General features: G+C 26.4%; 8 protein-coding genes across 19 annotated transcripts in view; 5 read left to right on the top strand and 3 right to left on the bottom strand.

Moving 5' to 3' along the window:
• Window positions 1-2,877: 2,877 nt before the first annotated feature.
• On the bottom strand, window positions 2,878-6,428 carry LOC126893636 (acidic leucine-rich nuclear phosphoprotein 32-related protein-like). The gene is made up of 5 exons (XM_050664023.1): window positions 6,261-6,428; window positions 3,855-4,003; window positions 3,617-3,796; window positions 3,211-3,374; window positions 2,878-3,151 (listed from the first exon to the last, which is right to left on the bottom strand). The coding sequence occupies exons 1-5, from the start codon at window positions 6,318-6,320 to the stop codon at window positions 3,048-3,050; spliced, it is 657 nt and encodes a 218-aa protein (XP_050519980.1). The 5' UTR covers window positions 6,321-6,428; the 3' UTR covers window positions 2,878-3,047.
• A 4,106-nt stretch (window positions 6,429-10,534) lies between these two features.
• On the bottom strand, window positions 10,535-16,356 carry LOC126894148 (carotenoid isomerooxygenase). Of its 2 annotated transcripts, none has more exons than XM_050664929.1 (11): window positions 16,046-16,210; window positions 15,752-15,887; window positions 15,231-15,342; window positions 15,009-15,155; window positions 13,638-13,782; window positions 13,240-13,384; window positions 12,945-13,177; window positions 12,636-12,812; window positions 12,260-12,496; window positions 11,008-11,106; window positions 10,535-10,913 (listed from the first exon to the last, which is right to left on the bottom strand). In XM_050664929.1, the coding sequence occupies exons 2-11, from the start codon at window positions 15,858-15,860 to the stop codon at window positions 10,737-10,739; spliced, it is 1,581 nt and encodes a 526-aa protein (XP_050520886.1). In that variant the 5' UTR covers window positions 15,861-15,887; window positions 16,046-16,210; the 3' UTR covers window positions 10,535-10,736. The 2 variants fall into 2 exon arrangements, with proteins under 2 accessions (XP_050520886.1, XP_050520885.1); XM_050664928.1 differs by lacking the exon at window positions 16,046-16,210 and adding an exon at window positions 16,222-16,356 and having other exon boundaries at window positions 10,536-10,913.
• A 6,989-nt stretch (window positions 16,357-23,345) lies between these two features.
• On the top strand, window positions 23,346-52,099 carry LOC126910345 (G1/S-specific cyclin-D2-like). Its single transcript, XM_050692838.1, has 4 exons — window positions 23,346-24,188; window positions 26,358-26,573; window positions 33,515-33,674; window positions 50,055-52,099. Exons 1-4 carry the CDS (start codon window positions 23,985-23,987, stop codon window positions 50,351-50,353), a joined length of 879 nt encoding a protein of 292 aa, XP_050548795.1. The 5' UTR covers window positions 23,346-23,984; the 3' UTR covers window positions 50,354-52,099.
• A 2,334-nt stretch (window positions 52,100-54,433) lies between these two features.
• Window positions 54,434-57,518, bottom strand: LOC126900910 (tetratricopeptide repeat protein 5-like). The gene is made up of 10 exons (XM_050676946.1): window positions 57,264-57,518; window positions 56,949-57,124; window positions 56,756-56,879; window positions 56,440-56,657; window positions 56,137-56,376; window positions 55,617-55,670; window positions 55,359-55,544; window positions 55,114-55,283; window positions 54,737-54,881; window positions 54,434-54,630 (listed from the first exon to the last, which is right to left on the bottom strand). The coding sequence occupies exons 2-10, from the start codon at window positions 57,093-57,095 to the stop codon at window positions 54,517-54,519; spliced, it is 1,398 nt and encodes a 465-aa protein (XP_050532903.1). The 5' UTR covers window positions 57,096-57,124; window positions 57,264-57,518; the 3' UTR covers window positions 54,434-54,516.
• A 265-nt stretch (window positions 57,519-57,783) lies between these two features.
• Window positions 57,784-73,600, top strand: LOC126900893 (phosphatidylinositol 4-phosphate 3-kinase C2 domain-containing subunit beta). Of its 4 annotated transcripts, none has more exons than XM_050676927.1 (31): window positions 57,784-57,887; window positions 58,097-58,130; window positions 58,452-58,658; window positions 58,721-58,783; window positions 58,883-59,045; window positions 59,522-60,018; window positions 60,080-60,249; window positions 60,330-60,435; window positions 60,497-60,643; window positions 61,073-61,302; window positions 61,358-61,457; window positions 61,530-61,735; window positions 61,803-62,013; window positions 63,173-63,374; window positions 63,448-63,609; window positions 63,672-63,787; window positions 63,847-64,000; window positions 64,073-64,261; window positions 65,743-65,968; window positions 66,258-66,404; window positions 66,525-66,773; window positions 68,198-68,327; window positions 68,397-68,552; window positions 68,658-68,808; window positions 69,253-69,409; window positions 69,478-69,713; window positions 69,973-70,173; window positions 70,629-70,828; window positions 71,106-71,191; window positions 71,263-71,418; window positions 71,610-73,600. In XM_050676927.1, the coding sequence occupies exons 3-31, from the start codon at window positions 58,475-58,477 to the stop codon at window positions 71,784-71,786; spliced, it is 5,172 nt and encodes a 1,723-aa protein (XP_050532884.1). In that variant the 5' UTR covers window positions 57,784-57,887; window positions 58,097-58,130; window positions 58,452-58,474; the 3' UTR covers window positions 71,787-73,600. The 4 variants fall into 4 exon arrangements, with proteins under 4 accessions (XP_050532884.1, XP_050532892.1, XP_050532896.1 ...); XM_050676935.1 differs by lacking the exon at window positions 57,784-57,887 and adding an exon at window positions 57,935-57,953; XM_050676939.1 differs by lacking the exon at window positions 57,784-57,887 and having other exon boundaries at window positions 57,975-58,130; window positions 60,083-60,249.
• A 2,139-nt stretch (window positions 73,601-75,739) lies between these two features.
• On the top strand, window positions 75,740-100,994 carry LOC126910342 (uncharacterized). 4 transcript variants are annotated; one of them, XM_050692834.1, is made up of 7 exons: window positions 75,740-75,950; window positions 84,951-85,126; window positions 85,214-85,453; window positions 93,640-93,790; window positions 94,604-94,743; window positions 97,569-97,712; window positions 100,017-100,994. In XM_050692834.1, the coding sequence occupies exons 2-7, from the start codon at window positions 85,025-85,027 to the stop codon at window positions 100,497-100,499; spliced, it is 1,260 nt and encodes a 419-aa protein (XP_050548791.1). In that variant the 5' UTR covers window positions 75,740-75,950; window positions 84,951-85,024; the 3' UTR covers window positions 100,500-100,994. The 4 variants fall into 4 exon arrangements, with proteins under 4 accessions (XP_050548791.1, XP_050548789.1, XP_050548790.1 ...); XM_050692832.1 differs by adding an exon at window positions 78,001-78,068 and having other exon boundaries at window positions 84,951-85,453; XM_050692833.1 differs by having other exon boundaries at window positions 75,740-75,937; window positions 84,951-85,453.
• A 3,944-nt stretch (window positions 100,995-104,938) lies between these two features.
• LOC126910291 (phosphatidylinositol transfer protein alpha isoform) lies at window positions 104,939-115,818 on the top strand. 5 transcript variants are annotated; one of them, XM_050692727.1, is made up of 11 exons: window positions 104,939-105,218; window positions 105,296-105,360; window positions 107,192-107,222; window positions 107,408-107,571; window positions 109,107-109,206; window positions 109,898-109,975; window positions 110,600-110,677; window positions 112,242-112,406; window positions 113,381-113,502; window positions 113,579-113,669; window positions 113,732-115,818. In XM_050692727.1, the coding sequence occupies exons 2-11, from the start codon at window positions 105,344-105,346 to the stop codon at window positions 113,777-113,779; spliced, it is 894 nt and encodes a 297-aa protein (XP_050548684.1). In that variant the 5' UTR covers window positions 104,939-105,218; window positions 105,296-105,343; the 3' UTR covers window positions 113,780-115,818. The 5 variants fall into 5 exon arrangements, with proteins under 5 accessions (XP_050548684.1, XP_050548683.1, XP_050548687.1 ...); XM_050692726.1 differs by having other exon boundaries at window positions 104,939-105,360; XM_050692730.1 differs by lacking the exon at window positions 109,898-109,975 and having other exon boundaries at window positions 104,940-105,360.
• Window positions 115,819-118,226: 2,408 nt separating this feature from the next.
• LOC126900427 (14-3-3 protein epsilon) overlaps window positions 118,227-121,346 on the top strand; it is a 10,622-nt gene continuing 7,502 nt past the window's right edge. Inside the window, exon 1 of the mRNA XM_050676138.1 lies at window positions 118,227-118,635. Within this exon, the coding sequence (XP_050532095.1) occupies window positions 118,572-118,635 (64 nt within the window). The 5' untranslated portion in view covers window positions 118,227-118,571. The remainder of the gene's footprint in view (window positions 118,636-121,346) is intronic.

Below are 121,346 nucleotides of genomic sequence, written 5' to 3'. Positions count from 1 at the left end.
AAAAATTTGTCAAAAAATCTTTGGGCTGAAGCGGTAAATACAGCTGTATATGTATTGAATCGTACGTTAAATTCAGGTAACAAAGAAAAAACGCCCTATGAATTATGGTATAATAAAAGTCCCAATATAAGCAATTTTAAAGTATTTGGTAGTGAAGTTTATGTTCATATACCAAAAGAAAAACGTAGAAAATGGGATCAAAAAGGGAGAAAAGGAATATTTGTTGGGTATTCAGAAGAAACTAAAGGATACCGTATATGCTTTGATGGAAAAGAAGTTTCATTAAGCAGAGATGTTATATTCAAAGAATCTATGGAAATAGAAATCAAAATTAGAAAAGAAGATGAAGAAATAAATTCAGAAATGGTGGATGAAAGTGAAGAAAATAACATTAATGATGAGAATAATGTTGAAAGAAAACAAAATATGGATGAACTTGATCAATCAGCAGATCAGACTCATGAGCAATTAAAAATGAGACTTAGAGATAGACAAAATATAGAAAAACCAGTAAGGTATAGAACAGAAACATTTTATTCAATGTGTGATAATCCAGTTACATATGAAGAAGCTATGACACAAGAAAATTCAGAAGATTGGAAAGAAGCAATGGATGAAGAAATGTTGTCATTAAAAAAGAATGAAACCTGGAAATTAGTAAATATACCAACAAATAAAAAAGTACTTAACAATGGCTGGGTATATCGAACCAAACTCAAGAAAAATGGAGAAGTTGATAGATTTAAAGCCAGACTAGTTATAAAAGGCTATGCACAAGTGCATGGAATTGATTTTCAAGAAACTTTTAGTCCAGTTGTAAAGTATGACTCTATACGAGTACTGCTAGCAATAGCAGCAGCCAGAAAATTAAAACTCAGACAATTTGATATTAAAACAGCCTTTTTATATGGTGATCTTGAAGAAGAGATTTACATGAACCAGCCAAAAGGTTATGAAGATGGAACTAAACAAGTTTGCAAACTTCAACGAAGCTTGTATGGATTAAAACAAGCACCCAGGTGCTGGAATACAAAATTTAAAAATTTGTTGTTAAAATTTGATCTAAAAGAAACAAAGGCAGATCCCTGTGTATTTGTAAGTAATAAAAATGAACAATTAATGATTGTAGCTATTTTTGTAGATGATGGGATTATAGCAGCAACAAATGATGAGCAGGTGGACATGATGGTGAAGTACCTGATGAGCAACTTTGAGACAAAATCAGGTGAACTTAATCATTTTCTGGGTATTGAAATTGATCAGAGATCAGATGGGTCAATATTTATACATCAGTCATTATACTGTCAACGCGTTTTGGAGAGATTCAATATGGCTGAATCCAACGCCCTATGCATTCCTGCAGATCCACAACACTCATTAGATGCAAATTTATCTGAATCATTACAAGCAGGGGAAGTTCCATACAGAGAAGCAGTAGGAAGTTTGTTATATCTAAGTCAGATCACAAGGCCTGATATAACATTTGCTGTAAATCTTGTCAGTCGCTATTTAGAAAAGCCTCTTATAATACATTGGAATGCGGTGAAACGTATTTTAAAATATTTAAAAGGAACCTATAACTATGGTTTATTTTTTCATTCTAGGGTGAAACTTAAGTTACATGGTTATAGTGATGCAGACTATGCTGGTGATACAACAACAAGGCGATCAACATCAGGATACATTTTCATGATGACTAATGGAATATTAGCATGGTGTTCACAAAGGCAAAAATCAGTAGCACTCTCAACTACTGAGGCTGAATACATGGCACTGAGTCAAGCAGTCCAGGAATTAACTTGGTTGACGCTACTAACAAGTGATCTTCTAGAAACACAGGGAGAGACACCTATTTTGTACGCGGATAATCAAAGTGCCATAAAATTGGTGAAGAATCCAGAATTCCATAAACAAACTAAACATATAGATGTTCGTTTACATTATATTCGTGAGAAGTTCAATGAAGGGATGTTTTCACTGGAGTATGTGACCAGCTAAGAGCAGTTAGCTGACATCTTGACCAAGCCAACACCACGAACAAGATTTCAAGAACTCAGAGAAATGTTAGGAATTAGATATATAGATTTATAATTTTTTAATTAACTATGTACGGGTGTATTGTTTAAGGGAAGTGTTGATATTAAACAACACACTGGGTACAGTAATATTATTTAAGATAACAGTTTAATGTATTTTTACTTATGTTAGTATAGTACAAGGTCAAAGGGACACATTCCTTTTACGATTATGTTGTTTTACTCAATGCAGCCTATTGTATACATGTTTACAGTTTAGTCGTAGTTTCACCGTCTATCGAGTAAAGTGACCCGTTGCCGTTGTACATCTCTTATATTATATGTTTTGACATTTTATATTAAATACTATTATATTACGAATAATTTCTAAATCTTTTAATTACATAACCTATTCCATTCAACAAAACTAATATTTTCTGACTAATAGTAACAAGAATGAACTATCATAACAACCAAATTCTATGAGTGAATGTGTACAAATGGCCATTCTTTAATTTATCAAGTGGCGTCCAAATAGTAATTGACAGATTACGAATAGTGCATATGCATCTTGCACCCGAGTTTCTGATAAATAAAAATAAACATACAGTCACATTTGATGCATGTGGAGGAGCAATATCAATTTAACATGTTCTAATAGCATGTAGGAAATATAACCGTAAAAATTGAACACCAATTTCAAACAAACTTATAATTGTTTATACCAGAACCTCTGTTGTTATTGTAAACTATTAAATTCATTAATGGCTAATATTAACAACTTTATTAAAAAAAAAAAAAATGTAAATATATATGTTAAATTACAATATTGTATATATTTTCTATATGTAACCAATGGCCGTGTTGTCAACACTTTATTTGCAAATAGTAACTAATAATAAAAATAAACTTAGTGCTTCTACTATAATTATTGCTTTTAGTAAATATTAAATGAATTACACAAATTAGATTTTGAATATTAATTAAAAATTATATGGAAAATATTAAATTGTTTTAATGCATGAACAGCATTTATGAAAAATTATTCTTTTTTTTACTTCTTAATGCAGCTGTAATGTTTCCACAAACAACCATATCAATTGTAGCTGATGTATGATCTTCAATTTTTAACGGTTCTATCAAAAATTTTCACTGTACAAATATAAATAGTGTATACAAAAATGTAGTATATTACCTGTTAATTGATTTCCATTGAGCTCTTTAATGTGTGGTAATATTTCAAATACTCTTTTTTCAAAATTTTCGATTTTTGTAACTGGACATCCTGTCAATGTCAAGGTGTGTAATTCTTTGCAAAAGTTCAAAAAGTGTAATTTCAACAAATTGATGATCTTGTTTCTAAAAATCACATTTAATACAAAATGCACATATAAAAAATAAATTATTTCTAAATTTTGTTGTTTATAGGTGTTACCAATGGCTTCTTTTTCAAAATAATCAAGCTGTGTAGTATAATATAGAAAAGAACTTTTTGTAAATATTATAATTGTATAGATTGTATTTGTGAGAAAAAGTTTTGTTGTATGATATATTGTATAAGTTTTCAAAATCATTAACTTAACAAAATAATTTAAATATACCGTGTGAGATCAAGTACAACAAGTTTTGATAAAGCAGAGCAAAGCAATATGTCACTTAAATCATTGTCTGGAGCATATAGTTCTTCAATATTTGGTACGTTCCAAATTCCATCCAATGATTTGAGATTACAGGAGGCCACCCTTAATATTTTTAAATTGTTCAATTTAAATGCAAAATCTCTGTAAAAAGAGTTATGATTTATAAGTATTTATTTGTGTTATCTACAATACGTATTACCTGAATGATGATAAATAACTATCAGTTAAATCGAGTTCTATTAAGTTAGGAACATAAGTACTTAACATACACAAACGGTTCACTGTCATAGGAACTTGTAATTTTAATGATGTTATCTGTTCAAGTTTTTTCTGTCTTACGGTGTCTTCCTATAAATATAATGCTCGTGTGAAAGTTTTAATATTTATCAGTATAATAAATTATAAATTTATAAATAAATTATATACAGAGTGTTCAGTAAGTTAGGAAACAGTTAAATTGTTACAAACAATGAGTACAATAGAAATTCGTTTCCTTATTTACTGAACACCCTGTATACAAAATGTCCCATCATGTTCTGACATCCTTATTAACTTTTGATCCAACGAATATTTTATGCTACTTTAATTTAAACAATTTTTACAGCTTTGGATTACGTTAAAAGCTTATATTTTTATTATTTGGACTCTAATCAAAAAAATAACTTTTTTTAATTTATATTAGGCTATTTTCACTTGATTATTATGATTAAGTAAATCATTACTTAATCTGTGATCTCAACCAATCCTAAAAGGGAGCCTTTAAAGACAGTAACTATTTTAGATAAAGGGCAAAATGTATACTATAGATCCTCCTGTAATTTACAAATTTGATTTGTATATTTAAGATCGTAATTGTAATTTTAAATTAGTTTTCAAATTGAAACTTTTTTATGTTACATCTAATCCCCAATAATTAGTGAAGGTTAATTACGGGGTCACAAGCACGATCCCTAATAAAATCTATGAGTTGCCAAAGAATATTTTTATAACCCCTAAGAATAAACAATGACTCGAATTATTTTATGTGATCAACAGTAAATTTTTTTATTTTAAGTGGAATGTGAGATAATGCATTAAAATGATGTCCACATATTTATATTACAATGTATAATTTTTTATAATAATAATTATGGTAATCAATATATATTGCTTACATTTAATATATATATATTATAAAATGGATGTAATATACATTTTTAAAATGAACTATACAGAGTGATTTTTTTATTATACCCACTCAATTACTTACATAATGAATATAATTTAAACATTTTTTTTTATTATTATCTTTCTTTACACATTATTCTTGAATTATCAACTATGTAATACTTTTTAAGTTCATCCTTTATACCTGGTAAGGATGTCAACTTTGTTTTGTTAAAATGTTAGAGTGTTTAAATTAATAGTAAATGACATTTGAATTTTTAGTATAACATTATTTGTTTATTAGATATGAACATTTGAAGTTTCAAATTTTTGAGTTAATATACATTTATAATACACGAGTGATTAGAAATACAGGTAGCTAATAGGTTTTTTTAACCCTTACCAGGTATAAAGGGCGAACTTAAAAAGTATTACATAGTTAATAATTCAAAAATAATGTGTAACTAAAGATAATCAAAAAAAAAAAAATGTTTAAATTATATTTATTATGTAAGTAATTGAGTGGGTTATGATAAAAAAATCACTCTGTATAGTTCATTCTTCATAGCTATTAACAAATCTTTATGCATTATTAAAAGTCAAAATTGTATACTTAACTCAAAAAAGTGAGCAAATTTTTTCAAGAACTTTTTATATTTTACTCCATGACATTGTAATATATAAAGCTATTATTGATCATAGGGGTACAATCAGAATTTTTGCTTGGAGGTGGGCTATGAATTATTTTTTGGGTATTTATGATTTCATTAACGCCAAAGTCTTATATTATTAATTATAATAACTGATATATAGGGAGGTTATAGCCTTATTAATCTTCCTTTGGCTACGCCATTGAAGGGGTTTTAAAATCGCTGTTCGTTTCCCAAATATATTTAACAACCCCTAAAATTTTGCACAAATTACGCCACTGCCATTAATAGATTAATTTTTAAAAGTAATGTTAGTTGTAAAAATATATATATATATATATAGGCATTAGTATTTCCAATAACATTCATCGTGAGATTTTTCCAAGTAAGTAAAGAGTACTTATATGACTAAAAATTTCTCTTTTACAACCTTAAATAATATGGAAATCGTTTTTAGTTTGTAAAAATAAAATTATTTCTTCAAATAATGTATCGACAAGATAAAATTCAAGACGCATCGAAGATAATATTTTTTAAAATATTGGCAATTCTGAGTATTGTGATAATTTGCTATTAATTAATATAATATAATATTAACGTAAACTTCTTCGTCTATTTTTAAGTATCTTTTAATAATTGATTTCTTTCAACGATAACTTGAAGTTTGTTCTATAAAGAATAATAAATAGAATAAAGAAGATTGTAAAAATTGTTTGAGGACCTTACAATGTTTTATTCTTTGTTTTAAATAAAAATGTTTATATTTCTCTCCTAATTTATAATTGATTATTATGTAAAGAAGTACTTACTAAAAGTGCAGTTATTCCAATGTTATTATTATTATTAATCTCATCTAAATCATAATCCATTTTTATTTGATATTCTTGTTTTTCAGAATATAAATTATTGTTTAACTCTTAGGCTGATACAATTGCAATATATTATTGTTTTAAAAATAGTTTGTATCTATTACTATGTGAAAGTTCACTCTTTAACAGTTGCATTATATTATTTTTGTTCCTATAGAAACTATTATTTTGTTTAATCAATTTCAAAATTCAATTTTCATGATTCTAAATTTATGATATTAAGAGATAAAAAAAGGAGAAAAAAATGAATATATTACCATAACTTTTAGCTCAACTTTCAATTTTGAAATTGACATCATTTTCTTAAAATTAGTAAGGATGATAGAGCTTCGCCTTGTGGGCATCCCTGCTTATTAGCTTAAAATCGGAAGTGAATTACTTAGGTATTATTTGGCTTAAAATTTAAATTGTAAAAAATTATTACTTCAATGCTTTCAATAAACAAAATTTTATTTATGATTTTAGCTTCAATACGAAGCTGAGAAGGTATTGGTTTTACTATGATTTTTTTTTTTGTGCCTGTTACCACTTTTTTCAGCTCTCACTGGACCGATTTCTCTCAACGATACGTCAAAAGATCACTAATCGTATTTAGTCGAAGACATTACCCTCAAAATTTGAAAAAATTCTCTTGTTCCCCGTAAACGGGGGAAATCCCCCAAAAAATTACAAATTTAAAAATCGCTAATTTTCGACATTTTTTCAATTTTTTTTACTTAAAATTGCCATAACTTTTTTAAAAATGACCAAATCAATATTCCTTTTGTAAAATATTTTAAAATAAAATAATATATAAAACCCAGAATTTTAACACAAAAATAGCATATTTTTGAATACGGTAGTCATTTTCACCAAGAAGAAAATGTATCACAAAAGATCACAAGTCGTATCTACTTAAAGACATTACCCTCAAAATTGGGAAATTCCCCAAAAAATTACAAATTTAAAAATCGCTAATTTTCGACATTTTTTCAATTTTTTTTACTTAAAATTGCCATAACTTTTTTAAAAATGACCAAATCAATATTCCTTTTGTAAGATATTTTAAAATAAAATAATATATAAAACCCAGAATTTTAACACAAAAATAGCATATTTTTGAATACGGTAGTCATTTTCACCAAGAAGAAAATGTATCACAAAAGATCACAAGTCGTATCTACTTAAAGACATTACCCTCAAAATTGGGAAATTCCCCAAAAAATTACAAATTTAAAAATCGCTAATTTTCGACATTTTTTCAATTTTTTTACTTAAAATTGCCATAACTTTTTTAAAAATGACCAAATCAATATAATTTTTTTTTTTTTTATATAGATACCTTAGGTATTTACCTATCATTTTATTTATTTTTGTGAACATTTGACCCTTTACAAGCCCACAGGAAGGGTTTCAAAATGGTAATGTTTTTACATAAAATTAACTTTTGAAAATGTTCCGGAAAGACTGACACTTTTATATATACCTTAAATTAAAGCTAAATTTGATCTCTGGACTTGTCTTCGTGGTGAAAACGGACATCAAAGTTAAAGAAAAACGTACGATTTCCGTGAAAAAATTCTTGATTTTATATTTTATATTATTTAATTTATATTTTATATAACTTTTGGAAAAATGTATGGATCANTATTAAATTTATATTGCTATAACTTTTGGAAAAATGTATGGATCAATATTATTATTTTTTTATAATAAATATTTATATACCCCTTTCATCTGGCACGCTTTTTTTGTAAATCGGATCATACCCCTTTAACAAGGGGGGTCAAAACTTTAAACNTTTTTATACGAGGGGGTCACAACTTTAAACATGCGTATTGAAACTAGGACATTTTCAATTTAATTTTTGAAAGTATTCCAAAAATACTGACACTTTTATATACATCTTAAATTAAAGCTTATGTAATATACTTTAATTTGAAAAAAAAATTTGACCTCTGGATTTGTCGTCATGGTAAAAATGACTACCGTATTCAAAAATATGCTATTTTTGTATTAATATTCTGGGTTTTGTATTTTATTTTATTTTAAAATACCTGANGGGTTTTGTATTTTATTTTAAAATACCTGACAAGGGGAGTAAAGATTTTATAAATATTTTATAAATATTATATAAATAAAAAATTGATATAGCATAGAAAGTTAAACTTATTTAATTTTTTTTGCTTTTTGAAGTCGAGAAAAATAATTTTGAAATTTGAACAAGCTTAAATAGCCAATTTTTTCAGTCAATGGTAGCGACGTACGGTTGCTGAGTCGGTAAAGCTTGTGTTTTACTAGCATGAGTTACAAGGTTTCCAACCAGCGTAAGGCAATGAATTTTTTTCATTTTTTCTTAATTATTTTTAAGTTAGAATAAATTTTCAACTGCTTTGATTTTTATATCATTAAGATTTAATAACTTCAATTAAGATCAAGGATCCCATCACTGTAGTCGCCACTCGCGAGAAGAAATTTTTTATTCATATTAAAATTATTTTACTATATTTTAAGTTTTAGCTTCGATGCAAAGCTGAGAAGATATTTTTTTGTGACTATCATTTATTCTCTCTGCTCTAACTTGACCTACTTTTTTCAATGATACGTCAAATGACTACAATTCGTATCTAGTAGAAGATATTACCCTCAAAAATTGAAAAAAATTCTAATTTATCAATGAAACAGTTACTTATCCCATGTTCTCCATACAGACAATTAAAATCATTCATTTCTATTGTTTACAAAATATTTATTGACGAATCAATTTTGATATGATAATTTGAAATTATAGGTTTCAAATACAAAATTAAATCATTTTACTTTGTAATTTAATCATTTTTTTACTCTATTTGTGTGTGCTACTACTAGACTATAATATTCCAAATTTGTTGATAACATGTTGCTATATAAATCATTTCTAAAAAAAAATGATTGTTAGTTTCTCCTGAATTAACAATTGATTTTTACAATTATAATCAAATTTTATAATACGCTCAATTTAGTAAATCTTTTTAACAACTTTGTTTTGATTGGTTCATTTAGTTAAAGTAAATCATTAATATTAATTAAGTTCTGAATATTTCAATTGCAGAATCTTTTTAAATACCTTTTAAGGTTTTCTATTACGATAAAAATGCAAAAAAGTATTGAGCTATTCTGATAAATTTACTATAAATAGTATTTATAAAACTTTCTAACTGCATACTAATCCTAACGATACAATTTTTTTAATTCTCATAAAATTTAATCTATTTAATGATGTCAATTTCAAACTTGCCAATTGAGCTAAAAGTTATGTTAAAATAAATAAATTTTTTTTTATTATAAACATTCACAAATATCAACTTTAAACGATTAAAATAATAGATTAAATATGTCATTTTCCTTATTTTTAACATATTAAAATCAGTATTAATTTAAACAATTTTTTTTGTTATTTTAAACATATATCCTTGCATTCCATATATTCTTGCATTCAATAAACAATACTTAAAACATCAAAGTAATGTAAAATAAAAAATTTGTATTTTTTTTATTATTTTCAATTCTAAATTATAAAATATGAAGGAGAAAATCTTATACAGTATAAAATATTAGCATAAATGAGTTGGCATGATTAAAAAGAAACACAAATGTTCATTCATATGTTAACTATAATTTTAATAATTATAAATATTTATGTTAAAGATAACAACTAGCGATATATTGTCAAAAAAAGTAGGTAGGCTATTAATTATATAAGCCATCAAATCAATTAATTAATTTTATGATATAATTAATGGTTATTAAAAACAAAAAAATCAAGGGACATCAAATGACTTTGATGTTAAATATCATTATTACAGTTATATGATATAACTGACCTCCCTGAAACTTTCCAAGTATCCCAGTGACTAAATCATCGCTAACAATAAATTTTATTCAATCCCCTATATTATTAAATATAGGGGATTTATATACATAAATTATAAATATATTTCAAATCAAAACTTATTTTTATTTTTCTATATTTATACAAATACCAAAAAATATCTATTTAATAAAAATGTATGTTTTTTAATGATACAGTTTGGTATCTACTTCAAGAGTATTTTAACCAAAAATAAAAAGTTTATTTAGTTAAAAATAATATCTTTTAAATTTTTATTTTTTTCATTTTAGGAGAGTACTTAAAAACTTTTTTGATTTCGTCATCCATTAAAAATTTAAATGATAAAATAATTATAGTTTTTAGGTAAAATATTTTAACATTTTCTGTATTTTTCTATATTATTTATATTATAATAATATTTTTATTTAATAAATTTAATTAAAAAACCTTACAATTTTCTTTATAATTCTGAATATTTAACTATTGTGAAATATATACAATATAAAAAATAATTAATACCTCATGACAATTTAATATGCATTATGACAAGTTTATCAAGTTATATTTTATGGGAAATTAGCGTACCACCCGTGTAAGCACTTCGGTACAGGTGATTCAGTGTCAAATATAACTCTGCCCAACTCTTTAAATGTTTTAGCATTCAATACAACAACTCCCGTTCGATGCTCTTGCTCTGAACCTCCCCACAATATTGACGATAATATTACACCATCATCTTCTTCCTGTACATTATAATAATATATATGTTTTTACTTTTTTAATTTAAAATTTATGAAGTCCGTTAATTCCACAAGGAAAAATAAACAAAATTCTTACCTGAGCATTTGGTGTAGGCACAAAAATTGGTTCACTAGGGTAAACATTGTCCTCACACCATGTGACGCATGTTTTACTACTTATGTCTACTTTAATTAACTGTAAAAAAATTAAAGATATACTACGTAATGATTTCCAAGTATCATATTTATTTACATAAAATATATATACACAAATTGTACTTTGATTTTTTGTTTCTAGCTTTTTAAGGGCATTAAGGGCTATCGCGGCCTTTTTCAAAGAGTAAGTTTTTTATATCTGGAAAACTCTAGGACGAATAGTTGCGGTAGTTGAGGCTACTCAAATTACTAAACTGATCTCTCAGCAAATGGAGAAGCCCTTGACAAGTGGCGCAACTACTGAGGATGCTGCAGCACCCCAAGGCTTTAATATCTAACTGAATTTTTATACATATAATTTCAACTAAGTATTTTTATTTTTTTTAATTTATTATCAGTTTTTTCTATTTGAGGCGTGTTAGGGCCAGGTATCTAATTACCGAAAATTAAAAAACAATTGTTATTGCATCAAATTATTCTATATATTCACGCTCAAAATGTGAAAAAATTAAACTTCATACTATTTATACATTTAAAAAACGAGTACCTAATGATAGAGCTGTCAATAGCACTTTATAAGAATATAAAATGGTCTTATTTATTTTTCGAAAAAAAAATGTTGTTTCTTATATTACTTAGCCCAGTTACGCCTTATGTCAATTTTTATTTCTTATCTAGAATTTAGAGATAGTAATTGGGCGGGGTCACCCCTACCAAAAAAATTTACTACAATCCCTAAAATTAAAAAACAATTAATTGTATTTTTATCCAAAAAAATTTAAAGTAATGAAAAAATCTATTTAGTGCTTGTTTTACGTTAACATTAAATTACTAATATAGCAAATAAAATTGTTATTTTAAATATACTGGGAAATTTTAATATTAAGCTACCAATCAATTCTATATTAGTTTGCTCAGTTATATAGTTATGAATAAATCGCTTTCATTAACATTATACATTATCCAGACATATATATTAATGGGAGGAATTTGGTGGATATGAGGTTTAGAGCCCCCCCACATCTTTATGAGCCTTATACAATTTTAGCATCCCTAGATTTCTGCTTTATTTGCGCCACTGACCGTAATCAATTCTCAAACCTATGACAAGTACGCGTCAAATACTATCGTTTTACCAACTTGTCCACATTGTACCTGTCATACTTAAATTTTGCTCTTTAAAAATGTATTACCGTTCCTGGATTTTGAGCATCTACATCCGAAGATATCGCATAAAAATATCTGTACTTTCTCCCCATATTTTTGTCATTAATTCTAGGCGTTTCACAGCCAAAATTACATAAAATTTCAGGACTTATGATCAAACGTTGCTCTAACTGTGAATTATCAGATGATTTTTTCAAAGGAAGTATAAATCTTAACGGTCGACTCCGAAACATAGCAGCATAGTTAGGATTTTTATTCAGATTCTAATAAAAAATAATACATATTTGTAACATGGTAAACTTTGAATAGAAAAAATAAAAAAAATTGTATATTTAATAATGATTTAGGGTTTTTCATAAAAATTGTCATTTTAATTGTAATGTGAAATAAAATTTAATTTACTTTTAAAGCTTCAATGTACATGCAATTTATCATATTTGGATCCCGATAACAACATATGTCTATCACTACATTGTTGTTTTCTTCATATTGGTTAATAATATGTAAATAAAAAAAAACATCCGTTTCGTATGTAAAAATTGTACTTCCATCTGTTCTCGATACTAAATGAATTAAAGTCTAAAAATTATTGGAGAAATTAATTTGGTTTGATAAAACTATTATCAGTTTAATGGAGAAATTTAAAAACTTTTATAAAAAAAATAAATCATTATAATATAATTAATTTGTTAATATACGCATTAGCTTAACTGGGTAATCTGGGAACCATTTTAGAGCTGAAGAGAGTGGTTCTCCTTTAAATTTTTTTACAAGAGCTGTTAGTACAGATACGCTCAACGGTTGTTCTACTACAATAAAATAGTGTTCTGTCATTCCAAAAGTATGCATGTAACTTGGATGTAAGAACCAACGACTTCTAATTGAAGCAACCACGTGCAATTGATCAAACATCTGATTTAATTTTGAATAACGGATCCCTGATTCTATAAGTTTAATTATAATTTTTGTAATATTAAAATGAAAATTAACAATTTATTTTTAATACTTGGATCTCGTCCAGGAAATCGCACCACGCAGTAATAAATTCCATCACATTTAGGTATAGTTGCTAAATTGTAAACATCTCCATTAATATCTAAAATTGGATGTGCAGAATGATGTACTATTCCAGTTTTGCTAGAAATTTCGACCTATGACATGTATAGTATTTTATTAATATCTAATGAATAATAAAAATTTTAACTATTTTATGTATAAATAAATTATTTGTAAAAATAAAATAATATATATAATAATAAACATTTCTAATAATGACTGGAGTAGAGGTAAAATTACTTCATAGCTATAGTATAATTTCGGTTTAAAGACATCTAAACATTTTTTATTTTTTAGGTTATGGGGTAACTTAATTGGTACTTAATTAATTTAAAACATAATATTTACAATGTTTAATGTTTCAAGCGTTTTAGGATCTATCCTGATCATTACAGGATATTCAGTTAAAGAATAATATTCATCACCAAATGGATAGATTGATATCATTGCATTATCAGTTTGTTCCATTTCCCATTTAAAAATGTTAGCAAACCTAAACAACAAACCATCACAAATTCATTTTATTTAATATATATACATATAAATTTTAATTAAATTAAAAGAAACTATAATTTTTGACTGATAAAGATTTTTTTTTAAATTAACTCTTAAAATAAATCACAAACATAGTATTTGTGATAAAAGTTAATTGTTATAAGTTTTTAATTTCTGTACATTTCTTATCAACAGAATCCTCATTGTGATAGTTTTTCAATCTATAATTTTATAGTCAAATGAGTTGTTATAACGTTTATAGTCACTTTTTTAGCTTCGATGCGAAGCTGAGAAGATATTGGTTTTACTATGATGTGTTTTTTTTTTTTTGTGTATTTGTTACCACTTTTTCTCAGCTCTCACCGAACCTTTTCTTTCAATGATACGTCAAAATATCACAAATCGTATCTAGTCGAAGGCATTACCCTCAAAAATTGAAAAAAATCCCTCGTTCTCCGTAAATGGGGGAAACCTTCAAAAAAATTACAAATTTAAAAAACGCTAATTTTCTAAATTTTTTCAATTTTTTTTACTTAAAATTGCCATAACTTTTTTAAAAATAACCAAATCAATATAATTATTTTTTTTATAGATGTATGATGTTTTTACCTATCATTTCGTATATTTTTTTTATAAATCTGACTTTTTACATGCCCAAAGGGTGGATTTAAAATGACAACTTTTTTACAAAAAATTAACTTTTTCAACTTAACTTTTGAAAGTGTTCCGGAAAGTCTGGCACTTTTAAATAAATCTTAAATTAAAGCAAATGTAATATACTTTATCATGGAAAAAAAATTTCAGACTTTATTTTGTCTTCATAGTGAAAATGGCTACCGAGTGCTATTATTGTGTGAAAATTCTCGATTTTATTTTTTACATTTTTAACTTTATAATGCTATGACATATTGAAAAGTGTATGGATCAACATTATTTTTTTATGAGAAATAATATTTTTTAATAATCCCTTTTTCATTCTACATACTTTATCTTAATTAGGATATTAATAATGAACTAGCAGATCATGTAGCTTTTGGAATAGTCCACCAATTTTTTTAAAATAAAACAGTATCTAAAGATTTGCATGGAAGCGTTTTTTTCTGATAGTGATTTTAATCACTGTGAGATATCATTATACTTGACCCAACTATGCCACGTCACCACTGTGCCGCGACCCCCCTATGCTGGGTTTTTTATTTTAAATTTAACTTATGTTATAACTACCTATTAAAAATTGTTTTACACGGATCAGGGCATGCTTTGGTTCCAAATTCTGTCACAACAATTCTTTGGGCTGCATGATTCTTTTTGTAAGTATTTGATTCCAAAAATTTACACTGGTAAGTTACATTTCCTTCTTTAAATTCAAATCTATACAAAACACGTAGATTGATTAATCGATTATATACATTAAATCGATTTATTTAGATGTGATTACTGAATAACCTATGTAATAGAGCAGAACAATCAAATAAATGTTTGAACTCTGTTTCCCCTATTTTTGTACATCCGGGACCATTTCTCAATAGTGAACCAGATAGCCATTTTGGTATTAAGCCTGTAGTAATTTGTTGAATAAATTTTATATAAATAGTATTTACAAAATATTTATTTATCTTTATTAGTTATTAAATGGTGAAAAATATTTATTTAATTATAGCCGGAAAATTTTGTATCCTATTATTATTTACTTGATGTTATGCTTAAATAATTAAGGGAGTTATTATTTGAAAAAAAATCAAATGCTTAATCAGTTTAGTAGTTAGTAATTATTTAGTAGTTATCAATAACTTATTATAATTTGTAAATATTTATTTAGGTTTGCTCTATGAAAGATATGACTTATTACGTAATCAAAACATTTAATTAATTAATTTTTTTTTATTTTAAACATTTTAAATATGACACTTAAAAGTGATAATAAGTATATATAGCAATTTATGAATTATATTATATATAATACGTACCTTTAGATTTGCCATGGATAGGGTGTAAGGTTTCTTTGATACAACTTCGAAGCCAAATAGAATTATCACAGTTTGAGTATAAATCCTCATAATTATTTAATTTTTCCATTAAGAATTGTTTATCTTCATCCAATACCTTAAATAATTCTTTGATTTTTAAACGATTAAAAGAATGTCGTGATGAAGCTAATGATCGTTGTAAACTAAATGAAAAATGAATTGGGCGTCCTCTACAACGTCTTACAAAACTTTTTATTTTTTTAATTTAATTTTTTTTAATTTTGGCTACATTACCCATGTTTTATATTCTTTGGAGGTATTGTTTATTTCAAACGTTATATTCTCGTTGACTTAAATATGGCGATTTATAAGCGTGTATTGAAATAAGAGTAACAATTGGATTAATACGATTACAAGCCATCTACGGCTTCAAGATAAGTCTAAGATTTATCTTAATAAACTTAACATACCTTAGCGTTAACACAAATACTAAGATCCACGTGAGCACCACAAAATAGAATTTAAATGTTAGTATTCTTTTTATTGACGTTCATTAGGTACTTGAACATACTCATAACTAAATCTTGATTTTGAATACGCAAATTTGATAGTTGTGCAAGTCTACGAAGGTTAATCGATTTTTTTTCTGATGTTACGTAATTTTAGAAACGTAACATATTGTGATAACGATTTTATAACACAACAAAATATAAATATTTTGATACTATAATTATTATTAATCGTAATATTATTTTATTTTGATTAAATAAATTATAAAATTCTCTTATTTAACTTTTAATTTTTATATTCATAAAGTGTTTATATTACACTAAAAACATCATTCTTTTTCATAGTTTATAATAATTAACATATATGTGTAGTGTTTCAAACTACTATGTTTATATACATGTTTATATTTTATACTCATAATTAAGGTATAGTTTAAATTTAATTAAAAAGTGGTAAATTTTAGTGATGATGTGATTTTATTATATAAAATGTTGATGTTGATATAAGTGTATTAAATGTAATATCTACTCATTTTTTTTTTTGTTAATAACTCAAAATTTATTGTGTAAGAAAATTACTCAAAAAAAACCCAGCACAGGGGGGTCACGGCACAGGGGGGTAGCGGCACAGTGGTGACGTGGTATTGTTGGATCAAGTATAATGATATCTGACAGTGATTAAAATCACTATCAGAAAAAAACGCTTCCATGCAAATCTTTAGATACTGTTTTATTTTAAAAAAATTGGTGGACTATTCCAAAAGCTACATGATCTGCTATTTCTTTATTTATATCCTGATTAAGATAAAGTATATCGAATGAAAAAGGGATATAAATATTATTTCTCATGAAAAAATTGTATTGATCCATACACTTTTCAATAAGTTATAGTATTATAAAGTTAAAAATGTAAAAAATAAAATCAAGAATTTTCACACAAAAATGGCATTTGGTAGCCATTTTCACTATGAAGACAAAATAAAGTCTGAAATTTTTTTTCCATGATAAAGTATATTACAATTGCTTTAATTTAAGATTTATTTAAAAGTGCCAGACTTTCCGGAACACTTTCAAAAGTTAAGTTGAAAAAGTTAATTTTTCGTGAAAAAGTTGTCATTTTAAATCCCCCCCTGTAGACAAATAAAGGGTCAGATTTATAAAAAAAAATATACCAAATGATAGGTAAAAACATCATGCATCTATAAAAAAAATAATTATATTGATTTGGTTATTTTTAAAAAGTTATGGCAATTTTAAGTAAAAAAAAATTGAAAAAATTTCGAAATTTAGCGATTTTTAAATTTGTAATTTTTTTGGAGGTTTCCCCCATTTACTGGGAACGAGGGAAATTTTTTCAATTTTTGAGGGTAATGTCTTCGACTAGATACGATTTGTGATCTTTTGACGTATTNGGAAATTTTTTCAATTTTTGAGGGTAATGTCTTCGGCTAGATACAATTTTTGATCTTTTGACGTATTTTTGAAAGATATCCGTTCTGTGAGAGCTGAGAAAAAGTGGTAACATACACACAAAAAAAAAACACATAGTAAAACCAATACCTTCTCTGCTTTACATCAAAGCTAAAATATATCTTAAAAATATTTAATATATTGTTGTGAATTATAAATTTTAAATTATGAATGGGAGTTAAACAGAGCTTAAAGTAGAGGGAGACGCAAGGTTACTTAGTTCCTCTACCTCTAAAAGTACTTAAAATGCTCCTCCTTTAAAAAATTACGCTGTAATGCTTAATTTTTGGTCAAATTATCCATAAGTTGTAATCAAATGAAGAAAATAATAATTAATTAAATATTAGCTTTGTGTAGTAGTATGAACAATTTTGAAACATGCATTAATCATATATCATTAACATAAACACATAATTAGTTGACATTTATTATATCTGGTAACAATTTGTAACAACCTATTGATTGATAAAGTATAATCAAAATCCTTAAATCTATTTTTATGAAAATAGATATATATTTCAGCTGACAAAATTTAAGAATTAAAACATAATTTTAAAATGATTATAAAACCTTTTTTTATTTCATGCTTAATATACTATAGGCCACATCTCAATGTTTACTGCAATATTGCGTGAGTTATAGCTTTGGATTCACTCAGTTGATATCGATAAAAAAATAAATAATCCTTTAAGAGGTGCAAATTTTTTTTTGCTTTTGCTTATCATTTTTTTTTAATGTGTAACTTAATTGTGAAATAATGATTAAAAATTTAATTAATAGGAACAATCTCTTCATTATTTCTCTTCAAATTTTCACCTTTAAGGGGGTGTTCACTTATCTTACAGATCTGTGCTTCCCTTTTATAAGACCGCCTGTAGACATCTGAAACGCTCAAAATGATAGAGTCTCATTAAGTTTTGTTTCCACTTTAAGTCCTGGAATTTACTTCTTAATATTTACATATAATATCTTAAGATTATAAAAATACTTAATACGGAGGGTGTTAAAAAATGGTGAAATTAAATCAATATTTTTTATTATTAGATCCTCAATTTATTTATGAAAAAGATGTGTACCCATGTTAAATCCAGGATCAATCATATTTTCGAACAACAAATACATCAATCATTCTTAATAAATTAATATGTTTTTCTAGTTAAAAGATCATATTAAGAATTATTAATCTTTAGGAATTACTTGGCTTAAAATTTAAATTTTAAAAAATTATTACTTCAATGCTTTCAATAAACAAAGTTTTATTTATGATTTTGGCTTCGAAGTTAATTTCGAAGCTAAGAAGGTAAATAAGCTAAGCTTACTATGATGTGTTTTTTTTTTTGTGTATGGTAACATACACAAATTTTTTTCAATTTTTTTTTACTTAAAATTGCCATAACTTTTTAAAAATAACCAAATCAATATAATTATTTTTTTTATAGATGCATGATGTTTTTACCTATCATTTGGTATATTTTTTTTTATAAATCTGACCCTTTATTTGTCTACAGGGGGGGATTTAAAATGACAACTTTTTCACAAAAAATTAACTTTTGAAAGTGTTCCGGAAAGTCTGACACTTTTAAATAAATCTTAAATTAAAGCAAATGTAATATACTTTATCATGGAAAAAAAAATTTTCAGACTTTATTTTGTCTTCACGATGAAAATGGCTACCAAATGCTATTTTTGTGTGAAAATTCTTGATTTTATTTTTTACATTTTTAACTTTATAATACTATAACTTATTGAAAAGTGAATGGGTCAATACAATTTTTTCATGAGAAATAATATTTATATCCCTTTTTCATTCGATATACTTTATCTTAATCAGGATATAAATAAAGAAATAGCAGATCATGTAGCTTTTGGAATAATCCACCAATTTTTTAAAATTAAATACTATCTAAAGATTTGTATCGAAGCGTTTTTTATGATAGTGATTTTAATCACTGTCAGATATCATTATACTTAATCGAACTATGCCACGTCGCCACTGTGCTGCGACTCCCTTGTGCTGGGTATTTTAAATATAAAAACATTTGGAACACATACTAGAGAGTTGGGAATATATAAACTTTTAACTTTTTAGTTACAATACATCATAATAAATAATCTATTAAAAGAGGAAATAAGAACATCTGCTTTTGTGAAAAATTATATACAGAAAATCATCTAATAAGCGTGTTCTTAACTGATGAAATGTTATGTATGTGTGTAGGAGAATGGTTATATTATATTATAAAGACAGGTGGGTATTTGTCGAGGGTTGGTCGAGCTGCATACATATCATAAAACTGTATACAAAAGGTGAATGTACCGTAGCTGTTGTCGCCATTTTAAAGGTGATAGAAAGAAGGGGAGTTTTAAAATACATTGACATGATAAATACGAATTAAAAAAGGAAAAAAAATCAAAAAAGAAAAGTGTAGATTTTTATATGTAAAATGAACACTATTCATTTTTTTCTTTATTGGTATATGCGTAAATATAAAATTTTAAAAGTATTATTTTAGTTTATTTTCTCTACTTTTAATTATATTTTTACAATAATAAACATAAATTTTCTATACTTTTAGAAATAAAATATAAGTTTCAAATTCACGTTGAAGTATTGAGTGAATTTATTAATCAAAAACTAAATATGCTAACGTTTTTATGCCTACCTAAAAAATAACATTTTTGTGTATAATAATTTTTATTTTTATATTATAAATATTATTATGTTGGATGTTTGCTCAAAGAATTTATTTATTGCATCGTATAGTTTTATTTTTTGATGTCATTTGTTTTTATCAATCATAGACGAAAACAAACTATTCGCTATAAAAATTTATAGTTTCAATTTTCAGAAATTTTTTATAAATATCACGTGATATTTCTTCGGTTAATAAATTTTGTATCTTCGTTTTATTTATATTTCATTTTGAAAAAAATCATATTAACATTTTCACATTAAATTAAGATACACACAAATACTATCGTTGTAATAAATATTTACACTATTTTAGTGCAAATTTGTATTAGATTAAAATAGATTTGATTCCCAATCAAATTTAAAGATATATTTTTACATCATGTTGAATAGAAAAAGGAAAATTTCTTATTAGATAATTTCATATTAGTAAATGTAATAGAACTTTCTTAATCATTAAAAAAATCCATCAAGTGTCAAATAATTTCAATACATTTGAAATAAATCAAAATTAGTAACATCTGTAAATAGTAATTTATAAATGTAGCATGTTTGTTTTTTAAATTTTGTATTACGATTTGTATACACTAATCTATTTTTAATAAATTAATGACATAAGCTCAAACACAAAATTGTACAAAGGCGCCTAAAAAGTACAACTAATAAAATATTTGCATCGATAAAAAATGTTTAACAAAACGTATCAAAATTTCTATTAAAAATATGATCGTTATCATTTATAGTATAATACTTTAATAGTAGTTGATGTAAAGGGTACTAACATAACACCATATTAAGGTATCAAGTCATAGCATTTGTGTCATTAAAAACCCATTCACAAATTTTATGATCGAAAAATATATTATAAAATATAAGACTAAAAATATTAACTTTTACTAGGTGTATTTTTATTTAATGTATAATTAAAGTATTAAATATTGATATTGTTGAAACTATGAAGACATAATTAGAATAAGTTTTTAAAATATTTTTAAATTTAAGCAAGGTATGAAAACGTTATGAATAAAGTTATAGTTATAACAAACATTTTTGTTAAAACGTAATTAAAAAACAAAAATATGTTATATAATATCAATAAACGTAAAATATCGTTAAACATAATACAACTTACAATATAAGATAATTCTAATATGGAAAAAATAAATTATTTTAAAACGTTATATTTAAAAAATTCAATTTAAAAGAAATAGTATTTTGCTCTCTTTAAAAACTGCTTGTGTCAGTGAATTATGTTCGAACATTTTTAACAGTAAAAGAAAAAATTAATAACACTTAAAAATTATATAGTATTGAAATGACTAGTAACGTTAAACTGAATTAAAAGATAACATAATAATATATTTAAACATTAAAAAAAAATTTTTTAGTCTGAACCCTGAATTTAGAAACGTACACTGAAAATGTATTAGAGGGTTTGATAACTTTTTTGAACAGAGAGTAACTTTTTAATGAAAACAGTTTTCATATAAGTTTTCAAAATACTCTTTATTTCAAACGCAGGTTAAAATTCATACTAGAGATCTTATAACTGTTAATTCATGTTAAAAAAACAAACTAAAAATAAAAAATTGGTAGCACAGTGGAGCGTGGCATAGTTGGGAAAAGTATAGATGATACCTGACAGCGATTAAAATCATTATCATAAAAAACGCTTCGATGCAAATCTGTAGATAGTGTTTAATTTTAAGAAATTGGTGGATTATTTCAAAATCTACATGATCTGCTATTTCTTGCAAAATCAACTCATATTTTTTGTTCTACTTCGACTGCCATTTGCACATAGAAAATAGGTCGTCAGTACAAATTTTTTTTTTGAACATCTAGTACATAAAATAAGCTTTATTTTAATATATATTTAAAAGACGCAGTATTCGTGGAACGTTTTCAAAAGTTAAGTTGAAAAAGTTCTATTTTTTATACAAATTTTTAAGTTTTCAAAAAGTCAAAAAATTTTGAAGAGGCAAAATAATCAAAATAAATATAAATTTATATTTAATGTAAATATACTACGGCAGCCGTTTGCACGTAAAATTAAAGACGTCGGGGCAATTTTTTTTTTAAATTTATAGTACGTAACATAATCTTTAATTTGACATATGATTAAAGGACGCATAATTTCTATAATATAATAAAAATTAATCACTTGTGGCTAATTAATTAAGTAAAATTAAAACTATATTAAAAATATAATTAATTTAAAAAACTAAAAAATATTAAACTCAAAGCCACAAAAAATTAATGAAAAGTCGCGGATACGCATAATTTCTGGAACATTTTCAAAAGTTAAGTTGAGTTTTGTAAAAAAATTACAATTTTGAATTCTCTCTTGTGGGCAAATAAAAGGTTTAAGTTATATAGTAATAAAAATCAATATTTTAACAGTGATTCGCTCTGATAAACTCAAAATACTACATTCTCATAAACATTTAGACAATTTTTTTTAGTAATATATTAGGAACTTATTTTAAGAAAATATTCTTCGGATACAAATAACATATACAGCTGATGATAACTGTTTTGTGTATAACTGTTTATATTTCATATTATTTTCGTGTATATTAATTTGCAATGCAAAGTTACTCAATATTGTAAAATATAACGTAACATGGAGTATATTACTATATGTGTCTTTAAATACTAAATATGTGGACAGTGCTATTTAAGTTATAATTTTTTAAGTAAAATATAGATTATAAGGTTTACGTTTTAGTTGTACACAATTAAGTTCTATTAAAAATAATGCCGTTGATTAATTTTGTTGTCTATCCAGACATTTGTTATTTTAGTTTGAGTCCTTAAAATTGTCTATTGGAAAAATGTGTCTACTTGAATTAATTCTTATTTTGAAATTGAATAGAGCAAAAGAATCATTGACAATACATTTTTTACTTGGTTTGTATTTACTCGTGGCTTCTTGATCTTCCTTTCCCCGTCTTTATAGTATCGCATTTGTGAAACTATTGCTGTGATTTAATATTTATAGTGCACGTGTATGAACTGATAGAATCAACAATGTCCGTCCAGGTGGACGAGTAGGCACGTGCAAAATATATTATAGTGTATATTATAACTCGAGGTAAAGAATGGATAAAAAGATACCTTTGTGCGTGAATTTGGCCGCAGGAGTTGCCCAAGACACGCGCCTGTAGGAAGAATAAGAATAAGAAACCTTATGGTTTTTTGTTAAAATATATGACAAGTAGTGTGCGCCCGGCGTAACGAAGACTGGCAACAACCAGTACCGGAGGTGCGCGTGCTATCAGCTGTCTAACCGGCCGGCATAACAGTCAGCACAATATCAGTCGCCGGTTCTCGCGTTCAGTAGTCTCTTCGCCGTTCGCTCGTACGCACTTGCCGTGTTCACCAAATGAGTTCAATTTTACGTATAACATTTATTATTACGTCGTACCAACGGTGGTGACGAGAGGCGTTTAAAATAAACTTTGTGAATGTTCACAGCTGAGGTTCTGTTCGAAGTGTTTTATAGATTGTAAATTAAAATATTTGGTAGGTAAGTATCAGTTCCTCGGTTAGTGTCGAAATGAATCTTATGTGCACTGAGTCGCGAGCCGGATCGGAAGACAAGTGTTTTGCCCAAGACAGGACTATATTTCGAGATGAACGGGCCATCAAAAAGCTTTTGGAGACTGAAACGCAATACGTGCCAGGATGCGATTACATGTCACGGTCTCGATCAAACCTACAACCATTTATGAGAAGAGTCGTAGCCACGTGGATGCTCGACGTAAGTTCAAATATTTTTAGATTTATTTATTCAAATAGATTTATAAGATTTCTATATGTATTTTATACGTAGAGCATACAATACTGACGTGAAATCACATAGATGAACAGTTAATTAAGTTTTTTTTTTATTACTCACTATTCACAAGTCAACATTTTTGTTAATTCTATATAAATCATAAACGTTTGTAATTACCTTTGTATTCATTCGCGAAAAATGTCATTAGTAGTAGTTATTACAAAATTAAAACTAAAATAATTATAGAATTGTTCCTCTTTAATTATGAAGTATTGCATACCATTAAAAAATTGTCGGTCATTACTTGACTTGTGAGCTATAAAACTGCTGATTACAACGTCACCAGCTGAGCGAAACAATTTTTTTGGCTTACACAAGATAACAAGTCTGATAATAAATTCCATTAAAATGTATTTAATATTTACATAACTTAAATGTATTTAATTTTTTTGCTTTCAAAGTTACAATAAATTTTGGACATTTTCCAACAATTTCAATATACCAACAAATTTGTAATTCATAGTATGCATGATAATGAATTATCAAAAAATACAATCTAATTATTTTTAGCAAGGTTATTGAACTGATATTTGCATTCAAGACTTTCAAGCATTTTTTAGATGCTTTCAATTGTTGGGTTATAAGTTCTAGATAAAATTTCCTAGATTATATTTTAAATGTTTTTGAAAAATTGATTCAGGGAAATTTTCAAAAGGGTCACGTTTGATGTTTTGAAATTCAATGTTATATTATTGATGTCGATAAAAAAATAAATAAAAACATTGTATAGTTCTTGAAATTCTGTCTACATTCTGATTATGTTAAAAATTGTGTTCACTATACATGTCTATTTCGACTAAACGTTAATAAACAAAAAGATCCTGAAATAAAGAAATGGCTCTTAATGAACAATATAATTCTAAGTACTTTTACTTTAGATAAACATCATTCTATTGCATCTTACAAATGAAATTTTTTTTTAATTTTATGTACATTTCTTATAGAATCTAAAAATATGAATTCATGAACTCATTTTAACAGCTCATTTTCACGCGTTCTTTTTTAAAAGGTCTTTGAAAAGTCTGAAGACCTTCTGCGCTAACTCTCATATAAACATAAAATATAAAATTGATTTTATTAGAATAAATGTTTGATATTTAAACTCTACACATTTTTTTCTTGATATGACGCGAGTCGTGACAAAATAGAAAGGGCCTTCGTAATAACTACGTAGAATCTATGATTGTATTTACACGTGGACTGTGTAATTTGAATATTGTCACATAAAACTGATGCATTATTTATATGCCACACATAATAACAACAATAATAAATTGGCTTGAGGTATACATGTATGTACATTTTCAATAATGTCTACACTATGTTGCATTTATTACAATTATTATTAATGTATATATCCCTATTCGAATAAAGGTAAGTGTTTCTTTGAATACATATCTGCTTCATTTGACCGTGAATAATAACAATATATATCGTATACCTCTTCACCTTTTGAGCTTTAAGACACATCTCGTACGTAACCCAACCAAAACCAGCCTATGCACTAATTAACGTTCCAACATGACATTGCATATTGGAAAACATTTTTACCAAGCTAATTATGTAGGACGTAAACAATCGAATTTCTGATTGTTGTTTACAAAAAAAGTCTCATATGACTAGTATAACTGCATAAAATTCAATATTAAAAAATGTATATTCACACGTTTACCATGATTTTTCAACCCTGCCGCTCTACTCTAAAAGAACCGGTATCGGATTTGTACGCGCTTTAAATAAATAAGTAATTAGGTTTTTATTCAGCCAACGATCTACGTGTTTAAAACCACGCTGTACTATTATTGTATAGCTTCATCACGTTGAAGGCAGATTAAATTAGTTCAATGACACTTGGTAGTCGTGTATTAGCTCACGGAGCATTCCATACTCTATAGTAGGTAATTTACTGCATTTACAATTACTGCGTTGCTTCCATCAATGTGATAGGGACTTCTCAAAACATCTTATCGTGGTTTTTCCTTAAGTTGAATGACACTATATATATTATTCAATAATTTTACATGAGAGCCACGTAAAAAATAATTCTTCACGTATGAATGCCAAGTTTTAATTCAACTGTTTTCAATTTAGGTATGTGAAGAGCAGAACTGCGAAGATCAAGTTTTCCCGCTCTCGGTGAATTTCCTGGATAGGTTTTTATGTGCTTGTGATATATCCAAAACACATCTACAACTTACAGGAGCCGTGTGTTTGCTGTTGGCGTCTAAAGTCCGTCAGTGTACAGCTCTCTCCATCGATCTACTTTGCTATTACACTGAAAATAGTGTCACCGCAGAAGAAATGAGGGTAAGTTGTAAGGCGATATGTTATCGCTTATATTTTTTTAGTAAAAAAACGAATAAGTATTTAAAAATTTAAAGTCTGTTTCTGGTTCACTACGCGTTTGCTTTAATTATTACTGAACGGTACTTTACTAAGAAAATCGTCTCGGTCAACTGTTTCTTTTTCCGTCAACTGTGCCGCCACAATATCCGGTGATCATTATCTACGTAGACAAGACGAAAATTAATTGCAGCGACTAGTCATAATATTATTATCAAATGACAAAAGGAAACCACATCAATTACTGGAGTAATACACAGTTACTTCCTACAGTCTTTTACAGGAATCATTTGGATTGTTTTGTTATCTCGGTACTAGTGTACTTTTGTGTCTTGGACTCTTTACGCCGTCTTCCGGTTAAGTCGTCCGGCTACTTACAATAAAATCAGTCACGGAACTCGTTACGGCCTATGAGTAACAGGATTGTTAAAGTATAAGTTTTATACATGACAGCTCTAATAAAATAATAATTATTAATTATGTCCGTTGAGGATACCTTTATTTGTATACATATGCAACTATAAATATTACTGTGTTGTTAAAACCGATGTTGTAGTTTTAAGTCTTCTTTTTCATTACTCTCGAGTTCCAGTTTTTTTATTCAAAAATAATAAAATAAATGACGTTTTATGACAACCGTGTGCAAATTAACTGTATGAAAATTATATTTTTCACAGTGAATATTGACGCAATTAATTATTATATGGACTATTTATGGAAAAAAAACGTATCGGATTGTCATAGGCACACATTTAAGGGTGACTAATTTATATAATTTATTAGGTATCGGAATTGAGTTTTTGTTTGGATTTTTGAATATATTGTGTATCCAGTAGTGTATATTTAGAGGTGTCCCTTTTCTTGCAATGGTATCGTGAGAACAAGTCGCGTATCGGAAACACGTTTCGCTACAATAATGTTATGGGACGACGACAACAGGCGTGTCAAATAGTATTTTTTGATATTATTACTTCATAGTGTACGTCCCACAATGGAAACGCACCCCGAGACACGTTTGAAATGTTGCCATGTCCGGTTTTAGGGATTTACAAATGGCCCAAAGAATTTCTAATTCTTTTTTTTTTTATTCAAACGGCCGGTCAAATGTCCCGCACGCGGTTCTCTGCACGCTTAGATAAACATAAGTACAGAGCACTTCCTAGTGTGTGAACTGGAGTGAAAGAACACTTGTTTGTACGGAGACCGGTCATCGGCGGTGGATTAATAAAAAACATATTTGCCGACCTTCTTGTTTCGCAATGTGTTATTGTGCGTGATAAAGAAGAAGAACTTGTAAATCGTGTTTAAAAGCCTAAGTACAATGTATCGGAGTAGTGATATAATTCGGCGATATTTTCCCAGCATTTGAGCTTTAATTACGTGCGTAGAAGATTATCATATCGGTTGGGCTATGAAAAGTAGATAAAGAACTCGCTATTGAATAAAATAATGTTTTTTTTTCGGATGAATAATGATAAGAACAATTGTTGAAGGTTTTGTAAACGAGTTTAAAATAACTACCGAGAGTTTTAATCGTGTTCATTAATACTATTCACATGGATCAGATTACTCGAATGCATTAGAAATATCTTCCAATACTCAATTAGTTATTTTATCTAACCGTTTATGGATAATTAAATACCGGTTGGATACTTTTTATTCGTTTACCGTTTTTGACCTTTTCTCGGGGTGCCCTTGATTTAGTATCTTTTCAAAACTCGGTATATATCATTCTTATATTATACGTTATTTATTCTTTAATACGTAATAACTCGTCGGTTGTTTTGACGTGAAGAATAAGACATGCTGCCGGAGATAAGTAACGGCCATGATGTATTGATGAGGTCAAAAAGCGCCGAACCGATCACCAGTAAAGTCCCATGAAGTTTATTTCTAAATATTATCCCTTCTTTAGAATTCATTGGGAGAAATAGAAAATTATGGCCCTCGTCTAATGAGATTTAAATGTACATAATAATAATAATAATAATATATAAAGCAAGTAGTAATAACACACGAACATCGAACGTCTCACAGTGACAACCGGTAACGATTCGTTCCGTGTCAACGAATACCCTTTACGAAAGGATTGCTCACATTGATTTTACTGTCTTGTTAGGGAATCGATAAATCACAACCGCGAACCCCATTTTACGCATTTTTTATTCGACTGGTTTCTACGATGTGACATTATGTGCACGTTGTGTACAAACTTAAAAAATAATATTTTTTTAATGTGTTTTAATGCTTTAAAATGTCATTGAAAATTAATGCTATTCATCGATTTCTTGAAAATATTCTATTGTGAAATACATTTTAATAATAATTCAAAATTTTAGTTTTGAGAACTGCTTACTGTCAAAATTATTAACGGAAGTCTTGAGTTTCCCTGACAGTATTTGAAAATGAACGTATAGTTTCCTTTCAGAAACTGATTAGCCGTCAGATTAAATCTGTAAAAATCAAGGTTTTCTGATTAAAGCGTTTTTTGACGCTTTATAATAATGTTTCTGTTTTGACGGCGTTTTTGCCAATCGAACGAAAATTGAATCGGTAAAAAACTGACGGCGTGCGACACAAGGTCAGGCATCCCCTTTATCTTGTCATTTTATCCCAGAAAACAAACTATATGTGTATTTAGGTAACACGTTTAAACATACAACTATAAGTCACTTGTAAATTACATGAAAGTATTTAAACAACATATTTGAACCATTTATCATTATAATATTATAGCCCAGTGGTTTGGTATAATTAATTATTTTAAGAGTTGAATAACCTAGATTCGACCGTTATTCTTTAGCGCAAACAAAAAATCGGGTTTGTTCAGTTGAACGTCAATAACGATTATGTCGATAACTATTGTGATGTTACTTTAAACGAATATACTCTATGTAAATGATATAAGTAATATTTATTGTGGTCGAGTGCCTTACAATTGTTTTAGTGTATCTAAAATAAGTAATTTTCTTCTATCATCTCATATGAAAACTTATTTTTCACGATAATGATTTTAATTTATAGTAAATAATTTGTCATATATTATTATTGTTTAATGTACATTAATATTTAACCATTTCTTTAAATCTAACAAAAAAAATCTATTTTTATGTCATCATAAAATCTCGAGTTATTCTGTTAAAATATAAAAAACGTTTTCAAGTATCGAGTACGTCTAAACGAATTATCATATGATTGATTTTTTTTTCTATCGATAATAATAAATATAGGTCATCGATAATCTATTAGAGCCATGAAGCTTCCTGTACAACAACCAAAACTCGAGCAATAGGAAATGGAAATCTTCTTTCATTCTTGTAAGTATTATAACAGCATTGTGCGTACAACCCTTTTTCTTCCTTTCCCACATACGCCACACTAGATACCACTTTGAGAAATACTCAATCGATTCTATGCCTAATTACAATATCCTGTCTCACCTGGCAGATTCCTTCCGAGTTGTTCATCAACATATATGTAAATGCTTGTCGTATCGATTTCACCAAAAGCCCTTTTGTGTGTATTCCTACGACTACCATTCTTATATAGAATTTTCCACGTTTACACCAGTGGCAGTATTGGCCTACTGTTTGTAATATATATATACTGCGTTATTCGTCGGGGTCATGGTTTGCCAGACATGTGTTTAGGATCATCTTTTTTTTCATTTTTTGTAAGAAGGATGTGTTTTTATCCCTTGTCGTGGTCGTCGTTGAACAACTGTTCTTGCCTGATGCATTTCCTCTAGATAGTTTCTGTTTTGTCCTTCTGTAATAGACAATTAGTTCCACCGAAAGTATTATTTCTTTTTGCTCTTTTTGAAAATACATTGAATTAGACTACACCGTTTTAATTTCAAATATAATATAAAACAACAATGTCAAATTAAATATTAACAATTAATTATTTTAAACTGAATATGAGGTTTATATTTTTCCAATCATTTTATAATCGAAGGACAATTTGATCGGCACGCAGTATGATATTAAGTATTTAATCATAGACAAGAAAATCGTAAAACAGCAAAAATATACAACAAAAATGCAAAAAAACAAATGCACGTCTATTAATTAAGTCTATTCGACAGCTGTGAATAGTAATTCGAAAGGTCAACTGCATAAGAAATAGCGTTTTGTTTTTAATTACTCGCGAAATAATATTATCCTGTTCATTAAATAGGTCAATTAAATTTAAAAAACTTTGCCATATAAGTATGTGGAAAAAAGTTCATAAACTTTTCAATGGCCTGTCAAATTTCCACTGTATTTAAATGGGTTACATAAGTAATAACCGACTTTTAAGCCTTGTTCTTGTCCAGTAATAAAATGACAAATACACGGTTGCGACAGTTGAAAGCTTTGTACTTGGTTAATTAAAAAGGAAAAAAAACGTATAAGGGACAACGCTCACACGAATAGACATACAACAATGGGCAGGACGAACGACGATTTTCAGGGCGTACAAAAACAATGTGTACAATTTTTCACGGACCTGTGGCTTCGAAAGCGATAATTGTGTGGACTTTTCTGTATTTATTACTGGGGTTGGTCGAGCCTGTTGTTTTTTTACCCCAGTTATTCACGGTTATCAGTCACGCTGAAGACACGCATCGCCATCGTATCGTCTTCTTGTTGTAAACGAGCTTGTAATTTTACATATTTATTGTGTACACGTTGTAGTATCATTGTTAATTTTACATAATATAAAATTGTCATGAGAACGCAATTCTGAAATAATTTTATTTTTAAATAATTTAACGCGATTATGTATTCTTTTACGTTAGATTTATATTTAACGTCAGTATAATTAATATTACACTCATAATAAAACTAGCAGAGAGCACCAAACATATACATTTATTAAATTAAAAATTAAATATCGAATTTAACATTAAACTTGTGAAACTACACGAGCGTATGTGTGTTCAGCTATTTTAAAGTATTGGGAATAACTTGTATTTATATGCCATAATCGTAAACAGTTTATAACAATAAAATATATAGAACTAACTGTTTTGCGGTCAAAATATTTGTAGCGATACAATTTAGTAACATTTAATGAAATTATGTCCTCAATATTTGTGGTTTTGTATGATTATCTGTTCAGTCCAGTGATTTAATTATTACAATTTAGATAATACGCTAGGGTCGCCACAAATAGCATTATCAATTTTTTAAGTCATGTTTATGTAGTCGTATGTACACGTTTTGATAGTACTCCGTTACAAGTGTGACCTTAACATGTATAAATCGCCTACTTTCCGTTTAATATTCATTGGCGTCCACATCATTTTCTCGATTGAGGCATTAAAAAGGGATCAAAATGTATACGCTCATATCAAAAGGTCATAGTTTCAGTTTACACGATAGCTTGTTGAAAAGCATTTGAGTCGATAAATAATTTTTCAAATTCAGCCCGGAAAGATCGATCGATTGGAAAATCTGCTTAAAATTATTAGTCTTGTTGATGTTTGTTTTAACGTCTGCGGAATTTCGTATTGCCCGCGGTAATAGAAAGGTGTTAAGTGACATAATGGGAGATAATGAAAACAGAGTGTTTATAATATCTTAAAGGACTTATTGTTGGGCCTAATAATTGTTGTCATTTACTGACCCGCCGGAGTTGCTGTCGACACTAAGAACAGGTTTCTGCATCCGCTACTGCTACCGGAACCAGACGTGAGATGATTTCGTAACTACCACAACGTCGTGTGCTGCCTATACTATAGTAGTAGCGGCGTCAAAACAGCTATCCTCTTTCAAGCCGAACAATACTCCTGGGGTTCTTGTGTACAGTCTAATAAAGAATTTCGCAAAGGAATAAGCTATAAAAGTACTAAAAAAAGACCAACAGTCAGACGTTTTTTATTGACCTAACTTTATAAATAGAAAAAAAATAATATATAGGTATAATGTAATAGTTTATAACCTGATTGACGGCATTGGCCTCTCAAAGTGACGAAATACGATGGCTGCTATAAAATTTATGTAGTTAAATACACACATATGATGTGTTATTATGCGTGAATCCCATAAGGATTAAGAAAGAATGCCCTTCTCTCGGATCATCTACCATAATGTAATAGAGGGGCGGGTAATGCAGGTAAGTGTACGAGTCATTCAGCAATAACTCGAATTTTCTATTTGTTCCGAGTAAATCCCGAGAACTGACTAATGAAATTTCGTATGCGCTTAAATTTGAAACGAGGGACTGCACTCATACTACAAATTTCATAACAACCGCTGTCACTCTGTGTATATAATTTAATTCTTTATATAGCACAATACAATGGCAAAACGAGGGCTCAAAACTAAAATTGTGAGTTGCAACTCTCCTTTTATTAATTTTTTTGTACCGTATAAAACCGTTCTACGCAACCCACAAAGTTATACAGTAGTGCGGTCCGAGGAAAAACCTGGCGCGTCGGCACTATTCACTTTACTCGTTGAAAGGGCGTCTGAAATAAGAATAAAGAACTGTTTTAAAACAAACAAAATAAGTGCTACTCTTTTTGTCGATACAATGTTTTTATTTATAATTATTGTTTGTCGCTTTGTTTTAATCATCTTTTGTTATTTGGTTCGTTGCGATGGACACAATCGAGAGGAACCGATGAGATCGCTAAATATGGTCACAGGGCGACATACTCAAAATTTCACAATACTTACCCTCTTGTAAACTTCATATTGAAACTCGACGTCTAGACGTGTCTATTATGACTTGAGTGACTTATTGTTAATTGTTATATTTTACATTGATGACTTAATGCACACTTGTAATAAGTGCACAATATATAAGTATTATGAATGAATGCAAGTCAAAGCTTTTATACGAAGTTAAAAAAATTCCCATAATTTATTAATTCTTAATTCAACTTGTTAATAATATATGTCTTAATCTATTAGGAATGGGAGTTGTTGGTTATATCAAAGTTGGAATGGAAAATAGTGGCAGTCACCAGCTTCGACTATGTTGATCACATTATGGAACAAGTTAAATGGAAAAGGCGAAACGATTCCATGCTCAGGAGGCATATGCTGACATTGATTTCGTTTTGCTATATAGGTAAGCGTTTTTTTTAGAGAAATAAGAGCTTAAATAGCGTCGATAAATCATAATTTCTTTAACTTTAATTTTAAACATATAAATATTTATACACTTCGGTTGAAATAATACATTGTTAAGTATCGAGTTTATTCGTCATAGTCATATATTTAAGCTTGTTCCAATTATGATCGAAATTTACCATTAATTACTTAAGATAATTATTTTAAGAGAATCTATGTAAAACTGCAATTAGTAGTATGATATAAAATTTTAATAGTTTAGATCTACGTTTGCCTAGTTCAGGGACTCTTGATTTTTTCGTACGTTATTATTAGGAAATGCTGTTTAAAACTTAACAAAGTCTGTAAGTACAAACCTTTTCACGTGTTTTGGAAAGAAAAGTTTCGCTTTCCACGGTTGTTCACCTCATGAAGTAATTTCAACTACGCATATATGTGTAATTTACATGTTTTTAGGTTACAAAAAGCATATAGTATGCGTCAACTGTTATTCATATATTGTACAGTGTTTGTCGGCTGTCGTCTCTATAGTATATAATGGGCGTTTTAATGTGTCATTCTATACGCGTAGTTCAAGGCCTCGTATACAGGGAAGTTTGACGTTAAAAGTGTAAAGGTATATCACAAACAATTAAAACAATATTTATAGACTATCGTGGTACGCATATATTACCTGTAAATTGTAGGTACCCGTGTCTTGGTCGATATCAGTTCTTTGTTGATAAGTTTTTTATTGTTTTTAATATGAGCGATACAAAAGCGGGTTTAACAAACTTATATCCCAACCACAATTGTAATATGTATGTATATATGTGCACTTTTATTATCGCTGCACTTCTAACGCCTCAGCGTTCGTTCATTAACCTTCAACACGTCTCGCTGTATGAATCAAATTAAAATAATAATACTTAGGCATGATCATCATTAGATATTAACAGCATAATTCTATAATAATATCCAAAGTCGTAAACAGTCATCGAACCTCGGAGACTTAAACGGTGGTCGCCCAAGTTATACAAATTAAAAATTATTTAATTTTTTTCATAACTATAAATAATTTATAATGATTTATTACTAATCTCAAATAAGACATAAAAATAAAACTTTAATTTTTTTCTCTATTATTCCAATGAGTTGAGAACTTCTATTGGAATACGTCCAATTTTTACATAGTGACATTTAACATTAATTAATTTTAAATGTAAATTTTATCACATTTGGTCAACCGAGTTATTACAGAAGAACAGCTACTATATTAAATACATTGTTTTTTTTCTCAATCTATTAGCTATACAATGAACGGTAGGGAGAGTAGTGCCCGATGTTGTTTCGCAGCTGCTCAGCACATATTGCACGTATACATACACATATATATATATGTATATGACGAAGTCATTATATATATGCACATAGTGATACACTATATGTGTAGCGAGGGCATTTCGCCAGTCTATAAATACTACACAAGTCCGAACAATACCTATAACATGACACGTCAAGTAGACAGAGAACAACTACAAAAAAGAGAGGGAGATCTTTTTTCAAAGCAAATAGGTGCCTATGTGCACGGATTACCCCATACGTATTTAGCACGCGTCCCGCTTGCTAAACCCTCCCGGACCCTGCTTGTATTTTTTGGTATTTAAGCTTCTATCAATTGTCACAGACTTATTTTGATTTAAAAAATCTCCAAAGCTTATAGGTACAAAAAGTAATCCTTAGACGGTAGTGATTTGTGTGATAATATGAAACGTGTACGTTGTACATCTGCTAAATTTTCCATATTGACGTTTCAGCTTTTTTGCATTTTTTAAAACAGCAAATCATATTAAGAAATTTTTTCGAAGCATTTATTAAAATTTCAGCGGGGGAACTATAAAAAATCATTGAACCCTCTGTAAAAAAATCTACATTTGCAAATATCAATTGCCAACGAATCTTTTATGTTAATACGGGTGACCGCATAAGTCACCCATAAGATTGACATTTGCTTAATGCAACATTGTTCGAATTATTTGTTATCACAATTGAATATTGTTTTTATACTGGCAGTCACGTGACTTTTTTCAATTTATACTGTTTTCGAATGATAAATTGTATTATACGATGTGAATTGTGGCAAAACCGAGAGTTAGAGTAACTTTCGATACATTATTCTTTTTGACACTTGTTTTGACGAATCTATTAATTTTAATTTATTAAATTTTAAATATATTATTTTCACATTGTTATTTTTATACGTGTTCTTGTTATTCTCATTTCTATTGTAAAATCAATGTAAGTATGCATTAATATATAAAGAATTTATATTTAACGAGTTACAATCTTTAATAATTAAATCGACAAATGCGTTTGTTGTTTCTCATGTGTTGTACGTGTAAACCTATTAGAAAAACAAAAATTATTTTATAACTGAGCACTAATATTGTATTCAAATGTTTTTGTTTTTTGTTATATCTGGCAGTTCTTCGAGTTTTGACGAACAAGACCGACACATGCTATACGTTTATGTTAATTAAACGTCTTATGTGTTAAACTCCATGGTTTATTTACCATCTGCAAAACATTTACTTTCAGTTATCCACTAACTAAACTTTTAAAGCCTGTTTAAACTATAACATTATTTCTTTAATATTTTTTTTTGAAATCTCTACCGTTTTTAATACTTACTTATTGATTGGTTAAATACTTTCCATGCCTGGATATTGGTTCTGGATGTCTAAACGCATAACCCTTTAGTACAACCCCACCATGGTGGTTATTCGACTGCAAAACACAATTGCCATTGTCGGCTTTCTGAAATTGAATATTAATTGGAAAATCTAAAAAAATAGATGCATTTATCGGCTCATTTATTTTGCGGTAAATTAACTGAACGGTAACGACACGTGACTAGTTAGACATGATTATTCCTATAATAATAACAATAATAATTTAATACCATTGCACATTGCACTAGCATAAGCGTATGTATAACTTTGCATTGTATTGATAATAATCATCTGGTGTTAATTTTAAATTATGTCTGTATGTACGCTTCTATGCATATGCCATTGTTTTAAAAACGAGTAAGACACATTAAAAGGATATCCACCTGTAAGTGAGTAGTTGTGTTCGCCTTTATATTCAACATCGTGTTTGTCAACTTACCATTCGTTCAACTACGGTCAAAATCATTCACATTGCATACATGTAGTAACACATTGTCTTTGAGGATGGTAGCATTTAGAACCGGTGTTCTAGGGTAGTTTCCTTGACTTTGGAAGAACTCGTTGGTGATAAAGACACGTGTTACACGTTGGTTATTGAACCCTTAGGATAAATAGTCTTAGCCTTCGCTGTGTACACTGTTATGCACATTTATAAAATACATTGTAAGGATCTGAAATTAAGATCATGGTTTGTATTCATATTTATTATACACGGTGGTAGAAAAATAACAGTAGTGTTAAAAATACTACTACAATTACTACTACTACGATAAATGACGTATACATTGCCTAACGGTAACACCTGTCAAAGAAGAAGATGGCGATAGTAGTAGCCGCGTTATGTGATTCAACAATTAAATGCGGGATGTTTATAATGTCTTGTTCTTTTTTTTATTATTAAAAAGGAAATGCCTACAGGGAAAAAATAAAAAGACAAGGTGCATTTTGTCGCAATTGTGGTGGAAAGTTCTTATTGTCATGGTGGTGGTAATTAATTATAACTTTAAACTAAAAACTATGTTTGAATGTTGTAGTAGTATTCAACTCATACTACGTAGTTTTAAAGATCCTTTCGAAACTGAAACATATTTTTTGCCACGTATATGCATATTTCGCTCGATGTTTTTGCCCGAATAAATAAAAATACATTTATTCGCAACCTTATAGAAAAATTCTAGATCCGCCCTTTCTTGTTATTCATTTTAAAAGTAAAGATACTATATTTGGTTATAAATTTATCGGGGAAGAATTAATTTTTCATTAACAATTCATAACTAAAACTGGGGTGTAAAAGAAAAGTTAATATTTTGAAAAATGTCTTATAAACTTTCTGGTAAAATCTAAATAGAATCCATCCATATGTTGCTTTGAACAAACTTAAATAACCAATCGTTATTTGAAGTATAGTATTTTTATTTTCGGATCCTTTAATATTTTTATGAACGGGTAAATTATTATCATTTAGATTATGCCTTAATTTTAGGACAATTGGCCAGAGTTTTTTTTTATCATCTAGTCCAATCGACGATCTGTATCGAAGTCACCGCGTGTCTCCAGTACAGACCAGGTGTATGACGTATAGAGAAATTATAGCGCACTGTGCTACCTCCAATAGCTCTGCTGACGCTGCTGAGGGAACAAATCCAAACATTGCAGCTGCTCCTCCTCCAGGCAGCTGTAATAATGTCTGACTTTTTTTCTTTTTTTTTTTAATATTTCATTTATTTCGTATATATAAATAAACACGCCAGGTAAAAATATTCTACGCGTTTAATCACCTCGTTGGTACAAAATTATTATCACACATTCGATTTCATAAATTTTATATCGCAACTCAACTATGAAAGACACCAATAGCACTTCATTAAAATATTGTAATAATAACTGGTGATTCGCATCGATAGACAGGAAACATTCATATTAGAGGACAAATATATTGCAACATCTGTACAGTACCTTCATCAATTAACCAAGATGAGTTTTACAATTTAAAGTGAAACCTAATAATGAATAAATTAAAGGGTTTTTAAACCAATTGTTATGTTAATAATCATCGTTAACACTCATCTTTTTTAATTTTGAAAACTTAATACAAATAAATAATTTCACACAGTACAATTTAAATTATATATTAAATTATTTACACATCGAAACACGTTTTGTTTATAAACTAAAAATGATACCTGTAAAATTTATTATCCGTTTATTTGCGATAGTCAGTTTGGTTGTATCATTTGAATTTAAACTCGTGGTTGGGGATGAAGATCAGTAGTGGATGCACTTATAGAAACAAACAATAAGATTTTAAAAAGTGAGAAAAAAGCAAACGTCTTTGCTTAAATTTTACAATGGAGACTCGACAGCCGACATCTGCTGTATAGTACCGGGGAGGAGGAGGAAATCAGTGTCAAATACCACTGGTAGTGGCACGCGACCGTTGCCTTTTCGGACAATAATGAAAAAAATGTACCAGCATTTCTCTTCTATTGTACTATGCTCTAAAAATGCGCTTAACGACTTCGAGATACAATAGAAGAAGGGCGTTTGGATTATAAATAAAAACGTCATAAAAAGAACCACGTGTGACGCATGTAGAACATGAATCCGTTTGTCTAAGGGAAGCTTTTTAGCTGTTGGTGCTCAAACGACGTAAAAATTAGCCATATAATATAATTGTACCTACAATTTGTATTGCGTATCCTATGCAATAAAAAGACTTCGTATGATTCTATTTTTCATTGACTCTCCATTAGAACCGTGTAAGGGGTCCATTTGCATCATATTTTATGTTCAAAAAAAGATATAAAATGAAAATTTTACTCGAAAAGTGTTTTTTTTTTTTATCATAATTGACATGTATAAGTAGCAATTGGTTTTGACGTTTAACTAGAAATTTTTTTATGCATTAACTATTAATCTAACCATTCGTACTTTTTCGGTCATCCATGATAAATAACAGAAATGTGTCAAATGAAATGCTGTACACGAAGAATTAGTTTGTTGATGACTATTTTAAAGCTTACGGCTTATAAATTACAAAAAATATTAAGTTATTAATCAATTCTACAATTCAAAAACTTTGAGGAGGCAAGCAATCACGATGAGTTGTTGAATTTACAAGTCCTTTGTAGTACCTTTATAGGTATTTCTAAATATTTAAAAGATTTAGTTAATTTATGATAAGTTTGCTGTTAATTGTTAATATGCAGTCTATAAAAGTTCGACGATCAAATTTTTTTGGGCAGATTAAATTTAATTTCCCCCTCCAAATAAATTTTTATATAACATTATATATAATTTTGCTAAAATTTTTTTTTTTGCTATTAACTTTTATTTAATTGATCTTTACCTTTTTGTTATTATAATTGATGGTTGTTATCGTGGTGTGAATAACTTCAATAGTATTTTTGTCAATCAAAATACAAAGTACATATTTAGCTTCAAGAATAGATGAGGAGAAGTTGAATTTGAAAAAAAAATAATCACGACACAAAAAAAAAAACTTTTACGTATCTATCAAAATGAAGGATGTTGATAAGACAAAGTGATATTCGCATTGTTTTTTATGCAATAATATTTGTACTTGACCTTAGCTTTGTCACGATGATTGTATTAAGCTATTTACCATTATACGAAGCGATTAATGCATTGACTGCTGGACAAAAAACAAAACAATAATTTGAGAGAACATATTTTGCGCCTTTCTATGGGCCTCTCGGAGTCATCTTTAGTTACCTGTAAGATATGTTAATACACTCCGTCGTATTCGAACCAATGACAACATAGAATATTTTATTAAAATCGATTAGAGGCAACGACCTCATAACATTGCATACATGTAATTATAAGTATAAATAATTGCATATTATATTTGTAAAATACCCTGTAGAAAGTAATGTTCATTGGCGAGTCTCAAGTAATTTTGCACTCCACAATCAAGTTGCAGTCGCTTTTAGAAATCAAACAATAGCTGTTACTGTGTTTCTAATATCGTAGGCTGTACGTACATAATAAGTTTGTGATACCACCGATTATGTGGTTGAACGAGCAACTATTATTTCTAGCTCTATAGACTTGTTGTTATTCTTATATAAAGACATAATTTAATGTTTTTTTTTTTTTTTTTATGATCCATAAAACATTTATTTTATAAAATTAACGATTATCGGTGAAACTTTTCGGGGACACTCGAAGGGTGTTTAAAACCATAAAGTATTTAAACGATTGTGACCGTGTACCCTTTACCGTGTTACACTAAATTATAAGATTAGGGTTGAAACGAGGTAAAAAAGTTATTGCTCTCTTTATTTGATGCAGCAGAAAGGCGTGAAAATTATATCACATGAGCACACTATAATAATATCCTAGACATCTCATTTAACACATAAAGACATATGCTCTGTTCGTTATGTTTTCAGTAAAACGACATGCATTGTTTAACAAACGCAGTAATTGAACCGAATAACTCTATTGCTCAGAGTTATTATTGTTGTTACACTTTTGAATCACATAAAAATTTAATATGAGATTTTTTTTACTGACTGTTGAACTATACGTAGATCATCACCGTCATCGAAATACTTTTTCAAATCGTCCTATGTCAACGATTTTACACAATATATATTTTTTTATTTCTAGTAAACATTCATACATAAAAAAAAGGATTGATCTTCTTAGAAAATAACCGTCACTGCATATGTATAATTTTATAATTCGTCAAAACTTACTGGGAATCAGAATTTATACAATTTATTATTTGCTATCTATTCCATCAGCTATTGTTACTGTGTTGTTGAACTTAATTGTAAAGTGTGGCAATGGGAATCAATAGATTGATAACGTAGATATCCAATTATTTTTTGAACGATATGAGTTAATGGGATTTTTTAACGGTGTTTTAAGTGTTTTTATATAAACTTACGCTTGGATTACACGGATCCCCGAGTAATCGAAAAAAACTCATAGATAAGGATACTCTCAAATAATTTTCACTAGTTAAGTTTTTTATATCGGCCGATTTACAGCTGTCACACTTACACGCGGTCTATGAATACAATGTTGTTAACCCCGCTAACGTAAATATAACATGAGAGAGTGCCTATGTTAAGAAAAAAATTAATAGCAAAGAATAGTATATAATCGTTGGTGGTGGCGTAGGAATCCGGAAGGGGATGGTGGACGTTCAACAGTTTCTTTTTTTTTTTGCGGCTAAACAATGGGCTTATAAAATACCCCGACAGCATTATCATTTTCGACAACGAGCGGCGGCCACCGATGTCCTGCTGTTCTCAGGGCAAATAAACTTACGTGTGTGTGTGTGTATTATAATATCAAATAAAAGGCCGCGTAGCGTTTTTTAATTGTAACGAATGGCCAATAACGGTCTTGGGGTGTTGTCGTTCCCTGCACAATATGCGTGTAATTCGTCAACGTAACCGTGTACTCATGGATTTCTTTTATTTAAAGTTTTTTTATTGTACTCTATGCAATCCGCTAGATTAGCATATTCGTCCTTATTATTATGATTGCACCTGACCCCTCCCCGAGCGGCTGAGACGTTTCTGCGTACATTGTATACATGTCCTGCAACGAGAATATGCTCATTTTCTGTCTCCGTTAGTCTGCGTATTGCCAACGACAGCCCCTTCTACTATACATAAAAGCGCATGGTCGTCACCCTCGGCTGCAGGAAAATAAGTCCCGAAGAAGACACACAACAAAACTTCCTATACAAATACTACCCCGAATGCAAATTAAGTCCGTTAACCTCGACGCAGCCGCAGGAAAATCCGTTTAAAGGACGATAAAGAGGTTCTGACCTCTGCTGGGCTCAAAATCATTTGTCAAACCAATCTTGTCTTTTGACACGCACTGTTTATGTCCCAAATGTGACTCGAGTAAACGACGACGGAAACGAGTTAATCCGGTCCATTTGCGGGACGATGATGGTACACACAGATTAGGTCGCGTGTGATTGATTGTGATTGTTGTTAATTGTTTACAATCCGTTAGTCGGACTGACAGTGTGAGTTATCTTTCCCATGCGTAAAGGTCGAATATATTGATCTGTTAAAATTTAAAAAAAAAAAACGACGGTTGGAAACTTCCAAACGGTCAATCGCCTTTCAAGAGAACGGTTACGTCGACTTGTTCATCCGCCCCCGTTATGTTAATTGGTGGTTTTTCTCGAACTACCACAATAAAAGCGAGCCGGTACAGTCAAACAAACGGCATAACAAGACATGTCTGTTCGATTTAATCATTGTTCTCATCGTGGTAAAACATATCACGTATACATTTGTCGCGGGGGATGTTTTCGACGCTTATTAGTATGTACCCTGCAAAATGTTGTTTGGCAAGAAAGAATGTTGAAAAAGAAATCGTTAAAAAAATTCGCTTATGTATGTACATATGTACATTTGTATTTGATCAAAAAAAGGCGGTGCAAAGAAATCGGTAAAAAATAACCGTTGTAACAATAAAGTACACGAATAATTACCAACAAAATAAAAAAGAGGGTGTCTAGACGATAGTGGTAGCCACCGCTACTGTTGCGTGTTATGCAAAATTTCCACCCCCTCGGCGCGACGGCGGCGGCTGAGAAAAAAAATCTCAGACGACTCTACCCTTATTTGCGCGTATTGTTTGAGTGTTTATTACCATATTTATTGACCGTAGGTCAGCCGAAACGGCATCCGAAAGAAAATGCATCAGATTCAAACCGGTGTGTACCGGGTAGGGTGTTGCCGCGCGCGAAGAAAGTGTTTGTACACATTATTGTAGAGATTTGTTCTGCTCAAACCGGTCTCGCGCGAGTGCTCTCCTCCGGAATCTATTCAGCTTCTCGTTTTCCTCTCATTGTAGACCCTTATCCGTCTTTTCTTCTGTGCGTTTAGCGTGGTCGCCGAGGGGTTCATTCACCGCCGGGGTGGCTAGACGTCTGGGACGGTGGCAGAGATCATGACGGCACAGGATCCACGAGCAGCGGCAGCGCGACGACGAAGTGTCTGCCTCTATGTGACGGTTCCGCGGCAGCTGCAACTATAGGTAATGCATTTTACCTATTGTTGTTGACGAGTTTTGCGCACCCAAAGATCCCTTTTGCCGCATCACCTGGCCCGGTCCCAACCACTCGTTTCCTACGTGACTCTTATCGTAGACACAAGCAATTTCCGATAGCTTTTTTAAAAAACGATTCTCCATGTCCAATATTTTATTTTTAACTCTTTATAGTTGGTACAAAAATATATTTAACCGTAATTTAGTAACCCTTTTCCTCCATTGCAATCTTCATCAGTTTAAAAGCTATAAAATTTTATTATTTCTGGGTACCCGACAATCACAATAGAATTATAACTTCTTTTACGTACAATTTATTGCTACTTTCGTCGAGTTATATTTTATAGCGAGTAACTCAATTTACGTTTGGGGTCATTATACTAGTTAAGCATCGGCTTTTTTAAATTTGATTCAAAATCTATACACTCAAGTTGTTTGTTTGGAAACCAAATGTATACCTATTCGAACTTTTAACATTTAAAGAGATCAATTAAAAGATAAACCGAGTGGAACCTCTTACAAGAATAATTCTATCAGTCGTTAAGCCGAATGAGTTTTCTGAATAAGTCTCAGAAATGCGTTAAATTAAACGAATTTTTCTCGAATCGTTGACCTATTATACAATTTATTAAAAAAAATCTTCATTGCCTCGTACAAAAGTAATACTGGTTTCACAATTCGTTGTCGAGCACTTCAAATGAGAGCCCTGGCCTGAACCTCCCCGTTTCGACTTATTGGTTATTGGCACTCGAGACTAATGAACAGCCACCGCGGGACACTCCAATAACTTCCAACTGTGCGAACAAACGAATATAATAATGCAAATACAATTCTGGCCGTAATATAATGCGCGATATTAAACAACTTGCGGTTTGCATCGATAACCGAATTCCTTTACCGCAACGCAGTCTTTATCGCGAGTCTCATACAACTTCGATTCAATAGTCACCGGGTGTCCACGTGCATACAAATTTCAGTTACCGCACTATTGTGATTTCTTTAAACGAATCCGTTATTTTAATGTCTATGCGGTGCCCGGATGCTGTAGACATTTCATTTTACATTATGAATCATACAACTTTTAAGAATCTTTGCCTCGTTTGTAAACTTTTTATAATAATAATTTCATGTGGCAACGTTTTCTCGCGCATGAATGTATCATGAATTATCATTAATGTCGTTTGGTTTTGCATTTACCTTAAAACTTAATGAGCCGAATAGGTGATATTAGTAATACTTTGTTCAATTAACCCGCTTTCCTGTGCACGCTTTGGCTCAGCATAACATTTAATCGTTGTTGAGCAACTAAAAACCCATAAAAAACCAGTCAGCCCCTAACGAGGATTCCACATTTAAATATAATAGTAATTATACTCTGTCGTTTCCCTCGGCTTTCTTCGTGAAAAACTTAATCATTTATCCACACTGACAGGGGGTAGAAAGGTGTAGGTACCAATTTTTTTCGTACCCTTTTTTTCGATTTATCCCGAGGTACGTTTTTTCTTGTCCCCAATGGATTCTCGTGTAGAAAAAAAATACTAGTCAAACAATATCTGGTAATTTCACATTCGCATGGGGTCTCTTCTTTTGTTGGGGAAGAAAAAACAAAAATCTTAATTCTAATTAGAAAAAAAAACACGGCAGAGAAAAACCTTGAGCTGAATGGGCAACTATATTTTTTTCCCTTTTTTAAACGACTTTTATCCGCTCAAAGGATAATTGTCGATATCCGTTATTTCATTCTAGTAACGCCTCGTGTTTCTTTCTCTCGCAAACATAACTAGTTTTGACTTTATTGTGGCCAACGCCGCGCCATTGCAGTTAATTTTAGTCCTATTCAAAATAGGTATGTTCGTTATGGATTTTTTTTTAATGATTCTTTGGAAAAAAAAAACAAATAATACTGAATGGTTAAAAAAAGAAAACATGGCCAGTTTGTTCTTCGAGAAACTCAACGGACCTAATATTGAAAAAAAAGTGAATTAGTTATTTCACCAACTGTGAACGACATTTGGTGAATTCGTTATACTTTAAGACGTAAAAAGAGTACGTTGAATATCATTAAAAAACACTAGTACGCGTGTGCATATTTGATGTTGTCTTTACATTTACTGTCGTGTGTATGTGTTTGTAATGCCTATGAACCATGAAGACACACGCGCTTGCTCCTCCGAAGTAAACAATTAACGTATGGAAAGAGATAAAACCATCTGTTGGACAAAATGTAGTCCACCGTGAAACTTCACACTCTGTAGACCTATCGGTGGCGTGCCGCTTGTTTGTACACGTTTTAGTAGCTTTTTTGATGTTTTCCTAGACGCTGCGACTTCGCTGCAAGTATAAACAAACGCACAGTTTTACCCATTTACTGTAACTGTCAGGTACTAAAAAAATGTACATGTCATTCACACCATGACCCTCGTCGGACGTGCCGTTGTTTTTTAATCAGCTATTCTCGCGTATATTACTCTTTGTTTTACGATTGTGTGTTTTCAAAGTGTATTTTATTAATTGCTCCGGTACCAAAATAGCCTCCCCTCACTGCTGCCGGTCGTTACTATTAAAAACCCTCCTCGAGATAATAGTTCGACGACCGAGAACAGCAGTTGTGCCGTTTCTGTATTAGGCTCAACAAGTCCCTCTAGGTATAGAAATATAATAATAATAATGAATAAGACCGCGTTGTCTGGCGTCTGTGGTGGTGGTGTTCGTAGTAATAATTGTTACGGTCTCTCAGACGAAAGATAATAATAATAATAGTGATGTGCTCGGCGAAGAACAACGATGTCCGCCGGTAAAGTGTTGACGACGGGGTTAGCGTTCGCCGTTTACGGTGTGCAGCTGACGGTAATTTGCTGTACAACAGGTTGGCCGGCCGGTGCTTGCATTAGTCACGTTTGTATGCTAGGAATTGCCTCGTAAAATGATCACTATCGCCGTCGGTTACTGGCTTAGGGGGTGTACCACATTTCGGACGGCGTATACACGGCGTTAATTCAAATTTGCAGTGGCGTATTAATGGCGAAAAAATATATCTGGTGCTCGAGCTGTCCCAATAGTTTCATTAATGTCCGCGATCGCGATCGACTGCAACAATACGAGTGCTGTCGCATTGGCTCCTCGAACGTCCTGTCCAAAGCTGTAGTGCTCTCGGCCCCCCTAACGCGCGCACGAGGAGGTTAAGTAAGAACTGCCGTCTNGCTTAGGGGGTGTACCACATTTCGGACGGCGTATACACGGCGTTAATTCAAATTTGCAGTGGCGCATTAATGGCGAAAAAATATATCTGGCGCTCGAGCTGTCCCAATAGTTTCATTAATGTCCGCGATCGACTGCAACAATACGAGTGCTGTCGCATTGCCTCCTCGAACGTCCTGTCCAAAGCTGTAGTGCTCTCGGCCCCCCTAACGCGCGCACGAGGAGGTTAAGTAAGAACTGCCGTCTTACCCAACGCTGCATAGGATGACATCGCAATTTTTTCCTCCACGGCTATTACAATAATAATAATCGTAATGAAATCGAATCAGCTGTCCGGCCAATCGGAACTAAACGGTTTTTATTGCTCATCGACTCGCATTTTCCGTTTTATCGGCGGATCTTTACGATCGGATTTGCTCCTCCGGAATCACGACGCGCACAGTCGATAATACGACAAATGACGAATCGTTCGACGAAGAGAATAGAATTAATATTGATTCCGTTACAAGGGAACTTTGCAGATAACGTCGTAAAACCGTTTGCCTGTCCTGGCAATCGGAATTCCGTCGACGGTTTATGGATCGCTTTATTGTAGTTAACCCCGTTGTGTCAACAGTAAAATATAGCCGACAAACGACTAGAGAAGCGGTTCGATAAATTATATTGTTATAGACTTTTGTACGGCATAAACTGTGCAAAGGTTTTTCGTATCTAAACACATATCGATGCCGATCGAGCACCGCCGTCCGTTAATTTTTACGGTAATCACTACAATGTCGCTCTAGTTTTGGAGAGGATTTCAACCCTTTCCAAATGTTTGGGTCTGGTACTCGAATAGACCCTAAAACATTGTATAAGGTTTCGGTGAGATTAAAATCGGTTACCGTCGTTCTTTGACCCTGACGGTAAACGGTCGCCGCCCGACAGATTGGCTTCCACAGTAGACTCTAAGAAATCTCGTACGTTTCCCTGCCCTTGTCTCGCGAGGATATGGCTCGTGGCGTTACCCTTCGATTCTTACACCGCCATCGGACAACAATGGGCACATTATACGCCGCCACCGCGTTGGGAGGACTTGCGTTCTCAAATATATGTAATAAACATCTGCTTCTTAGGTTTTTTTGTCACCGTTTTCAAAAAAAAAAAAATCACAATTTTCATTATTTTTTCGGAGCCTTCGAAATCTCCCCCAAAAACGGTCTGCGCCTATTTGAATGCCAGGTGTTTAACCGAGTTTATAACAAATGTGCACACCTATACCGATACAATTATTATTACAATATTATTACGTTTATCGCGTTGCTACGGCATTTTCGCCGTTACAGCTCTAACTTCCTGGTTCCGGCCAAAAAAAATCGGGATAAGCATCTCGACCGTGTACGTGCCCCCTCGCACCAAAATCCGTTGGCGACTCATTTGTACAACTTTGCATCTGGCCGCTACGGGTGGCCAAACATGGCGATTATTTATCGGAGTTATTTTATGGCGATTTCGTTGTAAACAAATTTACATAAAATGGATTTTAATATTGTCGAAACGATGTTGCAAAATGATGTTTTTTTTTACGTGTCATCCACGAGCATAAAGGTTATCAAAAGGCGAGTGTGCCCGTGGGAAAATGTGAGGACATCTCAGTCATCATTGCACCGCAGTGTACGTAAAATACTCGAGGAAAGGGACGTGACAACGCACAAACCCTTCGGTGTGAAGTACAAAGGCATCTTCAACAGGTATACGCTCTAACCAAATTGGTTCGATTCACATGGTATTGCGTTCAAACCAGACGGGAAAATACATCTTAGTCATCGCGTGGGATGTTTTTGCGCAATTGTCGTCTGCCGTCGCAAAGCTGTCAAGTTCGTGTCAACAACTCAGTTTGGCAATAATATTGAATCTTTGCTCCTCTCCGTTGGCCTGCGCTAATTTAATTGTTTATTCGCTACGGTTTTTTTTTCATTTAGTACAATAAAATCTTTTCCGATCTGACCGGGATTTGGATTTTCGTGACAATAAAAAATGCACGTGGTCGCCATTGGACAATGAAAACGCAATTTGGACGCTTCGCGTCATTTGTGGCATTTTTTCACGTGAATAAGAAATGCACCTGATGTGTTCTGTACATTACTGTAAGCGTACACACATTCTGTCATTGTGTGCTTACGTTGTATTTCGCGTGCAAACCTCAGTGTTGCATTGAAAAAAAGGATGGGAACGTAAAGACTATTTACTACGCTGTACCTTTACGTTTGGTCGTAGTACGCGATAGTAGTGTAGTAGTGAGAAATGTATCCTTCACATGCAACCGCCCAACAGATACAACAGAGCCATGAACATTCCGTTGATCCGAATTGGGTTTTACACCTGCTCCGGTTAAAATACACCACCACATTGACCAATACGACTACCACGTGGGCCAATGACCACTTCTATCACTGGGAATATTACCATTCGACATTTTCGGGGGTCAAACACACTAATTAAGTAGAAAGTAATTAAAAAAAAATTAGCTGAACGTGAAAAAAACACTAAACTTAGGAAGTTAAAAAACTAGAATAACTTTTTATAACTACCACGTGACAATAAAATTATTCCATGTATAAGTAATTGGAATTACAAAGGAAGTGTATAAAATATCGTTTAAAAAACTACCACTTATCTTGCTTTAGAACTCGTTTTAAATGTATGTCCGACCCCTTTAATTATATGTAAAAAATAATACAAATAATTTATCACCGAGACATTTCCGAAAATTTTACAAACTTATATAATTGAATTGATGAATATAACATAATATTATAATAAAATTTCATCCGAACCAATCACTGTGTTGTCATCAGAATCCAAGACGTCTTGTAAAGCGTCGAGTTTCTGTTTCTATCTTTTTATATTTATATTGTATGCAAATAAAACAAACCCCTCGTATTATAGAAACAACCGCTTACTTTTATACGATGTAATTTGATTACATGTCTTTACTACCGATATAATAATAATTATTATTCTTAAGCACATTTAACCATGTAAAAGGTTCTTTTGAAACTGGACGCCTTTGAATGTACTAACATATAACTGATAGTATTTTTAACGACATCTCCGAATTCTGTCACATAAATCATATACGGAAACTATCGATACCATTTTTTAGTATTTCAAATGTTATAGAAGTCTTTGACCTGAAAAAAAAAAATGTTATTGGTTTACTTAGTGCACGACTACACCAGTACGAAAATATGCTCAATATTATGATTTATCGGTGTAGGGCTCCCGTATAAGATTAATTAGGTGTCTGACGTGTTTTTTTTTATTGTAAATGTGGTGTGTTCTGCTTCTCCACAGTAATATACAGAATTATTTTAACGTTATTCAATTGCAGTATGTCAGTGTTATAACAATTATTTTTTTGTCCACAGAACCCGAGTTCATAACGAAAAAGCCCTCGGTGATGGCGGCGTCGTGTATGCTATCGGCTATTCGCGGTATTGACCCGGTGACTGCAGCCGAAGTGGCCGCCGAACTGTGTGGCCTGTTGGAGTGTTCAACGACCGAGGTGGACGAACACGTGTCCCTGATCGACGCTCTCGTGGCCAGCACAACGGCCGCGGCCTTGACGCCAGAAAAATCTGAAAATAACAACCCGGCCATGGCAGCCGAACCACCTCTTAAAAAACCCTATCACAGTATGGACGATTGCTTGCACGGCGGTCTATGACCGTCTTCTGTCGACGTTTGAACAAAAATATAAATATTGTTTTTATTATTACTTTATATTGTATTAGCTTAACTCTTTTTGACGAAGAGACTTAATAAAGAAACGCACATACATAGAACAGTGTTAGAACTACATAATATGTATTATACGACAACTTTATGTAAAGAACTGATTTCACATAATGTTGTTACACTTTCGTAAAGCGTCTAACATAATTCTACCTCATAAGTATGTTTATTTTTCTTTTTTTATCCATTTACTTGTTTATTCTTTAATTTATTGTTTTTTAAGCGTTTTATTTTTTTGGTCTTGCTTTTTTATTTCGTGTATTCAAAATATTAATCATAGGTCTATTGCAAGATATAATATTATTTGTAAATCTCACCAGTTGTATTTAAATAATTAGTTTGATAGTGTAATTTAGGCGTATGTATTAATGATGTTATTATTATTATTACTGAACGAAATATGTGATAAATAATTTAAGACATTTTCTTAGAAATTAGAATATTAATAATTTTCTTTTGTTAATAGCGTTAAAAGTTTTTCGGCCTATCGTTCATTCCGTTTAACTATTATTATTTGAGTATGATCTCCTTTAAACTATTGATACGGAAAGCGTTAAAGTTTATTAAGGTACCCGTGTAAATATGTTAGCAAAAAAAATGAAAATTACTTTACATTATTGAATTACTTACAGGGGAGAACATAAATTCACCTTCTAAGTAACAAAATAAAAACATTTATATATATACATTATATAATTTAATTGTAATTCTTACATATTAATGTAGTAGAATTTTTAATAGATCTCTATAGAACGTGGGATTTTGATAAGATTAATTTTATTATAGATTTTATTTATCGAACTTTTGAGTAATTATCAAACAAAGTATAAATCAAATAGCAAATTTGTATGTGTAAAAAATGTTTTAATAAGTAATAAAGATCTCCAAAACGCGTAGGAAAAGTGTACAGGTAAAATTTGAATTTAAAACAAATTAGTGTTATTTATTTATGTTTAACTTTTTTTGTATTAATTAAATTTTACGGCAAACTTTGGAATCAACCAAAATCTTTCTTATAGTCGGTTTTTATATTAACGATTTTATTACCTTAAATAAATTTAATACAGCGGAACAAGTATGTTACCTTAATTTGTATGAGTTGTTTTGTTTTTCTCGTTGTAAAAAATTGTAAAGCAAATTTATCGACCCACGAACTGTACTCCTATAATATTATTTATTGAGTTTAAATGTTATCTTGGAATTGTTACTTTACGATTCATTATTAAGGTTTAATTATTATTATGTTTTAATTAAGGTGTACAAAATTCATTTTGCCAGTTAATTTCAAAAATCGTGTTATGTTAAAAATTCCGTTAAAAGACTTGTCTTTTGTATTTATTATTTTTAGTTTAATGTTATTTTTATTATTATATGTATTTGTCAATATTATTAGTTTATGGTAATTTTCACGGGCCTGCGCCAACATCAAAAGTGGTTTAAAGGTCCGGTACAGCTACAAACCAAATCATTTCGCCCCAAAATATATCATCTACATAACTGTTGTAATATTATATTTCTTCCCCTTTAGTCCTTTTTCTTTATAATTTGTACTTTATATTAAATATTGATGTTCATATCATTGTAATTATTATTTGCTATAGATATAGTAATTATATTTTTTCTTGTATATTATAAAAAAATATATAACAATAAAGATGCAAAAAGTAAAGTTCAGATACCATTAGATGTTTTTTTTTTATTAATTTTCTTTTTAAACTCTAAATCATTACTGCTGACTTCACTGGCTGATAAAAATCATTATGTTATAGTATTATTGGATTATCTATGACTACTTCTATCATCAACATAAATTAGTTATTTCTTATCACCTATCTCATAATGTGTGGAAGATATTTTATTCATACGTATTTTCTATGTTTACTGAGTATACATGTTATTTTAATTATTTTATTTCTTACTTGGCCATATGATCATAAAGCGTAGACGTATTTTTTTGATGTACTCATTTGTTCGCAATTTTTTAAAAAAAGTTGTGAAGAGCATAATAGAATGAATTAGTAAAGTCACAAAAATTAAATCTAATAGCAATTTTTCCACTAACTTTACAACTTCATTGATGCTTCGTAAATATTTAAAAAATTTGGTACGACTTAAGTAGGATACTTAAGTCGTACCAAATGTTCTCTGCAATTTTGGAGTTAACACAAAAATGCATTTCCAGAACTTTATAAACTCCAACTCAAATATTTAAGTATTCCTGCGAATTTTATTCCTTTAAAACGCGTATTCCCAAAAACTGGGCAGTTGACAATTGACTGCTAAACAACAAGGTTTCACCCTAATAGTTTAGATCATATAATTTTTTTATATAGTAATTCAATTTTAATGAACTAATTTAAGTCAATGCTAATAAAATTGCATTACCCAACCAAATGCATTTTAATGGTTGGGTAATAATTATAAAGAAATCGCTAGAAAAATAAATGTTGTTAATAAATGCTATTTTGTTTGAATAGAGATCTTAAAATCAAAACTTGTGTCAATAAAAACTAAATTGATATTATATAAGGTCATGACTTGTCGGATAGCACTATATGCAAGTGAAACTACAAAAACCAATGAACAAAAAATTTCAGTATTTGAAAGAAAAATATGATTGAAATTAGATTCTAAAAAAAATTTAAATACTGGAGAATTCAAGAATAAACTAATCAAGAAGTAAGAGAAATGTTCAGACAGGTTAATATAATTGCCGTAATAAAAAGTAAAAGATTAAGTTAGAGAGAACGTGGACAAATAATCAATGAGGTCACTCAATAAATACCCAAAATGAAAAAGACCACTAGGTCGACCAAAACGGAAAAGAGTAGATGAGCTCAAAAAGTTTTAGACTTATCAGAAATAAATAATGAAGAGGTGTTGGCTGCTAAAAGGGACAGGCGAAGAAATATGGTGGTTGCGACAAAGAGCCTAAATAGTCTATATTATGCCGAAAAAAATACTTTTTGAATGTAACGATGATATGAGTTAAACATAAAATTATTTTATAAAAATATTTTTATTTTTATTAAAATTTGATAACATAATAATTCATTACATAATTTTGTTGAATATTCCCATAATGAGTATAACAATCGGTTAGGGATCAAATTTGTATAAACCCTATAATTATGATCTGAAGGGTCGTCACAATAATGATCCGTCACACGAAAAGAACATTCGACCTAAAAGTATTTTCACATCAATACAATATTATACATTTCATTTTTGTAGTCGTTATTACACAGTAGGTTTTTTATCCAATAATCTATAAATAATTAGATACCTAATAGAAGTATTACAAAAAAAATTTGTCACAACCGAATTCCATTACAACCTGTTATTATTCATTGTAACTATCAAATTTACTAACACGTATTCACGATATACTACCAGCACACGAGTAGAAATATTAATTGTCTGTTCAGTAATTTTAACCCTAAAAAAGTTCGTCAATGTCCGGTTCTCAGGCAACCCCAATTATCCAATACGTTACTTTAATTCATTCATACTTTCCACGTGATTATTTTTAGTAGACTTCGTCAACTTTCTTTCTTTAATTAAATATTAATATTAATTTTCAAATAAAGTTAGAAAAATTTGTTTACAAATATTGCAAGAGAAGTTATTTGAAAATAAGAATATTATTACAAGTTAAATATTATTCATAATAAAAAATAAAATAAATTTTTAGTAAAAATTTATTTAATGGAAGAACTATAGCTATTTTAAAGATCATACAATTTGAAAACATCATATTTAAATTTTAACTATAAAGGTATAGATTATATAATAGTATTATTTTTTTTTACAGAATAATTATTACTGAAATGAAAGAACATCATTTTGTAATTTGGTATTTTTTTTTTTATTGTTAATATCAATATTTAACCTTTCTACTTATATAATTAGAAATAAAAAAATTTTAAGTTTACAACATTTAGTATGAATATACAACAGTATTATTAAATAACTTCAATTAAAATTAATAGGAAATGATAAATAACATGGGTTATTATAATAAATTGTAAAGTTTTGTTTGTATTAAATTGTTATTTACAACTTCATAAAATTTTAGTACATTAGAAACATATGTTAAAATTGTTTAGACAAAAATTGTGGTTGAGATACACATTCAGAGCTGATACACTTCTTGTTTACGACCATTGTCAAAGGCAAATTTACTCTAATGCTAGGATATGCATATGTCTAAAAAAAAATTTTTATTTATTTTTTTGAGTAAAATTGTATCATATTTATACAGAATATGTTTAAAAACTACCTTTAAGATAAAATATAAGAAAAAACATAGTACCTGGCCTTTAAATAATGCTTCAATTTGACACATAAATGGTTCTGGAATAGCCACAGAATCACCAATAATTGGACCTTTACCTTGAGCTAAATTATACACAGACACTACAATACATGAAAGATCTTTATCAACCAAACAAAATGTACTAAAAATGAATTTTCAAATATTTTAGTATACAATAACAATTAATTTTATTATTTTAAAGTAGCAAATCCAGTGGGAAGGTTCAAGATCCACGACTTCTTTGGGCTATCATTGTTTTTTTAAAAATAGTACTTTGAATGATAAAAAAAAAAAATTTTGACATCTTAAAACTTTTTACAGCCTAGTAAAAATTCTGGATCCACCCCTTTTTTTAAAAATGCTTTATTACTTACTAGGGTACAGGTTCTTGATTATACACAACACATACTACTCTCCCACAAACTACTTTATCTGTATTTAAACCTAATTCAAGTTGTAATATTGGGCAAAGTTTCAATACCACTTGTCCTTTTGTTGAATTTATTTTATCTTTGTATAAACCTAGACAATTCTCATCTAAAGACTAATATTATACAAAAAGTTATATTAATTTATGATAAAAAATATTATTTAATTTAATATAAATATATTTTAGTACATTAGTCATTTGTTGAAGTCTTTTATTTTTCATTTGACCTTTGCGTTGATACAATGTTTGAGTAGATTTTAAATATTTAATGAGATCTTCTAATGTGTCTTTAGCAGTTGTCCACATTGGATCTAACAGTGAGGCTTTTTCAAAACTAATTAATGCTTCTGTGTAAATTTCTGCATATTTTAAAGCCTAGATTAAATAATTATAAAATAAGTTCATAGAAAAAACAATACTATTAAAAGTGATATCGTGATAACTTACAACACCTCTATTAAAGTGGAGATCAGCATTTTGAGCTGCTGCAGGATCTTGAAGCTATAAAATATAGAATATATTCAATTAATACACCATAAAATGAGAATATAATCATATCAAATTTTTTTAAATCTATTTTATTAAACAACATTATTCTTTTAGTTAATCATAGTTTTTGTGTAACAAATGACTTCTAGTTAATTTTACTTTTCATTTTTAAAATAATTATTTTAAGTTGAAATAATCAATTAACTTCTTTTCATCATTACTTTTTAACATTATTTAAGCATTATTATTAAATTAGAAAATTTTATTTTATATAAGTACAAGAACTTTATACACACTATCAATAAATAACATTTTTATGTAAATATGGTTATTTTTAAAATATAATAATAAAATCATTTTCTGTAATAGCAATATTACAATTTTTCTTAATAGAATATTATTATGACCTATTGAGTAAATTTAAAAGAATCGCACCAATTTTATATTAATAGTGAATAAATGTAAACAATGATTTTACTGCTTTTTCAAAAGAGTTTATTGATTGCCTCAAAATTTTATCTTCTTGCTTTCTAAAAAATAAGGATAGATAAGCATTTCCAAGTATAGTCCATGATTCACCATCTGATGAGTCTAATTCAACAGCTTCTTTTGCATATTCAATTCCAAGTTCTAAACTTTCTTTAACATTTGTATTGTTCAATAATTGTGATTCTCTCATTATAATGGATAAGTTTCTTAAAATAACTTTACTTTTTCCCTGTTTAAATAATGATGAATAAATACTGTCATGTTTATATTTTTATATAAAATGTTCACATACATGTTTTAATGAAGCTAAAAAACAATATTTGGCCTCAGAAAATTTTTTTAAATGTACTAAGCATTCACCAAGAGAATTCCAAGCATCAAGATGGGCAGGATTAAGTTTTACCGCTTTAGACAATGCATTAACACATTCTTCATCAACTGGATGTACAATACTACCAGTTTTTCCTAATAAAAAGTAATATTGTGCCTTATTTTCGGAAATAGCTTGATCTATAAACATATAAAAAAATTATTTATAAAAAAAAAAGCAAGCTATATTTAATTTTAATATTAAAGAAACCTTTTAACACTAAATAATAATTAATTACCTTCTTTTTCCTTCATCAACTTAATTACTTGTTGAATTTTTTCTTTTAACAATTCAGAAGAGAATTTCTCTGAGTTATTTTCCAAAGTTTGTTTATTGAATTTGTATAGTTCTTCAACATTAGCCTTTTAAAATTTATATTTTGTAATCTTCATTTATGTTATTATAATATACACGAGTGAATATCTTTTTACCTGAAGAAAATTTAGTATAGGGGTATTGGAAGAATTAGAGAGTTCATTGTGTTCTGTGATTGATAGGTCTTTAATCTGTTTAACAGCGTCCTGAATACTTTGATCAGACTCATCTTTGCCACTCACTATGTCCTTAATTTTGCTCATTTTAAATTCAAAGCTTGAAATTATTTAGACTAAATATAAAAATACCAAGTTACTATAAGAATTAAATTTGATAACAGTCGAATAATAATCATATCTAAAATTTACAAAATAAATAATATCACTTAAAACTAGTATCTAACTAGGAAGAAAACTTTTGATTGAACTTACGCTAATTATAAAAAGCTACCCGTAACTTTTTTCTTGTTATAACATTTTCAATCAAGTACAAATATTTTCTTGAATTATTTAAAAAGAAATGCTTATTTAAAGAATAATATTAAATAATATTTACGATAAAAGTTGTTTCTAACAAATAAATAATTATTGTTATCCATTTCACCAACTTACGTCATTTAACTTATTTTATAATAAATGAAAAATTTTTAGTACTACAATATCTAATATACTTGTAAGCTATTCAGTACATACGTCTGATTTGATTATTAAAAATTATATAAAATAATTCGTAATTATTAAAAGCAATATGAATTAAAAATTTACACTCAACTTTTCTTTATATTAATTGCCAAATTTTGGTAGTTTTTATTATACAATAATATTATTTTACGATTTTTATCACTATTTATTAGTGATATACTGCAATTTTGATAACCATGTTTATGTCCAATGTAGATAGACATCTGATTGAAAAATTTAATTTCAGATATCATTAACCAACTGTACGGAGTATTGATATCAAAATTTCTAAAAAGCAAGTTATGAATGCACTAAAATGCAATCTCTATTTAGCAAAACTAGAATTTATTTATGTTTATCATGTTAATTGGACAAGTAAATAGTTTTTATAATGTAACAATTAATTCTGTAATTTCGGATTTCTATATTAAATTTTTAAAAGTAATTCACTGTTTTTTTTTTTCTGAATAATTTTATTTTCAACATATTTTTACAAAAATCATGCTATTACGCATCCATTTGATAACTAATTTTTTGCTAACGATAATCGGCTATTATGAATTACGTTTTATTTTTATTTTCAGCGGTCAAGCTATTTGACTTCAATACATTTTTTAAGTAAGTGTCTTAAAGTGAAAAATATCTAATTTTCTTTTATAATTTATGCTTTATCAATTGAATTTTTTTTAATTTTCCAATCCAAGTCATTAATTTTGTTAAACTTTATAGTGATTAAATTTTTGCAAACTTTAAGTGTTAAATTCTGTATTCAAATATTATACATATCCTATTATAAATTGAAATTAGCTATGTGTTGATCATTTGTAGGATTATGATTTGTAATTAGAGGGATACAGTAAAAAGAATGAAACAGTCTTTAATCAAAAGATGATAACTAAAACAAAAAAGAGAAAATAAATAATTTTTTTTTTATTTTAGTTTTGTCTAATTAACTTCACATAATGAAGTCAACTGCAAAGTCAGAATGTGATAAAAAATTCCAAGAAGATTTAGCACAAGCTCTTAACATGGAGACATTGGCTTTAGAAGAATTTCGTAATCGAAAAATACAATCTGAATCTTTGACAATTAACAGTAGTAAAACAATACAAAAATCCAAAATAACATCATTTCAGTCAATGTCAGGTATGTTTCAAATTATAAATATTGAACTTAGTAAAAAAAAAAAAAGAATCATTTATGTTTAGAAACTACCAATTACTGTAATGAATCATCTAGAGTAAGACCAAGACCAGGATCTTTTAATACAAGTAATATTTGGTGATATTTATGTTTTAAATAAATAATGTTAAGAATATTGTTTGTTAAATATAGTGAAATTTATGTTTTTATTAATTTAAATATTGTAGAAGAACCATTAGTACCACGGATAAAACCACCTCCTCGAAGAAATACTACTGTAGCTATCTCAAAAAGTAATACTAATGAATCAGTTAAAGACTTAGTTGTTCTGGAATCACCACCTTTAGATGATCTCATGAAAAATCTAGAGCCATTTGACTTTGTAGACAGGTAAATTGTCATAATTATACTATTAATTATTTATGATTATTACCTAAGATTGTTGGTTTTTAAAATGATGATTTATTTAAAATATTATTTTGGTTTGAGGTCGTATTTCAATATTTACCTTGCTTTTCTTTGAAACTAAATTCAATTCTGAAAACTAAAATTAGTTTGAACTCCTTTTCAAATTATAGTCCTCGATTTATTATTTTTCTGATTCATTAATTTCTTTATTTTTTATTCTTTTTAAGTAATTGCTTCTCATTCCTCATGTTCATACTTAATAAAAATGATGAAATATTGGACAGATATTTGAGAAACAGTTTGAGGTGAATTGAAATGCTGAAACCTTGCCATTTAATGAAATAGTAAAATTCTGATCTTTAAAATATGTTAACTATATAAAAATAAGTGATTTTAGCTGATAAAATTTCATTTTTATATTTTCTAAATATCATTGTACATCAGTGTTTATTTTACAGGAACAAAATTGCTTGCTCAATTGATAATTCAACATTCCAGAATTTCAATGATAATAACTTATTTAATAATTCAAATTTACATTATAGACAAAATATTGATAGTAAAACACAAATTCTTAAAAAAAATTTAGAAAAATTGTATCAAGATAATTTTAGTCCTATAAATTATTCTGTAGAAAAATCTAATGTTGGATATCAAATTCCTCAGCAATTGTCCCAACAAATATTGCCATCTAGTTGCTGGTCAACTGAAACATTGCAAAGCTTTTCCAGTAATAAAATTAGCACACAATCAGAGTTATTAATGTCTGGAATTAAAAGAAATGTTATTCCTGTTGTGACTAAAAAACAACACAATAATAACCTTATAGATTTAAATTTTTTTGATAGCCCAGAATATTGCAATAAGAGTTTTTCAAATGTCAGAACTAGTGTACTTGAAGCATTTGATCCATTATTATTTGATGGTGCTGGAACATACTCTCAGAATGATTCAGGTATTTTAAATTTTTTCTTAAATACGTATTAAAGTATTTAAAAACATAACTAAATATTTAGCAGATAAAAATGAATCATTTTATGCTACTTATGATCCATTTGATTATATGTATTCACCTTGTATATCATCACAATCATCAGATCCAATTTATGCTGCTGTAATAAAGACACCTGTTCATTCTCCACCACCTGTTCCTCCTAGAAGTTCAACAACACCTAAAGAATCAAAAGTAAGTAAAATATTTTTACATTTAAGGTAAATAATTTACTATTATAAAACAAAAATAAATTATTTTATTTTATTTTAAAGGTTTGTAAAAGTATAACTTATGAAAATATGGGATTAGTGAAACGATCATCTGTTCTTCATGACCCTGATGTTGTTGCATTTTATAATATGGTGAAACAAGTCAGAAGTATGTTAGCATTAGTAAATTGATAAAAAGTATTCAATTTATTATATTGTTTTATTTACAGAAAAATTTATTTACACTGATTCTAATACTAATACTGGAATAATTGTATGCTCAAAATTTGAAAACAATATACATGAAAATATCAGTACTAAATTCATTGTTAACTGTAAACCAATCAGGAATACTCCAATTATTTTCACTTGTGACGGTAATTTTAACTATTTACATAATATTTTAGTATTGTTAACTTCATATTTCATTTTTAAATGCTATGTATTATACATGTTCAAAAAATTCTCATGTTATAGATAAAAATATATAGAGTAATTTTTTGTAATGAAAAGCCTCTAATTTAATTAAAAAATAAAATAATATTGATAATTTTTGTTCTCTTAATTACCAACTTTTTTTAATTTATGAACCATAAAATATTTTAATATTCATGATAAATACTAAATTTTATTAATGTATTAAACTTAAATTTGAATATTTTCATTTTTATCTAAAGTAACTTTCCTCATTTTGTTTATATGTAATAATATGTCGTAACACATTTTAATTTTTAAAATATATGTGTGAAAATATTAAAGTAACTTTGATGCTAAATTAATTAATAAATATATGTTTTATGTCATAGTTGGAAGTAGTGTGGAACATGTTATATCACAAGTAATTTGTGAGTTAGATATTGAAAATATACAAATTAGTGATTATTTTTTGAAAGTGAAGAATTTCTGTGAATATATGTTACCAATAAATATGCCAGTTATCAACTTTGAATATGTTCATGAATGTATAAAGTTAGATGTAGATGTTGAATTATGTCTAGTTCACAAAGATGATATTTCACACACTTATGCTAGACAAGTAATTAAATTTTCTAATACTTTAGTTAATTTAATTTATAAGTATTATCTTATAGGCTCAAGATGATATGTGTGATAATGAATTAGGCTTAAATGACTTGTGCCCAAATGAAATTTCTCAACCAATAACACATGATACTCTTAAAATTCTTCTTGGTAACTTTTTTTTAAATTAAAATGAGATATGGTGTTCAAATATTTATTTTAAAACTTGATGTTTGTTTATAGATACACTTGATGGAGAAATTAATAAAATGAAGGAACATGCTACAGCTCTATTTAAGAAACAAATTTTTTCTCCATTGCAGCCAAATGGTGTTCAACAAGCAATTAAAGCACTTACAGCATTTTTAGGAAATATTGAACCATTAGACTTAACCCTAACTTTAAATAACTTTATTATGTCATGTAACGAAATTTCAAATATCACTCAGGTAATATCATATTTTAGACCCATAATAAATTTTATATATTCTCTAATATCTATATATATCTTTACAGCAAGATTTATATGGCAGAAGAACTGAAGTCGTGATGGATGATGGTGCAGATTATTCAGTTGTTAGATTAAAATTCAATGAATCAGAAAAAATTGATCATATTTCAGACTTGTGTTTGAAAATTAAAGAAAATGTGCAAACATTAATTGAAAATTATTGTAAAGCTTTTAAGGTTGATTTTCAATTGAATTTTACATCTTCTCAATTATCAGGTAAGAAATAGTTAACATTTTTATATTTCAAACTTCTATCAATTTACTGAGTGATAAAAAATAAGTTATTTTTTTAATTTTTTCGTTCTCTATTTTAAATAAATAACTGACAATAATAATTATTTGAATATATTTTTTTAGACCAGAAGATTTATAATCTTATAAATCCCTATTAACAATTTATACTAGTACACTTTTAAATTAAAATTATTTATATAAATTATATTATATAAAAGTATAGAGAAAATACAGTTATAGCCCATTATTTTTTGTATTCATTTTGTTTGATTCAATAGCCCTTTAGCAATAATATCAAGTAAAAAATCCATATGATGAACATTTTTTTAATTTTTAATTTCCGTTTTATCATTAAAAGAATAGGAAGGAATTTACAACTTCTTTTTTGCTCTCTTGAAAAATTTATAGAAATGGACTATTACCATTTTTTTCTCGGTATGATTTATATGCATAGTATGCAGATTAAATATTTTCATTTATTTTCTATGCCAATGATAAAATGTTAAATCTAGTTGTATATAGGCTGAATACAATATATTTAATTGAAAAATAAAATAATAATGATAATTTTCTTTATACTTTAGCTATATACTTTTCCCAATTTATCAAAAATAAATTATATTTTTTATACCTATATACCTAAATATAACGTAATAAATAATTAAGAAAATCAAATTTATTGTTAAAAATGACTGATTAATAGCAACTTTTGGACAAAAATTTATGAAATAATTAACATTTTAAAATATAAACTGGTAGTGAGACGTAGTTATTGTTATTTTTATCACTAGTCTTTTCTCAGCTGCATTCTTCATTTAATCTATAGAAATATAATTTAATATTTTAATAGAATTACAAATCTAAAAATTATCGCAATGAATTATTATTCGAATGTTAAGATATTTTTATGATTTATTTATTTATTATTAACTCTGTTACACAAAAAAATGAAAGTGATAATAAAGAGGAATATATAGCTACACCGCTTCACCTTATGTATGTTATCATTATTAAAAATGAAGTTGACATGTTATAAGGTATTAGGGATAATCATATAAAATATTTCATGATTAATAAATTGAGAAAAACATGTACTTAAATAAAATCTGACAAAATCTTAGTATAAATATTATTTTTTTAGGGATAAAACTTTCTTCTGAAATTTTAGATAATGTAGTTGTTTATATTAGTGGCTTACATAGATTATTTCCTTCTTGGAGTCATGATGAATATTTGATTGCTGGACAAATTTATCATGGAACTAGGCCAATTGTTTGTACAGCTCTTTCAAAAACTGTACTAGCTGAACATTCATTGTACAAGCGTGTTGTGTTTGATTCATGGTAAATATTATGCAATTTTAATATTTTAACTAATTTCTTTATTTTAATATATGTACAATTTTTTTTTATATAGGTTAGAATTTGAAAATATTAATGTGTGTCTTCTGCCTCGTGAATGTCGTTTAGTCTTAGTTGTGTATGGTAGAACATTTAATACAGAAGGTCAAGATGCTTCTGCTACTGTTTCTCAAACTGAACTTGGCTGGGCTTCTTTACAGTTTTTTAATGTTGAAGGGTATTTTTCATATTGTTATTTTTATTTATTTGTTATTGTAAATAATTTTAGATAATTTATAGTGAATTTGCTCAAGGCAAGCATTTACTATCACTTTGGCCTCCATGTGCAGACAAACGTCTTGGGCCAGCCCCACCTCCAGGCACACATCCTTACAGTCATTCACATCCAGTTCTTAGTAATGATTTTTTTTAATAAAATATAGTTTGATATTTTACATTCATTTATACATTTTAGGTGTTGAAGTACAAGAGTTTGATTCAAGAATAATATTTCCCTCTATTAATCGGGATTATAATCCAAACATAAATGATAGTTTTGATTTTACTAGTCTAGATATAAACACTCAAGAGCAACTATTGGATATTATTTATCAAGACACTTTTACTAGGTACATATTTATTTCATTGAATTACATAAAATTAAATTACATTGAATAATATTGTAATATTATTTTTAAAAGGCCTTTATCAGAAGATAGAGAAGTATTGTGGGAAAAGAGATATTATTTGCTCTCAAAACCAGAAGCTCTACCTAAGGTTTTATTAGCCGCTCATAGTTGGGATTATGCTTGTTTAGCAGATTTATACTCTATGCTTAGCTGTTGGGCTCCTATTAAGCCTCTTGATGCTTTACAATTATTTCTACCTTGGTAAGCATAAATATATTTTATAAACATAGTAATCCATAATTTTCCTTCAGTATAAAAAATTAATCCAAACATAATAATTAACTGATTGATGTTAACCAATTTGGTTAATACCAACAGTGTTTTTTCAACCAATGATTGAAAAAGTATATAAATATTATACTTAAATTTTAACATGATAATTATATAAAATAAAAGAGCAATTTTTATCTTTTCATAATGACAACTTAAAGTTTACTCTTTTATTATAAAAAAAAAATACCCCAGCACATTGGTGATGTGGCATAGTTGGGTCAAGTATGATGATATCTGACAGTGATTAAAATCACTATCATGAAAAACACTTTGATGCAAATCTGTAGCTAGTGTTTAATTTAAAAAAATTGGTGGATTATTCCAAAAGCTACATGATCTGCTATTTCTTTATTTATATCCCGATTAAGATAAAGTATGTCGAATGAAAAAGGGATATAAATATTATTTCTCATAAAAAAATTGTATTGATCCATACACTTTTTAATAAGTAATAGCATTATAAAGTTAAAAATGTAAAATACAAATTCGAGAATTTTCATACAAAAATAGCATTTGGTAACCATTTTTACCGTGAAGAGAAAATAATATCCGAAATTTTTTTTTCATGATAAATTATATTACATTATCTTTAATTTAAGATATAAGATAATTATATATAAAAGTATCAGACTTTACGAAACATTTTCAAAAGTTAAGTTGAAAAAGTTAATTTTTTGTGAAAAAGTTTGTCATTTTAAATTCCCCCTGGAGACAGATAAAGGGTCAGATTTATAAAAAAAAATATATCAAATGGTAGGTAAAGTCATCAAGTATCTATAAAAAAAAAAAATTATATTGATATGTTCATTTTTAAAAAAGATCTGCCAGTTTTTAGTAAAAAAAATTGAAAAAATTTCGAAAATTAGCGATTTTTAAATTTGTAATTTTTTTTTGAGATTTCCCCCATTTATAGGGAACAAGGAAAATATTTTCAATTTTTGAGGTTACTGTCTTCGATTAGATACAATTTGTGATCTTTGTGATCTCTTAAAAAAATCTTTTAAGTTCAGTGAGAACTAAGAAAAAGTGGTAACATACACAAAAAAAAAAAAAAACACACATAGTAAAACGAATATCTTCTCAGCTTCGCATCGAAGCTAAAATTGATAGTTGTTAACTGTCTAAAATTTTACTTATATTTAGTTTACTATTACATAATCATATTCCTTCTTAATTTAATACAATTAGAATATTGTGTTTAACTTATTGTTATGTTGTCAATAGACAATATTTTTTTAGTAAAATATTTATACTTTTAAAGTAATTTTTAAATTGACATTAAATATTTTTATCCTTTTTTTTTATCTCTATTATATTAATGAAACTGTTTTAAAAATAGTTGTAATTTTTTAGCCAATGATTTAATCAAGTATAACTTATTTGTTTTTATTGTCATTATTCATAAATAGTTTTCCTGACAATGAAGTTCGCCGTTTAGCTGTAAAACAAATACAACTCCTAAGTAATGATCAACTCATTGATTTCCTTCCTCAACTAGTGCAAGCTATTAAACATGAAACTTATGATAACTCGCCTTTGGCTGAAATATTGTTAGAAAAATCTTTATCATCACCTAAAATTGCTCATCAATTGTACTGGCTTTTAATGCAACCACTTCCAGGTCAATCACCTCAAGTAAGTTACCAATTTTTTATCAAAATTATCATACATTTTTGGATTTTTTATTAGAATAACAATTGAATTTTACAAAAATAAAATATTTAGAAGTTAAACAAGCTTTTTATTTGTATAGTTCTGATTTATAAAAACATTATTTCAATGGTTATTATTTTTATTGAAATAAAAAAAATTATTATGCATGTTTAATATTAGTAAAAAATCTTTGAACCTAACAATTTTTTTATTGAATTATTGATTTTTTTTTTTTTTTTTAATAATATGAACCAATTTTTTTTTTATGAAGAATACTTATGATACTTTTTGTCCTGATGATAAAACTGTAAGTGAAGCAAGATATTATAGAAGACTACAGTTGCTCCTAAGAGCCTTAATTGCTACTTGTGGGGAAGCTCTTAGAAAATGTTTCATGTCTCAACAACTTTTAATGAAAGTAATTAAACAATAAAATTAATTTACTAATAATATTCAAACAAACATAAGAAAAAATGTTTTTATACATAATTTTACTGTGATATTAAAAGTAAGAAAACCATCTTATACTTATTTATAGGAACTTTTTGATACTGCTGAAAATTTAAAAGCTAGTAAAGAATCACACAGACTTAAAGTTCTCTCTAACGATTTATTAAACATCAGTCAATGTTTAAATGATACACCTACATCTTTACCCCTTAGTCCTAGTATACAAGTAAATGGTATTCAAACGAAATCATGTTTTTATTTCCCATCCAATACATTGCCGTTGAAAATTAATTTTACTTCTGTAGAAGAAAATGTTATCATTCCTGCAATTTTCAAAGTAAGTATCTAATAATCATATAATTTCAACAATAATATCTAAATATTTGAAAAAATTAAAATTATTATAATCTAAGAGAGAGGTCAGCCTGGCCTAGTAGGTAAAAAAATATGTTTCGGTGCACAGGATCTCGGGTGAAATCCCCGGGGCACCAATAAAATTTTTCTTGTAATTTTCTCATTGATGATGCATACCGTCTATAGTACTTGTCCTATTCATCATTGACTAAGCCAAAAACTAACTTTGAGCTAATCTTTGACTCCCTAACATGTCAAAGAAAGCTACCACACTCTGTAGAATGATAAGTTTGGGAAATAGAAGGATGAAAAACTGTTAATTAAAAAATTTAAATTATTATAATCTCCTAATTTTAATTTAATGTATAAATATATGTAAGCTGTTTTACATTAATGTATAAAAACTGCTGTTCTAATAGTTCTAAACTTATGAATTAGAACCTAATCTATATTTCAATACTTTTTAGCTTCGATGCGAAGCGGAGAAGGTATTAATTTTACTATGATATGTTTTTTTTTCTTTTTTTTATTTATTTTTTTATGTCTGTTGCCATTTTTTCTCAGCTCTCACTGGACCGATTTCTTTCAAAAATACGTCAAAAGATCAACAACTTGAACTTTTAAAGTTTCAAATTTTTGAGTTAATATACATGTATAATATACAAGGGATTACAAATACAGGTAGCTAATTGATTTTTTATGACATCGATATTAGCAGGTACACAGTATTGTTATTATCAATGGTAGTAAGGCACATTGTTGTGAGTTTATAAATACACTAACTGACAACACAGAAAGTATATCTATTGATAGTCATAATTGATAATGAATAATCCGTGACTGTCACAGCAATGTCATAAAAAATCAATTAGCTACCTGTATTTGTAATCCCTTGTATAATATACATGTATATTAACTCAAAAATTTGAAACTTTAAATGTTTATATCTAATAAACGAATGAAGTTATATTAAAAATTCAAATGCCATTTGCTATTAAGTTAAAAACTCAAACATTTTATTAAATTCAAAATATGTGTTCTCATTAAAAAAAACTCAAGTTAATGTTTTTTAACCTTGAAGGGATGAAAAATATCATGTTTTTACTACATATTATTATGGTGTTTTTTGAATCAAACAATATTTTCCTTACCAAAAATTAAAAATTTTCAATAGTTACTTAGTAAACGAGTGTCTTATCCTTAATATATATAATTAATATATACACTCTGTATATATATATTTGCTTTTTTTTAATATATAAATTTAAGTTTTAATCATTTTGTCAGATTGTCTGTAATTCAATTATGATTAAAAAAATATCTTAAATTGTATAAAATAATTTAAAAACTGTAATTTTCAATATTTAAAATATATATTTTAATTAAGATATTAATTTTAATGTTAAGGTTGGTGATGATTTACAACAAGATATGTTAACTATACAAATAATTAGAATAATGGACAAATTATGGCTTAAAGAAGGATTAGACTTGAAAATGGTAACATTTGCTTGTGTTCCAACAGGTGATAAAAGAGGTAATAGTATAATAAAAAAATTTGTTTAGGTTATAAAAATATTAATTTATTATATTTATTTAATTTTAGGAATGATTGAAATGGTAACGAATGCTGAAACTTTAAGGAAAATCCAAGTTGAATTAGGTTTGACGGGTTCTTTTAAAGATAGGCCAATTGCTGAATGGCTGGCTAAACATAATCCTTCCGCATTAGAATATGAAAGAGCTGTAGCTAATTTTACTGGTATAACTAATAAATATATTTTGAATAGAATTTTTATATTTTCTTATTTTCAACTAAAAAAAAAGTGTTAAATTTATAATGTTAACTTTTTTTTTATAATTTTAGCATCGTGTGCTGGTTATAGTGTAGCAACTTATATTCTAGGAATATGTGATCGACATAATGATAATATTATGATGAAAACTACAGGACATTTATTTCATATTGATTTTGGAAAATTTTTAGGAGATGCACAAACATTTGGAAACTTTAAAAGGTTAATATAAATATATTCCAAAATAGTTAAATAAATAAAGTAATTAATAAAACAGTCAATATTTTTATAATAATAATTACTATAATTGTATGATAACATCCCAATATAATGTTGCTTACTTTTTATTTAGTCATTATAGTGTTAGTAAATTATCACTTCTTTTTGGATCATTAGTATGGCTTAATATTTAATGACAATAACTTCAATATTTAGTTTATATTATTCACTAATATAATTTCTGTAATTTAAATTTTATATTAAATTTGAAATTTCATTATCATCAAATATTAAAATGTCAACTACAATTTTTTTGTAATTTTTTGACAAAAAAAATATGTATTTGATGTTATCAATTAATTGAAAATTATTGATTTATTAATATCATTTGAATACATTTAGAAACAATTTATTTTAATTATGACTAGATAATGGTTTGTTTTCTAGGGATCGTACACCTTTTGTTTTGACTTCTGACATGGTTTATGTAATTAATGGTGGTGATAAGCCATCTATTAAATTTCATCATTTTGTTGATGTTTGTGTTCAAGCATTTAATATTGTTCGCAAACATGGCAATTTATTACTAAACTTGTTTGGTTTGGTGAGATTTTAAATCTTTTTTTACGTTAAAACTAAATTTTAAGTGTATTATTTTTTAATATTTTATAGATGGCATCATCTGGTATACCTGGTGTTACAATGGATGCTGTTAATTACGTTCAAAAGGCTCTACTCCCTGAACTATCTAATACAGAAGCTGCAGCTTCTTTTGCACGCATGATTGAAAATTCTATTAAATCACGTTTTACCCAGTTTAATTTTTTTTTACATAATTTAGCACAAATGAGATTTAATAATGAACAAAATGGTACTGAATTATTAAGTTTTGTACCAAAAGTTTACACGTTAGTATTTTTAAATTGGTATAGCTCTAGAAAAAGTACAAATATAGTTTAAATTAAGTTTAGTAATAACTTAAAATTATAAGTAATCAATATAGTGTTTATTTTAAGCTTATTAACTAAGTGATAAATATGCTTTAAATAATATCTTTAAATATTTATAAAAAAAAATTAATATTTTTTTTTTAAATAATTATTTTTAGAAATAATATTTAATAATTGAATTTTTTAATTTTCATGTTATGTAATATTTTATTTTAAGGATGTCTCAAGAAGGTAAAATTGAACATGTTGAAGTTTATGGTTGTCAAAAGCGTTATGATCCTGAAAAGTATTATGTGTATATACTTAAAGTTTTTAGAGAAAACCAAAGAGATCCATCATATCATTTCCGTTCATATAAAGAGTTTTCTGAATTCCAACAAAAGCTATTACTTTTATTTCCTTTAGCAAAGTTTTTAAGGTATGTATAATAATCGAGATATTAAACAATTAATAAAATTATAATGATATAAGTATAAACATTTTTTTAATTTATCTTCTACTTTTTTATTAAGTGTAATAATAGTTTAACTTATTATTTTTGGTAACTGCACAAACTAATAATATTTTTATGGCTGTTTTCTTTAATAACATAATTCTAAAGTCTCATATTAATAAACTACTATGTTTTAACTAATAACAATAGAGTATTCTATTTTAATGAATTCTAAATTAAATTTTTAAAAAACTAGTGAAATTATAAAAATAAATTCATTATAATTTTTTTGTCCTAAAATAAATATTTTATATTGGTATTTAAGTGAAAATTATAAAAATAATAATATTGAATTATACAATTCTCAGTGATTGGCATTATTTATATATATATATATATATCGATAGCTACAGAATTAATTAATTTATATTTTTTATTAGTTTATTAAATACAAGCATTCATATGGGTAGATCTCATATTAAGCAAGTAGCAGAAAAAAGGCGTGTAGAAATCCAACTTTTTTTAAACACATTATTTCAAATGGCTCCTGAGGTTAGTCACTCAGATCTTGTTTATACATTTTTCCATCCACTTTTGCGGGATCAACAAGAAGATAGTATTGACGATACAAAATTAAAAGGTATAATAACATCTTTCCATTTATAAATGTATAAATTAATTTTTTCTTGTTGGGTAAAGTAAAAGATCAATCAAGAATCTTGTTATCTTATTTTAAAAAGAGATTCCATTTATTAATGTAATCTTAAAAAGAGGTTACTATTTAATATTTTTTAATGGTCTATATATTTTTATACGTTCTACTAGATTTTTTTCCATAAAATAACTAATGTTAGTTAATGAGTTATTTTAATTATTTCACTATTATATGCCATTATTATTATTAATGTTTTACACAGAACCTAAAAAACCAGCTTATGTGAGGGAAAATCGTATACGTGGTCAGTTAAAACTAACCTTACATTATCAACGCGGTGCATTCATGGTAAAACAAGAAATGAAATTAACCAACGAATACTTTTGATTTTTAAATATTATTATATACATGTTTTCTAGATTATGATTCATCATGCTAAAGACTTACCTCGTGTAGCAGGTAATCAAGAACCTTCAACTTATGTTAAAGTATATTTGTTACCAGACCGCAATAAAGCAACTAAGCGTAAAACTAAAGTTGTCAAAAAAAATTGTTTTCCATCATTTATGGAGATGGTAATGAATTATTAATTAAACATAAATTATAGCTAAGTTAATTATCTAAAACTATTCTTGAGTGTAATATTTTATAAATATTTTAAAGTTATAAATAAATCTATTATGAATGTGTTTCATAATGTTTGTTTAAACCATTTAATATTTTTTACTATTATCATAATAATTACAAAATAATATTTTTATTTAAGTTGGAGTATAGAATGCCATTAGAAATTGTGCAATATAAAGTTTTACAAGCAACTATTTGGAGTCATGACGCTTTTCAAGAAAATGAGTTTTTAGGCGGTGTAACTATTGAAATCAACAACATAGATTTATTTTCAGAGACAACATCTTGGTATAATTTGTCTAATATGTATAGATAAGTAGTATATGCAAATGAATTAGTTTTTTAATTCTGTGAGTTTTATTTTCTCAGATTAAATTTTATTGTAATTCATTACTAAAATTATTTTTTTACCAATATTACTAATATTCATTCATCTTAAATTTTAAATTTACCAATTTTTCTTGTGTTAATTTTTTTACATACTTATGACCTAATTTCTTGGTGATTGGGTAAATAGCACTTCTTCTAATTCTTTAAACTTTATATTAAAAGTATGAATTACTTTTGTTATTGTTTTAAAATAAATTATACAAATTTTTCTTATTAGTTTAATCTCTTAGTTCAAAAATTATTCATCTAATAAAAATAAAACTTGATTTATTTTAAAAATGCTCAATACTAGAACAATTATGCAATTATTTACTGTAGTTGTAGGTATGACAATTATGTATTAGTGTTAAGACTTTTAATTATTCAACTAAGTTTCTTTATTAATAAAACTAAATAAAAACATTCTCATTTAATGTTAATTTTTTTTTTTTTTTACAATGTATTACTCTTTAAAATATTTTGTGTAAGAGTAAACAAATTTATCTATTCAAAATTCAAACTTTATAATGCTACACTTTAGTTTGACTACAAATTATGGTAATATAATAAGATGTTAAGGTTATACCTTAAAAACTCAGCTGTATATTTGTTTAGTCAAGACTATTTGTGAAATAATGTTTATTGACATTTATTGAAGTTAAGGATCTAATTTTTTTGAATATTTAATTTGAAAAATAATGTTCTTTAATAACACTCCTCAATATTTTAAAAATTTACCTTAATTTGTAATTAGTAATGGTTATAAAATTTATTATTTTAACAAAATTACTATCAACTTTTATGTTAAGTTTTTACTATAACTATATTTATAATTTAAGTTTTATTTTATTTTTATGTTATGCAATTATACTTTATATTTTTTAGTAGTATTTTAAAACTTGACACTTCAGTTTATCATGTAACATAAAAGAAAATAATTTTAAAAAATGTTATCATAAAAATTAAAGATTAATATTTAATTATTATCAAAATTCAACGTTTTAGTATTATAATATTTTTATATTTAATTAAATTTTTATCTGTTTTTTTCTTTACAAAATTATTTAACTAAAAATTGTCACCTAAAAATAAAACTTACACTTATTTTGACAATACATATTTTTTTTAATTAATTTACTGTATTATTACCCTAATTTGAGATTTCACTACTCAAACTTTTATAATCAATGTGAGACTGAATTATTTTATAAATTTATTTCTATTTTTTATGATATATTTAGTGTAACCAGTGATTTTTAAATTTTATAATTAAGAAATGACAATTTACATTTTTATATATATTTTTTTTATTATACATAACTTTACAAACCATAGAATAATTCTACTTAATGGTAATAAATTACTCAGCATATCATGATTGTATCTTATATTTTGTTATATAATAATTATTGTTAACAAATATTCTTTTTTATATAAATTGAATTTATAATTACTTAATGATAATTAAAATTTTGAATTTATCACATAAAACCTCGGTTTAATATTTTTGATTCTTAATTTTTATTTTAGATTAGATATCTGTAGTGTTAGTTATGAATATCACTATTGGTTATTTTATATATTTTAAAAAACTGACCATGTTATTTTAATTATAAATATATTGTTATCAATTTATATTAATTTGCTATTATGTTATATTTACAATGTTTGCTATGTTGTTCATTTATATTGGTATTATTTAATTTAATCTAATGTAAGTTTTTTATTATTGTATATTAAATATATATATTTATTATTTAATCTTTTGTTTTCTATTTCTCCTAGTTATGTTTTTCCATGAATATTTAGGATGGTATTTTCAAATTAATAGAGTGTCATTTTCACTTAAGTTTTAAATGACAGTTAAGATTTCTTGTCCAACATTTTTTGGAAAAACTTCTATCACCTCAAATTAATTATTTTTATTTTCGTATCTAAAAACACCTTTAAATCTTTAAAATAATAAAATACTTTTATTCATAGTTTATTCTTATAAAAAATTTTAACTCCTGAAAATTTTATGGACTTTGTATAAAAAATTGGATAACATATATCATATTTAGCCCCAGATTTGGTACATATTTTAAATCATATATTAATATATAATATTATTAAAACATTATTACTGAAACTAATATTTTGGTTTTTTATTTTTTAGTAAAGAATTTTTTATATGTTAAAAAATTGTCCCTTAATGTAATGAATCAAAAAATTATATTTTGTTCCTATAAAAGTGATAAAAAAGCTTGCAAATCACCTTGCGATCCGTATGCACCATGACAAATAAATTAATTCAAACTGATTTGATGTATTGTAATTTGTGTGATAGTATTTTACTTTCATGTTGTTAACACTAATTATATTCCAAATGAGTTTAACCTTGCGTGGATATGTCAATAATATCTAAAATATATTCCCAGCGATTAGGTAGTAACTTCACTCGAATTACAATTTACAGTAACAAAACTACCTAGAAAGTAATCTTAATTTAATATCATTTTCAAAATAGAGAGTTATTTTATTTTATTTTCAATTAATTATTTAAATATAACTTTGAAAATTATTCGTTACTTTATTTCGAGCAGTTTATCTTAAAAGTTTAAACTGTCCTTTATGGGCTAATCTAAAATTTTATTTGGAAAGTTAAAATTTAAAAAAAGTATGATATGAGGACAGCTGATGTGAGCGTAGATGATGTGGGAGATCGTGTCAAATGGAAGTTTAGGATAAGAGTGGCCGATTCCAAGTAGTTGGGATTAAGGCGAAGAAGAAGAGTTAAAATAAAAAAAATATATATTTACTCCCTTTTCTCCGCTCTGACTCAAATAATAATGTTCAATTAAATTATGTTTTAATTTTTTAAACATTAATTTCATCATTATATTTTAATTTTGCAATATAATTAAATGAATATAGTGGAAATAACATATTTATAGAGTGCACAGGGGCGTATGCCTCCCTTCCAATCGGCATGCTATTATAAAAATGTTTGTTGTTCCTTTTTGGGTCCTTTTAAACCTTAATTATGAATTTCTTAATACGACCTTAAAAGAAATCTCATTGGAACTATTGTTTGTATAAGTGATATAACTATTCATATCAATAATATATTTAACATATAAATATAAAAAAAAATATTTCCATTGTATAAAGTTATTTTTTTTTCATAATAGTAAATTACTTTTGGCCTCTACCCATCAAAAAAAATATTCAATATTTCTGCCGATGGTAACTGTTCTAATGATTTTTTATAGATAATATTTCAAGACAGGGTTGATTGGTTAATTATAGTACTTAAATTTTTCAACTTCAATTCTTAAAACTGTTAACTAAAAAAATGTGGTCGTCATAACTTAATTGTTAAGAATTTTGGATCAATAAATTAAGATTAGTTCGTTCTGAAGCTAAAAATATGGCGTAAGGGTGTACATATTATTTTTATCGATGTACTCTATGTTTTTAAAATTTATCTTTTTTTGTTAATCAATAAAATTTTTTCAAACAGTAAGGTGATTTTAAGAGGTTATAAATCATAACGTATGTCTTCGAACCATAAAATTAACATTTTAATAGGATAATTCATTGAACAATTTCTTGGAATAAAAATTATTTAACCATGAATTGTAAATATTACCAATATGATTAAAAACCTATTTATAAATTAAAAATATATGATATCTTTAATAGACTATACAAATAACATTCCAGTTATATTGAAAAGTGTCATAACAAAAAGCTGAAGAACTTTTTCAATGAAAATATACCTTCTTTAACTTTACTATTAATCTTACAACTGGCATTATGTAATGGGTAAATTTAACGACCAACCACAATAATGAATTTATTTTCATGCGAATGATATTATATCTCCACCCAAATGACGTACAGAATTAATGGTACAGTAGAAGTTTCTGTCACGCATTTATAACAATAGGTTCAGTGTTAAGAGTTGTTGTCGGCTGTTCGTGATTATTCATTGTCAAAAATTAATATTTTATTAAATAATACTACTGTTTCTTTACATTAATATTATTTTGTATATACAATTAAACTATGCATTTGGATCATTTTACAACAAATTATTCGAGGGCAATCAATGTATGTATTTTTGGTAAGTAAACATCGAACAATAAATACTTTAATCAGTTATTTATTACTAATTATACAGTGATTATTTTACTTTATTTACATAATAGCACTTAAAAACTACTATATCGATCATTTGATATTATCAAAGTCAAACAATTTAGTACATAATTATTACGGATAATGATGTAGTTTAAATTACTATCTGCATATATATTGTAAAATAATTTTAAAACACCAGGAACGCAATTTCATATTAGTAATTAATACTTCCAGCGATCATATAACTTGTTTTTAAAGTTTCGTCTTGTCTAAAATTTAAATCATGTTATTGTACTTTGTAACGAATGTGAGCACAAGCCTATAATTGTGAAAAATCTATCCTCTATTTTCCCACGAGAATATTTAAAAATATTTCGTATATTTTTAACGACCAATATTTCTGAATTACCTATAAACGAACTAACACATTAGAAAAATACATATTGCATCATTATTTTTATTTCCTACTAAATTAAAATATTTTTAAGTACAATAAGGGTNAAAATACATATAATACATATCATTATTTTTATTTCCTACTAAATTAAAATATTTTTAAGTACAATAAGGGTCGTAGGTAGATTTTTTTGAGTTGTTTAATAATTATCTGTTTCTGTTTACTATTTTATGGATTTTTAGGTGAAATAATCTGACAAAAAAAAGAATTTTCTGCTTCTGAATGAAGACTGAATATATTAGGAATTATAATTGTTTTACAAATAAATTAACACAACTTATAATCTTAAAAATTTGAACACGTTTATCATGTATCACTTTAAGCGACTCTTGGTTGGTACTTATATTAGAAATCCAGTCATATTTTAGAACAGTAACATAGGCGTCGGATAAGGTGATAGGAGGAGGGATTTAGTTCCTCCAGAAATTTAACAAAATTACATGCATTATTATATAGAAGCTATTTTGTGTAAGAAAAAAATTTTTATTTTTTAACATTTTTACGTCAAGGAACAGGAAATTTCTTCAAAAATTTTATATCAATGTGTGCCGCTTTCTACAAATACGCTAATATTAATTTTAAATAATTTGATTGAAACGTATTTATTTTATTTTCCTTTTTCTAATAAAAATTGAGCATATATTTAGGAAACAATTTTTTTGATCTGTAGAAAATAATTTTTTTACTAGTATATTAGTTCAAGTTTTAGCATTAATCCATAATAATTGTATTTATTAATACAATTCAATCTAGGAAGTATCATTTTGTTTTTATAAATGTATTGTTCATCTGTTGAGTTTATTTTGTCAATAGTACAATCGCAGAATAGATTGTATCTTTTCAATGGAACAACTATAAAATTCTATAATACTCAGTGTTATATATCCCTATAAATTAAATACCATGGACTATTAATATATACTTTTTTTTTTTATTGTTTTGATATATACTCATTAATTTTGTCATTCTCAGCGGGATAACACTTAAACCTTAATGGCTAGATAAATTAGATTTATGTGTATCAAAGATTATAAAATGTCCGCGGAGTCTTCAATAATGTTCAATAAATTTAATTGAGCAATTTTATAAACATATAATAAATGAAAAGTAAAAATAATAGGGCCTAGTATCTCAAAATTCATAAATGTTTTTTTTAAAGATTTTTTCTCAAGAAAAAGAAGTGATTATTAAATTATAAATTTATCATTAATCGTTTTTATATGGGAGAAAAACATTAATATTTTTAAATTAAATTACTGTTTCAGTTATTAAACATTTAATGATATGTTGAAATTTAAAAGTAATATTTAATTTATTTAAATGTTATATAAATAGGTAATATGTTACAATAAATTCTGTAAATTATTAGTGTTTTAAGAAGAGTTCACGTACAATTCTTTTTCCCGTTATATTCATATGTAAAACAGAATAATATCGTTTATATAAGATGTTCTCAACATTTATTTTTGGCTCTACCTATTCATATCTATCAACTATTTGCTCATGAAATTTCGCTACTATTAAACGTATTGATGTAGGTTCACTTAATGTAAAATTTAAACTGTTCTTTCAATAGTGCCGATCGTAATATAACTGATTGGGATCAATTAACTGTAGAGAAGAGGCCAAGAGTTCGAATAATAGGTAACTAGTGAGTTGTCTTCAGATAACAATTAATTATTATTTTTAAATAATTATTTGCCAATTGGTTTTTTATTGAAAGAAAATTAATCGTATGATCAATGCATTCGCTCAATCACAATAACATTAAAATCATTTGTCGTCAAACCTACGGTTGATAATATTAGCTCATCAAACCTTTAAATTATAATTTAATATAAATATTGTAAAAATATTTCGTGCTTTTTCAAGTTTGAGAAGGTAATAGTACAATGTGCACCCTGACTTACAATCTGAGTACATGGCTAGTTCTTTCCTACTTCTCTAACAACTAAAATCTTTTAAGCCTAAACCCTTCCTTTTTTACAGAAATCATTTCTTTCAGAGAAAACATTAAATATAAATTGAATAGTAATAATTATAATAACAATGTGTTCGGCTTAAGTTGTTTTAAGATTCAGATTATTATCTCAGGTAAAGCTATATAAAGAATTAGTAAATTTAATGACAAGGCTCTTTAAATTATGGAAAATCTTGCCTTTACTTAAGTGTAATATGAGAAATCTCTCAAGTTTTCATTGTTACTTAATTGTATAGAATTTAACCAATGTAATTATTATGTATATTAATAGTAAATTATAATAATCAAACATTTTAAGACAATTTCGGACTCTAAATCACAAAATGCTTTAAATGTTCATAATACTACAAAATAATTTAGGTTGCTAATTTCTATCTTTAGTCAACCTTTATAATAAACAAATGAAATTTTTATTGTTAATAAAAAAATTATCAATTTTATCAAGGTATATCCTAATTTTTGAGATTTAATGAATTTTTCAACCATTTTATTAAATATTAGGGTCTAATTTGGCATTTGGGTTTAAACAAAAATTATTAAGTAATAACCATTTATTATTAAAAATGCTTTGATTATTCCATATAATGTTTCTTTTTAATTACTGATATATTGTTGAAGTAATTTGATTCGAAGAGTTTCATTTGATTTTCTTTTTTGATTATAAAAAGTAACATTTCATACTTCTACAATTGATTAATATTCAAAATTAATTTGTTTAACATTATAAAAGCAGTCTTATTTTAATTATAACAAAAATGACAAAGTATAGCGTGTGATTATTTTCAAAAATTTTCTTTAATTATAATTATTCATATGATTGTATTTTTTTAAATTCATAATATTTTTTAAATCAACGTTTTCGTATAAAAAAATTGTATGCAAATGTATGCTTATGGAAAAAATGCACTTAACTGGTACAATATGACAATATGTTTAATTTTATATAATATAGTAAATGAAAATATTAAAAAAATAGTGTCCTTCAAAAAATATACAAATTGAACTAGACCAAAAATAATATTATGTATTGAAATAAAAAAATTATGATAACAAAGACAATTAGTTATTTTATTAAACATTTGTAGTACATATCTGTCACCGATGCATTTTTTAATTTAGTAAATAATATCAACTCTATGTGGCCTTTGGTTAAAGTTCTAAATTAACTTATTTTCATTCACTGAATTATTTATATAAATTGTCACAATCTTGGTGTTATATACAGCATTTATTATTTATAAAAAAAATAATAATGTCTTATGTCATTTTAATTTTGAATAGAGTTTATTGATAGACGAATAACGAGTACAATATTGTTAAATATTATAAGATACAATAAGATAAAACACTACTCCAGAAAAACTTCCGATTACGCCATAATCAGGAACGTATGTAAAAGAAATAGTTAAACCCTCTTACACAATTTTTTTTAATAGTTACCAAATTAAATTAGAAATAATGATTTGGATTCATGTATTGAACTCCTTTATAAATAATCTATATCTACGTCAGTGGCCATAATAGTATTATGATATATCATATTATCATATAATAATATCATCACGTTTTAATTCTTATAACACCAAAATTTAATAATTTATGCCCGAATGTTTATTTATCACGCAGAGAAATTTACACTAAAATCAGACTAATAGGTACTTGCGTTAATTAGATAAGTAATTTCACAGCTGACTCTAAGCGCGAATGAAAATAATTACATATTTGTCATGTGAATTTTTCAACGTGAAAAATGATGAATTGTGTGACGAACGTTAAGAGGCGGAACATGATTGTCTACTTAAATAATTATGCTACACGTAGATATTAATCAACTATATAATTTTTTAATTGCTGTTTTTCATTTTAAATTTTATGGAAATTTATGATTTTGACGGTTGGTTTAATATATAAAATAAAAATGCGTTGTTGGTATTAATTAAAAAAAAGTTTACTAGTTTAAATTTCTAATAGTCAATTTGGACTTCACTTTTTAGAATTTTCGCACTTTTACTACTGTTATTATAGTCATAGTGTAATATTATATCTCATTGAGGTTAGGTGTAAAATACGATAACGAATAAAAAATAAGAAATACTATATACATTATACGTAGGTATAGCGTGTGTTGTATTGGCCAACCAGAACGGCCTGAAGGTTAAAATATGGGTAACGAAGAATAACGCGACATGGCACCGAATATAGAAACGCTTTAATTTTTAGTTTTTGTTTTTTATTATTTTTATTGTTCCGGAGTGACTTGCAAATGCAGACTTTTTTATTGCTATTATAATTATAATGGTACACATATTTTGCACGTTTCCCGTCACAGTATATACGTCACTTGAACGATAGTGAAGAGTTTGCGTAACAATAAATTTAGCACATCATATCACAAACTAAAGTATTTGATAATTTTACAGGAAGTATTAATATTTTAAATAGTTTAAAATTAATATATTAACATGAAATGTTCATTTAAGGACTATCTTGAAATCCTGCTATTAAAATAAGGTTAATTTAAATACATACAAAATAGTCCGTTGCATTATTGAAGAATAAATGCTTATCTTTGTCACACAAATTGTTTGATCTTTTCAAAACTCGAATTATTTTTACTTATAAGTTTATTGTGAAATATCATTTTGTAATTGATTTCAAGATATTGAAGTTCTTGTTATTTTATGAATAATGAAATTTATTTTTAGATTTGATATATAGTACCAGTAATACTTAATTATTCTATCTAATAAAAAAAACAAGGTTTAAAAATTGATTGTGATGATATTAATATATTACTGCTTAAGCAATCATATATTTATATTGTATAAACTAATTTGCTTACATAAATAATACTCATTACTCATTTGAAAATAATTTTCATTACATGAGTCGTAATAAAATATGGGCGTAACTTAATGGAAAATAATGGTATGATACATACAGTCTTTCTCAATTATTTTTAAACAATGTTATTAAATATAACCCTAGTAAAAACAATCAATATTATAATATTAAATAAATTACTCCTAAAAACATTCTGAAAGTACAATAGATTAATATACATAGTTATTGATTTATGATTTTTGAAAAAAGATGGAGGGATGTGATTAAATGTGATATGATATCGATTGATCTGTAAGTAGATGATGTAGGAGATCGTGTCAAGTGGAAGTTTAAGATAAGGGTTGCTGACCCCAAGTCGTTGGGATATAGGCAACGAAATAGAAGTTAAGTTTTATGATTTTTTATTTCATTGTAACAATGTCACTAAGCTTAGTAGATTATTTTATAGATAGATTAATTATATAATAGATTAATTATTATAAATAAAAAAAATTCCACAGAATTAATAATGCAGTAAACAATAATGCAAAAAAAAAAAGTCTTTACGAATTTTTTGTAACTTTGATTGTTAAACGTTTAACTAATAAAAACTGTTTAATTTTATTTTTTGCGAAACATAGTTTTTTTGATCTTTAACGTTTATTTCTACAAATATTACAAATACGAAAATATTGAATCTAAAAAATATTTTTAAAAACTTACGCATAAAAAAAAAGGTATTAACGTAATTTTTTTTTAGTACTACAATTTAAGTGTAAAAATTTAAAAAATAATGAATATTTCAATGTATTGAATGTATTGTATAAAATGTAATGTATTTTGTTAAAAACTATTATCCTAATTCAATCAAGCAATTCCCTTTAACTATATTTGCTTTGTCAATGTTGAAATAATATCTTGGTTATTTGACATAAATTACTATTAATGGCAAAACTTTCAACGAAAATCTACCAAGAGATGACTACAGAGAGTTTTTGGAATTAGTAATTATATTTTTAGGTTGGATACAACCTAACCATTTGGCCCTTACCATTTGGCTAGATCAATGTTTCTACACATTTATTGCCTCAGAATATTTTTGTTCCAAATACAATGTCGTCTAATTATTTTTGCATAGTTGTCTACTATTAGATGAGTCTACTAATAACTATAAAATTTATATGATCTAACTTACATTAAACATAAATTTATAATTATTTTGATTATTTTTATTCTTCAAATTTAAGAATAGCTTTTTAAAATTTTTGAAAATTTGAAAATTTATATATATATATATGATAAAATAAAGCTTATTTTATGTACTAGAAGTTTGTATCAACGATTTATTTTTCATGTGCAAATGACAATCGAAGTAGAACAAAAATTAGGAGTCAATTTCGCTTTTGAATAATCCTCAAATTTTTTTTAAATTAAACGCTATCTACAGATTTACATCGAAGTGTTTCTTATGATAGTGTTAGTCTTTTAATCACTGTCAGATATCATCGATATTTGTCTCAACTATGCCACGTCCCCACTATGCTGCAACTGCATTGTGCTACCGTTTTTATTTTAAATTAAACCACGTTCGCAACGTATAAAGACATACATTTTTAATTAAATGTAATTGAATTTAGTTTAACTGTTATTTTAACTAATTAACTGAAAAAGCTAAGTTATTTCAATGGAAAATTAAATTAGTTAAGTTAAAAAGTTTATTAGAAAAAAATTAACTAGGTAAGTTGAAAAATTCAAAAAAATTAACTTTTTAACTTTTTTTGGGTATTAACTAGTTAATATCCACTATTGTGAATAAGAATCCCATATATTTATTCAAGTATGTTTGAAGGCGGCCTACTTAGCAAGTTGGGAACACGTTGTGTCTTGATGTGTTCGGATTTCGATTCTGTTTCACTAGACTATGAATGTTTTCCCGCCCTCTCTAATATAAGTATAGTTTTAAAGGTAAACGTTAAAGATAAATAGAATGATAATAATAATTTTAATTCCAATATAAAAAAGAACACAATGTATAGATGCTCCAATCTTTCCAAAAAAAATTATCTTTAATTTAATTAAATTTAATTTTTATAATTTTTAATCAAATTAAGGAATTATTAAGGAAAATTAAAGAGTTGTTATATCAAGCAATTAGCAATAACTGTAAAATTAATAAAAAATAATAATTTAGAAAAATCAATGCTTTTAAATAGAAAGCCTTAAAAAACTTAAATTGATAATATTCCACTATCAGCTAAATTTGCCATGTCAAACACTAAAAAAACAGAAGAATATTAATAACATTTAAAATTATTAATTGTTGTCTTTTTTTATTAACCAACCGTTAGGTTGGTTAATACCAACTGGATTAGTATATCCTGGAGAAATTTAAGTGCAGTGGTTTCCCGTTGCCTTCTGCACTGAGAACATGGTGCTTTTTCGCCACCGTAGAAGCGCACGCATGGTCACCCATCTGTTCTCCTACGGCGGTAAGCGCGGCTTAACACTAAAGTTTTGTTAACAACTAGTGTGACCACCGCGCCAAAATTGTATAATTTGTCATAATCTAAAAATTACCTCTACAAATATTTACAATTGATACATTTGTTAAATATTTTAAAAACTTATGTTAAATAAAAATGTTTAAAATATAAACTATAACAGCCAACGTACAGCTCAAAAGTGTGAAAAATAATTATATCCAGTTAAAAGTTGACATTTACAGTTTAAATGTCAAGTTTTTTATAATATGACCGTTAACTAATAAAGATTAAAATATCTGAAAATATGTACGTCCAAAAAATAAGTGACAATCTTTCCAATGATAAAGGATAAAATATATATTTTAATAAAAGTAAAAGTCACTCTCAACAATCAAAAACTCCGTTAGTTATTTTTATTAAAAATATTTAAAAATAAAAACCATTTATTTTAAATTTATATATATTTAAAGTAACTCAATGCGGATACTTCTTGGTTTCGTAGATAGTTCACTACTGATCCTTATCAAAATATTTAATACTACTATTTATACATTTTTCATAGGTTACAAAAAATAAAAATAATAATTGAATCTATCGTAAAGTAAATTAGATAAACCATCAAATTTTACACCTTGTTTATAATTTATTTTAAAAGGTCAACTGCAAGATCTAGAAATAATGTTTAGTGTGCACGAGTATAAAAATGTATAATTATCCTAAGCTTTATACAACGCTGTTTAAATTCATTAATTTATTTAAATATGGTGAAGTGAGGTGAATATAAACGAATGGAGTAATTGTAAATTAATTTTTTTTTTAATATTTAGTAGATTTTATTTTAGGTTTTTAACCTTATATAAGTTGCTATCATATTAAATGAAAGTTAAAAGTAATACGTTGTACATTTATCTAAACAAATGCATTTACAATTATATCACTTCACTTAATATGAATATCTTTTTCGGAAAATTACGAAAAATTTTATGTTTTGGAGGAAACTATACTTGTCTTAGTTTATTAAAATATTTATTGACTTAACCCATAATAGAAATACTAATCTACAAATTATCGCAATGAATTATTATTTCCATGTTAAGATATTTTCATGATTTATTCTTTTTTGTTTTTTATTAATTGCATCCTCCGTGATTAAAAAAAAAATAAGCTTTAATGAAAATTTAGATTATTTTTTCAATATAGATATTTTAACTAATATTATCTGTTTTAATTTTTATACAGCAAATGACTAATAAAAATTCAAGAAAAAACGTCAACATCATCAAAACATTAACTTCTATTTTTCTGAAATAAATATGGCATCGAGAACTACCGATGCAACAACAGTAATTGAGGTAGTAGGTTCTGTAATGGATAGTATTGAGCACCAATCATTGGCCAATAAACCAAAAAGAAATGTGAGTGTACCCCAAATGAACTTACCATTAAGAAAACAGGAATTAATGAGCCGACCATCTAATAAGGAGTTGTTGATATTAAAACAGCATGAAAACTTCACCAGTACTAGAAAGCCTACTGAAAGATTGTACAGAACACCAAGTGACAGACGTACAGCTGGTAATACCAGAGGCAGTTTAAAGATTAAGCTAAGAAATTCGTTTAGGTCTAGACGTGTTAGACAGCAACAATGGGCAATTAATGCATTAGCAAAAAGTAGCCAAAAACTTGGACTTCACAACGTTTATGATAGCAGCAGCAGTCCTACTAGACAACTACCTTTGAAGGTAAAAAAATTAATTTTACTTAAAAAGACTAGAAAAATTTAGTAAATTTTCTAATTTGTGAAATATAAAGAAAGTATAAGAGGCGTATTTAGAAATGTATAGTGGTGGTAGAACAAAAGGAAAACAACATTTAGATGACCTTTTTTTGCTCATAACGTTGTTTATTAAAATCATACCTATATAAAAATTGAAAAATTGGAAGTAAATTGGAATAAGGTATTTTGAAATTAGTACTGATTAATATCTGATAGTTATTAAAATCGTTGCTATAAAACGCTTTGGTGTGTATTTGAAAAAATTAACATACAGGGTGATTTTTTTATCATAACCCACTCAATTACTTGCAGAATAATAATAATTTAAACATTTTTTTTTTTTATTATCTTTAGTTACACATTATTCTTGAATTTTTAACTATGTAATACTTTTTAAGTTCATCCCTTATGCCTTGGAGGGGGGTCAACTTTGTTTTTTTAAATGGTAACACATATTTTTAATTTAATAAAATGTTTGAGTTTTTAATTTAATAGTAAATGGCATTTGAATTTTTAATATAACTTTATTAGCTTATTAGATATAAACATTTAAAGTTTCAAAATTTTGAGTTAATATACATGTATAATACACATGGGATTGTAAATACAGGTAGCTAATTGGATTTTTATGACATTGCTGTCTCAGTCACGGATTGTTTATTATCAATTATGATTATCAATAGATATACTTTCTGTATTGTCAGTTAGTGTATTTATAAACTCATAACAATGTGCCTTACTACAATTGATAATAACAATGCTGTGTACCTGCTAATATCGATGTTATAAAAAACCAATTAGCTACCTGTATTTGTAATCCCTTGTGTATTATACCTGTATATTAATTCAAAAATTTGAAACTTTAAATGATTATATCTAATAAACGAATTAAGTTATATTAAAAATTCAAATGCCATTTACTATTAAATTAAAAACTCAAACATTTTATTAAATTAAAAATATGTGTTACCATTTAAAAAAACAAAGTTGACCCCCTTCCAAGGCATAAGGGATGAACTTAAAAAGTATTACATAGTTAAAAATTCAAGAATAATGTGTAACTAAAGATAATGGAAAAAAAATGTCTAAATTATTATTATTCTGCAAGTAATTGAGTGGGTTATGATAAAAAAATCACCCTGTATACTCCAAAATGACATTATTTTCGACTTTATTCGTCCGAACGTCTCTTATTTTTTTTTAATCATAAAATATATTAAATAAGCTATATTATGATTTAATTTTGAATGATGTAAATGATCCATTGCTATGTAAAACAATTTAAAATCTATAATTTTTACCAATAATTACATAATATTTGGATTTAATGAAATGTATTTAATTGTATTATATATTACCACTGAAAATTTTATTTTTAAACATATATTATTGAAACAGTTAAATTTATCGTATCCATAAAAAGTTATATAAATATAATTTTTAAAGGCTTATAACTCATAGACGACAAGTCATTAGAATGACTTTAAAATTAAAAACAGGCATATAAAAATTAACTTAAAATATATCAAAGATGTTTCTACGTATTAAATAATTCAAAAATATAAAATTCAGCGTAATTGTTAATAATAAATAATTAGATTTCTGAGACATCCCTACTGGGCGTTGAATTTTGCTCTATAAGACAACTTATACCAACATTATTTTTAAAAACATGTTATTATCGATAATCAAAATAATAACAGCATCACTCGGTCAATAAGGAAAGCATGTGCCGCTGTGTCCTTTTTTAAATACGCAAATGTAAATTATTTATGAACAACGAAAATTGATAACGAAGATCGAAAATAAATATCAGCTTTAATACGAATCTTTGCAGGTATTTATTTACCAAATTGTGTTTTTTTTTTTGTGTCAATCCGATAAAATTCTCAGTTTTCATTGGATTGATAATCAAAAAGCCAAAAACATCCGAATTATATATTATTGAAGACATTTCTCTTAAAAATTAAAAAAATTACCATTTTTTTAAACTGAATTTTTAAAAAAAGTTCCGGTACAATTTTTTTAACCTATTTCAAGTTAAAGCTTTTTTTGAATACTTAATGATTTCAAAAATAAACCTAAGTCTACTATGGGTTATTTGCCGTTAAAGCAAATATTGTAAAATTTTTTCAATTACTTTCATATTGTGTAAGAGTTTAAAAAATTTTCTTAACTAAACCAAACTTTTATCAAAATCAGTCTAGGCAATAATCTTTCTTTAGATATGCTTTTTTGAAAAATTTTAAAACGTTTTATATAATTAAAAAAAAAAAATGAAAAAGTTTTTAGTGTACTAGGTAAAATCGCTTAAAAAAAAAACACAATTTTTCTAATTATTTTCTAGTACTTGTTTTTATATTAATAAACAGTAGGGTGGTCCTTATTTTTTCGAATTTCAAAATTTCTTTCGGGACACCTCTCCATTTTTTTCTTTAGTATAAAAAAATAATATTCTGAAAATTTAAAATCATTTGGAAAAATTTAAATCGAGGCGCGCAGCATTTTAAGGTTTTTACCTCGAATTTTCGAAGAATATTCTATAAAACGATAAAAAAAACTTATATTAGAGGTTTTCAAGTGATTTTTTCAATAAAAGTCAAGATACAAAAAAAAAAAACCTTATTTAAAGACAAATATTTTGATATATTATTTTTAAAAATTTATTGAATTTTTTACATGCGATAACAATATATTGATAATTTAAAAATAATTAAACAGCTTATTTTTTATACTTCGTTACTTTAATGATTTCAACGCTCCATTATAACCTTTTCAAATGTTTATACTGGCTTGAATATAAATTAATTAAGTTATTAAGTTGAATTTTATAGCATTGAACTAGTATTAGTTGAAATAAATCATAAAAAATGAAATAAAACTTAATAATAGCTTTAAATTAAAAAAAAAAATTTTTGCTTTACTAAATTTGTTAATCTTTAATTTTATATATCTTTTTGTTTTTTTTTTAATTTAATTATTTGATTATTTATAGTATTTCTTTAGTACCACGAGTGACTTTTCTTTAAATCAATTTTAGTTTTGTAATATTCAATCAACACATGACCATTTTCGCATTTAATCATAGACAAGATCGATAAATGTTTATCTTATCTTGTGTTGTATTAGTCTAAAATCTATAATTGTAGAGGTTTACCTATAACCATGATATGTTAAATGTAATATTTTAAAATTTTCATCATTCAAGTCGAATTTTATTTAATGTAGTACAGCAAGCTATTATTTATATTGTCTGTGAATCTTTTTATTATATTTCATCATTTATATTGTTTTTTTTTACATTTACGTAATTAACTCATTTATAATTTTTATAATAGCAAAAAGATCTAGCAGTTATGTATTTCTAATTGGTAATTACGAAAACCAAATTGTTGGTGTTGATTTGCCCACAAATGGTTAAGTATTAAAAGTTTTATTTTATAATTTAAGAAAAGTAAATTTAAAAATTCGTAGTAGTGTTTTATAACATTAGTTATTAAAGAAATAGAAGTATTTTGGACTAAAGAAAATATTCCAGTAAAAAAAAATCAGCATAGTATTATTCTAGTAGAAGGTTTGTATAAAGAATGAAATCATTGAACAAATCGAGAAAACGAAGAAATTTGACACGAATTGCTAAAGAACAAAAATTTATAGACAAAATGTTTTGTCTATGCGATATAGCACACACAGATGCTATGAATACAATTGACTGTGAAGAAACTAAATTATATCTAAATAACCAAAAGCAGAAAGGTTATTTTAGAAGTACAAGTAAAAATGATTGTTTTGAAGTGAATCATGGCGAAGTTCTTGTTAACTAGCAAAAGAAATTAATCAAAAACGAAAATTTGAAGAAGAAAAAGAACAATGTAAATAAATTTTTGGAATGTTTATAACCATTATAAGCAATAATCATTATACAATTAATAATAATCATTAAAAATTTTAGTTGAGACTGTTGAATTTCAGTCATCAAGTAGTATTGATTTTCGTTGCACAACTCGTCATTAGAATCAGTGGTTTTTATAGTTCTAAAAAGATAACTAAAAGAAAAAGGGCGCAGAAAAATATTATGACAGAAAATCTAGCTGCAACATTGGATCGTTGTAAATTATCTGATAGAGATGCGGTATTTGTACTAACAGCTACAGCTGTCATAATGTAAGTGACTTAATCATTAATCGCTCTTCGATCCATCGTTTTCGTGAAAATTTTCGAAAATATTATGCTACTAAAGTTAACACTCTTTTTTTTAAAACCAACATGGATGCTATAACTGTTCATTGGGATGGAAAATTGCTCTCGTCATTAACAAATAAGGAGCTAATTGATAGGTTACCAATAGTTATAACTTATAAAGGTGAAGAAAAATTAATAAGTGTGCCTAAGTTGCCATCCGGAAATGGAAAAAACCAGGATTTAGCGGTTTATAATGCCTTAGAACAGTGGGGTCTTGTAGATAAAGTTCAGGCTTTATATTGTGATACAACAGCATCAAATACTGGACGTCTCAATGGTGCTTGTATACTTTTTGCAGCACTAAAAATGCAGCACTAGAATTTTTTGATACAAATTTTCCCATAAATAATAAAATAAAAATGGTTTGAGCATTGAAAACAAATAATAAATTTGAAGGAACAAAAAAATATTTTTTACAATCTCAAGATATTAAAGTAATAATCAATATGAATATAGAAGACTTCATTACTACTGAATCAAACAACTTTTTTAAACGTTTTAATATAAGTATGGATTTCTAAAAATAGATCCTATTTTGTGGGAACATAATGACGACTACATAACAGGATTGAACACCGTAAATAAATTAAAAGTTTCAAACGATGTTGCAGAAAGAGGCGTAAAATTAATTGAAGATTACAACAATATTTTAATAAAAGATGAAAAACAAAAACAATATTTATTGCAAGTGGTGTCTGAACACAGATAAATTTATCTTAATAGCAATAAATCAACTTTATCCCAAAACTTTTAGGACATATGGATAAATATAAATAAAAGATATAATGCACTTTTATAGTATTTCATTTTATTTTATTTCATAAAAATAAAAAAATGTTATTATTCATTAATTAAAAAAACTACATATTTAATATTATTAATTTTTTACAAATTTTCAGAAAAAGCTATTTTTTAAATTTTATTTCATTTTTTATGATTTATTTCAACTAATACTAGTTCAATGCTATAAAATTCAACTTAATAACTTAATTAATTTATATTCAAGTCAGTATAAACATTTGAAAAGTTTATAATGGAGTGTTGAAATCATTAAAGTAACGAAGTATAAAAAATAAGCTGTTTAATTATTTTTAAATTATCAATATATTGTTATCGCATGTAAAAAATTCAATAAATTTTTAAAAATAATATATCAAAATATTTGTCTTTAAATAAGGTTTTTTTTTTTTTTGTATCTTGACTTTTATTGAAAAAATCACTTGAAAACCTCTAATATAAGTTTTTTTTACGTTTTATAGAATATTCTTCGAAAATTCGAGGTAAAAACCTTAAAATGCTGCGCGCCTCGATTTAAATTTTTCCAAATGATTTTAAATTTTCAGAATATTATTTTTTTATACTAAAGAAAAAAATGGAGGGGTGTCCCGAAAGAAATTTCGAAATTCGAAAAAATAAGGACCACCCTATTAACAGTCTCAATCAGAAATTAACCTATTCCCATTGATGCGATTTATGGTAGTTATGTAAATTACAGTCAGATATCAATATATACTTTTTTCTAAATATTCTTATATAATAAAATAATTTTAAAACAAAATTAAAAAGAACATGTTGTTTATGTGGACGTATAAATTGTACAATAATTATTTTTTTAATACTTTTAGTTAAAAATATCAAAAAAAAAAAAATTCATCGTAAAAAATTGTGGTCTTAGAAAATTATGTGTGAAACAAAAAGAAAGTTAAAGATTTTATAATACTTCATTAACACATATCAATTGGTCTTATTATAACGAAATATTTTTTATTAAATAAAAATTTATTGGGAATTTAAAATAGAAGAATTTTCAAGTATAAATTATTTTTCATAAGCATTTAATAGAATTGTATGCAATACTACAAAGAGTTTTATTATTCAAATAAAAACTAATAATTTATTAAACTAATTTAAAAATTCCATTTCTTAAATAAATAAAGCTTTTTATTAATTTTAATCCTTTTTTAATATAATTAATTACGTAATGAATGACTACTTCCCAAATAAATTAGAAACTAAAATTCATCAAATTTAACAAAAGAAATATAATTACTAAACATTTGATTTAGAAGGACATTTTACTATTTTTGCATACAATAATGGTAGTTAAAATTCAGTGGCCCTGGCATAGGTAACAATTTTATTGGATTTCATACTTAATTTAATTACTATAGTTGGCTCATCGGCCATAATAATCTTTTAATTAAAATCTCTATTTTACAAAAAATAATAATAAAGAGAAATAATTATCAAGATCGTTAATTATGTTTTATATGTACTGTTGAAAACATAAATTATAAATATACATGTAAAAAATTTTCTATTATATTTAGTTCTACATTTTTTTTTATAGTTTTCTTAATATTTTTACAATTTAAAAAAAATAAATATACAGAGAGGAATACGTTGTTTTTACAAAATTAATAACTTTCTATCTACCAAATAATTTGCGTTGTATTGAAATATATATACAAGGTGTTCAGTAAGTTAGGAAACAGTTAAATTGTTACAAACAATGAGTACAATAGAAATTCGTTTCCTTATTTACTGAACACCCTTGTATATATAAATGCTGTGTGTTACTTTTTTTTACAAATAATTGATGGTTTAATTGAATCACATTTTTATTATTTATTTTTAATAATAAAACAAATAATTATTTTTTTAAATGTTAAAAGACCGTTTTTATTTGAGTTGAGTATATAACATGGGTGGAGCATGCATTATATATATACACCAGTAAAGTGTTGTACTCACTTACGCTATACACACATTCTATTGTATTAAAATGCTTATAATTCAATAAGTACTCAAATTAAAATTTTAATTGACCTAATAAAATTTTTTTTAAAAAAATTCTAAAAGCAGCTCTTATGAAATTAAAAATATATATATATATATGAATTTAACGTAATCTAAGAATACATAGATCATTTTTAAATAATACAAAATATTTAGTATATATTAAGTTATTAAATATTTCAAAATATCCTATACCAACTTGTATTCACTAAAAAACAATGGATGAAACTAAAATATTCATAGGCAAAGTTTGCATTGGGTTTTAGCCCCCATATAAACATTTGAAGACCCCATAAATAAGTGAAATTTTTTGCGAAGAGAGAAAGATAGAACAATGTGGTAAAGTTTGTTATCTAATATTATCAAGTAATCCCAACAGATCAATTTTCCAAGCTACACTCATTAAAATATTGCTACAGATATTTTAAAAGAAATAATATAAAATAATTTATAATATTTACGCGCCTCTTCATAGTATTTTACACTTCCTATTTTATACCTATTCAATCTATTATTTTTATATTACTTTTTTATTTAAATGCTAGGAACAACACGTTTAATGTTCCACGCACTTAGATGGCAAAAATCCAAGTATTGTTAATCCTCCGTAAATGAAAAAAAAAATATTTAGTTTCATGGAAAACGTGTATATTATATTTTTATTACATTTTAATACACTTATTCACTCGAATTTCCGCCAAAAAACATATTTATAGGATAATATTTTTTTCATGGCCACAACTTACTCCATTTAGAATATTATACGAGTGGGCTAAACGATACAGGAAGTTTATTATAAACATTTCATATAACGCTCTGTTTACAATGATCATCTTCTTATTATCTATAATGGAAGCAAAGCGTTCAGTTATTAGCTTGATTTTAATATTAGATACACAAAGAATTAAAGGACTTACAATTTATAAAAAAAACCAATAGTACATCATCGAATTATGTTGTGATAAATAATTATTAATACGAGTTTTTCATTCGGTTATACGTGTCCAGAAAACCGTCATGGAAAACTTACAGGTAACAACTTAAAATAATAAATTTCAACTGTATAAAGTATTAATATTTTATTTGATTAACAATTGATAATTACTATAGGAAAATTTAGAACAATGCTCAAGAATGCATCATAATTTGCAACCGGGGCTATTGTTCCACTCATCATCGGGAAGCGAAAATAGTTTAGTACGTGACAGATCCCCAACTATAGTAAACAATATCCGAAAAGGATCTCCGACGCCATGGACAAGTATGTGGCTCCCACATTATATATATTAGTAGAAACTATGTCTATGAACCTAATTAATTGGAGCTGTGATTAAAACCAGTGAGGTTTTTGCAAAAAACCCTTTTTTTTTATTTTAGGATATACGCTGATTTGAGTGTATACCCTTCAATATAAATAGTACATAAGTATTATTTTTCTTATGTATACGTTGATTTAAAAAATTATAAATGAGTATACGTATACACCTTAAAATACCACTGATTAAAACCCTAACTTATTATATTATTATTAATTACAATACCATAATTATATCATGCTTAAGATTCTCTGTTTTAAACTTTACTTAAACATAGGTTACCTGTTAACAAACCTATTTTTTATAAAATTATGTTTTTATAATTATATGTTAACCGCTTTGAAATAATAAGTAATTAATGTGCTTTTTCATCATGTACTGTTTTCGAATGATTTTTCAAATAAAATATTAAAAGTGATTTTCAAGTAAACCACTTTTTTTTTTATTTAAAAAAGATATTAAAAATAATTTACTGCATCTTCAAAAAGTAAACATAACTATATACCTTGATTTTTAATTTTTCATTTCACTGTAGACAATAACAAAAAATTGTAATAGTATAGTAAGAAATGCGAAGAAAATTGAGGATACGGACGCAAGAAAATTAATCAAGTTAAAAATCAAGCTAAACTAGTATATCTGCGTGACATAAAACGTTTTTAATTAAAGGCTTACGATTAGGGTGGCTGATTTAATATATAGCAACGAAGTTTTAATTTTATATTCTTATACATAAATATGTTTTATGTTTTTAATAGGCTCATGTACTCCGATTGAAGGATCACAGTTTTCTTTAATACCTAATACATGTTGTTGTCACCACCTAATTAATAATTACAATAGTAAAATTATGACTGAGAACAATAATATGTGGCAACACTCATTTAAAAACAATATGGTAAGTGCAATATTTCAATTAATAAATCAATGGTCTAGTAAACATAAGAGACATTTTTGATAAAAATGAATATTGCATAATTACGCGTTTTTTATCATCAATGATAAATACTTAATTCTTAAATAATTTATAAGCATGTTAATTTTTTATCGTTTACCTGTGCAGTCAAGATAACTTAGTAAATCAAGCGATTTCTGAGACTTCACGATTGTGAAAACTTAACTAAAAAAACGATAGCATAATGGGGTTGGGGCACATTATTGACGTGGCATAGATAAGACAAGTATAGATGATATCTGATAGTGATTAAAGTCACTTTCATAAGAAGTGTATCGATGCAAATCTGTAGATAGTGTTTAATTCTAAGAAATTAATGGCTAATAACCAAAGCAACATCTACTCCTATTTCCTTATTATACTCCGATTAGTAGTTCTTATATTTTAAATTATAATTTATAAATAAATATTAATTATAGCAATTAAATATAGTATGTAATTAATATTTAATAATTAAGTCGCTAATTTTCGACATTTCTTCAATTTTTTTTAATTAAAACTGCCATAACTTTTTCAAAAATAACCAAAACAATATAATTTTTTTTTATAATTGCATGATGTTATTACCTATCATTTGATATATTTTTTTTTTTATAAATCTGACTCTTTACTTGCCCACAGGGGGGATTCAAAATAACAACTTTTTCAACTTTACTTTTGAAAATGTTCAGGAAACTCTGACACTTTTATATATATCTTAAATTAAAGCTAATGTAATATACTTTATTATGGGAAAAAAAATTTCGGACTTATTTTGTCTTCACGGTGATAACAAATATCAAAGTTAATAAAAAAAAATATGATTTTTGTAAAAAATCATTTTTTATATTTTTAACTTAATAATGCTATAACTTTTTGAAAAATATATGGATCATTATAATTTTTTTATAATAATAAGATACGTACTATTTATATTACTCTTTTATGGAACATACTTTTTTTTTTAATCGGACCATTTCCTCCCTTAATATATTTATATATTATAAATATATATATTCATATATTACACTTATAAATCATAAAACTTGTAATCAGAATATAAATATGGAAATAAGAGATCATGTAGCTTTTGGAATAATCCACCAATTTTTTAAAACTAAACACTATCTACAGATTTTCATCGAAGCGTTTTTTATGATAGCGATTTTAATCACTGTCAGATATCATCTATACTGAACTCAACTATGTCACGTCCCCACAGTGCTGGGTTCTTTAACTTTGTAGTAGAATCCTATTACCATATAAAACCTAATTCGAAAATAAATACTTTAAAAATTAGAAATTAATGAATTGTCTATATAGAGAAAGCTGGTTAAAATACTTTTTATTTGATAAAGGTATTTTTTTTTTTAATTTTTGAGGGTAATATCTTTGACTAGATACTAGTTGTGATCATTTAATGTATCGTTCAAAAAAATTGGTCAAGTGAGAGCTCAAAAATAAATGACTGTCACAAAAAAAAACACTTAGTAAAATAATTTTAATATGAATAAGAAATTGCTTCTCACGAGGGAAAACTACACTGACGGGGTCCTTTATATTCATTGAAGTTATTGAATCTAAATGAGGTAAATATTAAATGAGTTGAACATTTTTTTCTAACTCAAAAAGAATTAAGTAAAAAAATGCAAAAAATACATCTCCTTTAGGAGTTTAATCTTCGTATTTCAAGCGTGAAATACCCAAGTGTTATTGACTCAGCAACCGTACATCACATTTCCTTGAAGGATAAAAATGGCAATTTGAGCTAGTTCATATTTCAAATTTATTTTTATTCTCTTATAAGAAGAAAAAAAATTTAAATAAATTTAACATTCTATGCTATGTGAAATAAATTTATATAATATTTATGAAAATTAGTGTACTCCCCTTGTAAGATATTTTAAAATACAATAAAATACAAAGCTCAGAATTTTAACATAAAAAAAGCATATTTTTGAATATGGTTGCTATTTTCACCACGAAGATAACGTAAAATTCGAATTTTTTTTTCATAGTAAAGTATGTTACATTAGCTTTAATTTAAGATATATATAAAAGTATCAATATTTCCGTAAAATTTTCAAAAATTAAGTTGAAAAAGTTAATTTTTTGTAAAAAAGTTTTCATTTTAAATTCCCTCCTGTGGGCAGGTTAAGGGTTAAATTTAAAAAAAAAATACCAAACAATAGCTAAATACCTCATTTATCTATAAAAAAAATTGATCGATACTTTTTTTGAAAAAGTTATAAAAGTTTTCAGTAAAAAAATTTAAAATATGTGCGAAAATTACGGATTTTTAAAATTAAACTTTTTTATGGATTTCCCCTATTTATGGGGAACGAGAGAATTTTATTCAATTTTCGAATTTAATGTTTTCAACTATAAACGATTTGTGATATTTTGACGTATTGTTCATCAAAATCGGTCAGAGAGAACTAAGAATGAGTAGTAACCGACACAAAAAAAATTATCTTTTCAGTTTCGCATAGAGTCTGAGAAAGTATAAGTATTAATATATTATTTTTGTGTGTCTGTCACCACTTTTTCTCAACTCTTATCAGACTGATTTCTCATAAAGATACATCAAAAGATCACAAATTGTATTTAGTTTAAGATATTGCCCATAAAAATTGAAAAAAATAACCCCATTACTTGTAAACAGAGAAAATTTCCCAAAAAATTATTATTTTTAAAATCGGTAAATTTCGACATTTTTAAACTTTTTTTATTTAAAACAATCATGAAAAAAATTACTAAATATTTTATTAATTGTTTTTTTTTTTTAGGGTAAACGTTATTCTGGTACAACTAATTTTAATGGGGAACCTTATGAAGACACTGATGGATTGACTTGGAGAAGATTGCATATGAGTAGAGCAAAACTGAAAGCTACCGCGACTACTTCTGAACTTTTATCTGGTTTTGCTATGGTAATATATACTGTATTAACAATTGTTTACATAGATTTAACATTCTTTAAAATAAATAAATGTAAAAAACAAATAATAACAGTTATTAATTTAACTAACACATTAATTAAATTAATCAAATTTTATTTTGATTTTTTCATGGGATGTCCTTACCACACTTTAAATGAAAATTGTATTATTAAAGTATAATATATTATATATATACACATAATTAAAAAAAGTCCAAATTATAGCTTATCATTTTTAATATATACATTAATTTTATGTACATGTAGTGAATTATGAGATGAAAGATTCAAAAATCTGTATTTAAAAAATATTTTATACCTCTATGACTTCGAAAATTTGTTTAACTTATTTAATGTATACATTATATACATTAAGAATACGCACATTTTTTTTAAGCGTGCCTATGAATATAGATCCTTACTAAATGGCAAAATTATAAATATATTCAACATCTGATTATACAGAGTAACAAGTTTATCATAGGCCATTTGATTGTTTGCAAAATAAAAACGAACTTTTTCTTTTTCTTCACCTATATCACAACTACTTGGGGTCGATCAAGGTTATCCTAACTTTCCACTTGACACAATCTCCCACATTAGCCGCCCTCATATCACATTCGATGACATCCCTCTACCTCATCTTCCTTCATCATTCATTTTCATAACTGATCTTACAGCTTCCGATTCCTCTCTCTTCATAACATGACCAAACCATCTAAATCCATTTTCTCTCATATTAATTACAATTGATACTACACCTATACTCTCTCTTAAATGTTTGTTCCTTATCCTATCTTCCTAGTCACTCCACTCATCCATCTAAGCAGCATTCTTTTCTCTGCTTTATTCTCTTATCAACCGCCCAACACTTTGAATCATACATCATGGCTGGTTTCACTACAGTCTTATAGAACTTACCTTAAACATTCTACCTCTTCTATCACGTCCTTGCCTAATGCCACTGAACTCCGCATTTCACCTACCTCGTATTGACCTTTGTCAAACTAGTTCTTTATCTTCTCTGTCTTACTTCTACATATTTTTAATATCTTTCTTTCGATAGATGATCTTCATATCTTTGGCCTTTGATTAATTTGTTCCCTAATTTCTTCTACTAACACTTTATCGTCAGTGAACAACATGTATCATGGTACCTCACAAATATAATAAATAAATAAATACAATATTGAAATAAAGGAATTTTCATTTTTTTTAATTACATATATTTCCTGATTTATCAGCTAATAATTACTTTTTAGAATCATCCCTTATGACTTAAAAAGGTGTCAACTAAATTTTTTTAATGGCGAAATACATATTTAACTATGTATGAAAGTAATTGGTCTATAAAAACCTTTGAAACAATATTTCAGAAGTTATTAATAATTGAAAGTAATAACTGGTGGTGAGGAGTGAATTCTGTTATTTTTATCATTAGTAATTTCCTGACTGTACCTAGGACAAAGATTTTTAGTCCCACTTTGGTATAAAAATAAGAATAATTTCCAAAGTATTGGTCAAAAATATATACATAACTAAAAAAATGCTTTGTTTTTATTATTGTATTTATTTTGAGATTAATCGAGTGGTTTATGATAAACCGATTAATCTGTAGATAAATTTTATTTTATTTTTATTTTATTTTAATTATTTAACGCCAAACGGCAATTTACAGGAATAATATTATGGTAACCTAAATATATAACATAATATAACAAAAAGAAGAGAAAAAAAAAATAATGTACATGCATATATGTAAAACATAGAGTAAGAAACTATGACAACAAAATAATGATGACAATAAATTAAGATTTATAAGATAAATATAATATATAATTAATATAAGACAGTTAAATTTTTTTAAAAGTAAATGTAACCAAAAAACTAAGTATTATTGAGAGAGCGTAGCATTCTGTGTATTGGATTATTATTATTATAGGAGGTATGATGAGAGGGAACATGAAAGGGAAAGTGATTTCTAGTGGGATAGGATGGAACACGAAAGGATATAGAAGACAAAAGGTCTGGTGCATCAATTAGACCATTAAGGAGAGTATCGATAAATGAACGGTCTGCATCAAATCGCCTAAATTTTAAATCAATGATATAATTATTTCGTTGATTATACAAATCAAATATTAAAAATTACAACTATAATATTTCCATTTTAATAAATTTACTTTTAATTATTTTTAAAATAAAAGCTGAACTTTAAATGGAGTTAGGCTTTACTGGATCACTTTAAAAGAATCCTTAAAAAAAAATATTTTAGTTTTAACTATTTATTATATAGGTGGCCATGGTTGAGTTACAAATCAACGAGCCAACTATGGTACCTGAATGGTTATTCATCATGTTTGCTGTTTGTACTACAGTGTTGGTAGCAGTTCACATATTCGCGTTAATGATAAGTACATATTTACTACCAAACGTGGATGCCATTAGCAAACTACAGAGTACTAAACTTATACAAGAATCGCCTCATGAACGCATGCGAGGCTTCATTGAACTGGCTTGGACATTTTCTACTGTCCTCGGATTATTCTTGTTTTTAGTCGAAGTGGCAATTCTGTGTTGGGTGAAATTTTGGGATCATTCAGTTCGAGCTGCTATGGCTGCCACCATTATTGTCATACCAGTATTATTCATATTTGTATTCTTTGTATTTCACTTTTATAAAAATTTGGTGGTTCATAAATGCAAATCCACAGTATCCGATATTAAAGAGTTGGAGGCTATTAAAAAAAAATTAGATGCTTCCGCTTCGAACGTTTAATTTCTATTTTATAACAGCTAACAACCTTTAATAAGAAAATTTTAATATGTAGAAAAATTATATTTTAAATTAATATCTACTCAGAGGCGTATTTAAGGGAGGGTCAATAAGGACGATTGTCTCCTTTATGAGTAGATACTATCAATATTTTTTAAGTCAATATGTATGAAGTATAGCTCGAAAGAACTTTTTTTGTCATCATTTTGCTTTTTAACAAAAAAAATTTTTCTAATATGATTACCAAATTAAAAAAAAAATTAAGTAACCGCCCTTAAAATAAGCTTTAAATACGCCTCTATATTTACTTATGCTCTTCGCATAACTCAATCCATAAACACAACTTGTAGTTTTAGAAGCTACGGTACTGATCAATCATACTTTATCTAATTAATGATGGTTTTTTTTTCATTTTTATAATAAAAATGTTATACAGGGTGTTCAGTAAGTCAGGAAACCCGTTTCCTGACTTACTGAACACTCTGTATATTTATACTATTTGTGTTATTGTTTAAAATTTTAGTGTATGTATAAACTATGTACCTAGAAATGCTCCCATTCAACATTTTATTTGTAAATAATCGACATTGAATTTCTATGTACTAATGCATCGCATATTATTAATCGTCCTTGCAATAAAAATAAGAGAGCATTTATATTTGCCAAAGGACTTCATGCGTGTCATTTACATATAAAAATAAGTTGTTATTTTAATTTTTGTATATTTTCTAATGATGTGAACATTTTTGGTAATGATATATATTTTTTTAATTTCATATTTATTTCCTAAAAATTAATTAATTTAATTTTTGTATTTATATTGTTTAAATTAAATACTAATAGAAGAAAAGGCCATAAATCATTTCATTATAGAGAAGCACAGACCAACGCATCGGACTCACTGGTGCAATTACGGGGGCGGGGTCTTGAGTGTCAGATTCTTCCAGTCATAAAGAAGTTAATAACTTCCCAAATAATGATCCAAAAATTATTAACGGCTAGCTATTTTCTTAATTAGATAATTTTCTGTTTTATAATCTAGTTAAATATTTAGGTTATATAAGTTTAAAAAATAATTTTACACCTTTGTAATATATAAGGGATAAACATAAAAAATACTTAATGATTGATACATTGAGAAATACTTGTATCTAAAAGAAATTGAAAAAAATAAAACTCTCAATATTATTTATATTTTTGGTTTAAATAACTAGTTTATAATAAATAAATTACCAAATTTTATATTAATTTATTATAAAATACACACACAATTTTTCAATTGTATTTATATTAGTTTGGGAATATAATTAGGTAATCAATAATGAGTATTTTCATATGCAGATAATTCTTTTATTTCTGTTGTAAAAGTCTTACCATACAATCCACGACACTCCCAGTGTAACAATAGATAGGTGCTGAATGCACATAGGTCTAAACATACAACTTGTTGACCATGATGTATAACTTAACTAAAAACAAGTTCACTAACTCCGAAACCTTGAAAGAACGACTTTATTATAAGGACAGCAGTTTTTTTTATTTTACTCTCTAATAAGCTAAGCATTTGTAAAAACATAAAAAATAATGATCATTTTTTATAAAAAGAAATATTTGAACCCTTTTCTTACAATAAAGAATATTATTATAATTTTAACAATAAAAAAATACTCTTTGCTTTTAAAAGTAAAAATTCAATGATACTCGCGTGAAAAATATCTAATTTTCTTAATATTTCTTTTAAATAGCATAGATACTAAAATAAATGTTTATATAAAGAGGATCCATTGATTGCTTTTTGATTTTTGCTCATGTACCCGATCTCTGTAGAAAAAATTCTTTTAGTACATATTTATAAGTTAAATATTTTCAATTTATAAAAGAACTGTTGTGATTAAAGTTATTTCTTAATTTAAAAATAAATAATTTATTATCGTATACTTTTAACAAAATAATTCTCATACAATGACCATATAAATGATATTTGCATAAATTCAAAGTGGTTATAGTATTTATGCAGACATTCTTGGCTAATTTAAATTATTCATTGTAAATAAATTAGTCCTTGATTATAAAACGTGTATGGTATCATTATTTTTATAACCATTGACGATGATTATTCTAATGATACCCGTCTCCATGAATTACTGTTAAAATGGTTTTAGGGTGTCATGCACCTTAAAAAAACATCGGTTAAAGAAAACTAAATTAAGATGTTTAACCCATAATGCATAACTAAAATAATACTTATTAACAAATCAACCGCTTAAGTTGATTTATTTTTTTAATATAAAAATTAAAATAAGAATAAAATAGTTTAAAAAGTAAAAAATAGAGAACATTTCAACAAATTATATTTAAATAGATAATTCTAACAATTATTACAAATAATTATAATAAATGAAATTCCTAATAAAATATATTTATTTTTTAATAAATTCTTTTTTAATATGCACTAAAATTTGTTATTTTTAATTTGAAAGAAATGAAATAATGTCAAACTTTACTACTTAGAGATTCATGTTATATAATTGCAATATTAACAAATTTATTTATTAACTGTGTATAAAACTAATATTTTACACATTTAAAATTGTTTAGTTGATTTAAAAAAAAATGCACTTACAAGGCACACAAATTGTTGAAAACTGGCACACTCGTCGTTTCTCACCAGAATGCACATTATATTAACTTTACCACGTTATCAAACTTATCAATAATTAAAACTATTGAAAAAATTAATCGACTCTAAATATTGTAATACATTTTATATTTAACTATCACTGAAATAAGTGACTTATTTTTAGTTATTATAGGATTTTAAAGTTTGAAACAACTATCCTGTCTAAATTTATTTTTCCATTAAACCAAACTTAAATTTGTAAATTATGTTTTATATGGTTTATAATTATTTATATGTGTTAGTATATTTCTTAATATTTATAATAAGCTTTTAATTGCTAGCAACATTAACCATATCATAGGCGTTCCAAATGTGCACCAGACTTATTTTTAATGAAATAAAATATTGTTTAAACTAATATTTATATTTTATATAAATTCGTATATTAGTTATTATTGAGGTGGACATAATGCCCATGCACTCAGACCTGTTGGTCCATTGTGCGCAAAATTCGTATATTAAATGAATATCAGATTTTAAAAAAATTTAGCCAGAAAAGTACTCAGATTATACAATAAATAATCTAAAAAAATGTGCATAAAAATTAAAAAGCTCCATGTGAAGTTATTGTTTTTACCATACAATGGAATGTCTATATAAATCTACCTGAAACAGCTATCCCAGGACGAAAAAGGCCCTCTTCAAACCTTAGGGGACGTCATAGCTGAATATCTGTTAAAACTCAAGTAAACATTATATGTATTTTTATTTATAATTAATATTCTTACGTTTATGCATATTCTAAATTTTTAAGTGTAAAATATCTTTTAAGATAAGCTATGAAAAAAATATTTATTTTACTCAATAAAAAATTTTAGAATATCAAATAAAAACTACTGAAACCCTTAATATGCCACTGTTACCTTGGTGTTTTTTTTTTTGTGTCTGTTTATAAAAATGTAGAACTCTCATAATCTATACGTTTAAAGAACCTAAATTTAGCTTCTAAAATTGAAACAATTACTTTCAATTTTAAAAGAATCTCAAAATTACAAAACCATTATATGAGGCATTTTCAAAGTTTCTTTCTTTTTAAATTTCTAGAACTTCAATTAACGAAACCTCTAGAAACCATAAGTATTAAAGACAATAAGCTTTAAGATACGAAGCTAAAAAATATGTCATAAAAACCTTTAAGTATGATTTAAAAAAAAATGTTGGTAACAAAATACATAAACATGATCTAATCGTTTAACTGACTCAGTGGTGCAACCAAAATTTATTTATAAGAAGTTATAATTTTAAAAATATTTGATTTCTCATAATTTTATACAAATTTCTTAAAATATAAAGTTTGATGACCAAAAAAAAAGCTCAACAATAGAATATGAATAAGAATCGCAACAAATTTAAAAAATAACTAACCATTTGGGAAGAAAAGAAAAAGGTTTCAATCTAAGGATTTTGTTTTATATGGAAAAACACGAGCTTATTGAGTTCCCTAACCGCACACTAAAACATTAAATGTTGAGAATTATTTATTGTTAACGTTTCTTTTTATTTAATAGAAATATCTCAGCAATTTTTAAATTAAAACAATGAAAACTTAAGTTCAAGCAATATGTAATTTTTGATATTGAAATAATAATTCAAAAAATGTATGCCAGTTCAATTGATAAAATCTAGTTATCGGTTAATTTGGGAGATGCCGCTGTTTCATTGCTGTTTCACATTCCAATGTGAGCTATTGAATTTTGATAATTTTTGTCGTATACGCTGCACCAAGGATGGAGTCGATTGCAGAAGTAGTAGTAGTAGTAGTAAAACAGGTCTGGCAATCGATTTGAAGGTCTTAGAACCTCGTATTTTTTTTCTGTATTTTCGTACTCCTGTATACTCACTTATCAGTAGTTTGGCAACATTAGATTTACTATCTGTAGTTTTATGCACAGTTCATATTTCCAGAATAGTGCTTTTTGGGTGTTGTAGGCCCAGTTTTAATTATTAAAAACCCTTTGCGTGTTTCTATTGTATATATAAATATACAATTTTTATTTATTATTTATTTAATTGTTAAACAATTATAAAAACTAACTTACGAGGTATATATTTATACTTCGTCAATCGGAATATTATTTAAATCAAGAATTAGTCATTTTAGCTATATATATTTTTTTAGCAACGTGTATAACTTATCATTACAAAATTGTACAAACCCCATTGAAAAATGCTCATCAAAGAATTGTAAGTAAGATTTTTAGCAAATGGTAAATATTATCTATGTAATACAAATATATGTCTTTAATATCAAATTATTATATTTATTGTTAATTTATTTAAATCACTGCATTATTTATTTGTTAATTATCAAAAATTGAATTTATGATTCAAATTGGGTTTTTAAATTTAATACCCGTACTATGTGTCTAAGACACACAATATAAATTTAATTATAAATCAAATTAAAATATTGAAACCACATTTTGAATAATTTTTATTTTTTCTATTTTCATGTTTTTTATAATTTTATTAATGTGTTATATGTCTAAATTTCCAATAAGTATTATAACTTGATACTTTTTTTGATATTATATTAAAAAATTCTTTTTATTCAAGTTATAAACTAGTAAGGAGTATATTAAAATAAAATTTGTCTTTCAAAAGTTATTACAAATTTTTGCATTTATAAATTTTGTTTTAGCCACTTTGAAAATTCAACTTTATTATAGGTCTATATAGGAGTGTAAAATATTTTTTGTTTTAGAGGGATTAATGCCCCTGATACCCCTTCTAAAACTATAATTTTGGTAATATCACATTACTAATTTTTCAAGACAATTATTAAAAATTTTTCTGGCTGATGGTGTTTTCTGAATAACTTCACAAATATTTTTAAAATCATTTAAATTTGTCTTCTAATTATTACTGTTATAATTAAGGATTATTATTTTATGAAATTCTTAAAAAAATAAAAATTGACCTACTTAACAATAACTTTACTTAACTTCACTTATATAAAGCATATATTAGCATGTAGTTATTCACTTTTCATAAATATTAATTAATAAACTAAATATGTTATTTATTTACTCAAATTTTTCTCAGTTAAATATTATATTTTTAAAGTTTTCAAACTTTTTAGTTTCTTAATATTCCATTGAAAAATGAAAGTTTAAATAAAGTAAAACATTTTAATTTTAAATATAGTAAAATAAAATTTTCAATTCTCTTATCAAACAACAAAAAATAATTTGTTACTTTGATGAATTTTATGTAAACAATTTATTTGAAATATGTAATTATGTAATAAAAGGTAATTAAATTAGTAGAGCTAATTTGATTATATTCAGATATTTTGCCCTTAAAATATAAATTATAATTCTATGGTTAATGATTATTTTTTGATCCTTAGTATTTCATTTTTTTACTAAAAAAAATAATTTGGAAACTAAGTAACTTTTTATTATATTCTTTAAAATTATTAAAAATTACATGTCATATAGTCATGAATATTCAGTATGTGTATTAATGAGTGACAAAAAATTGGAATATGTTCTTTTTGATGCAACATTTTTGCATTTATTATTTTATAAAGATTCATTATAACAAAATTATATTTTAAAAAAATGTATGGAAAATAATAATAATTATATTTTAGAATCATCCCTTATGACTTAAATGGGTGTCAACTTAATATTTTTAAATAGCAACATATATATTTAACTAGCTTATAAAATAGAAAATAATCTAATTAAAGAAATTACTGGTTAACAACAATTTTTGAAACAGTATTTCAATTTCTAACCTTTTCATTCTAAATTAAAAATAATATTATAAATATCAAATAGGAACAAAATGTAAAATATATTTCTATTAATATTTAAAAAGTAATGTAAAAAATTAATACATACAAATTATAGTTATTTATACTAAAAATCACTTAAAATTAAAAAAAAAAAATTATTTATATATATATTTTTAATTACTACCAACCATCTCCTCAAAAAAATTCTGAATACGCCACTGATGAAGATATATTTTTCAATATTTATGTTCATTCATTTAATTGTTTCAGTCGTGTAGTGCTTCCTCTCACTGTTGAAGAAGTAAGTATTCATTTTCATTTATTTAATATTATTTGATTAATTAAAATAATTTGTGCGTAATAGTCTTTATATTTTAATATTTATAAAACATTTATTTTCTAAGACTTAAATGTATCTTATACAAACAGTATTCTTTATTGTTGTTGAAAAAAAATAAAAGTATAAAATGTTTTTGTAATTTTTAGTATCAAATTGCTCAGCTTTATTCTGTTGCTGAAGCCAGCAAAAATGAAACTGGTGGAGGAGAAGGTATAGAAGTTCTAAAAAATGAACCTTTTTCAAACTACCCTCTTTTAGGAGGAAAGTATTCAGAAGGGCAATATACCTACAAAGTATACCACTTGGCTAGGTAAATTTGTTTAAAATTTTAATGTTTTCTATTAATTTATTAGATTTATAGAAATAGAGGAATTATGAAGTGCTTTTTATTTTCCCTAATATTTAATAATAATTATTCTTATGAAATAATCACTCATAAATAGTTTTTCATTTTTATTTTTTATTAAACTTATATCTAAATAAAATGTATACAGGTAATATATTGGTATCTAAATCTTTTTACAAAAATTATTATATTCTTTCCAAATAACATTGAATAGTGTGTTTTTTGAAGGTTAATAAAATAACATTGAATTTCTTAAAAACCAATACACAATATTTAATCAATTTTTTTAACCAATTGTAATTTATATTGAGTTTTATGTTTTAATTATTAATTAATTTTAGTATAATTTAATTCATTAGTATTGGCAATCATTAAAAGTATCTACAATTATATTTTCAATTATCATTGATAATTAATTTTATTTATTTATATCTACTTGTCATGTTTAGAAGTATAAATAATGCTCATTACAAAGATAATTATAAATTAAACCATGCATTATTATTGCAATAGAAATAAAATTTGTATAGCTCCTTTGAAACATTTCAATTTTTTTTCAATTAATATATGACTATTATATAAATAATACCTTATTTATAGTTTTTATTATTATTAAATTTACTAAAAACTGTTGCCTTCCTTCCTTATAATAATATAAATAATTCTAATATACAGGATTATTTGCTTACTATGTCTTAAATACTATTATGTACACACTTTAATTAACTAAGGTATATAATTCTATCCCCTTTTTTTTCTCCTTATAATTGTATGCCTTTGAATTTTTAAATAGAAACATACATGCTTAACTGGCTCAAAAATAAAAAACATTTCTGAATCATTCTCTTTATAAGTTAAAAAATAACATATGATGACAAAAATGTTTAATTTATGAGCTAATAATTACAGTTTTATTTATGTTGGACCTTGTATATCAGTTATATTTTACTTTGTGTTTAAGAGAAAATAATTTTTTTTCTGTATTTTTATAATTAATGATTGAAGTAAATTTTTTATGATAATTATTATAAATTTACATAAATATATTTACACAGCCATGTAAAAAATAGAGGTACAGTGCAACATTAAATACTATAATTCAAGATATCGTAAAGACAAACCTTATCACTAGGCTATTGCACACTTATGTTTTTTATGTCAATATAATTTTTTCTAGATTGATAGCATACAGGGATAAATGGTACCTTGTTAATACCAAAACAAATTCCACTATAGAACTATTTATATTCATCATATATTATCATCATATGATAAAAAAATTATTAATTTACATTCAATGTTATGAATTTAAAATAATTATACTAATTAAAATAAAATATCTGTATAAATGAACTTGTATTCTCGAAATAAATATTATTAATTTTACATAAAGTTTTTTTGATATTTAACACTAAAATAAGATAAATTATTGTTATTATTAAATCTGACACTATAAGTCAATTATTTATTTTTAGTGATAATAATTTTAATTCTTTTAGTAAAGTACCTGGAATGATAAAACTTATAGCTCCTAAAGGAGCATTAGAAGTTCATGAAGAAGCATGGAATGCTTATCCATATTGTCGAACTGTAATTACTGTAAGTTGTTTTTGATAATGTATTTTATTGGATATTTGCATTTATTACTTAGTTTAAATTATATATCTTGAGTAACAAATGTAAAATTGAAGATAAAAATTCTATATTTAATTATTAGTTATGTGTATTTCTTACCGAAGATTTAAATTCAAAACTAAAACAGTCAAATAATAGTTATACTAATATAATAATTTTAGGTTATAAAAACATTAGTGGTAAGCTTTTATCATTCTAAAAGCTTACTATTTTGATGAAATAAAAATTTTTATTTTATCTTTTTCTTTATTTATTATGTTATTATTATAAACATACTGTGTTTACTTAAATTTGTCTTTCATGATTCTTTATAATTACACTTATAAAGACTTTATTGTACTTACATATAATGAGGTTAATCACAATATTATTTTGTAAAAACTCTTTGTTTGGGGTATAATAAATATATATATATACACAGTGGAACAGATCTAACTGACAACTCATATAACTTATGATTTACATAACATGTTATATATTTTATTTATTTATTTGAAGATAGCCATTTTATAGATATGTGTTAAAGAAACATTTTGATACCAAAAACTTTTACTTTAATTCAGTAGTTATGTTTCTATTATATTTAGAAGTATAGAACAAATTATGTCATTTAATAAAGAACTTTAGTTTTTGAAAGATTAAATTTTATTTTTAGAATCCTAATTATATGAAAGAAAAATTTACCTTAACTATAGAATCATTCCATTATGCTGATCGAGGGACACAAAATAATGTAAGTGAAAATTGAAAGGTTGAGGGATTAATTTCATAATTTTCAATATTGAATAAAATTTTAAGTTTGCTTACTGGGATATAATATCATGTGCTTTAACTCCATGCTTGGGTATATAAACATTTATGTCACTTTTTATTTATGAATTATTCATCTATTTAATGATGGTGATTTATTACTTTAATAGGATAAATTAGCTAAATTACCAGTAAAATTTACATCAGTGTATTCTTAAATACTTATCGAATTTAACAATATTCTAACACTTGAATTATGTAGAATGATTTATAAAACTATTGCTTATCAACTTTAAGGAACATTAAAAAGTTGTGATACATTATAAATACTAAAAAAATTACTGTTAAGCTATTTCTTAAGAAAGTCGCATACAAAACTTTTTTAAAATCTCCAATGCTCAATTAGAAAACATAACTAAATACCAAGGTTTGATACTGTTATAGTGAGCTATATATATATATATATATATATATATGCCCCTTTTCCACAAACCCTAATAATAACTTACCTAAGAAGGCGATTAAAAAATAAATATATTCATTATATATTTAATAAGATGCTATTTAATGTATTTGCTTTTTGTTTGGTGTTTACTTATATATACAGAATCCAAACTATATGAAAGAAAATTTCAGTTTAATCATAGAATCTTATCATATCGCTGATAAAGGTACACAAGAAAATGTAAGTGCTATAATATATACATAAACACTTATAATATTAAGTTAGATGTTTGATATGTTTTGAAATATATACTAGTGTCATAATTGTCTAAATCAATAAGAAAAAATAATATAAAATGTGTTGTAATTGTTAATAAGTAAAATTTGTGTAATTTTCTATTTTTATTTTCTAGGCAAATTAAATTTTTGTCAAAATTTACCTCAAATACCCTAAAATTAGTTTTCCTATTAAAAATTAAATTTAAGCAAGTAACCCTCTCTTAAAAACTAACTTCAAACTAAAACATGAAACAAGCCATTTATTTCTTATTTGCTTTTATATATTTAATAATTGATTGGGTTGGGTTATACCATTAAACAAAAATATAAAACATTATACAATTTCTATTGAAAAAATGGTTTTTATAAAATCAATTGTGTCATTTATTTGATTTTTTTAAACCGTAAGAAATTGTACTTAATTTATGGTTTAGTAATAAAATTACAGAGCTGATTTTCTAATTTTTTATTTATTCAACTTCATGTAATTAATTTTGATTAAATATTTATAAAATTTGAAATATGTTTTTACTAAATTTAATTACATGTTTTGTTATCATTTTATGTGGGAGTATAAATTAAAGTTATTAGTGACATCGAAATTTATTCATATATGATAAACGTAATTGCCTATTTATATATAAATAGATAAAAAAGAATAAGTTTTTAAATTATTTTAGTTTCTTATAAAAAAACTAACAATTAGTTTTTAAGGAACTTAGATTATTATAATAACTAGTTTTGCTTTATTATTTTTTAAGGGCCATTATTATGTTACACATTCTAACCAATTATGGTTTTAATTGTTAAATGTTGGCATTAAATTAATAATTTTATTAAATTTTAAAATTTACTGCTTTTGCATGCTATTTATTGCTTTCTACCTATACATATTTAAAACATACTAATATTTTATATAAACTTAAGATTGAATATCTTAATAAAAAGTTTTAGAGTATTGGAAAAAAAAAGTTCAAGTTAAAAAAATTAATTTTTCAGTAAAATAAATACTTTTAAGTTAATATTATTGTACAGCAGTCCATTGTCTATTCCGTTAAAATCAAATATCATTTATCGTTTGATTTAAAAAAACTCCAAAGTCAAGAAAAATCATATATATATATATATACATATACTGTTTTATATAAATATTTTTCAAAAAGAGAGAAATTAAAATTAAGCCTTCATCCAAACAAAATTTGACAACTTGCCCTATGATCTCTACAAATATGTATTTTATTTTTTTTAATATACTGTACAAAATTTATCATCATATATGATTTAGCATATCTGAGCTATCTTTATTATACCTTTTAAATATGAGCATCAGATTAGTTATAAAAATAACAAAATTCTAAACAAACTTTTTTGTTCTAAGATTACAACATTTATTGTAATAGTATGATATATAACCAATTAAATATAGTCAGTCTCTTCTATTTTTAATTATTTTTATATTTCAAGCTTACAATATTTAAAGAGAAAACAATTTGTATTAATAGACTAATAAAAATATAAAATAACAGGTTCATGAACTTCCACCTGAAAAATTAAAGCATCGAGACGTACAAATGATTGACATTGGAAATGATGCTGTTTCATCTTCAGATTACAAAGAAGATGAAGATCCTAAAAAGTTCCAAAGCAAAAAAACTGGACGAGGTCCACTTTGTGGAAATTGGATAGATAATGTAATTATTATTACTACATTCATAGCAATTTGAATAAAGTGAAAATTTTGATTAAGTTAAAAATCTTTTTTTGATTAATAAATGTGATGTTAGTTGTTAACTAACCCATTTACATTTAGAAATACTCAAATTTTTCTTTTTGAACTTAGTACAGGTGCGATAAATGTTTTTTTTTTTTCTAAAAAACTGGAATGAGGGTAATTTTTTTAAAATATTAACCAACCATTTTTTAAATGAAAAATGATAAAGCGTATCATGAATGCTGTTGGTAAACTTTCTACTAAAACCTCATATGTATCATAATATAAAAATATATGTTAAACCACTTTATTGTAGTGTTTTTAACATTTTTACCTAATCAACTATTAATTTTCTTTCTTTAGTAGAAAGGAAATTAGTAGTTTTCCTTAATGGGATCCTAATCATCTCTAATGAAATTTCATGTAATAGCGTAGTTTTCGTAGGAGCTGAAGCCCCTACAGACACATTTATAGCCATTTCAAATGAACTGAATTTCTTTTTGGAGGTAAGACAGTAGATATAGCACTGTAGTAAAAAAGCTTCCTGCCATGTTTTTTTATCCAAATAGAATGTGACACTGTAGCCCCTACAGACTAATTTTTCAAGCTACATCTATGAATTCAAAGCCAATGTACTGAGAGCAACAAATATATTTTAAGATTAAAACTTTTTAATTACAAAAAGTTACTTATATATTTTATTTTGTAAAGTCACAATTGTCTAGAATCTTTTATACTCTGTGCTCTATATATTATCATAAGTTCAACTATTAAAAAAAGAAGATTGTGTTTACTATGTATAAAAAAAATGTTTAAAAATGGCTTGGATTAACCTAATGAAAATAGTTTCTACTATTTAAAAAAATTATATTTATAAAAAAGGTATATTATTATAAGTAATTATATATAACAACTCCTAGTATTTTACTGACTAAAGATTTACTGCATTTTTAGGCAAATCCAGTTATGACTTGCTACAAGCTAGTATCAGCAGATTTCAAATGGTTTGGGCTACAAAATCGAGTAGAAAACTTAATTCAAAAGTCAGAACGACGTTTGTTTACTAATTTTCATAGGTAAATATAGGTTAATTGTATAATATTTAATAACTCTTTTAATTTTCTTTAATTCCTTGAAAATAATGCAATTTAGACAAGTATTTTGTTGGATGGATCGCTGGCATGGGCTTACTCTTAAAGACATTCGAGAAATTGAGGATAAAACTAGAGAAGAACTAAATAAAGTACAGTTATATAATGATGTATAATATAATTAATTTTAACCTATATATTATTTTTATTTCAGCAACTAAATGAAGGCACTGTAAGAGGAATGAAAGCAGATGCTGATTAAAAAAAATCCTCAACATAATAAATCTAAAATCCAAAGCTTTATTTCAAAATTTATACAACAGATAAATTATTAATAATAAAATATTGAAAGAATAGAAACTTACATTAAATTTTCTAAATTTAGTTTTGACTCAAGTTAACAATATAGTATGATTTGAGTTGTGCACATTAATAACTATAGTATGCCTAATCAGCCAATTAATCAGTTTTATTTCTAATTTTATTTGATTTTTTTGCCATATAAATTTTTTAGTACCTATTTACATAGAAAGAAAAGTCATTCCACTTTCTATATTTGTCATTTTTTGTTTTTATTTTATTTTGCAGTGTGTGTGTGGGTGTAATAAAAATTACTTAAATATGGTGAATGTATACATAATTTCTTTGAGAATTTTTGGTGATTTTATACAAGTATATAATGTTCGGTTTTAGTTATCAAAACTACTATTTTTTATTTATTTCATGGTTATAATGTTAACTAATTTTGAAAATTATTTTATATTAGTATTTAATTTTGTGGTTACCATGATAAAATATATATTTATATATTATTAAACATATTTAAAAACATGAATTTCAGGTGGCAAATAATTAGTTCTTTTTGCAAATGTAGAAATATTAAAAATAAAAGTGATATTATTATTGATTACATGACATTTGTAAAATAACAGTTGTTAATAAATGTTAAAACTTAACTAAAGTTAAAAAGCCATGTCAAAATCTTTAAATTAAAGTTTTTTAGAAAATTATTTAAGAGTAATATATTATAAAATATTTGTCTATGCTTTTTCTTTTTATCTGGTTTTCTCAAAATGTATAATCATTATATTACTTTTTCTAATAAAAATATGAAATTTTCTATTATAGTCTATCAGTAACATTCAATATGTTATATCAGAAGATAGCATAATTTTTTTTGATTTGAAATAACTTACTAATCTTTTTTTGAAATGATTACTGTCTTATATACATTATTATTTTAAATATACATTATAATTTAATTAAATGCATAAAAACAACTTAAAAACTAAATTGCTGGTTTACATAATTCATTTGAAAAATAATTGTCACCTTAATTAATCTTCTTTAATTTAAAAATATTACCAAAATGTATTACAACTTATGCAAAGATGTTATATATCTTTGAAATTATTAACCATTTGTTTTCTTGATTTTAAATAATAATTAATTGCATTTATTGAATGTTAAGATAGTTCTGATGTTTGTTTAGTAATGCAATTTACATTAGAAACAAGTGGTTTTATTTTGTTAAGTATTGATCTATCAATTTGTAAATAATCAATTAATAAAAATATGACTTGTTAACATTAAATTTATTTATAAGTTACTAAAAACCATCATAGCAATTTGTCTATTGGTTAAATTTCTGAACGTTTATTAAATTAAAATAAAATTCAAATTGCTTTAAAAATTGTTGTTAATTATTATATAGTTAAAATTTTGTTTTTAATGTAATTTTTATTTTCTACTAATAGATTCTTTTTTATAGAAACTAATCACAATTTACAAAAAAAAAATTGTCTTATTATTTTTATTTTGAATTCTCAAATTGTACCTATTTATTTTACAATAATATGAAAACCTAATTTGTTTGGCCTATTCTTGTATTATTACCTCCATAGTTTCTGTAATTGTATATTAATATTTGGTGTACTTATATTTAAGTAGCTCTATACATTATATATAATACATTGAATGTGACTTAAAAATATTTATGTACTGCCCTTTTAAACTGATATTTTATTATTTAATTTATTATAGCTTATAAAAGTCAGCACAGGTAAGATAATATATGTCTAGTCCTAGTATGTAAATATATTAGTAATTAACTGTAGACATACTATTTTTTATGAAATACTTTCTAGTATTTTTATCAGCAGCTAACTTGACTAGCCATATTTATTTCTTTGAATTCAATTTAGTCAGTTAATAATTCTATAGAAATTAAATGATAATTAGATAATGAACTGTATACACATTAAATATTTATGAATAAAACTCCTTTTTAAAATATCTGAATTAATTTAGCTTATATTTTAAAATAAATATCTTATTTTACTAAAATTGTCAAAATATTATAATTGTTTAAAGAAGCATTTACCTACCTTTTTCAAAATATGTAATCATTCCGTAAAAATATAAGGACTGTAGTAATTTTTAATCCAATATATAAAAAATGAACAGAATAACCAATTTTTTTATTTCCTTATAATTAATAAGCGATCCGCGGTGGTTTATTGGATTTTAATCTCCTGGTCTTACTGGATCCATTTTACTCAACGAACGATTTGTCGAAAAATTGTATAGTTAAATATATTACGTTCATAATTAAAAAAAATTTCTCCAACCCCGTAAATGGTGTTCCTAAAGAATTACAATTTTTAAGTCGGCAATTTTACATTTTTATTTTTACGTTTCTATAAACTTTAAAAAATTGGTTAATTTTCCTATTATAGAGTGGGGTTAAAAATAGCAACTTACAAAGTTAACTTTTTGAACATGACTTATATAAGTGTTATAGAAATTCTTTACTCTTTAAATACATACATATAAAACGCTAGTTCATTTAATTTACTATAAATTTAAAATATAAAATTTGTCCTGTTAATTTTTCTTTTATGTGTATGTTCTACGAAGTTAAACAAGAACTACAATTTTTATATAAATAATAATCACTATTTTAAGTACCCCCATTTTTAAAAATGACTCCTCGTTAAAAATAAATAAATGAGTGTTAAGTGACATTAAATATAAATACTTGTTGAGAGAGTTTTTTCAAATATTTACAAAAACTCGCCATGAAAATAGAATTTAACATATATTAATATGCATATTGAAGGATGGTAAAAATGTTCAACTCCCGAAAAAAATATTGTTAATATAGAATCTATATTAACAATATCTATATAATCTATCTATATTATAGATAGATAATTAAGTTTCCAAATATTTTTCTGTTATCCTCTAATATACAATTTATTAGCTTCAATTTGGCCTAGGTAACTTTAAAGTACGCAAGCCTTTTTAAATATTATCAAAAATAAAAACAAAATTTTCCATGATGTTTAAGCCCCCCAATACTTTTGTTAATATTTGGATTTCCAAACAAAAGTATGTTGTCAGGAAGGTAAATATCTAAATTATTGTTAGTAAAAATGTTCTAAAGATCCATCAAGTTTTCAAATAGTTATACCACCGTAAAGTGAAAAATAAAAACATCAATATTGACAGTTTTATAACAATAATAATTTATTGGTATATTCTTTTAATAATTATTATAGAAATTTAGTGGATTTTCCTAAATTATAGCCCCAATAGCTTCATTAGATTCAATTTGCAATTTTTTGACATTTTATTAAGAAAAATCGGACTAGTAAAAAGTGAGTATTCATATAGACAATAAAAAAAAATACAATTTAGTACAACCGATACCTTATACATTGAAAAAATATTTTAGACAAAATAGTTTCATATTTATCAATACAAATTTTACACCAAATGATGGTATGAATTAAAATATGTATTTATGTAATCCATAAATATTAATCATCCACTTAACTTGATGAAAAAATCTTTAACTAATAAAAGCAATTTTAAATGTAATTGAATGATCAAAACACGGTGATTATCTTAAATATTATTCAACAAACAGAAAAACGGGTTAAGATTTTATTTAATTAAAAAAACGAAGGCTAATCAGCAGATGGTGCTATTCGATAGAAATATTTCCAGGGGACTACTTGAACTACTAAAACTAATAATTATGAGCCGTTTCTTCGGTTATCGAAGAATACGTTAATATTTCAACAATATTAAATTTCCGATGATATACCAATAAGTTAAGAAATCAACATAATTTGTTTTAATAGTTATATTTATTTTTAATAAAAGATATTTTAATTTTGATTTAGTTGTACCCAAGGTGGATTGATTAATTTACTTGGGTTTTACCTATCTTGAGTCATGTATCTATCTTTAATAAACAGTGGGCTAAGTAAATATTCGGACATCGTCTAGAAAAGTAAAATGTCATAGTCTTATCGACTGATAAGTATGGTAAACACCATTAAAAAAATGTGTCAAACGACTGATTAAATCTAATTTAAAAATCTGTATGACAACGACAATTCAAAAGGCAAATTATTTGTTCAATACTATGTCGGAATATTTACTAGATTCACTGTATGTAATATACTCAATAAAATTGAATTATGAGATTATGATTCATTACTCCTATAACACCTGACAACACCAACGCAAAAACTACGAGTTCTATCTGTGAAATGCAAACCGAATTGTTTGACCATAGTGCAAGTATTCAAAAAGAACCAACTTTTTATTGTGAAAAAAATGATCAATTACATAGAGTTAACTTGTTTTTTCCATGAACAGCGTCATGTTGGCGGCCTGCCGGGTGCGGCCATATTAAATCCAGATCATTCGTGTGTCGGCGACGGGAAACTGTGTAACGTTCCCTCATAGGACTCAAATTTATTCTTAATACCGCTTAACCGTATCCAGTGAGTAATTCGCGTGAAACGCCGTACGTCTCTACAAAAAATTTCAATTTTCACACAGTTACAGTTCATCTTCGAGAGGTGAACTATTTATTAAGTACTAAGTGTGACAGTACGTTACGCGATAACGTCAAATTACATTAGTAAACGACGCGTTGTCATTTTAATAAATTCATTTTTGTGATTGTTACTCATAAGCGCTAACGCGTTCTTAATCATTTTTATTACTTTAATAATACAGTAAAATAATTCGTCATGTCTGAAAGAGAAGAAAATGTGTACAAGGCAAAGCTCGCCGAACAAGCTGAAAGATATGACGGTAAGATCTCTATTATTTATAAGGTATTTTTTTGCAGCTAAGCGTAGTTAATTGTGATGTCTGATAATTTCGTAATTGATTAAAAAGTTTTTGGATCAAACGTCGTATCATTAACTTTTTTTTAGGGTGGTCGCTGCTGCTTTCTATGCATTTTTTTTGTAGACGCCGTCGCGGTTGCTCCTTTATCGCACCCAAATAATCAATACAAATAATCAGGCGCGCTACAATATTAGAGGTTAGCCAGCCGCTATACCTCGTACGTATGTAGGTATGTACCGTTACAATAATGATTGCGTCCCTATCTCCGTCTTTATGTTGCATTATTTCTCGACACCTGAAAATTTAGATTAATCAATATTTTCAGTTTTGACGGTAGAATTTACTATTTTAGTCGAAACTTAAGGAAATGGATTGTTATAGCCAGTTTTTTTTTATAATAAATTAGAAAAAGTATATATTCATTATATGATGTTATTAAGTACTATATGAATTTTCATAGTATAATTCCTTTTAGCAATAATCTTTTTTTCGAATTATTTCTAACTGATGTAATCCTTTGCTGCAATAAAATATAAAATGTCATATTTTTAATTATTTAAGTACAAATTTATTTTTAGTAATTTTGTCTTAAAATTATTTTACTACTATTTATTATGCCTGAGGCCAACCCCAAGTAGTTGGGATTAAGGCTAGGAAAAAGACTATTTATTATGACTGTAAAGAACACCATCATTAAAATTATGTTTTAATTTGCAATATAAATTAATAATTATTCAACAGTACAGTAAATATATATAATTATAAACTATTTTGTTTCAATGTATTATTTCTACTTCAAAATAAATTGCAAACTTTTGTTGTAATAATGATTGTTGTGTGAATGTCTATTTTGAGTATTCTATAATATCTATTATATTGTTTGTTTGAAAGTATTTTATAGTTATACATTTATTTAACTAATATGCCAAAATTAATTGAATTTATTGTAACTTATTTGGACAGTAAAGTAAAATTTTTGGTAATTGTATGACATTTTTTTTTTTGTCAACTGATTAAAGTTAAATTAGGTTCTTTCTAAATTTTGGATAATTTTATTTAAAATTTAGAAACAACCGGGTCTTAAATTATAAAGTAACATGTTAAAAAGAAAAGTTTTATTATTTTAATTAATGTAGAATACATTTTTAAGTTTGTACTTAATTAAAAAAAATTATTGATTTTGGCTGTTTGTCTTATTTAGATTTAAAAAGTAAAATGATTAAGTAGATTCATAAAAATTTGGACATCAATTTTACTTAGTTTAATTAAATTATACTTAAAATCAGAATTTTTATGATAGCTAATGTCGACCTCGCCACTCGCCTATGAACAACTATAATTTATTGTTTTCTTACTAATATTTTTATTACTTTTAAGTAATAGTTTTTATGTACTAGTTGTATTAATTTAAGTGTTATTCTAAATTTGAATATTATTTGACTATTTTATAAAAAAAAAAATATGATGATCAACAACAACCTGTGTTTAATGTATATCTCACAGTTATAAACTTCTTTTGTTTATTACTAGTCTTGATAAATGAAGGGTTATTTGATAAATAAAATTGACTACTACTTTTAGCATAAAATAAAATATTACTTGATAGGTGTTATGATTGCAAAAATATGAATGTAATAATAAAAAAAAATTTTGTTACTCATTTTTTAAATTACTATTTTTCTTAAGTAACCAATGTTTTTTTAAAAAAATTTATTGTAATATTACAAATTTAAAAAAAGTATTTTTTAAAGTTATTTTATATTTTGTATTCCTACTTCTTATAAAATCCTAAAATTTAAGGAAAGCTCCTTTTCTTAAAAAGTATTTCACTAAATTTAGGTTGAAAACCCATTTTTTCTGAAAATGAGTTATAAAATATATGCATGGCAATTCTTCTATAATGCACCCATTATTACCTATTAGATAAACAGGATTCATAAAATTTTGTTTAAAACATAAGTAAACAGTTAGAAGATCCCATAAGATCATTAAATATTTTGAAATTTTTACAATGTAACAACCATGTAAATAAACAAGTTAATTAAGTATGTTGCCATTTGAAAAAATCCAGCACAGTGGTATAGTCAAGTATAATGATATCTGACAGTGATTAAAATCACTATCATAAAAAAAGCTTTGAAGCAAATCTGTAGATAAAAAAATTATATTGATCCATACATTTTTCAAAAAGTTATAACATAATAAAGTATAAAATGTAAAATATAAAATCGAGAATTTTCACACAAAAAAAGCATTTGGTTGCCATTTTCACCGTGAAGACAAAATGAAGTCAGAAATTTTTTTTTTCCATAATAAAGTATATTACATTATCTTTAATTTAAGATATATATAAAATTGTCAAACTTCCCGAAACACTTTTAAAAGTCAAGTTGAAAAAGTAAATTTTTTGTGAAAAAGTTGTCATTTTAAATCCCCTCTATGGGCTGCTAAAGGGTCAGATTTATTTAAAAAAATGTCAAAAATTAGCGTTTTTTAAATTTGTAATTTTTTTGGAGATTTCTTTTATTTATGGGGAATGAGGGAAATTTTTTCAATTTTTGAGCATAAGTCTTTGACTAGATACAATTTGTGATCTTTTGACGTATCATTGAAAGAAGTCGGTTCGATGAGAGCTGAGAAAAAGTGGTAACAGACACATAAAAAAAAAAACA

This window comes from Daktulosphaira vitifoliae, unplaced genomic scaffold (assembly GCF_025091365.1).
Source record: "Daktulosphaira vitifoliae isolate Bord-2020 unplaced genomic scaffold, ASM2509136v1 Scaffold_1, whole genome shotgun sequence".
NCBI lineage: Eukaryota > Metazoa > Arthropoda > Insecta > Hemiptera > Phylloxeridae > Daktulosphaira > Daktulosphaira vitifoliae.
The sequence above is the reverse complement of the archived record's forward strand: the minus strand, read 5'-3'. Positions and strand labels throughout refer to the sequence as shown.

What these genes read in the sequence shown, in the direction of transcription:
- LOC126893636 (XM_050664023.1), bottom strand. Translation starts at nt 6,320, where the DNA reads ATGGATTATGATTTAGATGAGATTAATAATAATAATAACATTGGAATA. An exon ending in TTGGAATAACTGCACTTTTA is followed by an intron (nt 4,004 to 6,260) that starts GTAAGTACTTCT and finishes TTATATTTATAG; the next exon opens with GAAGACACCGTAAGACAGAA. An exon ending in AGTTATTTATCATCATTCAG is followed by an intron (nt 3,797 to 3,854) that starts GTAATACGTATT and finishes CTCTTTTTACAG; the next exon opens with AGATTTTGCATTTAAATTGA.
- LOC126894148 (XM_050664928.1), bottom strand. Translation starts at nt 15,860, where the DNA reads ATGGAAAAATTAAATAATTATGAGGATTTATACTCAAACTGTGATAAT. An exon ending in TATCCATGGCAAATCTAAAG is followed by an intron (nt 15,343 to 15,751) that starts GTACGTATTATA and finishes AAATTACTACAG; the next exon opens with GCTTAATACCAAAATGGCTA. An exon ending in TGTAAAACAATTTTTAATAG is followed by an intron (nt 13,783 to 15,008) that starts GTAGTTATAACA and finishes TTTGTTGTTTAG; the next exon opens with GTTTGCTAACATTTTTAAAT.
- LOC126910345 (XM_050692838.1), top strand. Translation starts at nt 23,985, where the DNA reads ATGAATCTTATGTGCACTGAGTCGCGAGCCGGATCGGAAGACAAGTGT. An exon ending in TCACCGCAGAAGAAATGAGG is followed by an intron (nt 26,574 to 33,514) that starts GTAAGTTGTAAG and finishes TTAATCTATTAG; the next exon opens with GAATGGGAGTTGTTGGTTAT. An exon ending in GATTTCGTTTTGCTATATAG is followed by an intron (nt 33,675 to 50,054) that starts GTAAGCGTTTTT and finishes TTTTGTCCACAG; the next exon opens with AACCCGAGTTCATAACGAAA.
- LOC126900910 (XM_050676946.1), bottom strand. Translation starts at nt 57,095, where the DNA reads ATGAGCAAAATTAAGGACATAGTGAGTGGCAAAGATGAGTCTGATCAA. An exon ending in AATCAAGAACCTGTACCCTA is followed by an intron (nt 54,882 to 55,113) that starts GTAAGTAATAAA and finishes ATTCATTTTTAG; the next exon opens with TACATTTTGTTTGGTTGATA. An exon ending in AAGCATTATTTAAAGGCCAG is followed by an intron (nt 54,631 to 54,736) that starts GTACTATGTTTT and finishes ATTTTTTTTTAG; the next exon opens with ACATATGCATATCCTAGCAT.
- LOC126900893 (XM_050676927.1), top strand. Translation starts at nt 58,475, where the DNA reads ATGAAGTCAACTGCAAAGTCAGAATGTGATAAAAAATTCCAAGAAGAT. An exon ending in CTCAACAACTTTTAATGAAA is followed by an intron (nt 66,405 to 66,524) that starts GTAATTAAACAA and finishes ACTTATTTATAG; the next exon opens with GAACTTTTTGATACTGCTGA. An exon ending in TCCAACAGGTGATAAAAGAG is followed by an intron (nt 68,328 to 68,396) that starts GTAATAGTATAA and finishes ATTTAATTTTAG; the next exon opens with GAATGATTGAAATGGTAACG.
- LOC126910342 (XM_050692833.1), top strand. Translation starts at nt 85,025, where the DNA reads ATGGCATCGAGAACTACCGATGCAACAACAGTAATTGAGGTAGTAGGT. An exon ending in CTAGACAACTACCTTTGAAG is followed by an intron (nt 85,454 to 93,639) that starts GTAAAAAAATTA and finishes TAATTACTATAG; the next exon opens with GAAAATTTAGAACAATGCTC. An exon ending in ATCTCCGACGCCATGGACAA is followed by an intron (nt 93,791 to 94,603) that starts GTATGTGGCTCC and finishes TGTTTTTAATAG; the next exon opens with GCTCATGTACTCCGATTGAA.
- LOC126910291 (XM_050692727.1), top strand. An exon ending in AAAGTATACCACTTGGCTAG is followed by an intron (nt 107,572 to 109,106) that starts GTAAATTTGTTT and finishes TAATTCTTTTAG; the next exon opens with TAAAGTACCTGGAATGATAA. An exon ending in TTGTTTACTAATTTTCATAG is followed by an intron (nt 113,503 to 113,578) that starts GTAAATATAGGT and finishes AATGCAATTTAG; the next exon opens with ACAAGTATTTTGTTGGATGG.